A 132,969-nucleotide genomic window follows, 5' to 3' on the forward strand; every position below is an offset into this window, starting at 1 on the left:
ACATTTTAATTGGTTCAAACAACAATTAACTCATCAAATTATGCATAAAAATCAAAATCCCTAAAGAATCTTGCTTAAACTATTGTGTTCAAATCAATTCATGCATTTAAGAACCCTAGAATTAAAATTGCTTGAACTTACTTGGGTGGAGATGCTAGATAAATGGAAAATGCTTTAGGAATTTGAAGAAGACAACCCCCAAATTGCAGTGCTCTCACTAAACCCCAAACTTGGATGGAACCCTAGTGAGAAAGTGAGTGAAAGTGAGGTTTTTGTAAAGGGGGAAGAGGAAAAATGGAGAGAACACTTAGAAAAGTGCGTGAGAGTGTGTGAGAAGAGTGAGATCTGAAAATAGAACCAAAATCGCACCCTAGGGTATATAAATACCTAAATGGGCCTAATCCCGCTAAGGGCAAATAATCCAACCCAAGTCTGTAGTGATACCGCTCAACGCCATTTACCGCTGAGCGGCACTTTCATGACTTGCTTTCCTTCTTCCTAGCTTGCCCTAGGTGCCTTATACTCATGCCCCTCACTCACTCCATGCAATTAATTTCTCACTTTACTCAAACATTCAATCCTATCAGGCAACTAAAGCAGAATCAAAACAAATAACAAAGATATAATGAATCAACTAGGTTGCCTCCCAAGTAGCGCTTGTTTAACGTTACGAGCCTGATCCAAAATCCACCAATACCCATCAGTAGGTGCAAATCTTTCTTACCAACACCCATCAGTAGGTGTAACAAACCTGTTTAATAAACCTAGTATCCTTCAGTACCACCTAGCATCCATCAGTAGATGCTATACCCAAAAAATTCAACATAAAAGTAATGTCGAGAGTTTATAAAATTACATCACCAAAATCAACAATAAAATAAGAATTAATGTTTTGAAACCACTGGGGTGCCTCCCAGAAAGCACTCTTTTAACGTCATTAGCTTGACCTAATAAAGTTCAAGTTCCATCTTCCATGTTGCTGTTCATCTTTTTATCATCACACCAACTCATCAACTGCTTCCGGTCCACCTCTTTGACTCTTCTCGAATGTGGAGATTCTATCTCTATCACTCCATTCTTTTTATAGTCTTTCACAACCCACAACTTGTTCTTGAATCTTACATGTTTACCAAGTTTGGGTTGTGCTTGCATCAAGTCATCATGAACCGTCCTTCCTTTGCCATTGATGAACAAATCTTTTAATCCCCGAAAACAGAGTCAAAAACTTGTTAAACCCTCGACAAGTGTAACCGAATCGTATCAAGTAATAAACCTGGTAAGACCAAGTATCGTTCTCCCAAAGGACTCACGGTCCAGACAGTTGTGTGGTTTGTTTATTAACTAAGACTTGTAAAACCAATTGATTAAGATTTAGATGCAAATAATCAAAAGTAAATATGTATGCATGGATTGATCAATGGTAAGAAGAAACAAAAACACGAAATTGAAATATGTGGATGATTATTGATGAGTCAATATTTTCTTGACTTCACTTAGCTTATTGTACTGAATTTAATCAGGGAATTGTACTTAAATGTCCAGTATTTTCCCATTTTTGTTAATTGTGCTTAATTTGACCAGAAATTCTTATTTTAATTAATTTGAATTATCTGAGCTTCTTATTTTCATTATTGATTGTAGGGAAAGTTTTGGAAATACATTATGAGACATTAGGAAGGATGCTAAATAATTCAAGACTCTTCACATAGACATTTTAGAATTAATGATATTGTAATTTAGTAGTTTAGACTTTTTGAACCAACTTGTACACTTTGGGCCAATTTTGGCAAAATGATGTTGGGCCCAAGAGTGGTTTAGGTTTAGCACTTTATTTATTTTATTGGAGGATTTTCTTTTAAGGGAGGGAGAGACACACGGCTTGTAGCTGGCCTCCACCCTCACGGTTCTTTGGGTTGGAACGTTTTCTTGAATTAGAAATGTGTGCAACGCTGTTGCAGAGATGGATGAAAAAGCTTTACTTTCTATGTTGGTGATTACACATTGCCCTTTTCATTTCTTTTGGTTCAAGCATTTATTTATTGCAGTTTTCATTCTATCAATTAAAGAGCAACATTGTCCCATCACGGTGATTGCTTAAGTTTGGAAAGTGCATTCCATTTATTGAGGAACTGACACGTCCCACGGAGAGGGGATTTAATTTCATCTTTTGGCTTGCTTTTAAAGAAAGAAAGGAGAGGCATTGATTTATTTTGCGTGGAGAATGTAGCCGCCAGGTGGAGAGGAATTCATTCACTTTAGAAAGCAGAGGTGTCACGGAAGGGGCAGCAGCACGTTTAGCTTTAGGAAGCACAATGCTAATTCCATTTGAAAAGAAGCATGCGTCCAGGGAGCACGCACGCTGATTCATTTGGAAGCTGCTGTCACGTCCAGCATTGTGGTGTGCTCGCTGCTATAGACACGTCCAGCTGCTGATGATGGGAGGAAGAAAAGCACACGTTGTCACGCTACCACGTCTTTGATGGAGAGCTCCAAAGCCAGCACGTTGAGAGGAGTGGTGTGACGGCCGGGCTGGAGAGGAAGGCACATGCTGATTCCAGTAGGCTGTACGACGAGCACGGAGAATCAATGAAGGAGAATTTTGCTGTGCAAGGTTATTCATAGATAAAGAGTCTCGGTTTTTATTCCAGCAAGATAAACGAGTGTTTCTTTCCTTTAGAAAAGTGGTGCACGGTGTTTTATTGTCTATGAAAGTAAGGTTTTAATTTTCATTGAATGGGGGTTGGAATGATGAGCACGTTGCCGCAGCCAATTGATTAAGAATGAAGAGGTGATTAGATGGGGTAGGTGTACTTGTACGGTGGTTAAGTTGAGAGAAGAAGTTTAGTTCATTGCTTGGGAAAGCACCGTCTTTGTTGCTGGAAGAAAGAGAGTGTCTCCCTTTAATTCTTATTCTATTTGAGCATGCACATGTGACACCTTGAAGGAGGCACGAATTCCATTGTAGAAGTAATTCCAATTTACCTTTGACTTGAGGAGAGCACATGGGTCACACATGGGTCACGTGAAATGGTAGAAAAAGTTTATATTTTCTTATTTCTTTTGCCTTAGAATATTTTACATTGTAGGTTGAATTGCTTGTCATCTTTTTAATTGAGTGTTGCATAGCCTAAATTGTGTTGGGATATTTATTTATTGGAATGTTCGACTTAATATTTTCTTTTACTTTAATGTTGTCCATTCTGTTAGGTAGTGATAATTTGACTGTCATGTTAGCTTAAGTTAGTTGGGTTGGTCATTAGCGATATTACATTGTTTCTTTGAGATTTCTTGGACTGTTCTTATGCTTCTTCTGCTCTGCTTATTTGTGCTTTAAATTTAGTACCTTTCGCATACACAAACTCTTCACCAACTTTCCTCCCACTACGTGTCTGACCTAATTCTTGAACCACATTTGGTCCTTGAGAGACGACCTAGGAGTCACTTCCTAGCATTATACTACATTTATTTGCACATCAAATTTGTATGGGGTGCGACCCTCATCAATTATGTTGTTGGGGTTTATCAATTTCATCCTTATATACTCTCATGTATTCAGGAATTACATCTTTCTTCATTAATTGTTAATGTCACTTTCTAAATTACCTTAAACCCGATGTCTTGGCGAATAAAGCCTAATCATAATCACTAGTTTACAATGTCCTGTCTCCCTAACAATTAATCATGCATTATAGTGAACAGAAGCTTAAAGGCAACCAATCATCATACTCCTATGTCTAGGTTTATACTACTATTGGGAGAGATTCCCCAGATCTAGATTTCCCCGTATGTGTCCATATCGACAAAATCAATGATCATGACATCGAATGAGTTAAACAATGCATGCTTTGAGCAAAGAGGAAAAACCCTAACAATTAATGAAAGAAAGCATGTATCTTAAAGAAGATTTTTAAGAACAAATTCGATACATGAGGGTTTCAAAAGGATTACATTGATTCCCCAACAACTATAAAAGTTTAGTTCACCATATTCATGGTGAAACTAGATGAAATAAAATGAAAGAGTGAAAAGATAGAACCCTAGAAAGTGAGAAAGGAGCCTTAACATCCAAAATCCTCCTCCAAGGGTTGAAAGAGTGTGTTTCTGCTTCGTCCCAGCCAAAGATACTTGACCTAGGTTAACTAAAACCTTATATACTATTCTAAAAGTTACAGAAAAGTGAGCCTAAGCCCATCAGAATGCCGCTCAACGGTAAGTGCGTGACATGTATTCTGCCCCTCAGCTGTAGTTTTTGCTCCTTAGCGATGACTGCGGGTCTTCAAAGTGCCGCTTAGCGGTAAATGGCGTTGAGCGGTGCTTGCGGCTTCGTCCTTTTTTGCACTTTTTCTTCCTTTTATGAATCCAACTCTTAGCTCCTTCACTTCTTTCACTCAATTCATCTCAAAAACCTGCAAAAACAAGGAAATCAAGCATAAAACTTGTCCAACTCTCTTATTTCCAAAAACATAAGCAAAAGCATGATTCTAAGCTAGTTTATAAGTCATAAAGGTTGTTTTTAATATCAATTTTACGTATAAAAATAACAGTTTTTCAACTGTTATCAGAAGTAAAGCATGTATAATCAAGAATCAATTCAATACATGAGATTTTAAGAGGTTACATCTTTCCCAACAACAAATAAGGTTTAGTTCTCCATCGTCATGGAACAACTAGATGAACAATGGAATGAAAGAATGGAAGAGATAGAAAAACCCTAGAAAGAGAAGAGCAGAGCCATCACCATCTCCAAATCTACACCCAAGGGGTGTAAAATGTGTTTTTGTGCTCAAGCCAAAGATACAATCACTAGGACGTGCAAGTCCTTAAATAGAACATAAAAATAACAGAAAACAGGTCCAAGCCCATAAAATCTCATGTATGGAATTTGTTCTTAAAAATCTTCTTTAAGATACATGCTTTCTTTCATTAATTGTTAGGGTTTTTCCTCTTTACTCAAAGCATGCGTTGTTTAACTCATTCGATGTCATGATATTGATTTTGTCGATATGGACACATAGGGGGAAATCTAGATCTGGGGAATCTCTCCCAATAGTAGTATAAACCTAGACATAGGAGTATGATGGTTGGTTGCCTTTAAGCTTCTATGCGACTGTAATGCATGATTAATTGCTAGGGATACAAGACATTGTGAACTAGTAATTAGGAGTAGGCTTTCTTCACCGAGACATCGGGTTTAAGGTAAATTAGAAAGTGGCATTAATACCATAATCCATTCATTTTATTATTACTTGATACAATTCGGTACACTTGTCGAGGTCTTAACAAGTTTTTGACTCCATTTTCGAAGATTAAAAATTTCTTTATCAAGTTTTTGGCACCGTTGTTGGGGACTTGTGGTATAACTATTCTATTTGTGTGATTCTTAACCGATTAGACTTTTTATCTTTTTCTTTTTATTTTTTTTATTTTTTATTTTTTATCTTTCTATCTTTTTATCTTTTTCTCTTTTATCTTTTTATCTTTTTCTCTTTTTCTCTTTTATCTTTTTCTCTTTTTATCTTTTTATCTTTTTAGTTTATTTTATCTTTTTATTTTTCTTTTTATCTGCTTATCTTTTTATTCTTATTTTTATATTTTCATCTTTTTATCTTTTTACGTTTTTATTTTTTTTTTTTATTTTTTTATTTTTTTATCTTTCTATCTTTTTTTTATTTTTTATCTTTCTATCTCTTCATTTTTTTCTTTTTAATTCTTTATCTTTTTATCTTTCTATCTTTTTATCTTTTTATCTCTTCATCTTTTTATCTTTTTAATTTTTTTTATCTGCTTGTGATAATTGGGTGTTATAGTTCAGTGTTCTTTAGTGTTTGTAAGATAAAATTCGAAAATCTGTACTAGGAGTACACGATCATCAAAAGAAGAAGGACAAAGAAGGTCACAGGGCGCGCCTGGGCGCCCCATTAAGGGCGCTGAGCGCCATCCTTCAAGTGTCATGTTCACCAAGTTCTGTGCATGAAGTGGTTAAAAATATCAAAAAGAATGGAGTTATTGAGATTGAGGCTCCTTATTTAAGGAGGGTAAAGATGGTGAACAAGAAGATGTTGTAGATAAGTTGGTGTGATGATAGCAAAAGAAACACCAACATCGTAGATGAAGATTGTGCTTAATGGTGTCAAGCTCGTGACGTTAAACAAGAGCTTATTAGGAGGCAACCCAATTTCTGATTTTTTTTCTTTTGGATTTGAATTTGCTTTGCAGGAATTACAACATCTATTGATGGATGTTGGGAAGCATCTACTGGGGGATGCTAGGAGGACTCAAATGACAACATCTACTGATGAATGCTGCTATGATGAGGGTGATGAATGATAGCGTCTACTGATGGATGCTATGTGATTAAACGTCTACTGATGGATGCTACTGAAGGCGTCTACTGATGGATGCTACTGAAGGTGTCTACTGATGGATGCTACTGAAGGCGTCTACTGATGGATGCTACTGAAGGCGTCTACTGATGGATGCTACTGAAGGCGTCTACTGATGGATGCCTGTTAACCCTCGGCAAGTGTAACTGAATCGTATCAAGTAATAATAAAATGGTAAGACCAAATATTGTTTCCCAAAAGACTCACGGCCTAAACAGTTATGTGATTTATTGATTAAATTAGACTTGTGAACAAATTCTTGTAGGTTTAAATGAAAATACTGAAAATTAAATATGAATGCATGTATTGATCAATTGAACAAAAGAAGCAAAACGTGATTGAAATATATGGAATGATGATGTTGTTGATGTATTCAAGAATTCATCTTTCTTCATTAATGTTAATGCCACTTTTTAATTTATCTTAAACCCGATGTCTCGGTAAAGAAAGCCTACTCCTAATCACTAGTTTACAATGTCTTGTCTCTCTAGCAATTATTCATGCATTACATTCGCACAGAAGCTTAAAGGCAACCAACCCTCTTATCCCTATGTCTAGATTTATCTATATGTGTCCATACAAATAAAATCAATGATCATGCAATTGAATGAGTTAAACCAAGCATGCATAGAGTATAGAAAAAAACCCTAACAGTTAATGAAAGAAAGCATATGAATTAAAGAACCAATTCAATACATGAGAGTTTCAAAGGATTACATTGATTCCCCAACAACAATGAAGGTTTAGTTCACCATAATCATGGTGACATTAGATGAAAAATAATGAAAGAATGGAAGATAGAACCCTAGAATTTGAAGAGTGGAGCTTGAGCATCCAAAATCCTCCTCCAAGGGGTGAAGAAAGTGTGATTTTTCTTCGTTTTGCCAAAAGATACTAACCCTAGGTCGACTAAACCTTCATATAACTTCCTAAAGATTACATAAAATTGGCCCAAGGTCCATTAAAATGGCGCTTAGCGGTAAGTGCGGTTCTTCTATTTGACGCTCAGCTGCAGTTTTGCCCCTCCGCGGTGACTGCGGGACTTCAGAGTGTCACTCAGCGGTAAAAGTGGCGATGAGAGGTACTTGCGGCTCTTATTTTATGCACTTTTTCTTCCTTTTCTGAATCCAACTTCTGGCTTCTTCACTTCTTCCATTGAATTCATCTTAAAACCTGTAAAAACAAGGAAAACCAAGCATAAAACCCATCCAACTCTCTTATTTCTAAAACATAAACAAAAACATGATTCTAAGCTAGTTTCTAAGTCATAAATTAAGTATAAAAATAACAGTTTTTCAACTGTTATCACAACTCCAAACTTAGAACTTTGCTTGTCCTCAAGCAAACAAGATGTAACTCAATCTTCAACCAATCCATACAATGGTTCACCACACTCAAAACTTCTTCTTTCAGGATAAGTAATTACTCAAATCAGCTCAACACAAAGAATTCAGTCAAGATGCACACATGCTTTAGTGTTCACATAATCACATAATATCCAACAAATGCTATTCTCATGAATGATCAATCAACTAAGCATAAATGTACTTATGTGTTCATGGAATCCTTCTTCACCAGATAAAGTGTTTCACTCAAACACACAAGTGTATAAGAGGTCAATCCTTCACTCTACTATCACAATGTCACATGAATTAACTTTGTCTTTCATTTAACCATAATCAAACACATTCACAAGCAAGTATCATCACAAGGACTTTTCTATGGCTTATAATGTGGCTGGGCTAACAAGAAAATTGGTTTTTCTAGATCACAAAATCCTTGAGTTTAGTGAATCATCTAAACACAACCATTCTTCCTTCTTCCCAACTTTCGTTTGCATTGAGCCTTTCTTTTTCTTTCTTCTCTTTTCCTTTTTATTTTAATTTTCACATGCTAAGCTCAATGCTTGTCATATTCCTCTTTTTAAATCACCCAACAACCCCAAACTTGAACATTTATCAATACCACAAGATATCTTCAACTCAACTCAAGGTAAAGCTTTTCAGAAAGGGTTTTCTATCATGTTCAAAGCTAAGGGTTCAAAGGATAGAACACATTGTGCTCTTTTTTATTGGGCTAAAATCATTTGGCTAATAAAGGGTAACAATAGATGGCCTTGATCATATGACACATACAAGCAAGTCATTCAATCATAGAAACCTGGGCAAAGTCATTCATGTTTTCAATGTAATAACATTCATTCACAACAACTATGGAGTTCAAAACCTCACATATAGGCTCATTCACATTCCAGATATACATCCTACTTAGCATCATAATCACAATAACAACATTATGCATTTGTTCACATAGCTTGTGAACCACCACCTGTATATCAGCATATAATGTGCACAATCTCAACATCAATCAATATCCAAGCATCATCAAACATTACTCATCATGCATAAATCACAAGAAAACCATCATAGCAGATAAAGTTTCAAAGTGAGTACATCACAACCCTATTCAAAAAACAGAAGCAAAGAAGTTCAATAGAGTTTAGAACACTGGCTGCCTCCTAGTAAGCGTTTGTTTAACGTCACGAGCTTGACCCAAAATCCTCTAGCACCCATCAGTAAGTGCAAATCTTTCTTACCAACACCCATCAATTGGTGTATACAAACCTAGTATCCTTGAGTAGATACTCTTGCACCTAACATCCTTCAGTAGATGTAAACCCTATAAGAAGTTTATAACTAAAACAAAAAATACCAAAAATTCATAATTACATCACCAAACCAAAAATAAATATATGGAATGATAATGCATGTATTGATCAATTGAACAAAAGAAGCAAAACGTGATTGAAATATATGGAATGATAATGTTGTTGGGGGTTTTCAATTCATCTTATCCACTCTCATGTATTCAAGAATTCATCTTCTTCATTAATGTTCATGCCACTTTCTAATTTACCTTAAACCCAATGTCTTGGTGAAGAAAGCCTACTCCTAATCACTAGTTTACAATGTCTTGTCTCCCTAGCAATTATTCATGCATTACATTCGCACAGAAGCTTAAAGGCAACAATTCCTCCTATCCCTATGTCTAGGCAATATTACTATTGGGAGAATTTCTTCATGTCTATATTTATCTATATGTGTCCATACAAATAAAATCAATGATCATGCAATTGAATGAGTTAAACAAAGCATGCATAGGGTATAGAAGAAAAACCCTAACAATTAATGAAAGAAAACATATGGATTAAAGAACCAATTCAATACATGAGAGCTTCAAAGGATTACATTGATTCCCACACAACAATGAAGGTTTAGTTCACCATAATCATGGTGAAACTAGATGAAAAATAATGAAAGAATGAAAGATAGAACCCTAGAATTTGAAGAGTGGAGCTTGAGCATCCAAAATCCTCCTCCAAGAGGTGAAGAAAGTGTGATTTTGCTTCGTTCTGCCAAAAGATACTAGGTGCAAGAGTATCTACTAAAGGATACTAGGTTTTTTTACACCTATTGATGGGTGTTGGTAAGAAAGATTTGCACTTACTGAAGGGTGCTGGAGGATTTTGGGTCAAGCTCGTGACATTAAAAAAGCGCTACCTTGGAGGCAACCCAGTTTATTTACTTGTGTTTGTTTGTTTTGATTCTGCTTTAGATGCATGATAGGGTTGAAATGTATGAGTGATGTGAGAACATAAATGCATGAGGTGAGTGAGAGGCATGATTATAAGACACCTAGGGCAAGCTAGGAAGAAGGAGAGTAGGTGCCGCAAATGCCGCTCAGCGAAAATTTCCGTTGAGCGCAAACACTGCAGAGTTGGGTGGACTGGTTTGGTTCAATTGGGCTCAACGGGATTAGGCCCATTTGGGTATTTTTATACCTTAGGGCGCGACTTTGCTTCTATTTTGAGATCTCCCTCTTCCCACACACTCTCAAGCACTCTCTAAAGAGTTCTCCTCACTTTTCCCTTCTTCCCCCTTCACAAAACCTCTCTTCCACTCACTTTTGCACCAAGTTTTAATTCAAGTTTGGGGTTTGGTGAGAGCATTGCTATTGGGGGCTGACTTCTTCACATTCCTAGAGCATTTTTCACTCATCTAGCATCTCCACCCAAGTAAGTACAAGCATTTTCCATTCTAGGTTTTTGAAAGCATGAATTGGTATGAACATGGTTGTCTAAGCATGATTCTTGAGGAATTTTGATTTTTATGCATGATTAGATGAATTAACTTTTGTTTGGACCGATTAAACTGCTGGATTTGGGTCTGGAACAAGGAAGAACACATGTGGGTGGAGATTAGGAGCATTTAAACATGATTTTGTAAAATCTGCAGAATCGCCGCTCAACGGAAATTTCCCTTGAGTGCGATTCTGACAGAATGGTTTTTCTTGCTTCTTTTTGCTGCTGGCTTGCTGTATAAGTTGCGCTGAGAGGTTTTGATTGCCCTTAGCGGTGATAAGACTGATCTTAGGGTGTTGTTTGTGGTTTTCTAATGCTTAACAATATGTCTTGATGTTTTGTGAATTATGTTTGATGCAGGGATGGCCTCCTCATCAGCAAGAGAATCAAGACTATAGGATCCAAGAGGAAGGATAAGGAGCCAAAACGCTCCTATGCCAACAAGTTCCTATCTCGCAAGCATGAGCGCAACTTTAAAGTTGTCCAAGATAGGAGGCTACTGATGGAAAGGAAGGCTGCATTGATACCTGACTTTGCTCCACAGTTTGGGGAGCAACTAGAGAACAAGAACTGGGGGAGGCTAGCCACTAACCCTGCACCAGCTAACATAGTAGTGGTGAAAGAATTTTACACCAATGCAAGAAGGTTGGGTGATCATCCTGTTGAGGCTTATCTGAGCTATGTTAGAGGACACGACATTCGGTATGACCCTGATTCTATTAATAGATTTTTAAATACTGAATGGGCTGGTGAGCAATGTCAGTTTGCTCTCAATATGGAAGAAGGAGCAGACTTTCGTGATGTGGAAAGTGTGCTATGTGTGCCTGGTGGATACTTTCAGAGAAATAGGAATGGTGTTGTAGTGAACATCAAGAGAGTTGATCTGACTCCTCTAGCAAAGTATTGGATGACATTTTCTCATGCTAACATCCAGCCATGCTCACATGTCTTAGACATAACTGTCAGCAGGCGCTTCTTTTGTACTGTATGCTCAGAGGGATGAGCATTAACATTGGCCAGGTCATAGCTAATGAGATACAGGTGTGTGCCAACACTATTGTTAATACCCAATTTCGTCCAGATAGTTAAAAAACATCTAGAGTTAAGAAGAGGTAATAAAATAAAATAAACAGACAAAGATAAATTTGATACGAAGTCTAAAGAAAAATGATTTTGTTCCGTTTTTCTTTTTCTATTATTTTTATCCTCGGTTTTTGTCGTTTTCATTTATTTTCTCTCCTGTTTATATTTTATTTTTGTTTTATTTTATTTTATTTTATTTTTTATTTTTACTTCATTTTATTTGGTTTTATTTTATTTTGTTTTATTTTATCTTATTTCTTTGTTTTATCTTTATTTTATTTTATGTTATTCCATTTTGTTTTATGTTATTTTATTTTATTTTATTTTTATTTTCTCTTTTTTAGGTTTACTTTTATGTATTTTACTTTTATATTTTTTATTTTATTTTGTTGTTTCCCTTTTAATTTGTTTTTTATTTTTATTTTATTTTTTAAATTCAAGAAAAGGTTACTTTTTTATATAAAAATTTGCACTGCAATGCTGACAAAAAAAATGAAGTCAACTCTGTTCCCTCCTCCTGAAGCCATCAGTTATAGTGTTCGGGCATTCAGAGAATGCTTAGAATATGTTTACACGGTGGCAGCGTGAAAAAGGTATTTGTTTTTCTTGCTGAAAATTCTTAAGCAGCAGCATCAGCCATACATGGAAGGGGAAAGAGTTTTGAACGAGCATCTGCCAACTGCAAAGTGGAAACATGAAGAAAGAAAAGAGACAAAGAAAATCCCACGCCAGAGGATATCCCAGAGTTCCCATGAAGCAGTACAATAGGAAGGAGTGTGCTTTGGTTTTGAAAAGGGGGCTTCATCATAGTTAATAAAGAGTAAGGGGGGGGAGAACATTTGAAAAGAAAAAGGAGAGACCTCACCATCAGAGAACATTAGAGATTTACCCTCTTCGCCTATCACTGCCACTTGGTAATCAAGAGGAGACCTCACGGTCATCCGAACCCATTTGCCTTCAACCTTCTTATGCTTGGAAGAAGGTGAGACAACAAAAAAGGAAGATCACTCGAAGAGGGCAGAGGGAGCTAGAACCAAAAGGAAGAGTTTCGTTTGAAGCTGCGAAGGTAAGTTTCTCTGTCTAAGCTCCTGGCCTTGTCTTATGTGAATGCATGCCCTCTGTTATGTGTCTAGATATGAATGAATGATGTTGGGTATGAATGAATGATGCTGTCTGGATATGTATGAAGGATGTTTGATCAGTACATAGTCGTTTGCCTCTTTTGTCACTTCACCTGTTAATCACAATACACCCAATATGTAATTTCAATGCCTGCAACATCAGATATGAATGATAATAGGAGATAGGTATATATTCCCTAGCATGACTTCAACGTCCAATACCCAGAAAACACATAACAAAAAGCAAAGCAAAAACTGATACATTTCCGTATCAGTTCTTATAAAAAACTGAAAGAATAGAAGCGGTTTTGTTCTTCTAGTTGACCGTAGGTTCCTCCATAGGTTCCTCTCAATCTGGGTATACCGGTATACGTTAATTACAAACCCCCTGCCATTTTATTCACAATTTGTCCTCTCGAGCAAACCACCACCATTCGACTTCTTGGGATAACCATCGACCATTTCCCCCAATTCCCAGTTTCGCGGTGCAAGAAATCTTCACGCCTTTAATCACAAACTCGAACCTGCAAATCAATGTTTTGCATCGTGACCCAAATCCCAGTAACCCATCCTTTACAGTCCATATTCACCCGCCAATCACATACGAATCACAGCATCAGAACAAAAATCCCGGACCCCCAAACATTGTCTCCACAAGCCTTAGTGGCCGTTTCGTATGATATACAAATCGTGGAACCCCACTAGTGCTGGCCTCAATGGCGGCAGTTTCTGCCTCTGTGGTGGTGGCGACTACGGTAGGAGAAGAGGGAGAAAAGAGTTACGTGCGCCGGCAGCGAGTTGCGTCACCGGCGTGACCCTGGTTCGTGATTCGGAGGCGGCGGCCAGTTTCAGTTGAGGTGATGTTCGGTGGCAACCTCGGCTGTGACGTGCGACGCCGGTGGTATCTTAGTTCGAGACGTCTGGGCTTGATCAAGCGGTGTTCGATAGAGAAGGGAGAGAACTTCCTGCGCGCGAAGAGGAAGAGGGAAAGAGTTGGCGGCGGCTCCGGTGGCGCCTGGTCGCCGGCGACACCTTGGACTGGGCGGTGGTCCGTCACGGTGGCCGGCCGTTTGAACGGAGGCTGAGGCAGAGTGAGTGGTGAGTGCCTCTAGGGTTTCTCGTCCATGGGAAGGAACTTGAGTCTCTGGAGTGCATCAGCGTCTGAAATGAGTTAGGATGTGAGAACCCCTAGGGGTTTTCTAGATCTGAGAAGCGAAAAGGGCCTTGGGCCTTCTGATCCAGCTTACAAAAACAATAAATAAAACCTTTTCTCTCCTACGCGCACCCCCCATTTCTCACCCTTACACCCCTACGTCCATTCCCTGCCTTGGGCTCAGGCCCGTTCTGTTCCTAAAAAACAAAAAATCCAATTTCTTCCCTGTGCCCCCTTATTCTCATTTTCGCACCCTTCTCCGCCTGGGCTTTGGCCCAGTTCATATTTTTGTTTAGGCACCCATGTTTCTTATTTAGCACCTCTGCACCCTTTTTTTTATTTACTTATTATTTTACTTTTATTTTATTTTATCCTTTTACTTTTTACTTTATTGTCATTTTTTATTTATTTATCCTTTTATTTTATTTTTATTTTTATGTTTTTTTTTCTCTCTTTTGTTTCCATTTTAAATATTTATCTACTTTTTAAATGCACTTTTATAAGAAATGATAAAAAATATATTTTAAAGGTTTAGGCACATGTGTGATCGTACGCATCGTCCTTGTGTTAAAACCTTCCCTTCTTCTCTTCTAAAAAATAATAAAAATGTTTTTAAGGTTTAGGCACATGTGTGATCGCACGCATCGTTCTTGTGTTAGAACATTTTCTTCTTTCTTAAATAATAATAATAAAAAATATTTTAAAGGTTTAGGCACGTGTGTGATCGTTCGCATCGTCCTTGTGCTAAAAAACCTTTTCTCCTTCTCACATAAAAATACCAAAATATAAAACATTCACATCCTCAAAACAACAATCAACTTTTCAGCCAGAACTACGTGATCCTTGATTCTCCATCAAAAGTGGAGATACGTAGGAGCAAGGCTAGTCTTTGTCAGGTTCACTTCCCTATTATCCAAAATCATTTCAAAACAAATTTTCAAACAATTTCCAAACAAATTTCTCAAACAGATTCAAAAGAACTACGTAACCCTGATTTCTCATTCTAATGAGAATACGTAGGAGCGAGGTCAATCCTTGTCGGGTCCAAAAAACTAAAATATATATTTTGTTTATTTTTGGGGATAGTTAAACATTTTGAAAACCACATCATATTCGCGTATTTAGTTAAAGGTACTGCCTTAGGGCAGGAGTTGTAGGGTGCTAATACCTTCCCTACACGTAACCGACTCCCGAACCCAGAATCTGGTTTTTTCCTAGACCATGCCTTATCATTTTATGGTTTTTCCGTAGTTTTCCAGAATAAACTATGGTGGCGACTCCAAATCTCTTTTCGAAACTAGTTCCTTTATTGGATCGTCGTCCCGTCGCGATTCCGATTGCGACAGATGGCGACTCCACTAGGGAAGTTAGAGAGTCAAACCGTTTAATTAGATGCGCGAATTCGATGTGGTTTTGCTTTATGTTTTTGTTCCCTTTTTCTTTATCTATCTTTATATTTGAAGTAATTGCATGTGAACTGTTTTGATTTTTCTATATCGAACCCAAGGTAGAGAACATGTTTATATCTGCCTGGGATTTTTCTGGTTGTTTTGCAGGTAAGGGTTTGGGTATGCATTGCGCTCTCCCTTCACACACACACACTTTATGCATATCATAAGTGGGGCCCTATACCCGGGTCTGAGTGTAACTTAGAAATAGAGGGTTGTGTAGTGATGACAAATTTATGAACACCAAAAAACGGCGCCACAAACTTGTTTAACCCTCGGCAAGTGTGACCGAATCGTATCAAGTAATAAACTCGGTAAGACCAAGTATCGTTTTCCCAAAGGACTCACGGCCTAGTTAGTTATATGATTTGTTGATTATTTAAGACTTGTGAACAAATTCTTGTGGTTTTAAATGCAAAAGACAATAATTAAATATGTACGCATGAGTTTGATCAATGGCAAAAAGGAACACAAACACGGAATGAATTATATGGATGAGTATGTTGTTGGGGAAATCAATTTCATCTTATCCACTCTCATATACTTTAGGAATTCATCATTCTTTTCATCATTGTTAATGCCACTCTCTAAATCACCTTGCAAGAAGGCCTATCCTTAATTACGAGTTCATACAATTCCTAGCATCCCTAATAATTAATTCTGAAGTGTAGAAGCTTAACGGCAACCAACCCTCATATTCCTATGTCTAGGCAATATGCTATTGGGAGAAATTCCCCGGATCTAGATTTCCTCGTACGTTCCCATATCGACAAAATCAATAAGCATGGCATTGAATGAGTTAAACAATGCATGCTTTGAGCAAAGAGGAAAAACCCTAATGATGAAAGAAAGCATGTATCTCAAATAAGATGTTTAAACACTAATTCCATATATGAGAGTTTCACAAGATTACATTGATTCCCCAACAACAAGAAGGGTTTAGTTCACCATATTCATGGTGAAACTAGATGAACAATAATGAAAGAATGGAAGAGATAGAAAAATCCTAGAAAGAGAAGAGGAGAGCTGTCACCATCTCCAATTCTACCCCCAAGGGGTGAAAAGTGTGTTTTGCGTCTTCTCCAGCCAAACAAACCCTAGGAAGACCTAAAGTTTATATATTGTTCGTAATAATACAGAAAATTAGGCCCAAGCCCAAAATAGTGTCGCTCAGCGGTAAACTACCGCTCAGCGGTAAGTGCGTGAGTTGATTCTTCCCCTCAGCGGCATTTTCACCCCTTGCGACTTCTCCTTTTATACTTTTTGATGTCTTTTCTGATTCCATTTCTATTCTTCTTCACTTCTTTCACCAAATTCACCTTAAAACCTGCATAAAACACTAAAATCAAGCATAAACCTGTCCAGCTCTCTTATTTCTAAAAATATGACCAAAAGCGTGATTTCAAGCTAGTTTCTAAGTGTCAAAGGTTGCTTTTAGTATCAATTTTAAGCATGAAAATAACAGTTTTTCAACTGTTATCACAATCCCAAACTTAGAACTTTGCTTGTCCTCAAGCAAACAAGATGTAATTCAATCTTCTACCAATCCATACAATGGTTGATTCCATTCAAAATCCTCTTTTCAAGATAAGTAAAAACTTCAATTAAGCTCATGACAAAGACTTCAATCAAGACATACACATGCTTTAGTGTTCACAAAGTCACTTAATATCCAACAAATGTTATTTTTCATGAATGATCAATCAATTAAGCATGGATGTTCATGTGCTCATGGAATATTTCCTCACTAAGTAAAGTGTTTCACTCAAACACACAAGTGTATAAGAGGTAATCACTCATTCACTCTACTATCACAATGTCACAAGAATTGACTTTGCCTTTCATTTAACCACAATCAAATACATTCACAAACATGCACCATCACAAGGACTTTTCAATGGCTTATAATGTGGCTGGGCTAACAAGAAAATTGGTTTTTCTAGATCACAAAACCCTTGAGTTAAGAGAATCATATAAACACAATCATTCTTACTTTCCCAACTTCCCTTTGCATTTAGCTTTGCTTTTTCTTTTCTTTTCTTTCTCTTTTTTTTCTCTTTTCACATACTTAATTCTTAACTCTTAGCTCAATGCTTTCAATTTCCCTTTCTATTTTCCAACAACCCCAAACTTGAACATTTGTCAATACCACATAATATGTTCTACTTAACTCAAGGTAAAGCTTTTGAACAAGGGTTTTCAAATCATGTTCAAGGCTAGGGGTTCAAAGGATAGAACACATAGTGTTCTCTTTTAGTGGCTCATTTCATGAAATTGGCTAATACAAGGGTTACCAACAAATGGCCTTGATCATATGATGCAAACAAGTTATTAATTCAATCATAGAAAACCTGGGCAAAGTCATTCATGCTTTCAAAGTAATAGCACTCAATCACAAAAACTCTGGAGCTCAAAACCTCACATATAAGCTCATTCACATTTGACATACACATCCTGCTTAATATCACAATCACAACATCATGCATTTGTTCACAAAGCTTGTGAATCACCTGTATAAGCATGTAATGTGCATATCTCAACATCAAGATATATCAAAGCATCATCAAACATTACTTATCAAACAATCACAATCATAAGCAAACCATCATAACAGACAAAGTTTCCAATTGAGTACATCAAACCCTAATCTAAAAACACAAATAAATATGTTCAGAACATAAAACAAAACATAAGTCCTGCTTTAGTTATGATAGCATTCATTAGTAAATGCTATCTCAGCTCCTCATCAATCTAAGCTGTCCTCTGTATCCTCCTCTTCTTCCTCATCTTCAGCATCCTCAAATGCATCATCCTCATCATCATCAACATCATCTTCATCCATCTCCATAGCTGAAGCTTTGGCTGCTTCAGCTCTGCCTCCTTGTACGTGCTCTTCTGGCCAAGCTACCACCTTATGAAACTCCTCCATAGTCCACCTGTGTGCTGGAGGTGTATCATACATTCCAACAATCATTTCAGCAATGGCCACCTGCCCTCTGTGGATAGACTATAACTGTGCACCTATAAGAGACATGTACATGTCCCTCATCTGGAAAGGTTCTGCTTCATGTGTCTCAGCAGATGCCTGACTCTGTGCTTGCCCTCTTTCTCTGCGAGTACGGCGTGGTGGAACTGGTTGAGCTGCCTCCTCACCTCCACAGTATTGTCTATAATAGGCCTCATCAATTGCTTTCCTTGGCCTTTCAAATGGTGGAGCAGAAGTGTCCACCCCAGCTATCTTGCAGAGGTGTGTAATCAAAGAAGGATGTCCTAAGGGTGCTTTATTGTTTGTTGTGTTAGCACACATCCTTATCTCATCAGCTATTACCTGTCCAATATTGACATTCAAGTTCCTGATTGCACAGTAAATGAGGAGTGCCCTGCTAAGAGTGATGTCTGACACATGAGAACATGGCTGAATGTTGGCATGAGAAAATGCCATCCAATACTTCGCAAGAGGAGTCAAATCAGTCCTCCTAATGTTTACCACAGAGCCAGTTCTATTCCTCTGAAAATGTCCTCCAGGTACACATAAAACTCTCTCCACATCATTGAAATCAATGCCTTCTTCCATATATAGAGCAAACTGGCACTGCTCACCAGCCCAAACAGTATCCAAGAAGTTGTTGATGGAATCAGGATCATACCTAATAGCATGGCCTCTGACATAACCTAGGTAATTCTCAACTGAATAATCACCAATCTTCCTTGCATTGGCGTAGAATTCTTTCACCACAGCTATATTGGCAGGTGTAGGGTATGTGGCTAGCTTCCCCCAATCATTTCCCAACAATTGCTCTCCAAATTGAGGAGCAAAGTTAGGTATCATTCCAACCTTCCTTTCCATAAGGAGTCTCCTATCTTGGACCACCTTAAAGTGCTTCTCATGTTTGCGAGATAGGAATCTACTAGAATGGGGTTGTTCTGGTTCCTTTTCTTTTCTTTTGGAAGCCATGGTCTTCATTCTTTTGCCTGAAGAAGATGTCATTCCTACATCAAACACAGATTACAAAACCACAAAACCTATTGTTAATCATTAGTAAACACCTTATTTCGAAGCTAGACCACCGTTGAGGGTCAAAATCACCCCTCAGCGCCACCAGTGCATGAATCCATTACACAATGCAGCAAAAATCACAAGTCTGTCAGAGTGCCGCTCAGCGGCAATTTACCCCTGAGCGGTAAATATGCAGAATTTTGAAAAACTTCTTTTGGCTTATCCTAACTCCACCCAAATACAATTTTCATGTTTCCAGCTTAAAATCAAACAGTTCAATCGGCTCAAATATCAATTACTTTATTAAATCATGCATAAGAATCAAAACCCCTAAAAATTCATGCTTCAACAATCAAATTCATGCTCAAGAACCCTAGAATGAAAAATTCTTGACTTACTTGGGTGGAGATGCTAGATGAATGGAGAATGCTTTCAAGCTATGAAGAATAATGATACTCTCTTCCAATCCCAAACTTAGATAGAAAACTAGTGAGAAAGTGAGTGGAAGGGAGAATTTCTCAAGAGGGATGAAGGAAAAATTGTAGAGAACCTTTCAAAACTATGTAGGAGTGTGTGTGCAGAGAAGAATCTGAAAAGAGAAACCAAGGCGCAGCTTAGGTTATAAAAATACCCTAATGGGCTCGGGTTCCGCTAAGGGGCAAACTAAGCCCAGTCTGCGACACTACCGCTCAGCGGCACTTTCGGGAAGTGCTCTCCTTCTCCTTAGCTTAACCTAAATGCATCCTAAACCTACCCCTTGCTGGCTCCCTGCAATAAAATTCTCAGATCACTCATGCACAACCCTATTATGCAACAAACAAGAATCAAAACAAACAATACAGATAAAATCAATCAACTGGGTTGCCTCCCAGGTAGCGCTTGTTTAACGTCACGAGCCTGACCCAAAATCCTCCAGCACCCTTCAGTAGATGCAAATCTTTCTTACCAACACCCATCAGTAGGTGTATATAAACATAGTATCCTTCAGTAGATACTCTTCCACCTAACATCCATCAGTAGATGTAAACCCTGTAACAAACTTATAACAAAAACAAAAATATCCAAAAGTTCAAAATTACATCACCAAACCAAAAATTAAAAGTTCTTAAATCACTGGGTTGCCTCCCAGCAAGCGCTCTTTTAACGTCACTAGCTTGACCCAATAAAGCTCATGTTCCATCTTCTTTTTCTTCTTTCTACTGAACTTCTTCAGAAATTTGATCAAATCAGGAACCTGTTGCAATGTCTCAATCATAGGAACTTTAATCTCCAATTTCTTGAAGATTTCCATAAAGCGCTCAAATTCCTTCTTCCTATGATACTTCTTTGGATGAGGAAGAGGTTTTTCATATGATTCTTTCTTTTTTTCTCCCGTCCTCTTTTTCTTTTCTCTCGCTTTCTTTTTCTTCACACAAATTTTCTCTTCTTCTTTCTCTTCTCTCTCTTTTCTCTCTTCTTTTTCCAACTCAACTTTTTTAACATTTACACTCACTAGCCCTTTACACACTTCCCTAGGGTTAACCTCAGTATTAGCCCCAAAATTCTTGTCAGGCCTTTCTTCCAACAGCTTATTAATTTGACCCATTTGAATCTTCAAGTTCTTAATAACAGCTTTAGTGCTCTTTTGAGTAGATTCAGTTGCCTGTATGAATTGTTGAAGAGTTTCTTCCATCCTTATTGATCTTTCATTAAGTGTAGACATTTTTTGCCATAAGGTTGGTTGTTGTTGTTGCTTGTGAAATTGCCCTGATTGTCCAGCTTGCCCACTTTGTCCTTGACCAATACTTGGGTGTGGTTTCCACCCTTGATTGAAGTTCCCCTGACGGTATGGAAATTGATTGGCCATGAAGTTAACATCCTCTAAAGCTTCCACTGGAAAGGCGCATTGACCATTGATATGGTCACCACCACATAATTCACACATATGTGGTTGAACCTGTGCAATAGTCTTTAACTCTTTTGGCAGTTGTGCAAGTATCTTGGTCAGATTCTCCAATTGTTGAGTTAGTATCTTGTTCTGAGCTAGCAAGGCATCATTGGATTGCAACTGTAGAACTCCTTTTCGTTGAATAGAAGCTCCTCTTTCAATGTTCAGCTCATTATCATTAGTAGCCATGTTTTCAATGATTTCTGTGGCTTCCTCTGGAGTCTTCCATTTCATATTGCCTCCAGCTGAGGCATCTAGCATCAACTTGGTTTGTGAACCAAGACCTCCAAGGAAGATTAGGACTACTTCTACTTCGTCAAATCCATGCGTGGGAGTCTTTCTTAATAGGCTTTTGTACCTGTCCCATGCGTGACCTAGTGTTTCCTCCATGCCTTGTCTGAATGAAGAGATCTCTTGCTTCCCTTTGTTGATTTTAGAGCTTTGTTGCTGCCATTGTTGTTGTGGTTGGTTCTCAAATTGTCCGGCAGCTTGCCAAAATTGGCTTTGATCCATGCTTGGGTGAGGTTCCCACCAGTGGTTGAGATTACTTTGGTAGAATTGAGTGCCCATATAGTTAAATTCTTGTCCGAATTGCATCCTGAAAGCATTAGGCACAAAATCCTAGAAACAATTGTTAGCACAAAAAGATAGAAAAGAGAAGAAATAATCAAAGGATATAATTGAAAAGATAAGAAGATAGGAAATAAACACAGAAAATAAAAACAGAAAATAAAAATAGAAAAACCGAAAATAAAATAAAATAAAATAAAATAAAAACCGAAAAACAGAAAATAAAATAAAATAATAACCAAAAAATAAAAATAAAATAAAATAAAATAAAATAAAAACAGAAAAATATAAACAGAAAATAAAAACAGAAAAATAAAAACAAAAATTCAGATTTCAAAATTCAAGTCAAAGATAATCAATAATCACACAAATAAACTAGTTAAACCACGAGTCCCCAGCAACGGTGCCAAAAACTTGATGACAAATTTATGAATACCGAAAAACGGCGCCACAAACTTGTTTAACCCTCGACAAGTGTGACCGAATCGTATCAAGTAATAAACTCGGTAAGGCCAAGTATCGTTTTCCCAAAGTACTCACGGCCTAGTTAGTTATATGATTTGTTGATTATTTAAGACTTGTGAACAAATTCTTGTGGTTTTAAATGCAAAAGACAGTAATTAAATATGTATGCATGAGTTTGATCAATGGCAAAAAGGAACACAAACACAGAATGAATTATATGAATGAGTATGTTGTTGGGGAAATCAATTTCATCTTATCCACTCTCATATACTTTAGGAATTCATCATTCTTTTCATCATTGTTAATGTCACTCTCTAAATCACCTTGAAAGAAGGCATATCCTTAATTACGAGTTCATACAATTCTTAGCATCCCTAATAATTAATTCTGAAGTGCAGAAGCTTAACGCCAACCAACCCTCATATTTCTATGTCTAGGCAATATGCTATTGGGAGAAATTCCCCGGATCTAGATTTCCCCGAACGTTCCCATATCGACAAAATCAATAATCATGGCATTGAATGAGTTAAACAATGCATGCTTTGAGCAAAGAGGAAAAACCCTAACTAATGATGAAAGAAAACATGTATTTCAAATAAGATGTTTAAACACTAATTCCATATATGAGAGTTTCACAAGATTACATTGATTCCCCAACAACAAGAAGGGTTTAGTTCACCATATTCATGGTGAAACTAGATGAACAATAATGAAAGAATGGAAGAGATAGAAAAACCCTAGAAAGAGAAGAGGAGAGCCGTCACCATATCCAATTCTACCCCCAAGGGGTGAAAAGTGTGTTTTGCGTCTTCTCCAGCCAAAGATACAAACCCTAGGAAGACCTAAAGTTTATATACTGTTCGTAATAATACAGAAAATTAGGCCCAAGCCCAAAATAGTGCCGCTCAGCGGTAAACTACCACTCAGCGGTAAGTTTGTGAGTTGATTCTTCCCCTCAGCGGCATTTTCACCCCTTAGCGGATCCAACATGAGTTCCTAAGTGCCGCTCAGCGGTAAACTGCCGCTGAGCGGTAATTGCGACTTCTCCTTTTACACTTTTTTATGTCTTTTCTGATTCGATTTCTATCCTTCTTCACTTCTTTCACCAAATTCACCTTAAAACCTGCATAAACACTAAAATCAAGCATAAACCTGCCCAACTCTCTTATTTCTAAAAATATGACCAAAAACGTGATTTCAAGCTAGTTTCTAAGTGTCAAAGGTTGCTTTTAGTATCAATTTTAAGCATGAAAATAACAGTTTTTCAACTGTTATCATGTAGCGATGCCATTTGGGACATACTTCCTGTTTGGCTATTGTGAGAACCCCAGCTAGAGTTTGTTCTCTTCACTTGTGTCTCTGTGTCTAGTTGATTACTCGACTATCGTGGAGATGCCATGGAGGAGGCTATAGCTCTAGTGACCGTCGACCTTTAAGTTTAAGGAACCATCCTGGTGGGATTGCATATGGTTGACCTTGAATCCGAAGCAATGAACCGTTATTAGGGCACGAAGGAAGAAATGTGTATTCATGTGACCCTTGCACTGTTTGTTTCTTTTTGTTTAAAATATTGACATTGCATGCGCTTTGTTAGTCATGCTGGCTTTACTTCGTTGTGTCACCATGCATCATGTTCATTCATCATTTGGTAACATGTTGGCTTTAGGGGAAATCATAGGTATTCACTTGATCTCATACGAGATGGAAGTTGACACAAGATCCGGTACTACACAGTAGACCGATTCTACCGTTTTAAGGAAGAAACCTCGCCTAAGGATTCATGGGGGAAATCTAACAGGACTGATAAACTTAGGCAGAAGACTCAAGACCATGAAGAGAGAAACCTTCAAGAAGAAGTATGGAAATCTATTGAGTCTAATGGAAGTGGAAGTATAGTTGCCTGCTATCACAGCCCTTGCCCAGTAAAGATTGAGGGCTATTGAAGGGGTAGAAAGCTATGGGTTTGGAGATGTTGCAAGAATAAGCTTGGATCCTAGTGTGAAGATACCACATAAGTTCAAGGCGCCGGATTTTAAGAAGTACAAGGGTAGTACGTGCCCTAAAAGTCATCTAACCATGTATTGTAGAAAGATGGTTGCGTATGCCTATGATAACCAGCTACTTATCTACGTTTTCCAAGATAGTTTGGCTGGGGTAGCTTTAAACTGTTATACCCATTTAGAGCCGTCTCGAATCCGTTGTTGGGCGGATCTGGCTAACGCCTTTGTGAAACAATACGTATACAACACACATGTTGCACCGGACCGTCTGCAATTGCAAAATATGGGGAAGAAAGATAATGAAACTTTCAAGGAATATGCTCAACGATGGAGGGAGCTAGCTGCGCAGGTTGAGTCGCCTCTGTACGACAAGGAAATGGTGGCAATGTTTGTAAACACGCTCCAATCACCGTTTTATGAACACATGGTCGGGAATGTGTCCTCCAATTTCGCCAATATCGTCATAATAGGCGAAAGAATAGAAATTGGGTTGAAGAATGGGAAGATTGCAGGTGGCTCGTCTGCGGTAGAAAACTCTAAAAAGCCAAGTTTCAATCCAGGAAAGAAGAAAGAAGGAGATGTGCATGTAACATCGACAATGCCTGTATGGAGAAGTCAAGCTCCTATTCAAAATTATAGACCATACCTGGGCCAACCTCCATATGCAGCCAATGCGGCTTTTGCTCATCCAATTAGGCCTCAACAACAACAAGGATTTTATCAACCGCAACCTATCACAAACAACGCTTGGAGGACTGGGACGAGCGCGAATCCAAATCCGAATGCGGGTCAAGGCACTTACCCGAGAAAAACCCAAGAAAGAAACTTTGTTCACTTCACCCCCATCCCTACAACTTACACGGAATTCTTACCTCACCTCGTCAAAAGGGGTCTGGTTGCTATATGTCCGATGATGCCTATGCAGCCTCCATACCCCAGGGGTTATGATACCGATGCCAAGTGTAGTTATCACGGGGGAGGCGTGGGTCACTCGACTGAGAGGTGTATGGCCTTCAAACATAAAGTGCAGGCCCTAATCGACGCTGGGTGGCTAAAGTTTCAAGAAGATAAGCCTAGCATCGAGGATAACCCATTGTCCGGGCATGGGAGTACCTTGACGAATGCCATCGAGGCCGAAAAACATGAGTTTATAAGAAATGTGAGTGAAATCCAGAGTTCTAGGAGGTTTATTTTTGAGGCGTTGTTAAAAGTGGGCCTAGTGAAAGGTGATTATGATATGGGTAGATCATGTGCACTTCATCCAGAAGCTGAGCACTCTATTGAAGAGTGTGTTGAATTAGAAGATATTCTACAAGACCTGCTTGCCAGAATTTTGATGCAAGTATGCTGCGAGGATAAAGAGGAGGAAGTGTTTGCACAAACTGGTGGGGAATCTGATGTAACTCTGCCGGAACCGTTGGTGATCCATTTCACTAGAACCACCCCTGCACCGGTGACTGAAGGAAAATCGTCTGTTGTTATCTCTGTGCCATCCCCCTTTCCTTACAAAAATGAGAAAGTTGTCCCTTGGAGATATGGGGCATTTGCGTTAGAAGAAGGAAAAGGTGCAGACCCAGCCATTGAAAACATATCGGGCATTGGGGGAATGACGAGAAGTGGTCGAATCTTTACACCACTAGAGCTGACAAGAGAAGGAGCCAACAATAAGAAAGTACCAATGGCCACAAAATCTAAGGAGTTCTTGAAAGGGGAAGGGTGTACAAGCAAAAGAGACCCCTGACAAAGGAGAGAAGAAAGAAATATCCGAAGAAGAGGCTTGTGAGTTTTTAAAGTTCATACAATAGAGCGAGTACAAGGTGGTGGAACAGCTAAATCGCATGCCTGCTCGTATCTCCTTGCTAGAATTGCTCATGCATTCTGCATCTCACAGAAAGTTGCTAATGAAGATACTTAGTGAGGCTCATGTGGAGCAAGGTATTTCTCTGAACAAGTTTGAGGGCATTGTTGGCAACATTGTTGCTAATAATTACCTCACCTTTACCGATGAGGAGATACCTACTGAGGGAAGAGGGCATAACAAGGCTCTTCATGTCTCTGCGAAATGTCTAGATCAAGTCATAGCGCGTGTCTTGGTGGACAATGGCTCCTCTTTGAATGTCATGCCAAAGGCGACATTGGAGAAGCTACCCTGTGATGGAATGCATATGAAGCCAAGCTCTATGATTGTGAGGGCGTTCGATGGCAGTAAGAGGGAAGTGATGGGAGAAGTGGAACTGTCGGTCCATGCGTCTTTCAAGTAACATTCCAAGTCATGGATATCCTCTCGGCCTATAGTTGTCTGTTGGGTCGCCCAGGGATCCATTCTACAGGAGTTATGCCTTCCACAATGCACCAGAAGCTGAAATATGTCATGGGAGATAAGTTGGTGATAGTATTAGGAGAGGAGAATCTCCTTGTGAGTGGGCCATCGTCCACACGCTATATTGAGGCAGCTGAGGAAGCTCTCGAGACAGCTTTCCAATCATTGGAGATTGTAGGAAATGCCTATGTGGAGCCGTTCCCAGTAAACCCGCATCTGTCGCATGCTTCTATTATGATGGCCAAAGTCTTGCTGAAAGAAGGTTATACGCATGGTAAAGGTTTAGGCAAGCATGGGCAGGGGCGAGCTTTCCCTCTAGAGGTCGTTGAGAATAAGAACAGATATGGCCTAGGGTACAAGCCCACCAAAGAGGACAGGAAAAGGCTGATAGGAGAAAGGAGAGAGCGCAGTCTGGCTCGTGTAGAAAGACGGGAACCCAAGATGGAAAAGATTCGTATTTGTGACATCAAGGAGAGCTTTTGTAGTGCTGGATGGTTCAACACTGGCCAAATAGCAGCCGTGGAGGATGAAGAAGGATCTGAAAGCTCAAGTTTCGTATGGGCATGCTCCTCAGATGCACCACTCAACAATTGGGAAACTCTGGATTTACCCGTGATGCTTAATTTGAATAAAATGTAATAGTTTTAATTAATTCTATAGTTTTACCCAGGGCTTTAGGATTCAGAACTTACAGGTTGACGTTTTAGTTTTTGTGCTCAGCGTGATAATCAAATCGTGTTTGTTTATGTTTTATCATTATTTGGCATTCTTCATTTTTCCTGTTTATTTATTCTTATTCCACAAATTTAAATAATGCAGATGTGACAATGAATGTTTTGAAAATAACAATGTCGATATTCCTAATTTTTAGCATCCTGTCAATAATACGGAAGATGATTGTGAAGATGATTCAGAACCCTCTCCAGAACTATTGAGATTAGTGGAACAAGAGTCTAAAGAGATAAAACGCCATCAAGAAGAGGTTGAAATATTCAACTTAGGAGATGAAGATGAGATAAAAGAAGTGAAAATCGGTACTAGCATGAAAGCAAAAGTGAGAGAAGAGTTGCGTGTCCTATTGAAGAAATTTAAGGATGTGTTTGCTTGGTCATATAATGATATGTCTGGTCTGGATACCGATATTGTGCAACACAAGCTCCCACTTAAGCCGGAATGCCTCCCAGTCCAGCAAAAGTTAAGAAGAATGAAACCATAAATGTCCTTGAAAATCAAGGAAGAGGTGCAGAAACAATTCGATGCAGGATTTTTGGCTATGGCAAGATATCCACAATGGGTAGCAAACATTGTACCGGTGCCTAAGAAAGATGGCAAAGTTCGAATGTGCATTGACTATCGTGATTTGAACCGTGCAAGTCCAAAAGATAATTTTTCTTTACCACACATCGACATTTTAGTTGATAACACAGCCAAGTTTTCGCTATTTTCATTCATGGATGGTTTCTCAGGATATAATCAGATCAAGATGGCGCCAGAAGATATGGAAAAGACAACCTTTATCACGTTGTGGGGAACTTTTTGTTATAAGGTGATGTCCTTTGGGCTCAAGAATGTCGGGGCAACATATCAAAGGGCGATGGTAGCACTTTTTCATGACATGATGCACAAGGAAATCGAAGTTTATGTGGATGACATGATTGCAAAGTCCGAATCGGAAGAAGAACACATTCTCAACTTGAAGAAATTATTTGAGAGATTGAGAAAGTATAAACTCAAGTTAAACCCCGCCAAATGCACATTTGGAGTGAAATCTGGGAAATTGTTAGGTTTTGTGGTTAGCCAAAATGGGATAAAAGTTGATCCTGACAAGGCGCGAGCGATAATAGAAATGCCTGCGCCTAGAAGCGAAAAGGAGGTTCGAGGTTTTCTGGGTAGACTGAACTACATTGCTAGATTCATCTCCCAATTAACCGCTACGTGTGAACCAATGTTCAAGTTGATACGAAAGAATCAGGCTGTAGTTTGGAATGAGGATTGTCAAGCCGCTTTTGAAAAAGTCAAACGATACCTGCAAGACCCTCCTGTATACGTCAACCTGAACCAGGAAGACCGCTCATTTTGTATTTGATTGTATTGGATAAGTCAATGGGTTGTGTGTTGGGTCAGCACGATGAAGCTGGGAAGAGAGAGCACGCTATATACTACTTGAGCAAGAAATTCACAGACTGCGAACAAAGATATTCATCGTTAGAACGAACTTGTTGTGCATTGGCGTGGGCTACTCATCGCTTAAGGCAATACATGTTGAGTCACTCAACCTGGTTGATATCCATGGTGGACCCTATCAAGTTCATTTTTGAAAAGCCTGCTCTTACTGGAAGGATAGCTCGGTGGCAGATGTTATTGTTAAAATATGACATCGTATACGTTACTCAGAAATCTGTCAAGGGTAGTGCATTAGCAGAATACCTGGCTCATCAACCCATCAGCGATTATGAGCCAATGCAACCCGAATTTCCCGATGAAGATATCATGGCCTTATTCGAAGAAAGCAGAAAAAACCGAGACGAAGAAACGTGGATATTATTATTCGACGGAGCCTCGAATGTGATAGGGCATGGCATAAGGGCAGTTCTTATCTCTCCAGAGCATTAGTACATACCAATGACAGCAAGTTTATGTTTTAATTGCAAAAATAACATTGTAGAATATAAGGCCTGCGCTATGGGTATTCGGGCGGCAATAGGGTCCAAAGTGAAAATTCTGGATGTATATGGAGATTCAGCTTTAGTCATCCACTAGTTGAAGGGAGAGTGGGAAACTAGGGATGAAAAATTAATTCCTTACCAAGCTTACATCAGGGGATTAATGGAGTATTTCGACGCCATCACATTTAACCACATACCGCGAGAAGATAATCAATTAGCAGACGCGTTGGCTACTTTATCATCAATGTTTGAAGTTGACCAAGATGCAGAATTACCAATGATTGAAATGAAGAACCATGCGGAGCCAACATATTGCCATTTCATCGAGGAGGAGGTAGATGGTAAACCTTGGTATTTTGATATCAAGCACTATCTTAAGACCCGAGAATATCCTGAGAAGGCATCTGAAAACGATAAAAGGTCGTTAAGAAGGTTGGCTGGCAGCTTTATTTTAAATGGGGATATTTTATACAAGAGAAATCATGACATGGTTCTCCTCAGATGCGTGGATGCAAAGGAAGCAGAGCTGATATTGAAAGAAGTGCACGAAGGTACATTTGGCACACACATGAATGGGCACTCAATGGCCAGGAAGATCTTGAGAGCTGGTTACTTCTGGTTGACCATGGAAAAGGATTGTTGCACACACGTGAGGAAGTGCGAGAAATGTCAGATGTATGCAGACAATATCAATTTGCCGCCCACGACCTTGAACGTGTTGTCTGCACCTTGGCCATTTTCGATGTGGGGGATAGATGTAATTGGAGCTATAGAGCCAAAAGCGTCAAATGGACACCGTTTCATACTAGTCGCAATCGATTACTTCACCAAGTGGGTTGAGGTTGCTTCTTATGCCAACGTGACTAGAAAGGTGGTGACTAGATTCATAAAAAAGGAGTTGATCTGCAGATACGGGTTACCTAACAAGATTATCACTGATAATGCCACCAACCTGAACAACCAGATGATGGCGGAATTATGTGAGGAGTTCAAAATTCATCATCTTAATTCTTCTCCTTACCGTCCAAAGATTAATGGGGCAGTAGAGGCTGCTAATAAGAATATCAAGAAGATTGTACAAAAGATGGTGGTCACCTATAAAGATTGGCACGAAATGCTTCCTTTTGCTTTACATGGATATCGTACATCAGTACGAACGTCAATTGGGGCAACACCTTTCTCGCTTGTGTATGGGATGGAAGCGGTACTTCCATTTCAAAATACCACCGCTCAGCGGTACCAACGCAAAGTCAAATCTCCCCTCAGCTGCACTTTCACCCCTCAGCGGAGCCAACGTGTGTTCTTAAGTGCCGCTCAGTGGTTGATAACAGTTGAAAAACTGTTATTTTCATGCTTAAATTTGATACTAAAAGCAACCTTTAACACTTAGAAACTAGCTTGAAATCATGTTTTTGGTTATATTTTCATAAATAAGAGAGCTGGACAGGTTTATGCTTGATTTCAGTGTTTTATGCAGGTTTTAAGGTGAATTTGGTGAAAGAAGTGAAGAAGGACAAAAATGGAATCAGAAAAGACATCAAAAAGTGCAAAAGAAGAAGCCGCAACCACCGCTCAGCGGCAGTTTACCGCTGAGCGGCACTCAGAAACTCACGTTGGTTCCGCTGAGGGGTGAAAAGGCCGCTAAGGGGGAAGAACCAACTCATGCACTTACCGCTGAGCGGTAGTTTACCGCTGAGCGGCATTATTTTGGGCTTGGGCCTAATTTTCTGCATTATTACGAACAGTATATAAGCTTTAGGTGTTCCTAGGGTTTGTATCTTTAGCTGGGACGAAGCAAACACTCTCTTTTCCACCCCTTTGAAGGAAGATCTTGGATGCTCAGGCTACCTCTCTACCTTTCTAGGGTTTTATCTTTCATTCTTTCATTATTATTTATCTAGATTCACCATGAATATGGTGAACTAAACCTTGTATTGTTGTTGGGGAATCAATGTAGTCTTGTGAAACTCTCATATATGGAATTAGTGTTTAAACATCTTATTTGAGATACATGCTTTCTTTCATCATTAGTTAGGGTTTTTCCTCTTTGCTCAAAGCATGCATTGTTTAACTCATTCATTGTCATGATTATTGATTTTGTCGATATGGGAACGTACGGGGAAGTCTAGATCCGGGGAATTTCTCCCAATAGCATATTGGTTGCCTTTAAGCTCCTGCACTTCAGAACTAATTACTAGGAATGCTAGGAATTGTATGAACTCGTAATTAAGGATAGGCCTTCTTGACAAGGTAATTTAGAGAGTGGCATTAACATTGATGAAAAGATTGATGAATTCCTAAAGTATATGAGAGTGGATAAGATGAAATTGATAACCCCAACAACATACTCATCCATATCATTCGTTACGTGTTTGTTTTACTCTTTTTGCCGTTGATCCAATTCATTCATACATGTTTAAATACTGTCTTTTGCATTTTAAACCTACAATCAATCGTTCATAAGTCTTAGATAATCAACAAATCAGATAACTAACTAGGCCGTGAGTCCTTTGGGAAAACGATACTTGGTCTTACCTAGTTTTATTACTTGATACGATTCGGTCACACTTGCCGATTGTTAAACAAGTTTGTGGCACCGTTTTCGGTGTTCATAAATTTGTCATCAAGTTTTTTGCGCCGTTGCCGGGGACTCGTGGTTAACTAGTTCATTTGTTTGATTATTGATTATCTTTGACTTGTTTTCTGTTTTTATTTTATTTTATTTTATTTTTTTTTCTGTTTTTATTTTATTTTATTTTTCTGTTTTTATTTTTCTGTTTTTATTTCCTATCTTCTTATCTTTTCAATTATATCATTTGATTTGTTTTTATCTATCTTCTCTATCTTTTTGTGCTAACAAAAAATTTCTAGAGTTTTATGCCTAATGTTTGCAGGATGCAATTCGGACAAGAATTTAACTATATGGGCACTCAAATTCTACTAAGGTAATTTTAACCACTGGTGGGAACCTCAGTTAAGCATGGAATTTTGGCAAGCTTGCGAACAATTTAAGAATCAATCACCACAACAAAGGCAACAACGACCCTCTCTATCAGGAAGAAGGATCACGTTGGAGGAGGCAGTTCAACACTACATACAGATACCTAATTGTCATCACTAAAGCACTCAAGCTGTCGGACAATTTGATAGGCCATCACCACAACAATGGCCACCACCACAACAATGGCAGCAACAACCCTTTCTATCAGGAAGTTTGGATAGTTTGGGTGACACCCTTCAACGATTTTTGAAAAGTTCTGACGCTACTCAGAAAAGCATTGAAGAATCATGTAAAAGGATGGAGATGCAGCTTCGTTACATTAGTCAGAGATTGAATGATGAGGTTAATACTGAAGTTAACCCTAAGGAGGAAGGGCAAGCCATTATCACTGAAAGTGACAACATTCTTGATGAGAAAAAAATAGGGGGCGATGAGGAAAAGATAGAGAGAAAAGAAAAAGAAGAGTTGAGTGAGAAAAATAAAGATGAAGAAAAAGAAAAAGAAGTGGTTGAGAGAGAAGAGAGAAAGAAAATTTGTGTGAAAATAAAGAAGTTGAAAAGAAAAAGAAAAGGGAAGAAAAAAATAAGAGAACAGAAAAAGAGAAAATTTAGGGAAAGAAAAAGGAAGAAAAAGAAGATGAGAGGAAGGAAGAAGAAATCTTATGAAAAATCCCATCCTCATCTAAAGAAGAATCATAGGAAGGAAAAGAAACTTAAGTGCTTTATGGAAATCTTCAAGAAGTTGGAGATTAAAGTTCCTCTGATTGAGACACCGCAACAGGTTCCTGGTTTTATCAAATTCCTGAAGAACTTCAGTAGAAAGAAGAAAAAGAAGAAAGAACATGAGCTTGGGTCAAGCTAGTGACGTTAAAAGAGCGCTTGCTGGGAGGCAACCTAGTGATTTAAGAACTTTTAATTTTTGATTTGGTGATGTAATTTTGAACTTTTGGGTATTTTTGTTTTTGTTATAAGTTTGTTACAGGGTTTACATCTATTGATGGATGTTAGGCGGAAGAGTATCTACTGAAGGATACTATGTTTGTATACACCTACTGATGGGTGTTGGTAAGAAAGATTTGCATCTACTGAAGGGTGCTGGAGGATTTTGGGTCAGGCTCGTGACGTTAAACAAGCGCTACCTGGGAGGCAACCCAGTTGATTGATTTTATCTGTATTGTTTGTTTTTATTCTGCTTTAGTTGCATGATAGGGATTGAATGTTTGAGTGATCTGAGACCTTAATTGCAGGAAGCCAGTTAGGGGTATGTTTAGGATGCATTTAGGTTAAGCTAAGGAGAAGGAGAGCACTTCCCGTAAGTGCCGCTGAGCGGCAAACTACCGCTAAGCGGTAGTGTCGCAGAAGGGGCTTAGGTTGCCCCTCAGCGGAACCCGAGCCCATTAGGGTATTTTTATACCCTAAGCTGCGCCTTAGTTATTCTTTTTAGATTCTTCTCTGCACACACACTCCTACATACTTTTCCAAGGTTTTCTAAAACTTTTCCCTCATCCCTTTTTGAGAAAATTTCTTTTTCACTCACTTTCTCACTTGTTGTCCATCTAAGTTTGGGGTTGGGAGAGAGCATCATTGATGGGGATGAGTTTTTCAAAGCACTAGAGCAGGATTTGTTTTATCATTCATTTATGTTTTTAGAATAGGGTTTGATGTACTCAATTGGGAACTGTATCTGTTATGATGGTTTGCTTATGATTGTTGTTGTTTGATAAGTAATGCCTGATGATGCTTTGATATTGATTGATGTTGAGATGTGTACATTACATGCTTATACAGGTGGTTCAGAAGCTTTGTGAACAAATGCAAGTATTGTGATTGTGATTGTGATATTAAGCAGGATGTGTATGTCAAATGTGAATGAGCTTATATGTGAGGTTTTGAGGTCCAGAGTTTTTGTGATTGAGTGCTATTACTCTGAAAGCATGAATGACTTTGCCCAGGTTTGTTATGATTGAATTACTTGCTTGTTTGCATTATATGATCAAGGCCGTTTGTTGGTAGCCCTTATATTAGCCAAATTGCATGAAATAAGCCACTAAAAGAGAACACTTTGTGTTCTATCCTATGAACCCTTAGCCTTGAACATGATTTAAAACCCTTGTTGAAAAGCTTTACCTTGAGTTAAGTAGAAAATGTTTTGTGGTATTGACAAATGTTCAAGTTTGGGGTTGTTGGAAAATAGAAAGGGAAATTGAAAGCATTGAGCTAAGAGCTAAGAAGTAAATATGTGAAAAGCAAAAAGAGAAAGAAAAGAAAAAGCAAAGCTCAATGCAAAGGAAAGTTGGGAAAGTAAGAATGATTGTGTTTATATGATTCTCTTAACTCAAGGGTTTTGTGATCTAGAAAAACCAATTTTCTTGTTAGCCCAGCCATATTATAAGCCATTGAAAAAGTCCTTGTGATGATGCATGCTTGTGAATGTATTTGATTGTGATTAAATGAAAGGCAAAGTCAATTCTTGTGACATTGTGGTAGTAGAGTGAATGAGTACTTACCTCTTATACACTTGTGTTTGAGTGAAACACTTTACCTAGTGAGGAAATATTCCATGAGCACATGAACATCCATGCTTAGTTGATTGATCATTCATGAAAAATAGCAGTTGTTGGATATTAAGTGATTTTGTGAACACCAAAGCATGTGCACATCTTGATTGAAATCTTTGTCATGAGTTTGATTGAAGTTTTCACTTATCTTGAAAAGAGGATTTTGAATGGAGTAAACCATTGTACAGAAGATTGAGTTACATTTTGTTTGCTTGAGGACAAGCAAAGTTCTAAGTTTGGGGTTGTGATAACAGTTAAAAAACTGTTATTTTCATGCTTAAATTTGATACTAAAAGCAACCTTTAACACTTAGAAACTAGCTTGAAATCATGTTTTTGGTTATATTTTCATAAATAAGAGAGCTGGACAGGTTTATGCTTGATTTCAGTGTTTTATGCAGGTTTTAAGGTGAATTTGGTGAAAGAAGTGAAGAAGGACAAAAATGGAATCAGAAAAGACATCAAAAAGTGCAAAAGGAGAAGCCGCAACCACCGCTCAGCGGCAGTTTACCGCTGAGCGGCACTCAGAAACTCACGTTGGTTCCGCTGAGGGGTGAAAAGGCCGCTGAGGGGAAAGAACCAACTCATGCACTTACCGCTAAGCGGTAGTTTACCGCTGAGCGGCATTATTTTGGGCTTGGGCCTAATTTTCTGTATTATTACGAACAATATATTAGCTTTAGGTGTTCCTAGGGTTTGTATCTTTGGCTGGGACGAAGCAAACACTCTCTTTTCCACCCCTTTGAAGGAAGATCTTGGATGCTCAGGCTACCTCTCTACCTTTCTAGGGTTTTATCTTTCATTCTTTCATTATTATTTATCTAGATTCACCATGAATATGGTGAACTAAACCTTGTATTGTTGTTGGGAAATCAATGTAGTCTTGTGAAACTCTCATATATGGAATTAGTGTTTAAACATCTTATTTGAGATACATTCTTTCTTTCATCATTAGTTAGGGTTTTTCCTCTTTGCTCAAAGCATGCATTATTTAACTCATTCATTGTCATGATTATTGATTTTGTCGATATGGGAACGTACGGGGAAGTCTAGATCCGGGGAATTTCTCCCAATAGCATATTGGTTGCCTTTAAGCTCCTGCACTTCAGAACTAATTACTAGGAATGCTAGGAATTGTATGAACTCGTAATTAAGGATAGGCCTTCTTGACAAGGTAATTTAGAGAGTGGCATTAACATTGATGAAAAGATTGATGAATTCCTAAAGTATATGAGAGTGGATAAGATGAAATTGATAACCCCAACAACATACTCATCCATATCATTCGTTACGTGTTTGTTTTACTCTTTTTGCCATTGATCAAATTCATGCATACATGTTTAATTACTGTCTTTTGCATTTTAAACCTACAATCAATCGTTCATAAGTCTTAAATAATAAACAAATCAGATAACTAACTAGGCCGTGAGTCCTTTGGGAAAACGATACTTGGTCTTACCTAGTTTTATTACTTGATACGATTCGGTCACACTTGCCGATTGTTAAACAAGTTTGTGGCACCGTTTTCGGTGTTCATAAATTTGTCATCAACGGTAAACTGGCATTGAGCGGTACTTACGACTTTTCTTCTTTTGCACATTTTGAGTTCTTTTCTGATTCCATCTCTATCCTTCTTCACTTCTTTCATCAAATTCACCTTAAAACCTGCATAAAACACTGAAATCAAGCATAAACCTGTCCAACTCTCTTATTTCTAAAAATATGAACAAAAACATGATTTCAAACTAGTTTCTAAGTGTTAAAGGTTGCTTTTAATATCAATTTTAAGCATAAAAATAACAGTTTTTCAACTGTTATCACAACCCCAAACTTAGAACTTTGCTTGTCCTCAAGTAAACAAGATGTAACTCAATCTTCTACACATCAATACAATGGTTTACTCCATTCAAAAATCTTCTTTTCAAGATAAGTAAATACTCAATTAAGCCCATGACAAAGAATTCAATCAAGACATGCACATGCTTTAGTGTTCACACAATCACCTAATAACCAACAAATGCTACTTTTCATGAATGATCAATCACTAAGCATGGATGTTCATGTGCTCATGGAATTTTTCCTCACTAGATAAAGTGTTTCACTCAAACACACAAGTGTATAAGAGGTAATCACTCATTCACTCTCCTATCACAATGTCACAAGAAGTGATTTTGCCTTTCATTTAACCATAATCAAATACATTCACAAGCATGTATCATCACAAGGACTTTTCAATGGCTTATAATGTGGCTGGGCTAACAAGAAAATTGGTTTTTCTAGATCACAAAACCCTTGAGTTAAGAGAACCATACAAACACAATCATTCTTACTTATTCCCAACTTTCTTTGCATTGAGCTTTGCTTTTTCTTCTCTTTTCTTTCTCTGTTTCTTTTTCTTTTCACATACTTAAATTTTTTAGCTCTTAGCTCAATGCTTTCAATTTCCCTTTCATAACTTTCCCAAGAACCCCAAACTCGAACATTTATCAATACCACAAAATATTTTCTACTCAACTCAAGGTAAAGCTTTTCACAAAGGGTTTTCAAATCATGTTCAAGGCTAAGGGTTCAAAGGATAGAACACATAGTGCTCTCTTTTAGTGGGCTAAATTCATGCATTTGGCTAACAAAAGGGTTACCAACAAATGGCCTTGATCATATGATGCAAACAAGCAAGTGATTCAATCATAGAAAACCTGGGCAAAATCATTCATGCTTTCAAAGTAATAGCATTCAATCACAAAAACTATGGAGCTCAAAACCTCACCTATAAGCTCATTCACATTCCAGATGTACACATCCTGCTTAGCATCATAATCACAATCACAACAACTTGCATTTGTTCACATCTTGTGAACCACCTGTATAAGAATATAATGTGCACATCTCAACATCAATCAATATCAAAGCAACATCAAGCATTACTTATCAAACAACATAAGCAAACCATCATAATAGACAAAGTTTCCAATTGAGTACATCAAACCCTATTCTAAAAATAAAAACAAAAAATTCAGAACACTGGGTTGCCTCCCAGTAAGCGCTTGTTTAACGTCACGAGCCTGACCCAAAATCTCAAGGATCAACCAACTGCATCATTGTGGACAAGCGTTGCACTTCTCCTCCTAGATAAGGCTTGAGACGTTGACCATTCACCACCCAACTTTTCTGTGGATCATCAGCAGCTGGATCAAGTAGATCAATTGCTCCATGTGGATGCACTCCTTTTACTACGAATGGTCCTGACCATTTTGTCTTCAACTTCCTAAGAAATAGCTTCAATCTTGAGTTGAATAATAGCACCTGCTGCCTTGGATTAAAGACTTTATTCACCAGCTTCCTGTCATGATAAAACTTAATCTTATCTTTATAAGCCTTGGATGAATCATATGCATGTAACCGCATTCATTCAAGCTCCAGAATCTGCCTTCTGCGTGTGCTCTGAGTTTCATAAGGATCAAAATTCAAGAATTTTAAAGCCCACAAAGCTTTATGCTCCAACTCTACTAGCAAATGGCATGCTTTTCCATAAACTAATTGAAAAGGTGATAATCCTATGGATGTCTTCATTGTCGTTCTGTAAGCCCAAAGAGCATCATCCAGTTTTAGTGACCAATCCTTTCTTGATGAAGTGACAGTTTTTTCCAGGATCCTTTTTATCTCTTTGTTAGATACCTCAGCTTGTCCATTGGTTTGCGGATGATAAGGTGCAGCTACCTTATGTCTCACTCCATAATGTTTGAGTACTTTTCCTAGCTGATAATTGCAGAAATGAGATCCTCCATCACTAATTAACACTCTTGGAGTTCCAAAACGTGAAAATATATGCTTCTTCAAAAATTTGATTACAGTGCTAGCATCATTTTTAGGACAAGCTAATGCTTCCACCCACTTACTCACATAATCCACTGCTACCAATATGTATTCATTGTTGAAAGATGGAGGAAAGGGTCCCACAAAGTCAATACCCCAGCAATCAAAGACTTCAACCTCTAAAATGCCCTGTAATGGCATCTCATGACGTCTAGTAATTGTCCCTGCTCTTTGACACTTATCATAGTTTCTAGCATGATTATGAGCATCTTTAAATAGAGTTGGCCAATAAAACCCTGATTGGAGAACTTTTGTTGTTGTTCTTTCTCCATTAAAATGTCCCCCATAAGGTGATTGGAGCATCTTTAAATAGAGTCTAGCCGTGACAAATGATCAGCAATCAAGTTCTCACTCTCTTTCTTATCATGGATCTCCACATCAAATTCTTGCAAAAGTAACACCCATCTAATCAAACGTGGCTTAGAGTCTGGCTTTGTCAACAAATATTTGATAGCCGCATGATCTGTATAAATAATCACCTTAGACCCAATAAGATAAGGTCTAAACTTCTCTAAAGCATATATTATAGCTAGGAACTCTTTCTCTGTAGTAGCATAATTCAACTGAGCATCATTCAGAACTTTGCTGGCATAATAAATTGGATGAAAGATCTTCTCTTTTCGTTGGCCAAGAACGACTCCTACTGCATAATCACTAGCATCACACATTAGCTCAAAATTTTTATTTCAATCTGGAGCTATAATTACTGGAGCTAACACTAATTTACTCTTCAATGTGTCAAAAGCTTTCAAACATTCTTCATTCATCACAAAAGGAGCATCCTTCATAAGAAGATTACTTAATGGTTTAGCAATTTTTGAAAAATCTTTGATGAACCTTCTATAAAATTCAGCATGACCTAGAAAACTCCTGATTCCCTTTACATTTGTTGGTGGAGGCAGTTTCTCAATGACTTCTACTTTGGCTCTATCCACCTCAATCCCTTTAGAAGAAATTTTATGTCCCAGCACAATTCCTTCTGTTACCATGAAATGACACTTCTTCCATTTGAGAACAAGATTTGTCTGAACACATCTTTTAAGAACAATATCCAAATTGGCCAAACACCTTTGGAAAGAATTTCCAAAGACTGAAAAATCATCCATGAAGACTTCAATGCACTTTTCTAGAAGATCTGCAAAAATTGCCTGCATACACCTCTGAAATGTAGTTGGAGCATTACATAATCCAAATGGCATCTTTCTATAGGCAAAGATACCAAAAGGACAAGTAAAAGCCATCTTCTCTTGGTCTTTTGGATCTACCACAATTTGATTGTATCCAGAATATCCATCTAGAAAGCAATAAAAGGCTTGACCTGCTAATCTCTCCAACATCTGGTCCATGAAAGGAAGAGGAAAATGATCTTTCCTAGTGGCTTTATTTAGCTTCCTGTAATCAATGCACATTCGCCATCCAGTAACTGTCCGAGTAGGAATAAGTTCATTCTTCTCATTATGAGTTACTGTCATCCCGCCTTTCTCTGGAACCACCTGTATTGGACTTACCCATTCACTGTCAGAAATTGGATAGATGATACCAGCTTCCAAAAGTTTCAACACTTCTTTTCTAACCACCCCCTTCATTATAGGGTTTAATCTTCTCTGTGGTTGAGCACTCGGTCTATAGTCATCTTCCATAAAGATCTTATGCATACAATAAGTTGGACTGATACCTTTAAGATCTGAGATTGACCACCCAATTGCTTCTTTATTAGCTTTCAGAATTTCTATCAACTGTTCTTCTTCTTTTGGAAACAAAGAGTTACTGATGATGACTGGCTTTATTCCATCTTCGTCTAGAAAAACATACTTCAGATGTGATAGTAGTGTTTTTAATTCTAACTTCTTTGCTTCGACTTCTTCTTCCTAATCAATTATCTCAAACTTTGTATCCTCCTCTGAAATCTCATTCAATGTTTCCAAATCCATCATGCATTCTTTAATTAATTTCTCTTCTCCTTCATCTAAATCTTCACATGCATCAATAAGAGTTTTCTCTAATGGAGAAAGATAATGCACCATCCTTTCTTGCTCCATACAAACTTCATCCAGTTCGTCAAGTTGAAAACATGTTTTATCATCATTTGGATACGTCATGGCTTTGAGTATGTCAAAGTTTACCTCTTCATCATGAACTCTCAATTTAAGCTTCCCATTCTCTACATCAATTAAAACTCTAGCAGTCTTCATAAAAGGTCTTCCAAGAATGAGAGGCACATCACCATTCCCTTCCATCTCCATTACAATAAAATCTACTGGGAATACAAACTTGTCAACCTTCATTAAAACGTCTTCAACCACTCCACATGGATATTTAAGAGATCTATCTTCCAATTGAAGAGCCATTCTAGTAGGTTTGAGTTCCAAACCTTCAATTGTTTTAAACATGGATAGTGGCATTAAATTAATGCTAGCTCCCAAATCAATCAATGCTCTTCCAACTTCCAAATCTCTTATGGTACACGGAATAGTGAAGCTTCCTGGATCTTTAAGCTTAGGAGGTAATTTTTGTATGATTGCACTGCAGTTACCCTGTACTTTTATAGTTTCCTTTTCACTGTACTTGCCTTTCTTTGTAAGGAGTTCCTTCAAAAATTTTGCATATGATGGCATTTGTTGCAATGCTTCAGAAAATGGTATAGTAATCTCCAGCTTCTTAAACAACTCATGAATCTTTCCAATTTTTTTTCTTTCTCCTTCCTTGAATAATTTTTTGGATAAGGAAGTGGTTTTTCAAACTCTTTTTCTTTTTGTCTCTCATCTCTCTCTTCGCTCTCTTTCTTTTTCCATTCATTTTCTTCTTCTTTCTTTTTCTCTCTCAAATCTTTCTTTCCACTCACATGTTTCTTTTTCACTCTCATTTTCTTTCTCCTCTCTCTCTATTTTTCTCTCCTCTAACACCTTACCACTTCTGGTAACAATGGTCTTACACTCCTTTCTAAGATTACCATTTTTAATTTTGTCAACTATTTGCTCGCTATAGATCTTCATATTTTTAACTGCAACTTCAACATTCTTACAATAAGATGCATTCGTCTTTAAGAATTGTTGGAAAGTCTCGTCAAGTTTTGTTGTATTCCCAGATGGAGTAGGTTGTGTTTGCCATCTTTGCTATTGCCATTGAACCATTGCAACATTTTGTATTTCTTATGGTAATTGAGAAAGTTTCTTAATTACTTCTTCCAACTGTTGAGAAATAATCTTATTTTGAATAAGTAGGGCATCATTAGATTGAAATTGTAGCAACTCCTTCTGACTAGGAACTCCTCTTTCCCTATTCAGCTCATTATCATTGGGAGCCAGTTTGTGTGCTTCTGGGCGCCCCAGTAAGGGCGCTGAGCGCCAGCTTTTTCCCGCACACCACCTGGGCGGCAACTAAGGGGCGCTGAGCGCTAGTTTTCTCGCAGTTTCGCCCGGTTTCCCCCACTTAGGGCACTGAGCGCCAGCGACTGATGAACAAATCTTTAAGCCCCAAAAACGGAGTCAAAAACTTGTTAAACCCTCGGTAAGTGTAACCGAATCATATCAAGTAATAAACCTGGTAAGACCAAGTATCGTTCTCCCAAAGGACTCACGACCTAGACAGTTGTGTGGTTTGTTGATTAGCTAAGACTTATAAAACCGATTGATTAAGATTTAAATGCAAATACTCAAAAGTAAATATGTATGCATGAATTGATCATTGGTAAGAAGAAACAAAACACGTAAATTGAAATATATGGATGATTATGTTGTTGGGGTTTATCAATTTCGTCCTTATCTACTCTCATGTATTCAGGAATTCATCTTTCTTCATTAATTGTTAATGTCACTTTCTAAATTACCTTAAACCCGATGTCTCGGCGAAGAAAGCCTAATCATAATCACTAGTTTACAATGTGGTGTCTCCCTAGCAATTAATCATGCATTATAGTGAACAGAGGCTTAAAGGCAACCAACCATCATACTCCTATGTCTAGGTTTATACTACTATTGGGAGAGATTCCCCAGATCTAGATTTCCATGTATGTGTCCATATCGACAAAATTAATGATCATAACATCGAATGAGTTAAACAATACATGCTTTGAGCAAAGAGGAAAAACCCTAACAATTAATGAAAGAAAGCATGTATCTTAAAGAAGATTTTGAAGAACAAATTCCATACATGAGAGCTTCAAAAGGACTACATTGATTCCCCAACAACAATAAAGGTTTAATTCACCATATTCATGGTGAAACTAGATTAAATACAATGAAATAGTGAAAAGATAGAACCCTAAAAAGTGAGAAAGGAGCCTTAGCATCCAAAATCCTCCTCCAAGGGGTGAAAGAGTGTGTTTTTGCTTCGTCCCAGCCAAAGATGATTGACCTAGGTTAACTAAAACCTTATATAGTATTCTAAAAATTATAGAAAAGTGAGCCCAAGCCCATTAGAATGTCGCTCAACGGTAAAATACCGCTCAGCGGTGAGTGCGTGTCCTCTATTCCACCCCTCAGCTGCACTTCTGCCCCTCAGCGGCGTCATTGAGTCATGAAGAACACCGCTCAACAGTAATTTCTGTTGAGCGGCACTTGGTTCTTCTCTTCTTGTGCACTTTTTGTGTCATTTTCTGATTCCATCTCTTTCCTACTTCTCTTGTTTCATCAAATTCATCTAAAAAACCTGCAAAAACAAGGAAATCAAGCATAAAACCTGTCCAACTCTCTTATTTCTAAAAAAATAAGCAAATGCATGATTCCAAGCTAGTTTCTAGTCATAAAGGTTGTTTTTTATATCAATTTTAAGTATAACAATAACAGTTTTTCAACTGTTATCAGCGACATTGGCCCATGATCCAATTCAGCCTTATTTAAGGACTTGCACGACCTAGGATTGGTATCTCTTGATGGCTTCAGCATAGAAACACACTTTTCACCCCTTGGAGGCAGATTTGGGGATGTGGGAGCTCTCCTCTTCAGTTTTTAGAGTTTTTCTATCTCTTCCATTTTATTGTACTTCTAGTTTCTCTATGATAATGGAGAACTAAACCTTATTTGTTGGTGGGGAAGATGTAACCTCTAAACTCTCATGTATTTGAATTGATTCCAATTTATATATGCTTCTTTCATTAATTGTTACCGTTATTCTTTTTTGCTATATGCTTGTTATGTTTAACTCATTCATGACATGATTATTGGTTTTCGTGATATGGACACATACGGAGAAACCTAGATTTGGAGAATTTTCTCCCAAAAGCAATATTTCCTAGACATAGGGATATGAGTTTTGGTCATCTTAAGCTTCCGTTCGTAATGCATAATTAATTATTAGGGAGACAAGACATTGCAAACTAGTAATTAAGGATAGGCTTTTTTCACCGAGACATCGGGTTCTAAGTATTTTAGAAAGTGTTGTTAACAATTAATAAAGAAGAAGAATTCATATATGCATGAGAGTAAAGATGGTGAAATCTAAACCCCAACAACATACTCATCTCATATTATCAACATCATCCATTCATTATTGTGTTTAGCCTCAATTGATCAATTTGCATTCATATTTACTTTCTTGTTTTGCATTCAAAACCCTAAAATTGTTCTTCAAAGTCTTAATTAGTTAAGTAATTACATGATTTTCTAGTGTCGTGAGTCTTCTGGGATAAGATACTTGGTCTTACCATTTTATATTACTTGATATTATTCAGTACACTTGTCGACATCCTAACAAGCCTAAATATGAAAAACCTTTTTCAAATCCTTGTCTTGAGTTGAGTAGAGTATGTTTATATGGTAATGGAGAATGGTTCAAGTTTGGGGTTGTGGGAAATTGGAAAGAACTTTGTGAAAATCTTTAAAGAGCATTTAGCAAAACAAAACGCAAAAGAAAAAGAAAAGAAAAGAAAAGAAAGAAAAGAAAAGGTTAAGCTTAATGAAAGGAAAGTTGGGAATGAATTGAAGATTAGTTTCTCACATAAAAGGAGAAAGAAAGATTATTGTTAATGTAAATAAATGAATTTTGCACTCTCTTAACTCAAGGAATTTTGTTATCTAGAAAAACCAATTTTCTTCTTAGCCCAGCCACGTTACAAGCCTTAGAAAAGTCCTTGTTAAGATAACTTGCTTGTGAGTGTGTTTGATATTTGTTAAATGAAAGGCAAAATTGATTCATGTGACATTGTGATGGTAGAGTGTAAGAGTGTCGCCTCACTATACACCTTTGAGTTGAGTGAAACATTATCCTTGGTGAGGAATTGTTCCATGCATTATAGGATAACTGTTGGAATCCTGCCTGACGTACATGCTTCAGTGTTCTCTTTTTGTATTTTTACATTTTATTGTATATGCATTTTAGCTTTCTTGGAGTATGGGTTATTATAAATACCCATCTCCATCAATGTATTTGGGACTTTTGAGATTAATGAGAATTGAGTTTTCTGAAATCAGAAACAATTCTCCCTTGAGAGTCAAGGCTAGAGAGTCCAAGGACTTCCTCTAGCCACCTTCCGGCACACTACCTCCATTTTCATTTTCTCCATTTACCTTTGTGCTTATCTCCCCTCCACACTACCTTGGTGCATCAGTAGCAGCCACATGCATGCGTAAGCGCATTTCATCCATATAATTCAACATTTCTTTCCTTGAAGAGTCATTCACACCATTCTCCACATTCTCTCTCGCAAGAGCATTTCTCCATCTCACAAGCCACATCTTTAGGTTTTCATCTTCTCTGTAAGTTTCATATCTTCGCCGCTTCATCATCACAGAACATCAAAACCTAGGTTTCTTCTCCTCTTTCACCATTGCTCTTTGATTTCACCTATTAAAATCCATTTTCCACCGATTAAACACCTTTAATCCATTTGATCTTCATTATACACCGATCAATCTTGTATTTGAACCGATTAATATTTAAGGACCTGTACATGTTAGAGTTGGTATCTTTGGGCAGCAAAGACGCATAAACACACTTTTCCACTCTCTCGAGACAAAATTAGATGCGGGAGCTTTCCTCTTCAATTTCTAGGGTTTTTCTATCACTTTCATTCCATTGTACACCTAGTTTCTCCATGATTATGGAGAACTAAACACATTTGTTGTTGGGAAAGATGTAACCTTTAAACTCTCATGTATTTGAATTTGTTCTGAAATATTATATGCTTCTTTCATTAATTGTTAGGGATTTTCTCCTTTCCTCTATGCTTGTTATGTTTTGATCATTCATGGCATGATTATATGGTCTTCTTTGTTATTGGAAAATACCTAGAAACCACGATGTGGAGAATTTCTCCCAAAAGCAATATTGCCCAGGGATGGGGATAGGAGGTTTGGTTGTCTTAAGCTTTTGTTCGTAATGCAAAATTAATTATTAGGGATGCAAGGAATTGTGGTCTAATAATTAAGGATAGACTTTCTTCGTCGAGGGATCGGGTTTTAAGAAATTTAGATAGTGACGTTAACAATTGAATGAAGAAGATGAATTCTTATATGCATGAGAGTAAGGATGGTGAAATCTAAACCCCAACAACATACTCATCTCATGTTATCAAAATCATCCATTCACTTTTGTGTTTTGGCCTTATTGATCAAATTGCATTCATATTTACTTTTTCTACATTTTGCATTCTAAACCAATGAAATTTTTTTTAAGTGTTAATTAGTTAAGGTATTACATGATTGTCTAATGATGTGAGTCTTCTGGGATACCATACTTGGTCTTACCATTTTATATTACTTGATACAATTTATTACACTTGCCAATGTGTTAACACAATGTACATGGACTAACACTCAACCTAGTTGAGAAGAAAAGCTTATGCAGGTCTGATGATTGATTACTAAATTGAAAAGAAAACTTCAGTACACAGCTGAATTGAATCGATTAAGGAAGAAGTAAAATTGATTATTTTTCGTCAATATGGTTTAAAGTTTCTTAATTGGTGAAACATTCATTGAAAATCTCACTTTCTGAAATCCGTTGTGAATCTGTTTGAGATTATCAATGGTTACACTCAATTGTATTAGCTTCAAGCTGTATCTGAAATGCTTTGATATCTGTAATATATTTTTTTGATACATTGCTTGAAACGTTTTTGAATCATACATTCTCTAATATATCTCTATCATGTTATTCTGAAGTTGGAATACGAAATAATGCATATTGATAGGGGGAGCTTAATATTCTGATACATAATTGTTCACATGTAAAAGGGGAAGACATTCAAATCATGTGAATTACATATTATTGACAGGGGAGCATCTTGAGAACAATATTTGTTGATGTATCTCTGCTTGTATAAATGTCTTTGTATTTAGGTAATACATTGTGCAATAAATCCTTCTTTGCTAATGCCCAAAGGGGGAGAGATATTTGAGACAATTGAATTTGAATATGTGTCTGTATGTATCTGTTTTAATCTGTTTGAAACAATTTCTGATTGTGAATTGTACATCATGGTTGTTTTATTGATCATGGTCGTGCATCATCAAAGAAGGGAGAGATTGATGATAAGGGGAGCAATATGAGTGTTGAACCCACTCCCTAATGTGTTTTTTTTTATGATGACAACACATTTACTGTAATAACACAGATGTTGTCATGTCACTACAGAAATATGTTTCTATGTGATGAAATACATATGTGAATATGGAAATACTTATTGCTTGATAAATGCATATGTTGACATGTTGTTGGTTGTGCATACTACTGCTTTTGATGTGTTCATATTTCTGTATACATACTATATGTTATGTGTGATGAAAACCACAACCACAAAAGCATATCTGCATGACTTAATCGATTACACTATTTTTGTAACCAATTAAGCTCATCAGACAACTTATGTTTTGAACTGTGGCAAAACAACAAGTTTGAATCGATTACATGTTGTTAAATCGATTAAAACTCGCGTCTTTGCATACACCATTTTCAAATGTGCTGTGATGAGTTTCTGAAGAGAAAAAGTTTCAAAATCTGTTTAAGTGTTAAGCTTAATCGATTACACATTTTATGTAATCAATTAAGTCTGTTATCTTCTTAAATCGATTACGCATTGATTGGAAGGGTGACTTGATCTAGGCATTGAGGTCAAACCAGGATAAAAACTGTTTTTGTTCTTCTTTCCCTATCTCTTTTACTTTAAATTGCATACGCGTTTACTTACATTACAAGAAAGTTTAAAGATCATTCTAACTTTGCAAAAACATTTGAAAAGCATTCATTTTTATAAATCACCAATTCCCCCCCCCCCCCCCCCCCCCCCCCCCCCCCCGGCCCCCCCTCTTGGTGTTGAGAAACAAGCCTCTTTAATTCTAACAAAAACCACTTTCCAAACCCCCAACAAGTGTTTGATCTAATGACTAAACCAATATTTGGTCCTTGAGAGATGACCTATGAGTCACTTTCTAGCTTATACTGCACTTTATTAGACATTAATTTGATTCCGGTACAGCCTCAATTAATTTGTATGATGATTTTGTGGTTGTTTTGCACCTGAAATTCACATCCCAAATCTTTGTTCCAGCAGCTGGTCCATGCCATTTGATGCTACAAAGTTTGTCTAATGCGACATGTGCTCAAAAATTGGCTAAAGGAAAAAAAATACCCTTTCTACTTTAGTAACTTTAGGAATTTCTAGAGCTTTTCTTTTGAGTGTTGAAGCTTTATTCTTAACCATTTATTTGCTTGTTTGTGTCTCCTTGCTAATCTAGGTTTTGTCACCTAAAAATTCCATTTGAGATAGCCTTGTTCATTTTGACCTTTTCTTGCTTTTCTCCTTGGCTCTTTTTCTGTTTTTTGTGGTGTTGATCTTTTTTGGTGTAGGTTTTTCATCCTATAGGTGATCCAAAATGTTGGAGGTAGCATCTTAGGTGAATAAGGCCTTGTGGAGAGCTTGAAGTCTTGGTTGAAAACAAGAAGACAAGAGACACTTGGTGAGGAAGAGAGATTTCATTATATTTTCTTTGCATTGTAAAATTGTCTTTGTTTTCTCTTTGGTTTGTAATATTTGGCTTGTTAGGGGATTGTCCTAACAAGAAAATTGGACAATTATTATTTAAATGTTATTTGTAGTTGGTGGGTAAGAGGGAACCAAAGTTCCTTCTGATTCATCATTAGGCCACATAGCGTAGATTTAATATCTTTCTTTAATTGTGATAGTCTAGTGTCTGTCAACTTGTATTTCAAGTTTAAATCCCTTTGAGAAGTTTGGTACAAGGGAACTTCAGTTAACCTTTGACTAGGAAAGACTTGGTTTATAGGCAATCCATAATGACTCACCTCTCTTTCCTAGAAGTGAACTTAAGCTTCTCTTTTCTCCTTAAGTCTTATAAGAATTTAATTTGAAATCCTAAGTTTGTTTGCAGAAGTCAATTTCAAAAATCTTAAAAATGTCTAGGATTATTTGCGAAAATAATTTTTCAAAATTCTTTTGAAACAAATGAGTTTTATAGTATCTTGCATTTAAGTCACGACAAGGATGAGCTACATTATCAAGTTAAGAATGACCTTTCATTCTTTGGTGAGAATACTAGTGCATTATCATACCTAGCATGGGAGAAAGAATAGAAGAGTTTCATCCATTCCTAGTTAGGCATGGTAAATATCATATACTTAGTTTATGCATCTCTAGGCTTGTAGGACATGCAAGTGAATGGTGGAATCAAAGACAAACTAAGGTTGAGAAAGGTAAAAAATCTCCAATTAAAGATTGGTTGAGTTGAGAGCATGCATGAGAAGAAAATTTGTTCTTTCTTCCCTTGTAAAAATCCAAGAGCAAATATGTGACATGAGAGAACTCATTAAAAGAGGAAAAGCTTTTCTAAAAACTGTAGAAGGGTTCTTTGAACGGAAAGATGAATTTGAAGAAAAAACAAGAAAGCTCTTGAGTGACAAGAGAAAAAGAGAGATTCAAATAAGAAAATATGAACAAATGAGAGAGATAGAAAAGAAAGAAAGAGTTGAAAGAAAATAATGTCTTGCTACCTTAGAAGAAGAGCTTAGAATTCTTAATGAAAAACAAGAAAAAGTACAAAAGGATTTAAGGAAGATTAAGAGAAGAAGAGAGGAAGACAAAAGAAGGAAGAAAGAACATAGAGAGAATGAGGAGCATGAGAAAAGAGAGAAAGAACAAAGAGAGAAAGTGATGGCAACCCCTTTAGGGACTTCCCATCCAAAGAAGTATCAACTTAAGACTAAGAAAGGGAAGTTCAATAAACAAAAGGATTTTTTATTTCTAAGTCTTAGAATGTTCTCTTTAAGTAAATACATTTACCTTGTTTTGTAGGTCACCAATAAGGGTGGAAAATCATAGCCAATCAATCAAAGAAGCTTGGTGAGATAAGGGAAGCAAAGGAGGTAAAGAAAGGAAGAAAGGAAGTGCTTTTTGGATTGGAAAAGCAAAGCTGATATACAGCATACGACCAGCCAAGCAAACCAGCGTTTCCACTTTCTTTTAAAGCATGTTTTCCATATTTTACACGTGAAAAACAACAAGCCCTGTAACTTCTTCACTTGAGCACGTTTCAAATGTGTTTCACCTGGAAAACACAAACCATGCTGGTCACTTTCATCAGCATATTGGCAGCTTCTTTTGCACGTTTCCTCCGGCTCCAGCAACTGAGTCTGGCTTGCTTATTGCCCTCCGTAAAGGTATACGCTCTATCCGTAACCCTTCCCCCCATTATACTGTTCTTAATTACCATAGATTATCTCCATCTTTTTATACTTATCTCTCATCCATTTCTTCTGTGTCAATTCCCAAATTTGTGGGTGATGCCTTAACTCATCCTGGTTGGCGTCAAGCTATGATGGATGAATTAAGTGCTTTACAGGAAAGTGGAACTTGGGAGCTTGTCCAATTACCATCTGGAAAGTCTGTTGTTGGTTGCAGGTGGGTGTATGCTATCAAGGTTGGTCCTGATGGCACAATTGATCGTCTGAAAGCTCAACTGGTTGCCAAAGGCTACACACAGATTTTTGGTTTGGATTATGGTGATACTTTTTCTCCAGTGGCAAAAATGACCTCTGTTCGCCTATTCATTGCCATGGCCGCTCTTCGACAATGGCCTCTTTACCAACTTGATGTCAAAAATGCTTTCCTTAATGGTGATTTGCATGAAGAAATTTATATGAAGCAACCGCCTGACGTTGTTGCTTAGGAGGAGTCATCTGGATTGGTATGTTGTCTTCGCAAATCCTTATATGGCCTAAAACAGTCTCCTCGGGCCTGGTTTGGTAAATTCAGTTGTGTTGTTCAACAATTTGGTATGTCTCGTAGTGAAGCAGATCATTCAGTGTTCTATCGCCACTCGAGTGCTGGATGTATCTACTTAATACTGTATGTCGATGATATTGTTCTCACAGGAAGCGACTATCTTGGCATCTCTCAGATGAAACAACACCTTTGTCATCATTTTCAAACCAAAGATCTTGGCAAACTCCGGTACTTTTTGGGTATTGAAGTAGCACAATCCAATGATGGTATTGTCATATCTCAAAGGAAGTATGCGTTAGACATCTTGGAGGAAACAGGGTTAATGAACTGTAAATCTGTTGAGACACGTATGGACCCTAACATCAAACTCCTACCAAATCAGGGGGAGCCTTTCTCAGATCCTGAACGGTACAGAAGACTAGTTGGTAAATTAAACTATCTTACTGTTACGCGTCCTGACATTTCCTTCGCAGTTAGTGTGGTGAGTCAATTTCTAAACTCCCATGTGAAGACCATTGGGATGCAGTTTTTCGCTTACTGAAGTATATTAAAAGATCACCTGGAAAAGGTTTGCTATATGGCCCTAACAACGATACAAAAATCGTTTGCTATTCAGATGTTGATTGGGCTGGTTCCCCTAGTCTATTCTTTATTAAGGGCATTGGCCCATATCTTACAATATAAATAAACTACCCTATGTGTATGCAAAACACACAAGGGATATTTTCTCCCAATCTTCTCTATTTCTCATACATTCCATTCAATTCTAAATTCTAGTGCTAATTTTTGGTAAAGAGTGTTGCATAATTGCTTATAGCTACTGTGATTTGGAGCATTTGGTTGTTTCAGTGCAGTTTAATCATTTGTGCAAGTGTATTTTACCATTTGAAACCTGTGTGCACTAATCATTTGGTCATTTTTGAGCCTATGTGCAAAATCACTTCCTAAACCATCAATTTTGCCTACATTTGGAAGTGAACTAGTGATTTTCTGCTGCAGTGTGATTCCTTGTTGTTTCAATGATTAAACACTTTCATATTGATGATATAAACTTGCTTGAAGCTTCCATTAAGCCTTAGAATCACTGTCACTCATTTTTGCCACTGAAAGCACCATTTTCACACCACTTTTCTGGTGCAATTTTCATTTTGTTGTTGTTTGAAAAATTTTCAATCTTTAAAACTCATTTCTGGATTGGCAAGAGCTGGGTTTATGTTTCCAAATACCATGACATGATTAATACACTGTAAAGCAATCATAAAATGCAATTTAAACCCTGCAATCCAGTTATGACCCCAAAACCCAAAAATCCCAAAATTTGAAACTCATTGGGGACTTTCATCAAACAGTTTGCAAAATTATCAAACAGTTTCACTGCACTTGATTTTGATCTTTGTTTTTGCTTTTTCTTGCTTGTTTAATCTGTTCTAGTGTCTCTCCTCGGTTCCTTTTGTGTCCCTCCTGTGATTCAAAGCTTAAATTCACTTGAATTCAACTTGTTTGGCTTCTAAATTGTACCCAAAATTTGTTCTGCGAAAATTACATCCTGGTGTAGCAGCTGTTTTGTTTGTTGATTGGTTTGGTGTTTGCTTTGGTGCTGTGACGTATTGGTGCAACTTCTCTACCTCATATTCCTTGCTAAAAGAGGGTAGCATCTTAGGAAGTGGATGAGGTGTTAAAAGGGCTACAAGCTTGGACTCCAAGTGCATTTTCTTCTTGTTGTTCCAGCACCATTTCAGCAGCAGAAACACAACATTGTTGGCATTCAATAAATCCGAAACTGCAGCCACTCTTAGCCTTGTTCAGTTATACACCTTTTTAATTGTAATTTTGGCTTGGTATCACGGAACCTTTGTAGTTTCACTAAATTTTGTCTCTCATTTCCAACTTAAAGTGACTTGGGAAAATGCTTTTCAAGCAATTCCAAGAGCACCATTGAACATTGTAATAGTCTAGTATACGCATCTTAGTGTGGAAGTGTGTCAAGTGGCTCCAAGTGTCACTTCCACTTTCACTTAGGGCCGTGTTTCATCCTTCCATTTCCATTTTCATTCTTTATTTAATATTTTGCTTGATGTTTAATTTCTGTTTTAAGTCTTCGTGATATCTAGGTGCGCACTCATATAGATAAACCTTCTTTTGGTTTCTAGGCGCATCTCATTGTTGCATTCCAAAATTTTTTGAAAGACTTCTCCATTGAAACTTGGGTAAGAAACAGGAGAAACTCTGGCTAAGGAAGGACAAGGTTTTTAATCTTGTCCGTGGAGACCCACCTCTCCTTCTTAGGAGCTATTCGGTTTCTTCATCTTTAGAATCTCTCTAGAAGTCATTCACCAAAAATACAAAAACAATCTTTGAAAAGTTTTTGACTCAACACTTGTGAAGCCTTTCAAAACTCTTTCAAAAATATTTTCTCTACTTCACAAGTATGAGTAACTCTAGTATTCAAGGTACCTTTCATCATGATCAAGACAATATGCAATTGAGACAGGAACTTAATAGAACTAAAGCTGAGTTAAATGAACTCAGACAAATGATTAATAACCTCACTCTCAATCAGAGAGGACAAATCATGAGGAACACTCTCATAGGCAACACCATGATCATGGTGATCATTCCCAACATAGTGATCACAATAGTTTTCATCCTTATGATCACTATCAACACCCTCCTAGGAGACACCGTCATCATAGAGACCATCATGTGGAACCCAAATTAGACCTTCCCCCCTTCTATGACAGAGATAATGTGAAAGAATATTTTGAGTGGGAGATGAAGGTTGAACAGATTTTTGAGTGTTACCACATAGATGATTGGAGGAGAGTGACCCTAGCCACCTTAACCTTTCAAGGTGCAACCCTCTATTGGTGGACTTCCATCATTAGAGATCAAAAGATGCATGGTGACTATACCATCCACTACTCGAATGAGTTAAAGGCAGCCTTGCATCGGAGGCATGTTCCAGCCTACTATTCCAGAGAGGTCATGGACAAGCTCCATAAACTTGAACAAAGAAATATGAGTGTTGAGGAATATAGACAAAAGTTAGAACTACTCATGTTAAGAGCTGGAATCAAAGAGGAAGAGAGATTCACCATAAACTTGTTCATTGATTGTGGATAGTGGTTCCTCTTGAAATTGTTGTAGTTCTAGAGTGGTGAACAAATTGGCCTTACCTACTATTCATCATCCCAAGCCTTATACACTTCAGTGGATAACAGAGGATGAAGATATAGTAGTAAACACACAGGTAACCATACCAATATCCATTGGCAACTATGAAGAAAACATTTTGATGTGATGTTGTTCCAATGAATGTTGGGCATGTATTACTTGGTAGGCCATGGCTATATGATCATAATCTCACTCATGATGGCTATACCAACAAAATAACTTTCCTTCATAAAGGAAATAAAATCACATTGATTCCTCTTACACCTCAACAAGTGAAAGAAGATGAGATAAAAATCAAAGAAAAAATTAAAAAAAAAAAAAGAAAACAAGAAAATAGGTTGGAAAAGCAACCTTCTCAAGAAAAGAAGATGGAGACAAAGGTATGCATGTTGTTAACTTCTTCACTAACAGGTAAAAATACCTTGACTCTTCTCAAAAACATCACTTTGTTTCTACATTTCAACATGGGGAATATTCCAAACAAAGTGAAACCAAAAATAAATTAAAGGCCACGACTTCTTCTCATAAAATTTTTCTCAAAAGGCCTTCATTTTATCTTCTTATCTTTGCATACATCCTTTTACTCATACTAATTGTTGCTATTTTTTGTAGATATATTTTTGACCCAGGTGAAAAATAGAAACCAAAGTTGTGCTTCTTTCTTTCTTCCCGATTTGAGGACAAATCATTTTTAAAGAGGGAGGGAATGATTGCAGCCCCTTTAGGGACTTCCCATCCAAAGAAGTATCAACTTAAGACTAAGAAAGGGAAGTTCAATAAACAAAAGGATCTTTTCTTTCTAAGTCTTAGAATGTTCTCTTTAACTAAATACATTTACCTTGTTTTGTAAGTCACCAATAAGGGTTGAAAACCATAGCCAATCAACCAAAGAAGCTTGGTGAGCTAAGGGAAGCAAAGGAGGTAAAGAAAGGAAGAAAGGAAGTGCTTTCTGGATTGGAAAAGCAAAGCTGATATACAGCATACGGCCAACCAAGCAAACCAGCGTTCCACTTTCTTTTAAAGCATGTTTTCCATATTTTACACGTGAAAAACAACAAACCATGTAGCTTCTTCACTTGAGCACGTTTCAAATGTGTTTCACTTGGAAAACACAAACCATGCTGGTCACTTTCATCAGCATATTGGCAGCTTGTTTTGCACGTTTCAAAGGCTTCTCTTACTATATAAAAGAGAACTTCTTCTTCTTGTAAAAACAACTTGAGTGATATAGTGAATTGCTGCCAAATTGGATTTTTAGCCACTTCTCTCGGGTTCATTGCATTGTGCCACTTTAGTACACTTATCCTCTAGCTTCCTTCCCTCTTGGAAGGCTTTCTGAGTTAGAGACTTCACTTACACACTTCCAAACATCGAAACACATTTTTCACAAACACCTTGCATGCACCAGATCAACCATCAACTTCTTCCATTCCGCTGCCACTTTCTGGTTCTAAGAGCTGCTAATTCTTGAAGATTGGAGCTGCTTCCATTAGAAAGAGGAGCAAGTAAGAAGAGAGAAAAAAGAGGAGGAAAGAAGAAGAGAGTATGAAGAGAAAAAGATAAAAGAAAGGAATGAGAAAGAAAAGAGAGAAAAAGAAGAGATTGATATAAGAGAAGAAGAGGAAGAGTTACTAAAGCCCCCTCCCACTCCCAGAATTAAGGTTGAGACTGAGATGATGAAGGGAGTTTTCCAATCTTTGAACTTTTCTCAATACATCCAACCATTTTTCATAACTCCGACTTTTACTTTTGAAAGATTTTCAACTTCTTTTTCACCTCTCACTATTTTTAACTCCTCAAAATTTTTCAAATCAAACTTTGAGTTGATGTTACCTTCTAGGATACAGTTAACTCAAAGTAAACACAAACAATTTTGTTGAGTAGACCTTCAAATTTTTTAAGTAAATTATTTTGAAGCTTTTATTTGTCTTATGTTGAATATATATGTTTGAAAGACTATCCATTCCAACACAAGAGTTCATTTTTAGTGATATGCCATCAATGTGTCTCTCTCTTTTTAACCTGATTCTTGGTCTTATTTTTAGAAGTTAGGGTTAGTTTTTCTAGAAACATCCCTTGTAACTTTTTCCTTTGCAAAGAGACCTTTTATGCTCACGTATTTAAGGGGCTTTCTTGGTCTTGTGAAAGGGTTTATCACAAACACTTTGTTCAATCTTTGGTGTGAGGTTTCTCCTTTAGAGTAAAGGTTCCCTTGCCTTATCTTGAGCAAGCTCAAGTGGTGGCACTTTACCATTAATCTTAAGGGTTAGTTAGCCTTTGAACCCCTTCAAGTGGCGTGTCATCCCCTCTCTCCATTTCCCTTTCATGTTTCTCCGTTTTTTCTCCATTTACTTGTTATTTAATTCAGTTTATGTGTTTTTAAGACTATCTTCTTTATTTTTCTTGTTTAATGAACTCTCCTCCTCTCTAATGCTTTTTGAAGTGAACCTTCACATTTAAATAGCTTACTATCTTAATGTCCAATGAAAATCTTCACTTAATTTTCTTAAATAACATCACACTATATTGATAAAATATAACAAGAACCTACATCATCCATATTTTCTTCTTGCACCCATAAAAAAATTGAAAAGTCAATTTTACCATCTTCGTCCTTCTCCTCCCTTATCGTACCTCCATATGCTATCTTGCACCTTTCCTAATGTCAAGTGTCTTACATTTTTCAAACCATCTTTAACAAGGGCACTAAAAAATGGATATTCTATATTTTCAAACCATCTTCAAGTGTCCTACATCATCCATATTTTCTTCTTGCACCCATAAAAAAATTGAAAAGTCAATTTTACCATCTTCGTCCTTCTCCTCCCTTATCGTACCTCCATATGCTATCTTGCACCTTTCCTAATGTCAAGTGTCTTACATTTTTCAAACCATCTTTAACAAGGGCACTAAAAAATGGATATTCATAAAAGAAATAGAATCTCCTATATACGTCAAATTATGTATGTGTTGTCTAAGAAACTTGGATGCAAATGATGACCTGCTGAGGAATCATTGACCTTTTTCCAAATGTACTTGTTTAAACATTTACATTTTTGAAATTCTACGTGCATGGATGCCCTATTTCAAGCTTCTGACGACAATAAAGGAACTAAAACATATTTGTCAACTTCTTGATCCCAAACAACTAAAGTTTGTTTCAAGTATCTTAAATCTAAATTTGGCAATTATTGGAATGTAAGTTTCAAAATTGTGCATTACATATTGGATAATTCATAATGTAAATTACATTTAAGATTATCCAATCCGTAATGCAAAGTTGCATTACAAATTGTACAAGATTGCAAAAACACCAAAGCAATTTTGCATTTCAAATTATATAATCTATAATATAATTTTAGATTAAAAATTGTAAAATCAACAATGCAATTTGAATTTTAAATTACCTTATAAATTTGCAATCCAAAATGTAATTTTATTTTATGGATCATACAATCCAAAATGTAATTTGTATTTTAAATTCATTTTCAAATTTACATTATGAATTATGCAATGTAAAATATAAATTTATATTACAAATTATACAATCTAAAATACAAAATAGTATTACAAATTGTATAATCCAAAATATAATTTTACATTGTATAATAAAAAAATATAAATTTGTACTAAAGATTGTACAATTCAATATAATGGTATAATTTTGAAAATTATATAAGGTGCAGGACGAAAATATGGATTAAGAACACCAAAGCAGCTGTTGTAATGACTCGATTTAACATGACTTGGTTTAGTGCAGAATTTTACTAAATTAAAATAAAACCCAAACGAGTTTGATTGTTGTATTTAACATGACTTCCTAAAATTAAAAAAGAAAAACATAACCATGCGTAATCCCGAACACCCGTAATATTTCATGTCTATAATAAAATGAATGGTAATTTCAAATCAATTTAAAACCTTATTCTTCTTTCTAAAATAATTAAATCAATGATAAAATACTAGTTACTAAAAAATATTTAATAGAATAAAATAATACGAAACAAATTCATGATCGTTGGCTTCTACTAAGAATTTCGTGCTGATAAAATTGACTAAAATGTATCATCTGTTTAAAATAAAATAAAAAATTGAATGTAAAAGAAACATCTCTTTTTTATAATATTTCTCTGTTCATTTCTCTCTCCTTTACATATAACTCGCAATCAAGGTTAACTAAATTCTGCTCCATTCCCTTATTAATGTTTCAAACAAAAGATCAATAAAAAAGACGGGTTAACAAGATTACTAAGTTAAAACAATCTACTAAGGAAATCAAGATAAGCAGATAGATCATACAAAATTATACACGCAGATTGACGCTTATGATGGAGCACCAAGATATGAAGCAAGTCGTAAAATATCAGAAAATATTCCACCAGCTGTGACTTGAGCACCAGCTCCTGGCCCACGAACTATCAGAGGCTGATCCTTGTACCTTCTTGTTGTAAATGCAATTATGTTATCAGATCCAGATAATTGTGCAAACGGATGATCCTTCTTGTATCTTCGTAGCTCTACCACTCCTTTTCTATTAATCACGTCCACCACTCCCACATATCTCAAGACCTTCACAGTTCAAATACAACAATCTCAGAGTTGTGTCTGAGGGGCATGAAAAATATATACGAGATGTCCATGTACGTTTATATAGTTAAGGACACAAACAGCACCTCCAAACCACATAAATATATTGTCGTACTTTTTTTACGTGAGATCAAGGTAAATATGGAAAATTAAGGTTGCTTGAAATATATAAAAGCTTCCTTCCACAAGGTTGGAGAGTCTTCGTTAACCAACCAGTTAAATATTTCATTTGGCACTTTATGAATCTAATCAGAAAATGCCCAACCCACCAATTGCGTCTCAAATGAGTATTACTTTATCTTTCTGTCTCATGCACTATGCAAAATTAAAACAAACAAGATATAATTACCTGTGTAAACTTCGAAAATAAAAAATAAAAAGCAAATATAATAGTGACTTTTCTAATTTTTATAACTCTTTCACAAACAATACAAATACTAAGATGTTTGTGCATGAATTATGCATGGCAGACGCAGATAATACTCACTTCCCCGGCATTCTCTGCATCTTCTTGTTTCTTTGTGAACTCCTGATCAAATTTTGATAGCTCTTGCATAAACTCCTGAGCTGATGCACAAACCTGCACCAATTCATCCAAACATTCTTTTAAATCAAAATGCTACACACTAAAACTAAAAAATGCGTAATCAGTAGAAGTTGGTTCTTACTTGTAGTGGTTCTGGCACAAGGCTTTCAACCGGAATATTTGATAGTTCTAGCTTTAATCCAGATTCCCTAGCAAGAATTATAACCTGTAGAGTCAAAGAAGCTTCATGATGTTAAATTTAAATGGCCACTGTCAGGATTACATGCAGCATAAAAATGCTATCATGAACCAAGATTTGCATTGTAGTTAATGGTTAAACATGACTATCACATGAAACAGGCAAATATGATATTTTACCACATCAAATAGAGAAATATCTCAGCAAATATTTGTCATTATTAATCATTTTCGAACAAACTATTAACCTCTGAATCCTTAATGGTTTCGTGCTACCCTCCATCTGGTCTATTGTTCTTACTGGAATTTATACAGGCCTTCTATATGCCTAAAACACCTAAAGCACCTAAATCAAGCGTCTATTAACTTTTCTAATAAATGGTGCTAGTCCAGCTTTCTCTCTATTTCATTATCTTAATCCTTATCTTATTAAAGTATAACCACTTATGCTCCATAGCATTCTCATTTCTACTAGGACATGTAATGTTTATGCTAGGAGGAAGGCTGTTAAAAAATAGGTTGTTACATGTTGTTAGGAGGTTTGGGCTGCTATAGTCTCCTTAGCGGGAAGACTATATATAGGTGTGGTTGGGTCTTAAGCAGGGTTACGTTTTATGAAAGTTTGAGAGGCTGGACAGGATTAGTAGCATCCTTTGTGAAGGGAAACATTTTCCCCTTATTGTTTTCTTGTACTTAGGTTTTGGTGAAATAAAAGATACCTATTCAGTGCTAGGTGTGGGTGTCACTTGTGTTTTTGCGTGTGAAATTGCACGTTTTGGGTTTCTCTCAATCAAGAAACTTAGGAGGTTGTTTCAAGAGTTAGTTATATATAAGGGAGAGTAAGTGTTTGTCAGGGGACACGTTTTGTACTGTTTGTAGTTGAGACAGGATCAGCACATCCTGTGAGGGAGGAAGACAGGCTTCGTTGATAATGTTGTACATTGTTGTGTGTTTTCCTGAAATAAAGAAATAGTGTTCTTTGTTGTGTTTCATTTTCTGGAGTTAAACCAGAATAGTATTCAAGGTTTCTTGCTCTTAGGAAACCTAACAGTGGTCCGACCTACCGGATATCAGAAAGGGTGTAGTGATGGAGGGAAGAATCAGCACAATTGAAAGGTTGGTCAGCGAATAGGGAAGGGCTATTGAGGAGGTAAGAGATGGGCAGTAAGAACTCAAACAAATTATGGGAGTTCTAATGAAAAACTCCAAGAAACCTGATAGAAGTTCGGAGGACAGCCAAGGGTCTGTGAATGGGGAGAAATGGGGAAACAAGGACGAGATTGATGAGGAACTTGAAGAAGAAAGGGGAGAAACACAAAAAAGCTGGATCAAGAGAGTGGATTTGCCTACATTTGAAGGCGTGGATCCGGTGGGATGGTTGTCAAGAGCAGAGAAGTTTTTTGAGATCCAGAACCTTTCAGCAAAGGAAAGAATAAGATTGGCCTTCATCAGCATGGAGGGAGAGGCCAGCCACTGGTTCCAATTCCGGAAAAAGAAAACCAAGAACCCATCTTGGGAGGAGCTGAAAGAGGCATTAATTTGGAGGTTTGGTGGTAAAGATAGGTGCATGATGTTTGAGAAACTAGCTGCGATAAGGCAGAATGGGTCTGTGGAACACTATATTCAAGAATTTGAGAGGCTAGTGGCACAACTCACTAAGTTGACAGAAGAGCAGTTGATGGGGTACTTCTTTGCAAGGCTGCAGGGGAATATCAAGAGCCAAATCAGACCCAACAACCCTAAAATCTTCTAAGGGTTATGGAGATAGCAGGGATGTATAGGAGGTTACAGCAGATCCTAGACTAGACAAGGGGGTGGTCATAAGGGGAAATCAATCTACAAGGAGATTTCAGGGGAGTTTTGGGAGTAGTTCCAGAACTGAGACATACAACGGGACCAAGAGTGGACAGAGTAACACCAGTGAGATAAGTACAGCAAGGAAAGAGGGGGCCAGTACTGTAGGAATATCCAAGAGTGGCAGTAATATAACAGGGGATAACCGTAGCAGAGGGATAAGAAACCTGCGTTATCCAGAATACATCCGAAGGAGGGAAGAGGGAAGGTGTTTTCACTATGGAGGTCCATATAGTCCAGGCCATAGGTGCCCCGAAAGGAGTATCAGGATTTTCATTACGGCCGAAGATGAGGAAGAAGGTGAAGGTGAGAAAAGGGGGAAATGGAGCAGAAGTGTATAGAGCTATCAGCCTTCTCAGCAGGAAACTTTGAAACCACAGCTTTAAGGGAGTTCCTAGGTCTCACTGGCTACTATAAGAGGTTTATAAGGAATCATGGGAGAATAGTGAAACCCCTCACGTACCTGTTAAAGAAGGGCAAGTTTGACTGGACCCTTAGCAGCACAGAAGCCATCCAAGACCTCAAAACAGGCAGCCATCACCACAGCACTTGTGTTGTCTTTGCCTTCTCAGACCTTCCATATAGAGTGTGATGCCTCTAGAAAGGGGTTGAGGGTAGTGTTATCTCAAATTAAGAGACCCATTGCATATTTCAGTAAGGCTTTGTTACAAGCATCCCTTTCAAAGTCCATATATGAAAAAGAATTGATGCCCTTGGTGCTAGCCATCCAACACTGGAGGCCCTACTTATTAGGCCAGAAATTTCTAGTGCATACTGACCAAAGGAGTTTGAGGTATCTCCTGGAACAAAGGATTACTACTCAAAACCAGCAAAACTAGTTGGCCAAACTATTGGGTTATGAGTTTGAAATCGTAAATAGATCGAGGAGTGTGGCTAATGCCTTATCCAAAACAAAGGAGGAAAAGGAGGAGGAAGGGAAGGAACTTAGGGTGATTGCTAGATCCTTTTGGCAAGAGTTCCAGTCAATTATAGAAGAAATCAAGGGAGACCCAAGCATGCAAAAGATCAAGAAAGACCTGGAAGCAGACCTTGAATCACACCCAGCCTACACATTCGAGCATGACCGTCTCCGTTACAAAGGGAGACTGGTTTTGTTTGCCCAGTTAGAATGGATTCTGAAACTAATAACAGAATTCCACATGACACCCAATCACTATATTAGGTAGGGATGATGAAGTCCATAACAGATTTTGCGGCTTCTTGCTTGGTCTGCCAGCATCACAAGTATTTGGCTACCTCACCTCAAGGGTTACTACAACCCCTACCTATACCACAAGCGATATGGAAAGAAATAAGCATGGATTTCATTGTAATTCTACCTAAATCGCATCAGTACGATGTAATATTCGTCGTGGTGGATAGGCTGAGTAACTATGGCCACTTCATACCCATAAAGCACCAGTATTCGGAAAAAACTATAGTAGAAGTGTTTGTAAGAGATGCGGTTAAATTGCACGGCATATCGTCGTCCATAGTGGTCCATAGTGAGCCACAGAGACCCCACATTTCTGAGCCTGTTTTAGAAAGAATTGTTCAGACTTCAGAGGACAAAATTGTTGATGAGCACAGCCTATCACCTAGAGACAGATGGCCAGACAAAAGTGTTGAATAGGACCCTTGAGATCTATTTAAGGTGCTTCAGCTCAAAACAGCCCAGAAGTTGGAGTACTATTCTTCCATGGGCGAAGTACTGCTATAACACTAGTTCCAGGGGTCTACCAAGTGCACTCCTTTTGAAGTGGTGAATAAGCTTGCTTCCCCATCCCTAGCCCGTTTTGTGCCAGGTGAGACAGCATGGAGGCAATGGCACAGGAGTTACAACATAGGGATGAGGCTTTGAAACAACTAAGGTATCACTTGGGAAGGGCACAAGACCAAATGGCTAAATTTGCCAACATATAACGTAGGTCGTCCGTGATTAAAGAAAGGGATTGGGTATATTTAAAAATTAGACCGCATAGGCAAGTATCCATGCCTACATGACTACATCCTAAGCTGTCAGTGGCGTTCAGGCTACAATTGCCAGAAACTGCCCGTATCCACCCGGGTTTTCATTTTTCCCAACTCAATTTGGCAGTAGGAACCCAACCGATCAAAAAGGAGTTACCAAAGGACTTTCAAGAAAGAGGGACAAGATGTGGGCCACAAAAAGTGTTGGAGAGAAGGACAATAGAGCTACAAGATGAACTAGTGGCCCAAGTACTCATTGAGTGGCTGGATGGAGGACTGGAAGCTGCCACCTCGGAAGATGTGGCGACCATGAAAGACTAATTCCTAGATTTTCACCTTGAGGACAAGTTTGTTAAGAGGCCGATGAGTAATGATAGGGTCTTAAGGGTTGATATCAGGAAAAAAGGGGGAAAAACAGAAAATAAAATAAAATGAAGGGGGGAGTTGGTTAGGTAGTTACGTAGGAGGTTGTTTTAGGAGTTAGCTATATAAGGGGGAATAAGTGTCTGTCAGGAGACACGTTTTGTACTATTTGTAGTTGAGACAGGCTTCCTTGATAGTGTTGTAAATTATTGTGTTTTTCTTAAATAAAGAAAGTGTTCTTTGTTGAGTTTCGTTTTCTGGAGTTAAACCATGTTAGATGTTAAGACGTGTGTTTATGTTAATTGGGCTCAGCCCATTCAATATTAAGGGTCTTGGCCCATATCTTACATTATAAATAAACTACTCTATGTGTATGCAAAAGACACAAGGGATATTTCTCCCAATCTTCTCTATTTCTCACATGGTATTTAGAGCATAGGATTAGTTCCAGCCAACTCCACGGTCTACGACACACATCACTGTCGTCGCCGCCGCCGTCGCCAGAGTTCTAGAATAGACTGACGACCACACCATCGGAATCGTCTCGGCCGGGCGACCACCGTGGTACAAAGATCGCGGCAAACGGACCACCCACACGCCGCCACGCACCGCCGCAGCAGTCGCCGGCGCCGCCGCAAGTGTCGGGGCGTCGCCGGAGAGTTCCGCTGCCGATCAGAACCGTCGTGATCGCCTCCTCGCCCTCTTTCTGGATCTGTGGTCATTGCGTCAATCAGACCACTTTGGATTTTTAGGGTTTCTCCCTCTCCATGGCGTCTTCCTCATCTACAAACACCTCTGTTGGTGGCGCATCTTCTGATCCCTCAATATACACCAATTATGTGAATATACACTTGTCCATTGACAAGTTAGATGGCACAAATTGTGCAACATGGGCGTCTGACATCAAACTTTGGTTGAAGAGTCAGGGGTACTTATATCACCTTACTCAAAATGTGACTACTGCTACCACAGATGACACTTCCCGTTAGATGAAAATTGATGCCTATTCCAGATGTATTGTTATAAATTGATGCATTGTTATAAGTCCACCATTCACTCCTCACTAAAACAAATGTTTCGATCGTATGAAACATGTTCAGAAGTATGGGCACAAGCGAAGTTGTTATACACAAATGACACTCAGCGTCTTTATGGTGTTTGTCAGGACCTATTAACTGTTATTGGTCCGCGTAGTCCTGGTTCCATGGCAGAATATTTGGGGACCTAGTCGTATTAAGTCCACTTTAGGTTTTCAGTATTTTGTTACCTTTATTGATGACTATTCCAGATGTACTTGGTTGTTTTTAATGAAGAATCGTTCTGAGTTGTTTTCTATGAACAAAACATGTAGACCCAAAAACTCTAAGAGGTAATGCATGTAGAGGGTCTTGAGGAAATAAGATAGAATGAGGGATTTTGTTATCTAGGACAGAAGATGGCATGCGGTTAATAAGATAACATGCAGTGAGAACTTCATCACCCCAAAAACGTGAGGGTACTTGACCATGAATTAGAAGTGTATGAGTTGTTTCAATAAGGTGTCTATTCTTGCGCTCAGCCACCCCATTTTGTTGAGGGGTATAAGCACATGAGGTTTGGTGAAGAATTCCATGAGAAGCCATAAAATGTTTAAATGGTTGAGAAAGGTATTCACGGTCGTTATCACTGTGTAAAGTTCGAATAGAAACCCCAAACTGTGTTTTTATTTCATTGAAAAATGATTGGAAAATGGGAAACAACTTAGAACGATTCTTCATTAAAAACAACCAAGTATATCTGGAATAGTCATCAATAAAGGTAACAAAATACTGAAAACCTAAAGTGGATTTAACACGACTAGGTCCCCAAATATCAGAATGAACCAATGAAAAGGGGGACGACGCTCGTTGTGAGACACTACAAGGAAAGGAACTACGAGTATGCTTTCCTAAATGACAAGACTCACACGACAAACTTGATAATTTTGACAACCTCAAGACAAGTTGTTGCAGTTTGGCAAGACTAGGATGACCTAACTGAGCATGAAGAAGGAATACGCTCTACCCGTAACCCTTCTCCCCATTATATTGTTCTTAGTTACCACAGATTATCTCCATCTTTTTACACATGTCTCTCATCCATTTCTTCTGTGTCAATTCCCAAGTCTGTGGGTGATGCCTTAACTCATCCTGGTTGGCGTCAAGCCATGCTGGATGAATTAAGTGCTTTATAGAAAAGTGGAACTTGAGAGCTTGTCCAATTACAATCTGGAAAGTCTGTTGTTGGTTGCAGGTGGGTGTATGCTATCAAGGTTGGCCCTGATGGCACAATTGATCGTCTGAAAGCTCGACTGGTTGCCAAAGGCTACATACAGATTTTTGGTTTGGATTATGCTGATACTTTCTCTCCAGTGGCAAAAATGACCTCTGTTCGCCTATTCATTGCCATGGTCGCTCTTCGACAATGGCCTCTTTACCAACTTGATGTCAAAAATTCTTTCCTTAATGGTGATTTGCATGAAGAAATTTATATGGAGCAATCGCCCGGCTTTGTTGCTCAGGGGAGTCATCTGGATTGGTATGTCGTCTTCACAAATCTTTATATGGCCTAAAACAGTCTCCTCGGGCCTGGTTTGGTAAATTCAGTTGTGTTGTTCAACAATTTGGTATGTCTCGCAATGAAGCGGATCATTCAGTGTTCTATTGCCACTCAAGTGCTGGATGTATCTACTTAATAGTGTATGTCGATGATATTGTTCTCATAAGAAGCGACTATCTTGGCATCTCTCAGATGAAACAACACCTTTGTCATCATTTTGAAACCAAAGATCTTGGCAAACTCTGGTACTTTTTGGGTATTGAAGTAGCACAATCCAACACTGGTATTGTCATATCTCAGAGGAAGTATGCGTTAGACATCTTGGAGGAAAGAGGGTTAATGAACTCTAAATTAAACTATCTTACTGTTACACGTCCTGACATTTCCTTCGCAGTTAGCATGGTGAGTCAATTCCTAAACTCCCCATGTGAAGACCATTGGGATGCAGTTGTTCGCATACTGAAGTATATTAAAGGATCACCTAAAAAATGTTTGTTATATGGTCCTAACAACGATACAAAAATCGTTTGCTATTCAGATGTTGATTGGGCTGGTTCCCCTTCTGATAGGAGGTCTACTTCTGGATATTGTGTCTCTATTGGTGGCAACCTGATATCTCGAAAAAGTAAGAAGCAAAGTGTTATGGCAAGGTCCAGCGCAGAAGCAGAATATAGAGTTATGGCATCAGCTACTTGTGAGCTTGTGTGGCTTAAACAATTACTTAGTGAATTGAAATTTGGAGATGTCACTTCATGACACTTATATGTGATAATCAAGCTACTCTCCATATTAGCTCTAACCCTGTCTTCCATGAGAGAACCAAGCACATTGAAGTTGATTGTCATTTTATTCGAGAAAAAATTATATCTGGAGATATCAAGACTGAGTTCGTTAACTCAAGTAACCAGTTGGCTGACATATTCACTAAGTCCTTACGAGGACCTAGAATTGACTATCTTTGTAACAAGCTTGGAACATATGATTTATATGCTCCAGCTAGAGGGGGAGTGTTAGATGTTAAGATGTATGTTTATGTTAATTGGGCTCAACCCATTCTGTATTAAGGGCCTTGGCCCATATCTTACATTATAAATAAACTACCCTATGTGTATGCAAAAGACACAAGGGATATTTCTCCCAATCTTCTCTATTTCTCACAAGCCAGAATAGTGTTCAAGGTTTCTTTCAATCAAGAAACTAACAAGTTTGTTTTCTTGTTGGCCTTGCGCCACCCAAAACGAATCAGCTTGAAAATTCTTAGGACTTCAATAAAAGTAGGTCACCATACACCATGTTGAAGTGAGAAGAGAGTATAGATTAGGTTATTTGCACAAAGTAACCTAACAACATGTCTCGTGAAAAAAATTACAGGATGGGTGCTTTATACACAGCATAAAAGAGTTAATTAACATGACAACAAAATTTGGTAAACATATACCACACTGTACCTTTCGAGCAACATCTGTTCCAGACAAATCATCCCTTGGATCTGGCTCAGTATAACCAGCTTCCTTTGCTTCAGCAACTACCTCACTAAAAGCTCGACCATCCTTGAAGTTATTAAATATGTAACTCAAAGTCCCACTGCAAAACCAGAAGCAATACCTATGGTGAATGGTAAATGAATAATGCCTCTGGACATTGACAATCCATAAAATACGATCAAAGTTATGACAGAATTAAAACTGTAAAATAATTCTAAAGGGCTTAATTGATCCCTTTCACGATCTTCAATTTATAAGACTAAATTGATACAAAAGTACATGATATTTAGGCTAACCATACATACAATATAATCATGATAAATAAGGTAATCTTAGACACAATATAATCATGATAAATAAGGTAACCCTTGACACAATATAATCATGATAAAATAGGATAAATATCCTACCACTCCCCCTCAAGCTGGAGCATACAAATTGTATGTACCAAGCTTGGAACAAATAAACTCAATTCGAGGACCCCTTAATGACTTGGTCAATATATCTGCGAGTTGATCGTTTGACCCAATAAACTCAGTGCATATTTCTTTAGTCAACAACTTTTCACGAACAAAATGACAATCAATTTCTATATGTTTAGTCCTCTCGTGAAACACTAGATTTGATGCAATGTGGAGAGCAGCTTGATTGTCGCAATCCATCTTCATAGTATGGATGTCACAGAATTTAACCTCTTGAAGGAATTGTTTCACCCATATAAGTTCACATGTTAGTGATACCATTGCCCTATACTCGGCTTCAGCGGTTGATCGAGCTACTACATTTTGTTTCTTACTTTTTCATGAAATAATGTTTCCTCCTAGAAAAACACAATATCCTGTAGTAGACCGTATATCAATAGGTGAACCTGCCCAATCTGCATCACAATACCCAGAGCCCTGAATGCTTCCAAGATCCTTGGTTTGAAAATGTCTACACAAGTACTCTTAGTTGAGATATTCCAACAACATCATTTCCTGTAAGATCCTAATTGACATGACTCACATTCTTAGGTTTGGAGACCACTAAGTTCAGGACACATCTTTTTTAATTTGGACAAATGAGGATGGCCAAGTCGATCATGTAGCACTTTAGGATTAGGAGCAGCAAGGACACCCTCGGACGAGATCCAAAATGGTATAATCCACTAGCTTCATATCCTTCTCCAATCTGTCTCCCCGAACCACGCTCCTATATAACAAAAGATTTATGATCAAAGGTTATTGAACAATTTAACATTTTGGTCAATTGGTTTAGGGAAATTAAATTAAAAGGACAATTAGGGACAAAAAGGACAGAGTTGAAATTGAGGGAGGGAGACAAAGAAACATGATTGACTCCTTTGGAGGAAGTTTTAGATCCATTTGCAAGGGTTATGAAATGAAGTTTTTCTCGAAAGGAAATAGATGAGAACAAAGAGGTATTAACAGAAATGTGATCAGAAGCACCTGAATCAATTACCCATGAATTTTGACCTTCCATAGATTGAGAAACGCAAGCGGTTGATGTATTGGGAGATTGAGATGGTTGTGCCAAGCTTTTAGACTTTAACCTTAAATACTCTTGATATTCATCCTCAGAAAACATAGAACTGGAAGTTTCAGTCTTCGAAGTGGAAGTTTCAGTCTTTGAAATATTGTCGGTTTTGGAAGAGAAACCATGTAAGGAGTAGCAATTCTCTTAGTGTGACCCATCCTTTTACCGTATGTGCATTGAGGACGTCCCCGACCTCCTCGTCCTCCTCTTGTAGTGCCACGTCCTCCTCTTCCTCGTGTGGCAACCATGACAGATGGTTCCACTAGTTCATGCGCTTCTTGAGTTTGAGGTACCAGGACACACAGAAGGCGAGTGGTCAATGTTTCCATGGAGGGGACCTCATGAGACTAGTTAGAAGTTGATCTCTGAGATGATCAAAATCGGGATGTAGGGCACGAAGGATCAACACCATGTAAAATTTGTCTAGTTTCTTTTTCATATCCTCTACTGGGTCTGCTTCCAAACACATCCTGAGTTCTTCGACAGCAAATTGGGCTTCAGCCATGAAGGACACCATATCATGGTCTGCCATTTTAAGAGATGCAAGCTTGTTCGTAGTGTCATAGAGACATTGAATATCGTTGGCATAAATTCTTTGGGCTTTCTTCCAAAAGGAGTGACAAGTTTTGAAAGCCCTCAAAGATACAAGAAGTTTGGGTTCCACTGATTGCCATAACAGGACACACAACTGGAAATCTGCTTGTTTCCACTGATCAGCTTTTTCAGTAGGCACATGGCTTCACTCTCACTCAAGGTGGTCATAATGCCCTTGGCCAAGGAACCACATTTCAACGGCAGCAGACCATGATAGATAATTTTTTCCTTTTAGCTTCTCGGAGGTGATTGATGGACTTCCGGAGAAGGAAAGAGTACTGCCAGACGCCATTTCTGAAGAAAACGAATAGTACCAGCGAGGAACAAGAAAACCCTAAGGCTTTAGACGAACGGAACTTGGATAGCGATGGACGACGGTGGCCGGCGGCGGACAGTGGCCGGCGACGGGCGACGGTGGCTGGCGGCAGACAATGGCCAGCGGCGGGCAGCGGCAGACGGTGGCGGGCGGCGACGGACTGTGGCGCCGGACAGATATTACGAGACAGAAACCAGAGCGGGATTGACCCGCTCTGATACCAACTTGAGAATTAAACTGTAAAATAATTCTAGAGGGCTTAATTGATCCCTCTCACGATCTTCTATTTATAAGAATAAATTGATACAAAAGTACATGATAAATAGGGTAACCCTAGACACAATATAATCATGATAAATAGGGTAATCCTAGACACAGTATAATCATGATAAATAAGGTAACCCTTGACACAATATAATCATGATAAAATAGGATAAATATCCTAACATATACAATAGGGCAGCTCATTTTTGTAAGGGATGCATGCACCCCTTAGTTTTGCTGTGGAGGCACATTCAAGGAAGGCACCGCAATACATACCTGTTCTGAGGTGGACTCCTCCAAGTTTCTTTGGGTGAAATGTAACACAAATGGTGCTGCAAAAGGGACACCATAAAGAGTATGGTGTGGTGGAATTTTTAGAGACTAAAGATCTACTATCATTCGATGATTATTGGCTTTTCTAGGAGTTTAGAATGCTTTATATGCAGGGGCAATGGTGTAGTCATTGCTATGGAAATGGCTTTTCCTAAAGGTCAGAGCAAACTATGGATTTAGTGTGACTCAGTTAGTCTACAAATTAATTCCATGGCATATTAGATATAGAAGGATTAATTGTATGGAGAAAAGTATACACGTCAATTTATATTTTACGCACATATATAGGGAATGTAACTGATATGCTGATAGGCTTGCTAATTATGGTGCAAACTAAGGGTTAAAGTTGGTTGGATAACATAGCAACATTTATTTCTCCAGAAACTTTTAGAGATAGGTTTAAGTTACCATATTACCGTATTATTTTCTTGTTTTAATGTGATTTTGAGATATTGCACATGACTGATGTTAGTGGGGCCAACATAATTGGGATGGCAAACAACATAGTGATACTTTTGCACCTCCATTTTAGTTAAAACAACGTTTTAATTTGTTTGTGTTAAAAGTGAGAAAATTATAAGAGGTTGGACAAATGAGACAAAGCAAGACTTGAGAATTTTGACACTGTCCATACAAATTTTAAGGCAAAAAAATAAAATAAAATAAAATAAAGAGGATTAACGCATCAAAGCATACCTAAATATCCCTTCAATTTGCAATATTTTGTCTCCAGTTTCAAGAAGGCCACGTAAAGTGCTGACAATGGGAAGACCAGCCCCAACCGTAGCTTCATAGAAGTAGTGTGTGTAGGATTGCCTTTGAAGAGCTCTTAACCTCAAATACTGGATACAGAGAACAATGGTATGAAAATTTTCCAGAGATAGTAGTAAGTAGGCTACAAAGTAATCATCATTAGAAGCAGTATAGGTACTAGCAAAAGCTGCTCAAGCTTAAAGAAAGCACTTCCACAATAAACAAAAACTATTAAAACATATACTCAAAGTACTTGTTCAACCAGAAGAACATGATCATAATCCATTGCCTATTGTTGATTGCTCTAGCAGTTTTATACTGACCATAAATGATGGCAAACGCCCCAGCCATGGCCAGCGCATACAAGAAGAGTGGGCCTCAACTGAGCTTTGTGAGCCTCAGTTGAGTTGAGTGGGTCCAAGCTCTTTTTCTCATGGGCCAATAATAATTGTAAATAAGTAGAATAGGTTTACTTTGGAACTTGTATTTTGGGCCAAGTAGTGCAGGATTTGTTGGTCTTATATTGGGCCTTGTTTTAGGCTTTGGACCTAGTAGTGTAGTTTTTGGCCTTGTTTTAGGCTTTGGGCCAAGTAGTGCAGGAATTGCTCCCTTGGAGGCTTTGAGTGTAAAGATTGGCATAATAATAGCAGAATTATTCAGTTTTCTATCTCTTATCTCTGGTGTGGTGTGTGTGAGTGAGGACATTAGATAGATTTCTTACGAAGAAACCTATCAAACTGTTAGACACTTGTGCAATTCGTTATGAGTTTAGTTAAATCTGGTTTAGAGATAAAAAATAAGAGTGAGAAAATTGTTTCAATCTGAAACTATGTGAGTCATTATAAAGTGTGTACATCTCATAATAAAACTGAGTAGCACGCCATGAAAAAAGTCTTATATGTAGTACTTATAAAATCCTATATAGTCTTGTATTAGCTTACCCTGACTAAGAAAGAGGATTTAAGTCTAATTCAAACTTATAAAACAAACTTGTAAAGTGAAATTTACAGGACATGTTATAAGTAGGTCATATATCTAATCAATGTCAAATCTCCAACACACTAGTAACACCGAAAATTAGACATCACAAACGTGGAACAAGATATTTGTGGATGGTCCTCCTCATTAGGATTGATTTTATAATATCTTAGAAAGTGGATTTAGTTTAGATAAATAAAAGAGACTATATTTTAGAGAGCTTAATCACTCCTCTAATCCAATGAGTAGAGGTAAGAGCAAAGATCAACACTAGAGTCAAAGGTAAAGAGATAGGTACAACTCAAGTACAATATATAGTAGTTTTCAGGAACAACTACTTTCTACCTATATTTAATCCCTATTCTAACACTCTTCCTCAAGTTTGAGTATACAAATTGTATATACCAAGCCGGAGCATACAGATTTTATGTAACAACCTTGGAACAAATAAACTTAATCTGAGGTCTCCTTAATGACTTGGTCAACACATCTGTGAGTTGGTAATTTGATCCAACAAACTCAGTACATATTTCTTTTGTCAACAACTTTTCACAAACTAAATGACAATCAATTTCTATACGTTTAGTTCTCTCGTGAAACACTGAATTTGATGCAATGTGGAGAGCAGCTTTGTTATTGCAATACATCTTCATAGTCTGGATGAAGCCAAGCTCTTGAAGTAACTGTTTTACCAATATATGTTCACATGTTAGTGATGTCATTGCCCTGTATTCAGCTTTAGCGGTTGATCGAGTCACTACATTTTGTTTCTTACTTTTCCATGAAATAATGTTTTCTCCAAGAAAACACAATATCCAGTAGTAGATCGCCTGTCAATAGGTGAACCTGCCCAATCTGCATCACACAACCAAGAAACCTGAATGCTTCCTTTATCTAGGAGTTGTCTAGGAGTTGTTATTATGCTTCCTAAAATAGCTCCCTAGCCTGGTATATATGGATTGTGTTAGAATTATTGTATTTGTATTTAGATGTGAGTTGTGAGTGTGCTGTATGTGAGTGTGTGTGAGGTGTGTACCACTCACTTACTCCTATAAGTATAGGATTAAGTGAAGGGATGTAACATGTAAGAGAACCATTTCATTCAATACAATACCATTTTCACATGGTATCAGAGCAGGTTCTCTAATCTACCTCTAGGGTCTCTACTGTCTGCCGGCGGCCGGCCGTCATGGCCGCCGGCAGCCCCTACAGTTTCCGGTGACAGCCCTCAAATTCCATTTTCTCTTCTTCTCTGTGCACCCGTTCAGACCGAGTGTGCCACTGCTGTTGCCGCCACTTTCCGCTGCCATCGCTGCTGACTCCGTCGCCACCGCCGCCGCCGCTGCCGCCGCCGCCGCCGGCCACCGTCACAGTTTCGACGGGTGACCATCGGATCTGGACCGTCTCCTTGAGCGACGGCCAACCCTACCGGAGACAGGACCAGAATCCTCCGAACGCGCCGCCACTGAGCTCTTCTTTCCGGCCAGTCCGCCGCCGGCCGTCACCGTTTCGACCGGTGACCAGCAGATCTGGAGCGTCTCCTCGAGCGACGGCCAACCCCGCCAGAGTCAACACCAGATTCCTCTCAACGCGCCTCCACGCGGCTCCTCTTTCCGGTAGATCTCGGACGCGTATAGCCACGCGCCGCCTTGTCGCCGGCCACCGTCACCGTTCCGACCAGCGACCACTGGATCTGGCTCGCCTCTTCACGCGACGACCAACTCCACCGGTGCCGGCGTCCGAAACCTCCGCACCAGCTGTCACGCGCCGCTTCTTCTCGGCCAGTCTCGGCCGCGTGTTCTGCACGCGCCGCCTTCCCGGTGCCGGAGTTTCCCCGCGACACCTCCATAGCCGTCGTCGGAGCTCCCTCTCTTTGTTTCGACCATCAGAGCAGCCATTGCTGCCATCTTCGTCTCTGCCGTTGGTGTCCAGGCGCCGTTTTGCAACTGTCCGACGCCGTGTGCCGCTGACCAGGCGCCGTTTGCCACTGTCCAGCCATTGTTTGCCTCTGTCCGCTCCGTCTGCCGCTGTCCAGGTGCCGTTTCCACTGTCCGGCGCCGTTTCCGCTGTCCGGCACCGTTTTGTCGTTGTCCAAGCGAAGTTTGCCGCTGTTCGGCACTGTTTGCCACTTTTCGGTGCTAGAGTTAGCTCGATGTTTGGCACTGTTTGCCGTTGTTCAGTGCTAGGGTTAGCACTGTTTGCTGCTGTTTGGTGCTAGAGTTAGCACAGTTTGCCGCTGTTCGGTGCTAGAGTTAGCCCGATCTTCTTGCACTATTTGCTGCTGTTCGGCACAGCCATTGTTCGGTGCTAGAGTTAGCCCGATCTTCTTGTGATACACTGCAACGTATCACCACTTAGGAGTTGTCCAGCAAAGAATTTTGGACCTTCAATTTGGATCTTTGATGCCTCTGTTTCAGCATTGTAGCTTAATCTTGTGTTTTGTTTTAGTGGTCCAGCAACTGTGATATTCCACATTTCCGCCGTTCACACTAAGGGGGAGTACGTTTCCAAGACACTGCAAGTCACATGTATATGGGTGTAGTCCCTGCAGTTTTGTAGATTTCAGCTACTACTGTTGATCCCGTCACCCAGCCATCATTGATGAGGATTTAGTGTAGTCCCTGCAGTTTTGAAGCTCTTAGCTTTCAGCTACCACTGTTGATCCCGTCACTCATCCATCATTGATTGGAGAATCAGTCCTTGCAGTTTGTCATTGGCCACCAATGCTTTCCTTCATCCACTTTTGAAGTTGAAGTTTCACAAGCTGCTGTTGTCCATCTATGTTTGCCTCACACACTTGAAGACAAATCATCTAGTTCAACACCGAGTTCATCTATTCCAAGCTTAGTACATACAATATGTATGCTCTAGCTTGAGGGGGAGTGTTAGAATTATTGTATTTGTATTTAGATGTGAGTTGTGAGTGTGCTGTATGTGAGTGTGTGTGAGGTGTGTACCACTCACTTACTCCTATAAGTATAGGATTAAGTGAAGGGATGTAACATGTAAGAGAACCATTTCATTCAATACAATACCATTTTCACAGATTGTACTCTCAGCATAATAATAATATAAGATTTTACCCTAAATTCTGAGAATCAAGCCTTGTAATAATGAGATAAATCAATTTTTCAATCAGCCTCCTATATCTCTCTGGATCGGGGAATAACTCACCTTCTTCTGCCGTTAATTTTTTATTTGAGTCCGTAGGACTGTCTACCGGTCTACAATAAATCATGCCTGTTTCTTGTAAAATATCAAGAGCATACTTCCTTTGGGAGATTACAACTCCATCTTTTGATTGAGCTACTTCAATGCCTAAGATTCAAGGCTTCCCAGATCCTTGGTTTGAAAATGTCTACATAAGTATTCCTTCAGTTGAGATATTCCAGCAGTATCATTTCTTGTAATAATTATATCATCAACATATACTATTAAGTAAACACATTTTCTAAGAGATGTATGACAATAAAAGACCGAATGATCTGTTTCACTCCGTTTTAGCCCAAAATTTTGAACAATGGAGCTGAATTTTTCAAACCAAGCACGCAACGATTGCTCGACGCCATATAGAGATTGGTGCAATTTCCAGACCATTCCAAACTCCCCCACAGCAACAAACCCAGGAGGTTGCTCCAAATAAACTTCTTCCTCAAGATATCTGTGCAGGAATGCATTTTTGATATCCAATTGATGAAGTGGCCAGTGATGAATTGCAGCCATTGCAAAGAAGAGACAAATGGTACTCATCTTGGCCATGGGAGTGAAAGTGTCACAGTAATCAAGGCCATAAACCTAAGTGTACCCTTTGGCAACTAACCGAGCTTTGAGCCGAACAAGTTCACCATCAATGCCGACTTCCATTGCATACACCCATCGACAACCAACATCCTCTTTGCCCGAGGAAGGGGCATACGAGCTCCCAAGTATTACTATGGTCAAGAGCTTGCATTTCTGCAATCATGGTTTGTCGCCATCAAGGATGATCAAGTGCTTCTTTCACATTCTTGGGTATGACAACAGAAGACATTGAGGATAAAAGAGAAAAATAGGGGTCGACAATTGATGATAGCTAAGAAAATTATAAATGGGATGAGGGTTTCGAGTGGAACGAGTATTTTTTCTGAAGGCAATAGGCCATGCTGAATCATCTTCACGAGGAAGCATGGTAGGACGTGGCGGGGGCGATGGAGAAGAATTTGAAGGAGATTCACCATTTTCTAGGAGGAGTGGATTATCCATCAGGGTCCTATGTCGGAAGATATCATATGTGGAGAGGAGGGTTCAGAAGGACGTCGATCAAGACTTGGATTGACAGACACATTAGAGATATTGGACTCAGCCACTAGAATAGGAAGGACGTGCTGGAGGATATGAACATCTTGTACAGATGGAGAGAAGTAAGGAGTTTGTTCAAAGAATGTAACATTGGCAGACATGTAATACTTCTTGGTTTCAGGAGAGTAACATCAGTACCCTTTTTGAAGCCAAGAATAGCATAAAAAGACACATTTGATAGCACGAGCGAAAAGCTTGTCTAGCCTTGGAGACATGTCATGAAAAAAACATAAACAACCAAAAACCCGAAGAGAGATGTGAAAGAGAGGATCATTTGCAAAAAGAATGGAGAAAGAGACTTTATGGTTGAGAGAGGAGGAGGACATCCTATTAATAAGAAAACATGCAGTTAAGAAGGCATCCCCTAATGATGGACAGGAATATGGGCACCAAGCAAAAGGGTACAAACAATTTCAACCAAGTGTCTATTTTTCCTTTCTGCTATACCATTTTGTTGTGGTGTATGAAGACAGGTGGACTAATGTAATATACCATCAGAACTCAAGATTGCAGAAAAATTGGATGAGAAGTACTCTTTGGCATTGTCCTGTCTTAAGATTTTGATTACTTTACCAAATTGGTTCTTAATTTCATTCAGAAAGGATGTGAGGATGGATAACAATTCAGAGCGATCTTTCACTAGATAAACCCAAATACATCTGGAATACTCATTAATAAACGTAACAAAATACCTAAAACCAAAAAGAGGAGACGCAACTAGGTCCCTAGATATCAGAATGGATAATAGAAAAACTAAAATTACACATTGATTGAGATCTTCTAGAAAAGGTAGATCTAACATGTTTTCCTAGTTGACATGACTCACATTATAAGGTCTGGAGACCACTAAGTTCAGGACACATCTTTTTTAATTTGGACAAATGAGGATGGCCAAAACGATCATGTAACATTTTCGAACTAAGAGTTGCAACACAAGACACCCATGGACAAGATCCAAAATGGTATAACCCTCTGGCTTCATATCCTTCTCCAATCTGTCTCCCCGAGCCACGCTCATGTACAGAAAAAGATTTTGAATCGAAAGTTCTTGAACAATTCATAATTTTGCTTAGCTGGCTTAAGGAAATTAAATTGAAGGGGCAAAAAGGACAGATTTCAAATCTAGAGAGGGAGAAAGGGAGACTTGACCGACTCCCTTTGAGCAAGTTTTGGAACCATTTGCAAGGGTGATGAAATGAGGTTTTTCTTTAAAGGAAAGGTTGAGAACAAGCAGGTATTACCAGAGATGTGACCAGAAGCACCCAAGTCAATTTACCTATGAATTTTGACCTTCCATGGATTGAGAAATGCAATTGTGGATGTACTAGGAGATTGTGATGTTTGTGCCACTATTAGACTTTAATCAGAGATACTCTTTATACTCTTCCTTAGTGAACTTGGAGTTGGTAGAGGTAGTTTCATCCTTAGAGATGTTGGTTGTTTTTTAGGGAAAACCATGCAAGGAGTAGCAGTTTTCTTGGGTGTGACCCACCTATGTGCACTGCGGACGCCCCCGTCCTCCACGTCCTCCTCCTCTAGTGCCACGTCCTCCTCTTCCACATGGCCACAATAACAATTGGTTCCATTAGTTTGAGAGCTTCCTGAGATTGAGGCACTGGGACACGAAGCAGGCATGTGGTAAAGGTTTCCATGGATGGAACCTCATGACTGGTCAGAAGTTGATCTCTGATATGAACAAAGTCTGGATGTAGAGCACGAAGGATCATCACCATGTAATATTTATCATGCTTTTTCTTGATGTCTTCTAAGGATTCGACTTCTAAGAACATTCTAAGCTCTTCCAGAGTTGCTTGAGTTTCAGTCATGAAGGAAACCATATCATGCAAGCTTGTTGAATATCATTAGGATAGATGTTTTGAGCATTCTTCCAGAAAACAGTGACATGTTTTGAAAGCTTTAAGAGATATCAGCAGCTGAGGTTCCACGGATTGCCACAACAATGCACATAATTGGTAATCTGCTTGTTTCAATTGTTCAGCTTTTTCAGCAAGCACCTACTTTCCGCCTTGCTCAAGGTGGTCATAAAGTCCTTGGTCAAGGAACCACATTTCAATGGCAGCAAACCAAGATAGATCACTTTTTCCATTTAGCTTTTCGAAAGTACATTTAGCTCTTCAAAAGTAATTGAGGGACTTCTGGAGAATGAAAGAGCATTGCCAGACGCAATTTCTGAAGAAGAAGGAATAGCAACAGTAAGAAGCTAGAAAACCCTAGGGGTGTTCTTCAAGGGGAGCTTCTGAAATTTATCGAAGTAAAGTTTTGAGGGTCATAACAAATAGAGGAAGGATTGGCGACCACTATGGAGATGGCACGGTGGCGTTTCGACGAGCAAAGGGTTGTGCGTGAATAGTACAGGCATGTTCGCGACGCACAAAGATGATGTACGTGGCAGTGCGTGGAAGGGAATTGGACCCCGGCATCGACGGGGGTGGTCGTCGCCCGGAGAGACGAACCAGATCCGGAGGTCACCAGATGAAAGTGTGACGGCAGATGGCGGCGGACCACAGCAAACGGTGGCAGACAACGACGAGACAGTGGAGAACTGTGGCTGAAGGTGTTGAATGGCTTCAAACTACAGTGGACAGTTGTAGATAGAGATTGGACAACTGCGGACAGTGGCAAACGGCACTGGACAGATGTAGATAGTAGTAACTAGTGCTAGTGGATGAGACGAGACAGAAATCAAAGCGAGATCGACCCACTCTCATACCAACTTGAGATTAGAACTGAAAATATATTTCTAAAGGGCTTAGAAGATCCCTCTCACTTTCTTCTATGTATAATGAAAATATAAGAGTACATAGAATGGAAAGAGACTACACTAGACTCTTAAGTGCAAAACTAGCTACAACTAATAAATGATATCTAAGACTACACCCTTCCTAGGCTTAAAGATCATACATAGATATAATTATTCTAACAGTTGCAAAGTGAATACACCCATTTATATATTATAATTTGGTCATATATTTAGTTAATGTAAGATCAACAATAATCTTGCACTAACCAGACTATCCCTTTGATAATTAGCCAAACTGAAAATGCGACTCAGCTAATAATAGAGTATGTGTAACCTTATATTACCTTATGTCGATATAGCATATGTTGGACAGAAAAACAACACTTTAATATGATATTATCAAATAAGATAGTGGAAAAAATAATATTTTGGTTTTAAAAAAGGAAAAGAAAAATTATAGGACAGCTGCCAGTCAATGGAGATGTCTAAAATGGTAGAAATAACAATAAAAGCAGGCAACAAAAATTCCTTAATATTGATTATAGTCTAGCCAAAACAAAACACAAACAAGAAATTCACCTTTCCTATAAATGATTTATTCTCTATCTTAAAAAAATAGAAATTAAATTAATTCAAATTGGAATTTCCAAATGCAGCAGTGTACTTGCAGAAAACATTGGCTTGTACAGTCAAAAACCTACGGCATTGATTACACGAGATAAATCAATAATAGACACTACCCATCCATAGGACAATGTGCAGTTCTTTACCTGCTCAAGTGGCCCTGAATTTGCTTTCTTGTTAGGAGTAACTACATGTATTCCTTTGCGCAACCACTCATAGTAATAGCCAGCAATGACAGAATCAGCTGTGCAGTCGACTAGTGCCGTGTTGGGTATAAAATTATTTCCATGTACATGTTGAACAAATTTTTCCAAATCAGCCGCTTCTCCTCTTTCCTCTCGAAGTTCTCTCCATCTAGTTAAGTCAATGCCCCTGCAAAGAGCAATACCAATATATAATGATTGAACAAAAACAAACTTAGTCAATAATGTACAGATAAAAGGTAAAAGAAAAAATAGCTCCATCTCTGATTTATAATACTTCTTTAAGAACAGAAAACAAACATGTGATAATCCAACAACATTTGTGTGAAATATACACAATTTCAGTCAAAATATATTTTAGGAAACTCTAGATATCATTCCCATGTATTTAATTTGTTATACTCTTTGTATCTTGCTATTATTACTAGAATAACAATCCCATAGGGATTTGTTCCGTAGAATAGGTTGCTCATTCAATAAGCTCTTGTATATATATCCAATGCATGTAAGGAGACAAATAATAAAAAACATATTCTCTTTTCTAAATTTAAGATGGTATCAGAGCTCCCGATCCTTGGGAGCCTCTAACAGTGTGATTTGATTGCAGCTTTCATTGCTGCCCAACCCTAGAGTTCCATCACAGCCTTCATTGTTGCCCAATCCTAGAGTTCCATCACAGCCTTCATTGCTGCTCAACCTTAGAGTTCCATCACAACCTTCATTGCTGCCCAACCCTAGAGTTTCATCACAACCTTCATTGTTGCCCAACCCTAGAGTTTCATCACAACCTTCATTCTTGCGTGATCTCAAACACTCATCATCAGTCTTTGTTTTTGTGCCTTAATTGCACATTTTTGTAATGGCTGAAATGCAAAATGTAGACAAGTTCTAGTGTACAGGAGAATTGCATAATGTTCATTCAGCTTAACGATTGAATGGAAAAAATTATCTTAAATGGTCTCAACTCATTGAGACCATTTTAAAAGGGAAAGGAAAGGTCAGCCATCTCACTGATGATGCTCCTACGAAAGAAAATGGCAAATTCAAGTCATGGGATGAAGAAGACTACATGATCATGGCATGGCTATGGAACTCAATGGTTCCAAAAATTAGCGATACATGCATGTTCCTCACTTCTGCAAAGGCTATATGGATTGCAATAGAGCAAACCTACTCTAAGGCAAAGGATGCCGCCCAAATTTATGAGCTGAAAGTAAAAACAATGCAGCCAAACAAGGCACTACAACTGTCACGAAGTATGCTAATCAACTCAAATCATTATAGGGTCATAAAGGCCAAGTGTTCTTCAGCAATTCTAAGAGAATACATTGAACAAGATCGGGTGTATGATTTCTTGGTAGGCCTAAACCAAGACTATGATCAAGTCAGAATCCAAATATTAGGCAAAGAGAAGGTTCCTAGACTCAATGAAGTAATGGCAATTATTCGGAGTGAAGAAAGCAAGAGTCTAATGCTAGAAACCTCAATTGCGGATAATTTAGCTGTGATTGTTGAAGGAGCAATAGCCATGGTTGCAGAACAAAAAAAGTAGGTCCTCTTCAAAGAATAGAGAAGAAAAATGAAGGAGTTTGGTGCACCTATTGCAACAAGTCACGTGACACAAGGGATAAGTGTTGGAAGTTACATCGAAAACCTCAAAACAAAGATTGGGACACAAAGGAGGCCTTCCAAGGAGAACGGGGCAAGCTCATGTTGTTGTTGGTCTTGAAAGTCAAGCAAGAGTTGTACAACTCAACCATGAGGAGTTAGAAAGAGTAAGGTCCTTTCTTAATAAATTGGAAAAACCCACAGGTAAGTGTTCATTGACATACTCTGGTAAGTTCCCATTTTCTTATGGATTTAATGTCTCAAATACCCTACTTACCCATTATTAGATACTAGACTCTAGAGCCACAAACCATATGACACCATTCCCTAAACACTTCTCCACATATTCCCCATGTCCTAGCAGTAAGAAAATCTCTACAGTTAATGGAACCCTCATAACTGCAACTAGACAAGGAGATGTCCAAATAACCCCAACCATAAAACTTAAAAATGTTCTTCAAGGACCTCTTATGATAGGAGCTGGAAAGTTTATGAGAGAAGAAAGAAACGAACGGCTAAGGGCGACGGGGAAGGAGCCGAACGGTTAAAAGCAACAGGAACCGATCGGTCACATGCACGGGGAGCATCAGGGACCGAACGGTCACATGCAGGGGGAGCAGCAGGGACTGATCGGTCACATGCAAGGGGAGCAGAAGGGACCAAGCTGTCACATGTAGGGGGAGCAGCAGGGACCGATTGTTCACATGTAGGGGGAGTAGTAGGGAACGATCGGTCACATGCAGGAGGAGCAACAGGGAACGAGCGGTCAAATGAGGTGGGAGCATAAGGTGAATGCCGAACGGCTGAGGGAGAGGGGGAAGTAGTCATTCGGTGGAACAAGAGACGTTCGGTTGAACAATGGAAAGCATAACGGTTTTAACGGTTTTGGGTGGAAAGAACCTATTATAAATAGAATAATCGTCAGTCTGATGGATTAGGTTATATTTTACTCGTATAGTCAGGGCATTGGCCTGAGGAGGGGGATTAGGCTCCCGTAGTTATCCATACTTACATCCATACTTGTACATTGACTTTCGATACTGTTAATGTGCAAATAAATCAATATGTTTCATTCATTCTTCTGCTTTGTGTTCTTGTGTGATTCGCGAGAGAAGGAAATTAGGTTTTCGATTACAGAATCCTAACATCTTATGTAATGTAGTTTTTCACAACAACTCTTGTATATTGCAGGACAACACACCCAAAGATTCTAGGTAGAAGGTTATTTGTATGGATTATATGTGGGTAGAATGAGTTTAAGACTTCAATGGGGCTTTTTGAGGATAAAACAACAGTAGAAGGTAATCTATTAATCAAGTAAGTAGCATTGAGAATAGCTTCCCCCAAAATCTTTTTGGAACATTATTCTGAAAAATAAGTGCCCATTTTTCCTATCTACAATCCCATTTTATTGGGTTGTGTTTACACATAAGGATTCGTGAATTATTCCTTCCTTTTGACAAAAAGAATTTAGAGTATGATTAAAGTAATCTTTGGCATTATCAAACCTAATTATTTTTATATTAACCCCAAATTGATTTTTAATCAATGAAACAAACTGTAGACAAAAAAAGTTAACCTCAAATTTGTGTTAAGAAGGAAAAGCCATGTTACACTTGTACAATCATCTATAAAGGTTATAAACCATTTAGCCCCTGAAGTACTAGGAATATTAGAGGAACCTCACACATTCATATGAAAAAGATAAAATGGAGAATTGCTTACTTTATTGCTCATAGGAAAAGGTACACGCTTGTGTTTGGCAAGCTCACTATTAGGAAACCACAGAACAAGTAATGAAATAAGAGGAAAAGATAATATAAGAAAGGATCATAGATCCTGTTTCATTGAAATCAAGGCCAAAAACATAAGGAGTAACCTACTGTCCAGAGCTAGGCTCCTTAAGAGACCAAAACGGTACTCTCCACTCTATATTTCATTCACAACCGAATACCCTCCCCACACACACTGCCCTGACAATATAAAGGTAAATAACGAAAAAGTAAATCTTCCTAGGATCCTCCAATTCTCTCTCTAACTAATTTTGTCCACCTCAGCCCCTTTATTTTGTTTTCTCCTACTATAAACTTGTCCCCATTTCTTTTGCTCTTTTGTTTCTCTGTCAAATATATTGTTTGGCTCAACAGATATTTGGGCTGTATCAATACCGCCCTCTTGAAAGATAGTCTTGTCCTCAAGACTAAAAGTTGGAAATTGGACCTTCATTGACATCTCATCCTCCCACGTTGCTTCTTCTGCTGTTTTTCTTAGCCAATGCACCAACCATTGGTTAACCCTTTCTCCCCCCTTGAGTATGCTTCTAGTAGCCGCACGTTCTGGAGTAACCATACCTCTGATTGGTCCTCTTCTAGCCCTGTGGGCAGTCCTTCTGCTGTTTTATACTCCCCAATGGCCTTCTTGAGCAGCGAAACATGAAACACAGGGTGTATTTTTGAATTGGGTGGTAACTGCAACCGATAAGCTACCTCTCCAACCCTTTCAATGACTTCAAAAGGTCCGTAGTACCTTGCACTAAGCTTAGGACTAATGCGCGAAATAACCGAGTGTTGCCTGTGAGGTTTCAGTTTGAGAAACACCATGTCCCCTATCTCAAAACTTCTCTCCTTTCGATGTTTGTTTGCTTGTGCCTTCATACGATCCTGGGAACACACCAAGTGTCCCTTCAGCTGACGAATAGCTTCATCTCTATCAATTAATTCACGCTGAACTGCCTCTACTTTCACCTCTCCTCTTACAACTGGGATAATCCTTGGAGGAGGCCTCCCATAAACTGCCTCAAAGGGTGTAGTTCCTATAGATTCATGGTAAGTGGTGTTCAACCACAATTCTGCCCACGGCAGCCAATTAATCCACACTTTCGGTTGATCAGTGATGAAACAACGTAGGTATGTCTCCAGGCATCGATTGGTCACTTCCGTTTGACCATCGGTTTGTGGATGATACGCTGAACTCATCCTTAACTTAGTCCCCTGTAGCCTGAAAAATTCCCTCCAAAAAGCACTTATGAATGTAGGATCTCTGTCACTTACCACTGATTTAGGTACCCCATGTAAACGAACCACTTCTCTGATAAAAATCTCAGCGATACTCTTAGCAGTAAAAGGATGTTTTACTGGAATGAAATGGCTATATTTTGTAAGTCTATCAACAAACCACCAACACCGTATCAAACCCCTTGGATTTTGGTAAGTTCGTAATAAAATCTAAGCTTATGTCCTCCCAAACTTCTTTCGGAATTGGCATGGGTTGTAACAATCCTCCTCGGGCAGCAGTTATATACTTCTGACGTTGACATGTGTCACATTCTTGAACAAATTTCATGATATCCCCCTTCATCCCTTTCCAGTATAAGTTCGCCGTAGCCCTTCTATATGTTCGGTAGAAACCAGAATGTCCGGATTGGGGAGATGCATGCAACTCTTTCAACAATTCAGGAATCCAAGGTGATTGAGATGAAATGACTAACCTGCCTTTATACTGCAGTACACCTTGTTGATAGCTGAATCCTGTATACTTACCCTCAACTCTTCCCTCTTTCAGTGCTGTAATAATCTCCACCAGCTCCCCATCCTTATGCACCTCATCAACTATTGCAGGATAATCCATCCAAATTGGCTATGTGACCAGTTTTCTTAAAGCTGCAGCGTCCTTACTCCGCGACAGTGCATCAGCACCTTTATTCTCACAACCCGGCTTGTACACTATTTCGAAGTTATACCCCAATAACTTTGCTACCCAATTCTGTTGGCTCCCTGTTGTGATGCGCTGCTGCAACAGTTGTTTGAGGCTTCTCTGATCAGAAAAAACCTTAAATTTTTTCTCCAGCAAATATGGTCTCCAGTGTTGGATGGATAGAACTACGGCCACCAATTCTTTCTCATACGCTGATTTGGACAGATTCTTGGGGCTTAGAGCCTTGCTATAGTAAGCGATTGGTTGCCTGTCCTGCATCAAAATGGCCCCAACCCCAGTACCTGATGCATCACACTCAAGTTCAAATTCCTTCTCAAAGTTGGGCAAACAAAGACATGGAGCAATTGTTATCAATCTCTTCAACTCATCAAAAGCTTTGTGGGCATTTTCATTCCAACTAAAGTTATTTTTCTTCGTCAATTCAGTTAAGGGGCGCGCCACGTTTCCATAATTCTTCACAAATTTCCTATAATAACCTGTGAGGCCTAAGAAGCCCCTCACCCCTTTCACATTCTTTGGCACAGTCAACAACACTTGTTACCTTCTCAGGATCTACAAAAGCTCCTTTCTCTGATATCACATGTCCCAGGTAGTTAACACTACTTCTCCCAAAACTACATTTCTCTTTATTTGCAAATAAAACATTCTCCCTTAACAGCTATAATACCTTAGTGAGGTTTGTTAGATGCTCTTCCCAATCCTTTCCATATATCAATATGTCATCGAAAAATACCAGGACTCCCTTTCTCAACATCTTCTTAAAAACTTCATTCATTAAAGCTTGAAATGTTGAAGGTGCGTTCATGAGTCCGAAGGGCATTACCAAGTACTCGTAATGTCCCTCATGGGTTCGGAAGGTCGTCTTCTCTATGTCTTGTTCCCTCATCCTAACTTGATACCCGGAAGTGAGATCTAATTTTGAAAAATACTTAGCTCCATGCAACTCGTCCAAGAGCTCTTCAATTACTGGGATTGGGAATTTGTAAGGTACCGTCACCTTGTTCAACGCTCTATAATCTACACACATTCGCCAATGCTTGTTTTTCTTTTTCACCAGGATTACCGAACTCGAGAAAGCACTTTGACTATGCCGAACATGCCCCACTTCCAGCAAGGAACGAACCTGATTCTCTATCTCATTTTTCTGGTGAAACGGATACCGGTAAGGTCTCACGTTAACTGGTGCACTTCCGGGGAGCAAGTTGATGCAGTGCTCCTTTTGGCGTTTTGGAGGTAGACCTTCTGGGTCCTTGAACACATCTTCATATTGACCCATCGTCTGTTTTAATTTTTCCAACAGAGTTTGATTAGTTTCCTCTTCCTTCTTAGCCTCCCCTTCGATTTCAAACTTGCAAAGACTAGCACTCAAGGATTCACTTTGCTCTGTCCCTCGCAGCACTTTAATTCCTTGGGTCAAATTAAGCTTCATGATTTGCTTCTTCCAATCTACCCGCATCTCTCCCAACGACTCCAACCATGCCATGCCAAGGATAAGATCAATATCCTCGAGTTCGAATAAAAACGCATCCACTACGAACTCCCCTGTCTCAAGAACAATCTTCAACCCCCGACAAACCCCAGCTGTTTCTGTTTGATGCCCATCTCCCATCAATATACACATTCTCCGCGTATTTTGCCACTCCCATTCCATTGCTTTCACTAACCTTCTCGAAATGAAGTTGTGAGACACTCCGGAATCTATCAAAATGAGAAGAGGTACTCCTTTGATCATCCCTTTTAGTTTCATCATTCTGGGCGCATCTCGAGTCTCTTTCTCAAGCACGAAGAGACTGATGGCACTACAAACTCCATCGGCTTCCTCCGTTTCGCCCTCGTCGTCACTTTTTTGGGTTCCTTCTTCATCTTCAAATTCAATCTGAATCTCATTCTCGGCTACTATGGCCCTTAATTGTTTAATTGGGCATTGATGATTTGGCCCATACGGCCCACCACACTTGAAACACAACCCCTTCTTTTTCCTATCCACCAAATCCTGATAAGATAAGTGACGCACGCCCCTCTCACGTGCTCCCCCTGATCCCTTATCATTTGCACCACTCTTCCAGTTTGGGCCTGACCCATTACTCCAACCATTAGATCCATACCCTTTTTGACCCACTCGTCCTATTATGTTGGATCCAATTTTGTGACCCAAATTTTCACCTCCTATTGCCTGTGCTTCGTTCCGCCTCTGCCACCCTCTACTTCGTCCCGACACCTCCAGGTCAACAGCACGAGCAACGTTCATCAAACGTCCCCTGGTTAGAGGGTTTGCGATATGTAAGCTTCGCACCTTAGCTCGGACCTCCTCCCTGAGCCCATGGGTAAAATATGAAAAATATTGTTCATCGTGGAGCTTAGGAATTTGGGCGATCAAGCATTCAAATCGTCCAATATATTCATCCATGTTCCCTGTTTGATTCAGCATTGTCAATTGATCATATACACTCCCTTCCCCCATTCCTCCGTAACGTTCAAGCAACTCCCTCTTCAACGTATCCCATGACAACACCTCATAATCGTTTAACAACGAATTGAAAAAGTGGATTGTCCCTCCTTCCATGCACAAATGAGCCAGATGTACTTTCACCATCTCGCTGGTCTCCTGGACCTTGAAGTAAATCTCCGCTCTCGAAATCCACCCAACAGGATCCTCGCCTGTGAATGCTGGTAACTCAATCTTTTTTACTGATTGTTGAAACTCCGCCAAAGTATCCCCTTCTAGGGCTGTAAGACTCGCTCCACCCTTGGTATTTTCCTTAGTCTTTGTTTTTTTGTTTCCCATAGAACCTTCACCCTCTTCATATATTCTCTTTTCAAAACTCCTCATCATCAACTCCATCATTTTTGTTTGATTTTCTGCAGCTTCTTTTCTCATCTCTTCTAGTGCTGAATAATTTTGAGTTGCTTGCAGACGCAACTCTTCCATGATCGCTTTCATTCGAATAACTTCTTCTACATACCCTACCCTTTCCTCCATTTTTCCTGAAACCACTGGTTCTCCTTGTTTTCTGCTGTCTGCTCGAGTGTTAACCATTCACCCTCTAATGAAAAAGTTATCCGGCAGGTCGAACCAAAAATGTTAGGAAACCACAGAACAAGTAATGAAATAAGAGGAAAAGATAACATAAGAAAGGATCATAGATCCTGTTTCATTGAAATCAAGGCCAAAAACATAAGGAGTAACCTACTGTCCAGAGCTAGGCTCCTTAAGAGACCAAAACGGTACTCTCCACTCTATATTTCATTCACAACCGAATACCCTCGCCACACACACTGCCCTGACAATATAAAGGTAATAACGAAAAAGTAAATCTTCCTAGGATCCTCCAATTCTCTCTCTCTAACTAATTTTGTCCAACTCAGCCCCTTTATTTTGTTTTCTCCTGCTATAAACTTGTCCCCATTTCTTTTGCTCTTTTGTTTCTCTGTCAAATATATTGTTTGGCTCAACAGATATTTGGGTTGTATCACTCAGACACCTCACAAAGAAGATCTTCTAGATTTAAATTTTTAAAGAAGGAAATATTAACTTTATGACCCGAAATGAAGGATGTCCCAAGCGACAATGAAACAATTGGATTTTTTTTTCTTCATTGGCCATGAAGGATTCAGATATTAGAGAGTGACTCTCGATGGGCATACTCAAATCTTCCATGTAATAAAGGCCATTCCATTCTCTAGCATGTCCATGATCTACTCATGTTCAAGAATCCAACCCTACAACATTATCTGAGGTAATTCCTTTTGTTCCTATAAATTCTAACTCTACAGCTTGTGATGAATTTCCTTCTAAAAAACCAGTTGAGCAGATAGATCATAATTTAGACCTCTCAATTGCTCTTAGAAAAGGAATCAGAACATGCACCAAACAACAACCTTACACCTTGACAAATTATCTATCCTTTGAAAAATTCTCACCTACCATAAAAGCTTTCTCACAAGCCCAAACACCACAACTACACCTTCTGTGTCTGAGGCATTAATTGACAAAAAATTGGAAACAAGCCATGGACTTGGAGATGGAGGCGTTGGAGAAAAACAATACTCAGCAACTAGACTCCCTACCACCTAGAAAAAGGGTCGTTGGGTGCAAGTGGGTTTATACGGTGAAGTACAAGGCTGATGGGACTATTAAGAGGTATAAGGCAAGGTTGGTGGCCAAGGGATTCACCCAAACATATGGAGTGGATTACTTAGAGACTTTTGCACCAGTTGCCAAAATTAACACGGTTGGAGTAATTTTGTCGTTGGCAGCAAACTACAATTGGGAACTGCAACAATTTGATGTAAAATATGCATTCCATCATGGGGATCTTGAAGAAGAAATTATCATGGAGATACCACCCGGTATACGGGACAGATTGAAGCCAACACAGTTTGCAAATTAAAAAAGGCATTATACGGGTTGAAACTGTCACCTAGAGCATAGTTTGGGAGATTCACCAAAGTTATTACAAGTCTTAAATACAAACAGGGCCAAGGGAACCACACTTTATTAATAAAGAATTTTGATTCAAGGGGAGCAACAATACTATTGGTTTATGTGGATGATATAATTATTACTGGGAATGATAAAAAGGAACAACAAAGGTTGAGCCAATGCCTTGCAAGGAATTCGAAATCAAGACTTTAGGGATGCTAAAATATTTTTTTGGGGATTGAAGTAGCCCATTCCAAGAAATGAATCTTCATATCCCATCAAAAATATATCATTGATTTGCTATAGGAAACAGGTAAAACAGCCTGCAAATCAACAAGAACACCTGTTGATCCAAATGTAAAGTTGGAAAGTGCACAGGAGGATGTTTCTGTGGATAAAGAAATGTACCAAAGACTATAGGAAGACTCATTTACCTATCTCACACTAGGCTAGATATTTCCTTTGTTGTGACCCTAGTTAGAAAATTTATGCACCAACCAAAGGAAGCACATTTACATGTTGCACAAAGAATTGTCCAGTATTAAAAAGGGACTCCAGGAAGAGGAATTTTGTTCAAAAGAAATAAGAATGTCAATCTTGAGGCATATACAGATGTTGATTATGCAAGTTCAATTGTGGATAAGAGGTCAACTACTGGATATTGTACCTTTCTTGGTGGAAACCTAGTAACTTGGAAGAGCAAAAAACAAAGTGTGGTAGCTAGATTTAGTGTTCAAGTAGAATTTCGAGCAATGGCCCAAGGAATATGTGAATTTTTATGGCTGAAGAATATATTGGAAGACTTAAGGATCAAGTGGGATGAACCAATGAGGTTATATTGTGAAAATAAATCCGCAATTAGTGTAGCACACAACCCAGTACAGCATGATAGAAGCAAACATATTGAGGTGGACAGACATTTTATCAAAATACAGCATGATAGAAGCAAACATATTGAGGTGGACAGACATTTTATCAAAAAAAAGCTTGACAGTGGCTTGATTTGCACTCCATAAGATCAACTTGCAGACATACTCACCAAAGGACTGAGCAACAGTAATTTTGAAAGAATTATATCCGAGCTTGGGAATGGAAAACACTTATTCACCAGCTTGAGAGGGAGTGTTAAAATATATGTTAGGAAACTTTAGATATTATTCCCATGTATTTAATTTGTTATATTTTTTGTATCTTGCTATTATTACTAGAATAACAATCCCACAATTTTAGGCATTTCTTTCATAGAATAGGCTGCTCATTCAGTAAGTTCTTGTATATATATCAAATGCATGTAAGGAGACAAATAATAAAAAATATATTATCTCTCCTAAATCCTAAATTTAGGAATTTCATTTGGGGTGAAACTGCATAGGAAATTTCATTCAACCTTTTCTTTTGTTCTAATAATAATTTTCTTTTATCTAAATAAGAATGCATAAATAATACATAAAGACCAAAAAACCTTTCCAAAAAAGATAAAAGCAAATGTAAAGTGAAGTTCGCTTAATCATAAAAGACACTCTTGGTTGCACTTGTATGAAAGCATAATGAGCATTCTAAAAGATATTTCAGTCAAAATGATTCAAACTTACGCATCACTAAGAAGCATTGACTTTGAACCTAGTATGCCCATTACACGCAAATCAATGTTGAATTCTTCTTTTAGGATTGAGGCCTGCATTAAATGAACTACCAGGTAAATTTGTCACATATTTCAATTCTAGTTTGTTAACAAGATAAATAAAGACACCCCACTTGAACAAATAAGATGAATGGTAGGCAGGGTATTCAACCTACATTATTGGGCTTTTATGTATGTATATATAAGATACAAAAGAAGAGACAATACACTTGCCTAAACCCTAATCCTAAAGTCGGGTACACAAATGAGAAATTAAGGAATATAACATTACATTTCAACACTCCCCATCAAGGTAGAGCATATAGATCACATGCACTATAAATTAAATCTGGTCCTCTTAGAGATTTAGTTAGAATGTCTACGAGTTGTTCATTAGAGCGGACAAACTCACTAATAAAGTCCTTAGAAAACAACTTCTCTTTAACAAACTAACAATCGATATCTATATTTTTAGTTCCATCATGAACCACTAGATTGGAGGCAATATGAAGAGCTTCCTAGTTGTCACAATACACCTTCAACTGTTCATTTTCACAAAAATTTAAAGTCTTAAAGATTTGTTTGTTTCTTATGTTTTCCAAGATACAAGGTTCCCTCCAAGAAAGACATAGTATCCTATGGTAGATCTCTTGTCAATGGGACAATAAGCCCAATTTGCATCACAATACCCCAAGATTTGAGTATTGTTCTCAAACAACAATCCAAGTCCTAGGTTCCCTTCTACATATTTGATAACGTGAATCACAACATTTCAACGATCAAAGTGAGGGTTTTGAATAAATTGACTCAACTCCCACTAGACAAGAAAGATCAGGTCTTGTTATATTGAGATAAATGAGTTTTCTAACCAACTTTCTATATGTCTCTAGGTCTAAGAAAATTTCACCTTCATCTATCGTTAATTTTTGGGTTAAATATGTTTTTAGTCCCTCAACTATCAAGCGATTTTGTTTTTCGTCCCTATTTCAAACTTTGCACGATTAGATCCCTGTCCTTAAGGAAACCATTATTTTTGGTCCTCACAAACTAACGCTGTTAAATTTAGTCTCACGTGGCTAACGGTATGCCACGTATGATACCAGCTTTCACGTTTCCGTTTTGTTCTTGTGTTCTTCTGTCTTGTTTTTTTTCACAGATAAGGAAACAACCGGGGTGGAAAACAATCGGGGAGGGAGAACCCAGATCTGAAACGGAAACGTTGTCTTGGAGAACGGGTTGGTCCTTGGGTCGTGGGTCGCGTTGGTGTGTGTTGTCTAATCCGAAGAGGTAATCGGGTACTTCCGAGAGCATGGAAGAGGCTTCAGAGCGGCCACGCTCGAGACCCGAAACGCCACCGTGAGGGGTTGGTGGTGTTATATATATATATATATATATATATATATATATATATATATATATATATATATATATATATATATATATATATATATATATATATATATATATATATATATATATATATATATATATATATATATATATATATATATATATATTTCCGTTTGGAGAAGAGAGACAGAGAGTTGCAAAGAATACTGATGACAGGAGCAAGCAAGAAGCCATGAATGAAGCTGAAGCTCTCAGAACTGAAACCAAAACGGATCCAGCGAACAACCCTTTTATCTGAATCCTCTACCCCGCCATGAGGGACACTTTCTCTATCTCGATAGCACCTTTCTACCTTCTTCTCTTCTCTTTTCTTCCTCAATCCATTTATTAATTCACCAAATGGTACGAACACAACACACCCAACTCCTTCGTTAATTTCTTCTCACCTATATTCATGTGATTCCTCTCCCACGGGATCTGTTTCCATTTCTATAGTTGTATATCTTTTTTATTCATTTCATCAGCACTTTTCACTTTCAATTGAAGGATACAACTTCCTTTTCATCTCCTCCATCACACGTATGTTAAATTGTTGTTTACTTGTCCAGATTGATTTGCGAAATTTAAGGTACTCAGTTACTAGGATTCACTAGCACAGCTTCCGAGACTGTCTGTTTATCTTTTGTTTTTCAGGATCTGTAACAAACAAGCAAGAAGCTTAATTTAATTTAAATTAATTAAAGCCCCAACATTGGTGGAGGAAGCTTGTGTGTTAATCCAAAATAGCTTTGCAATATACATGCATAATGGGCTAATCAAGATCGAAGTGAAAAGAATATGTGTGGCTATATATAGAGATCCTGGAACAGGATATGATGAATTGAAATGGCTTACAAACGCTTTACCTTATGAACCCATCTTATGTACCTGACGCACCGCACCACCCGACACTTCTCGTCAATCCCAACGCTACCAACACGCTCAACCTTGCGAGTCTCACCCATGCGCTGCCGGTGTCGCCTTCCCCCAACCAGCAGCAGCACGTGATTCACGGTTGGCGACGGCGGCTTGCGCGAGGGGTTGGTGGTGGCAGGCTTGTGTGAGGACGAAGTTGAAGGGGAAGGTGGTGGTGAAAGAGGAGAGAAGGAGAAGAGGGTGGTGAATAATGGCACACCACACGTGGCACAAGATTAATGTGAAAGCTGGTATCATATGTGGCATACCGTTAGCCACATGAGACTAAATTTAACGGCGTTAGTTTGTGAGGACCAAAAATAATGGTTTCCTTAAGGACAGGGATCTAATCGTGCAAAGTTTGAAATAGGGACGAAAAACAAAATCGCTTAATAGTTGAGGGACTAAAAACATATTTAACCCTTAATTTTTTTATTTGAGCCCATAGTACTATCAATTGGCTTGCAATTTGCAAGCTTGTCTCCTAAATTATCAAGAGCATATTTTCTTTTGATATGATGACATCATGGAGTATGCATTGAAGAGCAGTGTAGGAATTTAGGCCATTGTATTTGGCCATGTAGTATAGGTTTGTTTAAGGCTTGTATTAATGCCTAAATAGCATAGGATTTTCTTTAAGTTAGTTATCCAAAGCAAGTGGAAAGTGTGTCATGTGTCATGCTTCCATTAGAGAAGATTTTCCTTTAGAAGTGGTCACATGGCACCCTAGGAGTGGAGAGGATTTATTTTGGGATACATGGAACACTGGATGAATCCGTGCGGTATCGGGCAATTGGAGCCTAAAAGCCACCTCTTCGACCTTCTGTGTGAGTTGGAAAGGCCCAAAATACTGAGCGGCTAGCTTAGGATGTAGTCTGGTCAGCATAGAAGTTTGCCTGTGCGGTCTGATCTTCAAGTACACCCAATCTCCAATCTTTACATCTGCTGGTCTCCTTTTTTTGTTGGTTTGTTGCACCATCAGTTCTTGAGCACGTGCTAAATGAAACTTTAGTTGTTTCAGCGCTTCGTCCCTTGTCTGTAGTTCTTGAGCAATTTTTTGTCTTGATCTGCAGTTCTTGAGCACGTCCCTTCGTCCCTTTCAGCGCTTTAGTTGTTTCAGCGCTTCGTCCCTTTGTCCCTTGTCTGCAGTTCTTGAGCACGTGCTAAATGAAACTTTAGTTTTTTCAGGATGTCTCTATCCTCCAACAGGTCCTACCTATTCCAGTGGCTGAGTCAAATGGTTCCATTGTCTCTATCATTCCAAGTCTTGTTCACAATCCTCCTGAACCCGTTTCTCCACATACTGAGATCATACCATACAGGCCCCAATGGATAGTCCACCTCCCCAAGACAATGGTGAATCTCCTACTTCAGATTCTTCTCCCACGTCACCTCCTCCCACGCCTCCTGGTGCAAATGGTTTAGCATGGCCTATTGCTCTCAGAAAAGGTACTCGTTCCACTCGAAACGCTCATCCCATATATAATTTTCTTAGCTATCATTGATTGTCGCCCTCCTATTTTTCTCTTTTATCCTCAATGTCTTCTGTTGTTATACCCCAGAATGTGAAAGAAACACTTGATCATCCTGGATGGCGACAAGCTATGATTGCAGAAATGCAAGCTCTTGACCACAGTAATACTTGGGAGTTGGTACCCCTTCCCCAGGGCAAAAAGGCGATTGGTTGTCAATAGGTGTATGCAGTTAAAGTCGGCTCTGATGGTGAAATTGACCAGCACAAAGCCTGACTTGTTGCAAAAGGTTACACTCAGGTTTATGGTCTTGATTATTGTGACACTTGCTCTCATGTAGCCAAGATGACTATTATTCGCCTCTTCTTGGCCATGGCAGCCATCCGTCACTAGCCACTTCATGAATTGGATATCAAGAATGCCTTCCTACATGGTGATCTTGAGAAAGAAGTATATATGGAGCAGCCTCCTGGGTTTGTTGCTCAGGGGGAGTCTGGTATGGTACGCAAACTGCGTCGATCTTTAATGGCCTCAAGCAATCACCACGTGCTTGGTTTGGAAAGTTTAGCTCCATTGTTGAAAAATTTGGGCTAAAACTCAGTGAAGCAGATCATTCAGTTTTTTACTGTCATTCTTCTCTTGGGAAATGTGTTTACTTAATAGTATATGTTGATGATATTGTCATTACAGAAAATGATGTTGGAATATCTCAACTGAAAGAGTACATGTGTAGGCATATTCAAACTAAGGATCTTGGAAGTCTCAAATACTTCTTAGGCAATGAAGTAGCGCAATCAAAAGATGAAGTTGTAATCTCCCAAAAGAAGTATGCTCTTGATATATTACAAGAAACCGACATGATTGATTGTAGACCAGTAGACAGTCCCATGGACCCAAACCAAAAATTAAAGACAGAAGAAGGTGGATTATTCTCCAATTCAGAGAGGTATAGGAGGTTGGTTGGAAAACTGATTTATCTCACTATTACAAGGTCAGATCTATCCTTTGCAGTTGGAGTGGTTAGTCAATTCATGCAGGCTCCATGTGTTGACCATTGGAATGCTCTCATTCACATTCTAAGGTATGTCAAAAAGGCACCCGGGCAAGGATTGTTATATGAAAATTAAAGAAGCATTCAAGTCTCTGGGTATTGTGATGCAAATTGGGCAAGTTCGCCTATTGATAAACGGTCTACTACAGGATATTGTGTTTTTCCAGGAGGAAACATTATTTCATGAAAAAGTAAGAAACAAAATGTAGTAGCTCGATCAACCACTAAAGCAGAGTATAGGGCAATGGCGTTACTAACATGTGAACTTATATGGGTGAAACAATTCCTTCAAGAGCTTAAATTTTGTGACATCAATACTATGAAGATGTATTGCGACAATCAAGTTGCTCTCCACATTGCATCAAATCCAGTGTTTCACGAGAGGACTAAACATATAGAAATTGATTGTCATTTTGTTCGTGAAAAGTTGTTGACTAAAGAAATATGTACTGAGTTTATTAGGTCAAACGATCAACTCGCAGATGTATTGACCAAGACATTAAGGGGCCCTCGAATTGAGTTTATTTGTTCAAAGCTTGGTACATACAATTTGTATGCTCCAGCTTGAGGGGGAGTGTTAGGATATTTATCCTATTTTATCATCATTATATTGCGGTTACCCTATTTATCATGATTATATTGTGTCAAGGGTTACCCTATTTATCATGATTATATTGTGTCAAGGGTTATCCTATCTATCATGATTATATTGTGTCTAGGGTTACCCTATTTATCATCTACTCTTGTATCAATTTATTTTTATAATAGAAGATTATAAGAGGAATAAATCAAGCCCACTAGAATTTTTTTACAGTTTAATTCTCAAGTAATAAACACTATTCTTTTATCATAGGCATTATTTTCCTTGAATTGAAGTGCAATTTTAAATTAAAAAAGCATTTAGTTAATCTCATACCTAGGACATTGGGTTCCCTTTTTAACCAAAATAATTATTCTAACATACAAAATTCTCTACAGAAACTGCACCTGATCCCTTAGCTGGTCAAGTAGTGTACTTCCAATTAGTCCAGGTCCAATAATGCCCATTGATATGGTGGTTCTTGAGAGATAAAATCTCGAATGAACAGCTCGCAAAGCCTTTATACAATCCTCTCGCTTCACAACAACAGTAATATTGTACTCAGAACAACCTTGTGCTATAGCACGGACATTTATATTGGCCTGTTCAAGAAAACATGTTTGAACATTACACAAGTGAAAATATAATAAAATATGCAAAAATCTCAAACATAGGCAATATCTTTATCATAATTAACTAACCTTAGCCAATGCATTAAAAAGGGAGGCGCTAACTCCAGGGGTGCTTGCCATCTTCTGGCCAACTGCAGCTAGAATGCTACAATTTGGGATAATCGCAACCTGAGGAATGCTACATGATTTAGAATGCCACAAAGTATTAAATTAAAAAGCTTTAAATTTCAACATCATTCAGTTAGGTATACAATTTTAAATGGTAGAAATTAAATTAATCAGCTCTCAAGTTTATACTTCATGATAATTAACAAACAAAAGATATAAGCACATAAATTAATGGGAGAAAAATTAAGCATTCTATTTAACACAAATTTCAGATCCAACTATCTTATGAAGAAAATGAATGGAGCATATTCAAGAGGCTATACATCCCTTTTGATTGACAAACACATTATTGCCACACTTTCAATACAAAAAATCAGTATCCCTAACTTGAAAGAATTAATACAAAAGAAAGAAGATTTTATTCAACTGATTCATTTGAAACAATACATCAACTTCTACATCTAGAGAACTCAAATCCTAAAGCAATAATTACATGAGATCTCTAGAATCTTCTAACAACTTCTAATAATACATTTAATATCCAACCAACAACTTTTAGTATTGCATTTAATATCCAACTAATAACACTCCTGTTAGGAACCAAGACAGATCACTCTCTTCTCACACAACTCTTAAACAACAGAAGATGAAAGTATATGTATGTATTTTAAAGAAAATACATGTCTCTGTAATGTATAGAAAGAAGAAAATACATGTAAGTATCCCCACCCAAGGAAGCCTCCCTTCCTTCACTGGAAAATATGACCAGTCTATACTCAAAAGAAAATTATCTCCCTTCTCCTCAGCCAACTCGGCTTTATTTATACTCTCTCTCTCCCCCTAACAAACTAACCACCTTTCTCGCCTTTTAATTCCCTCCTCTTTTATTTCTTCTTACATATAAACTTTTAACTTCCTAACATTACCCTCTTCCTCAACATCAACCTTGTCCTCAAGGTTGAAATCCAGAAACTGTTGTTTGATATACTGCTCTTCCTCCCAAGTAGCACCCTCCAATCCACCTTCCTGCCATTGTAATAACACTTGGGGTATCTCCTCCTCTTGTTGTTGTTTGTTTCGTCTCTGGAGTACTTTCACTAGTGTATACACATGTTTAGCAGCCTGCAGCTCTACTGCTAGTGCGCCATCAACATGATGTGCAACGATGGCAATTTCACCTGGGAAACATGGAATACTAGGTGTATTCTCGCTGTTTCTGGTAACTGCAACCTGAATGCTATTGGTCCTACTCGTTTTTCCACCAAGAATGGTCCATAATAACGTGCTGAGAGCTTGGGATGTAGTTTTGTAGGCATAGAAACTTGCCTATGGAGTCTGATTTTAAGGAAGACCCAATCCCCTTCCTTGATCATGGCTTCCTTTCTGTTCTTATTAGCATAATGAGTCATTTGATCCTGGGCCCTTGCGAGATGATACCGCAACTGTTTCAATGCTTTGTCGCGGGTTTGCAGGTGCTGAGCGACTAATTATACTATTGTCTCGCATGTTATGATTGGTGTTGGCCCTCCTGTAACCGTGTTGGGAAATTCTGCTAGCAGTTTAGGTATCTACTCAGACTGGGCAGAGAGAACTAGTTTCCCTTTATAGTGTAACCTCCCGTTCTCCATTGTATATGCAGAATGAGAGTTTGGATCAGCCTTTAATTCCTCTATAGTTTTTTTCAAACTAGCATCCCTTTACACCTCCTCCATCAAATCTTGAAACTCTGGCCAAATCGGTCTGGAGATAATTTGTAGAACTTTTTCTCCCTCCTCCAATTCCTCCCCTTTCCTTGAGAGCCCATCTGCCACCTTATTGGATGCCCCCTTCCTATTTACAATATCAAATTCATATCCAAGCAGTTTAGCCAGACAATTATGCTAGTTTTGGGTAGTAATTCGTTGCTCCAACAAATACCCCAAACTCCTCTGGTCAGTATACACAGCGAATCTTTGGCCCAAAAGGTATGGGCGCTAATGTTGGATGGCTAACACCAAAGCCATCAATTCCTTCTCATAAACCAATTTGGTGAGTGAAGCTTGTAATAAAGCCTTGCTAAAGTAAGCAATCGGTTTTCTGTTCTGAGACAGAACTGCTCCTAAACCAGTGCCGGATGCATCGCATTCTACCTGGAATGTTTGGGAAAAATTAGGTGATGCCAATACTGGAGCAGTGGTTACTACTCTTTTGAGTCTCTGCATGGCTTCTGCCCCTTCTGGAGATCATTCAAACTTCCCCTTTTTAAGTAGGTTTGTGAGAGGTCAAGCAATCTTCCCATAATCTCTGATGAATCTCCTGTAATATCCAGTCAGCCCCAAAAAAACCCTCAACTCCCTGATACTTTTGGGCTCAGGCCATGTTATCACAGCAGAAATCTTCTCCTCATCCATCTCTACTCCTGCCTCTTAGATTTTGTGCCCCAAATATCGTATTTGCTCTCTCCCAAATTCACATTTTTTTTATTAGCAAATAGTTTCTGCTGTACTAGCACCTCCAAAACTTGTTGTAAATGTTGCATATGTTCATCCCAAGACTTACTATATACTAATATATCATCAAAAAATACCAACATGCACCTCCCTAAAAGCGGCCTTAGGATAGAATTCATCATATCTTGGAACGTGGCAAGGGCGTTTGTTAGCCCAAAAGGCATCACAAGAAATTCATAGTGCTCCTGGTGAGTTCTGAAGGTTGTCTTAGGAATGTCTTCTGTTAGGACATGGAGGGTTTATGAGAGGAGAAAGGTGAGGAAGAGTACTTAACTGCTAAATAGTTAAGTGGGGGGAAAAGGGTCTTTATAAAAGGACCTCTTTTATTGTTTTCAGTTAGACAGTTTTGTACTTTGAGTTGTAGACCGGTTCAGACCTGGTGAAGGAGGTTAAGCTCCTGGATTTTCCCAGTTGTATTCTTGATTCTTTGATGTGAATACAGCCGATTCTTTACCATTTCTTGTTGTGAGTGTTACTGAAGTGTGCGAGTGAGGTAGAAAGTTAGGATACTTACCCGGATTCCTAACATCTTCAGTTTTCATCCTGATTTGATGATATCTAGCCTTTAAATCAATATTAGAAAAGTAAGTTGCCCCTTGTAACTCATCCAGCAATTCTTCTATAACCGGTATTGGGTATTTATCCGCCACTATGACCCTATTAAGTTCCCTGTAATCCACACAAAATCTCCAGCTTCCATCTTTCTTTTTCACTAGTATTACTGAACTTGAGTATGGGCTATTGCTGGGATGAATAATGCCCAAACTCAGCATTTCTTCAACTTGTCTCTCTATCTCCGTTTTCATAAGATGTGGGTAGCGATATGGCCTAACATTTATGGGTTTGGTGCCTTCCTTCAATGGTATTTGATGATCTATTTTCCTCTCAGGTGGCAGCCCCTGGGGTTCTCAAAACACCCCTCCAAAGTTTACCAGAATCTGTTTCAGCCCTGCTTCCTCCACTGGTGCCAATCTCTCTGCTTCCCAATCTCCCTCAACCACTTTTGCTTGACTTAAGCTCCAAACTAGAGTCATGGTTTCTATCTCCTTTACTTTTAGGAGAACTTCTGGAGTCACCACTCTTCGCATCAAAGTGGGATCCCCCTTGATCTCCACCTCTTTCCCTTCCTGTTCCGCCTTCATAATCAGTTGTCCCCAGTCCACTTTAATTTCTCCCAGTGAAGCCAACCAAGTGACTCCCAATATCACATCCACACCACCCAACTCAAAGAGATACAGCTTACCTCTGACTTCCAAACCTTCCAACTTCACTGAAACTCCTATACAACACCCCCTGGTCACCTTCTTCTGCCCATCCCTAAGCACACTTTATAAGGGAGTGTATCAATGCTATTCAACCCCAAATCCTCCACCAATTTAGTGGATATAAAGTTGTGACTCGCCCCGTTGTCAATCAATACCAAAACCTTTCTTCCTTGCACCCAACCTTGCAATTTCATTGTATTGGACTGCGTCAACCCTCCTGCAGAGAAAATAGACAGCTCCATGGTTGTTTGTTCCATTTCAATATTTCCTGTCCCTTCTTCTTCATCTTCTTCCGCCAATATCATCACCCTTAGGCTCCTCTCAGCACACCTATGGCCAGGATTGTAAGGGCCTCCACAGTGAAAACAGCGCCCTTCTTCACGCCTCTTAATATACTCGGGATAAAGCAGATTCTTTACGCCCCTTCCTTGGGCGTTCCCTCCTCCACTACTGCCTGCTCTAGAGCTCAAGTTACTGGAAACACCCTATTTCTTCATCCCTTGCCCTCCGACGACATTCACAAACCCCTCCGACGACCCTCGATAGCTTTCCGTCCTCGCGACGGTCCCTGAACTTGAGGAATATCTTCCCCATGTCGCCCCTCCTTTTCCTGTCATTCGGCCACTTCCTCGCAATACAGACCCAGCCTATTCGACATCTCGAGCTCGCTCCATTGCCGTCAAAAGATCGCATAGGTCGTGCGGCCTTACCAGATTTCGCAGTCCCTCCTGCAGCCCAACGAAAAAGTATCCCAATAATTGCTCCTCATTCACTCTCGCTGCCTACGCCACCAAGAATTCAAACACCTAGATGTACTCGTCGACGCTTCGCTTCTGTCGCACGGCGGCTAGTTTCTCATAAACGGTGCCCCTATTCAGTCCACCAAACCTCCGCGTCAGATTGTCAGTAAACATTTTCCAAGTCGGATGCCTGGTCTTCTTTCGCTAGAAAAGGAATCAGTAGCTAGCCCCTCCCTCCATACATATATATACCAGCTTCTTCTTCTCCTTCTCCATCACATTCTCGAGATCGAAGAATTTCTGGGCCTTTGCGATCCAGCCCATGGGATTCGCTCCTTCGAATGTTGGTAGTTCAACGCACTTCATCCAACTACGTTGCACTTCTCCTTTGTCCTCTTCCGCTTCATCCTCCGACCTCTCCGGCGGTTGTCAATCGCATTCGGCATTTACGGAATCGAAACTTCCTTCGGAGCTCCGATCCTGGTTCCTGGAGTGTCGTCTGAAAGCTCGTTGGAATTCGTGAGTCATCGGTCGCATCTTTACCTTCAATTCTTCCACCGTCGACTCAATCGCCATCACTCGTCCCTCCATTCTTCTTCCCTCCGCAACAAATCCGGCATGTCGGACCAAAGCTGTTAGGCTCCTTTACTCAGGGAACCAAGACAAATCACTCTCTTCTCACACAACTCTTAAACAACAAAAGATGAAAGTATATGTATGTATTTTATTAACTCTATAATGTATAGAAAGAAGAAAATACATGTAAGTATCCCCACCCAAGGAAGCCTCCCTTCCTCCACTGGAAAACATGTCAAGTCTATTGTTAGGTTCTTGAGTATGAAACCTAACGATAACAACTCACTCACACAATCACAGCAAGAAAACGATTCGAAAAGAATGAATTATCTGTATTCTCATCAACAGAAGTAGCGTACAATCAGTATCTGGGAGCATAACCTCCCTCCATCTTACGGAAGCCTAACCCCCCTCATAAGGTCCAAGACCTGTCTATACGAAAGAAAATGACTAGTTGCCTTCTAACAGTGAATAGAACTATATTTATATAAGATCTCTCATCCTGCCTTTCCTAACCGCTCTCTCATTTTCCCGCCTTCTATCCTCTTACCTTAGATCCTATCATCTATACTCAAAAGAAAAGTATCTCCCTTCTCCTCAACTAACTCAGCTTTATTTATACTCTCTCTCCCCCCTAACAAACTAACCACCTTTCCTTCCTTTTAATTCCCTCCTCTTTTATTTCTTCTTACATAAACTTTTAACTTCCTAACAACTCCCCCTCAAGCTCATGAATGGATATTTATCCTTGTGAACTTGCATGTGAGATCATGAAATCGTTCAGTGGGAAGACCTTTTGTAAATAGATCTGCTAACTGAAGTCCAGACGGAACGTAAGAAGTAGTGATATGGCCACTATCCAGTTTCTTTTTAATAAATGTCAAGATGCTAATAGCTTACTTGTTATCACAATAAAGGACCATTAGTTCTTGACATGCTACTTTAAGATCATTTAGAATAATTCTCATCCATAACAATTCACACACCCCTTGTGCCATAGCTCGAAATTCAACCTCTGCAATAGAACTTGCAAGAACATTTTGTTTCTTACTTCTCCAAGTCACAAAATTTCCACGCAAGAACATACAATATCCTAAGGCAAACTTCCTATGTATGACAGAACCTACATAATCTACATCAGTATATACACTACCATTTTTAATTTTTCATCTCAAACAATAATCCCCTTCCTCGACTTTTCTTCAAATATTGAAGGATTTTGTTTACAGCTTGTAAATGTCTCTCCCTTGGATCATGCATTCACTGACTAACGATACTCACAACATAGGCTATGTCTAGTCTGATGTGAGCTAAGTAAATAAGCTTCCCGACAAGTCTTTGACATTGGCCTTTATTCACATTAGAACTACCTTTATCACTCCCAATTCTATGGTTTTGCTCTATAGGAACTACAGTGGTCTTGCAAGCAATCATAGTTGGTTCATTGAGAAGATCAATATAATACTTTATTTGGGAGATAAAGATGCCTTTCTTCGAATAAGCTACTTCTATCCCAAGGAAGTACTTCAATTTTCCTAGATGCATAGCCAACAAATATACATTTAATAGCTCTAGGATCTATCTTTCCACGAAATTGACTATGAATGTGGACAAACACAGGACATCCAAACACTTGACTATGAAGACTAGACAGAAAAGGAATCGATGGAAAGAAGGAAGATATGAACTCAATAGGACTTAGACTATCTAGAACTCAAGAGGGTAATTCATTAATAAGATATTTTGCAGTAAGAACAACCTCTCCCCAATAAGATCTAGGGAAATTTATTTGGAAAATAAGTGTTTGTGTCACCTCAAGAAGAAGCCTATTTTTTTCTTTCAACAATGTCATTTTGTTGGGGTGTATGCACACAAGTAAATTCATGAACCACATCATTTTCGAGAAGGAATTTGAACATATCATGATTTACATATTCCCTCCCATTATCAAAATGTAAGCGTTTAATTTAGTTCCCAAAGTGTGTTTTACCATATGAAAGAATTTGACAAATAAGGTAAAAACTTGAGTTTTTTCTTTCATGAGGAAAATTTATGTAAAACGAGTAACCGATAGATTTCTTGGAACAAGAAATCCAAAACACACACAAGGCAACACCAAACACAGAAAACTGAAACAGCCTTGTATTATTATTCTTGTAGACAAAGAATACAAGTTGAACACTTCCAAGGGAGCCTTCTCCCTTCACACAGGAATACTATGGTCCTATCACTAAGACACAATCAAAACAACATGCTTGCCGCAGACATCCCTTTCCCCTTTTAAAGACTACCCCTACTCTGAATAGACAACCAACCTGAAAAGACAATCAACTTGCTTCCTAACAGCCTAACAAACCTCCCAGCTATTATGTTTTATTTTTAACTCCTTTCCTCCTTTCATAAACCCTCTAAATCCTATCAAGTACAATCATCAATAAATGTGACAAACCATTTAGCACTAGAAATACTATAGTTTCATGTAGGCCCCCAAATGTCAGAATGAACTAAATCAAATGGATGGATACTCTTTGTGTTACTAGGAGGATATGTGGCACGATGATGTTTTGCAAGTTGACATACATCACATTTAAATGACCCAACAGTCTCTTTGGACAATAAGGAAGGGAACATGAACTTTACAACAGGAAAGGAGGAATGTCCTAGACGACGATGAAGAAGCCAAATTTGAGAGGACTCAAAAGTAGTACAAGATTGGAGACAAGAGGTACTTGTTTGTGTTCTAATACTATCTTTAGTTCCCAAGTTGTTAAAACAATACAACCTTCCCTATTCCTTAACAGTTCCAATCGTCCTCCACGTGGCAAGAACCTAAAAAACACAATGAGTAGGAAAGAAGGTTATAGAACACTTTAGGTCATGGGTAAGTTTTTTAACAGAAATAAGATTATTGGAAAGGTTTGGAACATAAAGAACATCTTTAAGGTTGAGGGATGGCAAAAGGGAAACATTACCACATCCAATTATTGGGATATGAGTCCCACTGGCAACAGTAATGTGGTTACTAGAAAGAGAAACATATGATGTTAAAAGAGATGAATGAGGGGTCATATGGTCTATGGCATCAAAGTCAAGAACCCAAGAGTCCTTACATAAAGTTTTAGAAAAATTAAAAGATGAATTGAAGTTCTTACCAGTCATAGCTAGACAGCAAGTGCCAGAAGGTGACTTACTAGTAGACTCCATGAGAGATTTCAAACATTCAATTTCAGCATGTAATGCATGTATCTTTGAAGTTAGATGTTCAACAATGTTCGGTGGAGCTTCCATGCATAAGTAAATAATAAGATTCCTTAGCCACCTCTTAATTAAAAGAGAACAATAAGACAAAAATTGGTTATGAATGAGGCTATAGGCGGCGACAAAGACAATTCTGATGATGGCAATGGCAGAATCTCCAACAAAAAAAAAAAAAAGCATAGCAACGACTCCGGCAACAATTCCGACGAAGTTCCGACGAAGGTCCAATGAAAGGTCCAACAATAGCTCTAGCGAAAAGCAAAAGAAAGAACCAAAAGTTGGGTGAACTTCAAGCAAACCTAATATTTAAAGAAAATGGGTGCACTTCAAGAAACCCTAAAAGGAACCGTAAAAAAGACTGTAAAGAAGAAATGCGAAAGCAGGGCTCCTAAGATCGAGAGCTCTAATACCAACTTGAAAGAATTAATTTGAAAGAAAGAACATTTTATTCAATTGATTCATTTGAAACTTTACATTAACTTTTATATATAGAGAGAACTCAAACCCTAAAGTAATAATTACATGAGATCTCTAGAACCTTGTAACAACTTCTAGTAATACATTTAATATCCTACCAACAACTTTTAGTATTGCATTTAATATCCAACTAACCACACCCTAGTTAATAATAGAACTCAGAGAAAGGACTCAGAAAAGTATAACTATATATGTATAATGTTGAAATGAATGAAAAGTTTAAGGGAACCTGAAATGATTCTAACTAACTGACAATTAGTAGTAACTAGAGTTGAACAATGTGCAAACCTAAGTCATTGGAAAAGAGATGCGTTGGCATCAAGCATAGTTACCTTGGTTAAGAGGCTGTGAACATACTTGCTTTGAGTGAGTAGTAGAGTGCCATCAGATTGTTGGTGAACTTCAATGCTAAAGATGCAATCAAGAGTACCTAATTGATTGAAATTGAACACAAAATCTAGTTGTTGATTGATTGAGGTAACAATAAAATGTGGAGAGCTCATAATTGTTTGGTAGCTGCCCACATAAAAGGTTGGTTGTCGTATTCTAGATAGCTAAACCTAGATTCAATGTACAAATGCAGTGAACATATTCCTTGATCTCTCCTCTTTCCCTGAATCCTCTCTATCTTCTTTTGTTTTTTGATTTCTTTGATTTCCCTGAATCTCTTTGATTTTTGTCACTATTATATCCTATATCAGTTGGTATATTACAATGCTGGTGTGTTCTGTACACACATGAGTATTCTTATTTACAATGAAGAATAGATACACTAATAAGGAATAAAATCAAAATTTAATAATGGGAAATATTTGATAAGATACTTCCTTATCAAATCATATCATATCATATCTGTTTATTTAGTGTAATATTTAAATTTCATCTCTAATATCATCAAATTACATCTCTTACATTGCCCCTTAAGTTGAAGCATATGTATCATACGATTAAGAGAATCTTGTCAGCCAGTCGATTGTTGGAGTGGATAAAGTAAATAGTGAAAAAAGAAAGCTTTAGTGTTCCCGGAAGCTAGAGTATATGTATCATATCAGTCAAGCTTGTTACAAACATTGAATGGTAAGATAGCTGTCGAAGAGCAAAAAGTACTTGGAGATAGTTGAAGTTGCTTGCAAGAAAAAAGTACTCAAAAGGGGTATGTACAGTCAAGAAGTGGACTTTAAGTCTAACTCAACCCCACAAAACAAGCTTATAAGATGAGGTTTACACCTACCTATATATTTTAATTGGCCTTATCTCTAGTCGATGTGGGACTTTAAACACACTCCCTTTCACGCTGAGGTATATACATCTGGAGCGTGAGACTAGACATTAATGGGTGGTCCGATAGCATCCCGATAACGGGTGGAACAATATGTCCAACAAACAACAAATATCGCTAAGATAGGCTCAACCCCACAAAATCGACTTGTAAGGTGAGGTTTGCACCCACCTATATACTTTAAATTGGCCTTATCTATAATCGATGTAAGACTTTCAGCATGTACCTTGTATATTTTAGCCATAGCATGCGGATATAAAAACACTTACACAACAATGAAAACAAATCATATACAAAAGAAAATGACACTTCAGTCTTTATCCTCTTAAACAAATTAAGAAAATAGCACTCAAATGTGGACATGTCATTTCAAAATCTACAAAATGTAAAATGAGAAATCTTCAGTCCGACATCACTCAAGTGAAGTGAGTGAGGTCAGTTGAACAGAAACATGCATTTTTATATTAAAAGAGTTGGATCTAGCACCTGAGAAAGACGCCCGTTATCCAAAGCTTGTCGAAATCTTGATTGCAATGCCTCGGCAACAGCTTTTACTTCTTTCTCAGGAACAGCAAAGCAAACGGAATGCTCACTACTAGCCTACACAATTACTGTTAATGATGAATGCAATTTCTTATATACAATGACGATAACGAGACCAGTTGCATAGAAGTTATAAGTGCACCTGAGATATCATTATAACATTAGCTCCAACATCTTTTACTGCACCAAAAATAGCACTGGCTGTACCTGGAACACCAGCCATTCCAGTTCTGCAAAAAATGCATTAGAGAAAAACTCATAGCAATCTATGACTGGTTACATAAAACCTTAAATTAATAAGAAACAATTAAGCAGCGAAAACTGCCAACTATTATTGATCATGTAATACAACTGCAATTAATAAATAACTCACCCCTCGACATTTACGAGTGCCAAGTTGTCTATGGTTGCAAATCCTTTGACATAATTTTGCAGGTTCTGCCCATCTTCATTGTCATTAACAGAAGGGTGGCAGATCTTTGTTCCAGGAGCAGAAAGGTTGAAAATGTTCCTTATCATAATGGGTATACCATATCTCATCACAGGAATAATTGTGCGGGGATGCAAGACATTTGCACCAAAATAAGACTGTACAACAGACATATTCAAAGTTAATCTCCTTAACTTTTATGAGTCAAAGAAGCACTAAGCCTCTACAGTTTTCAACTAACCATTTCCCATGCCTCTTGATAAGACAATGTCTTCAAAATCACAGCCTCGCTAACTGCAGAAGATGTCATGGTTTATATTTTAGTCAAAAACATTATGTTCTAGCACTCAAATAATAAGACAAAAGCATCTTCAACATGTCAGCTAGAACTCCATCTGGTAACTATAAATCAATTCACAATGCATTTAATCCTCAACTCATACACAAAAGTAAGAAGCATCACAAACCTTTTCTAGGATCAGCACTATACACACCATCCACATCTGTCCAAATTGTGACTTGACGAGCCCTAAATAGAGCACCCATAATTGCTGCTGAGAAGTCACTTCCATCTCTCTTCAATGTGGTAGGAATGTTTTGAGGTGTGCTTGCAATGAATCCAGTTGCAATGATTACCTTACATGGATTCAAAGAGTACCATTTTTCAAGTCTTTGCTCAGACTCCAAATAGTCAGGATCAACTTGATTAGAACCAGAAGGATTTACAATAATGACATCCCTTGTATCCATCCATTTGCAATCGATCCCTTTCTATAGAACCATAAGACAAGCAAGTTGCAATAAGCTAAATTTGGATAAAGGGGATAAGCATATCTTTCTAATTACAACATCATACCTTTCTAATAACTAGAGACAACATCTGAGCAGACCATAATTCCCCATGTCCCACAACAAAATCTGTAAAGGACTCTGTTGCATGACCAGCTGCAAGATAATAAGAATGTTAAGCCGAAAATGCAGCTCCTCAGCTCAAATTCATTTAAGTAATGATGACACTTTTTCAACAATGAATGGAAAACTAAAAACATTCATTGTGGAAAAGGTGTTTAAAGAGATATCACACTACAAAATTATGTGAAAGGTGAAAGAGCATAAATAAAAGAAATTATTAGATTTGAGAATAGTTAATTTCGATTTATGCCAAGAAGATGTTTATTTACCTGAAAAAGAAAAAAGCATATCATGAGCGCAAAGAAGTGAAATGTTGACATGTATAATGGGGTAACTACTAGTGTGGAAAATACTAGAAACAAGGACTTCTCCATTTGGATAGACACGGCATACATCAAAGGCCATCCTTCAATCCTTGGTAATCTAGTCTTGAACAACAACAAGAAGACAATGTTTTTACTAAGGAATGAAGAAGAGTTTAAACCTAATCTTGACACAAACATTGTAATCCAGCAAATATGACTTGACTAGGAGCAAAAGGATATATGCATTGCAATTTTAAAGGGAGGCCAAAAGTAAGTGAAGAAAATTTTTAAAAGAATTTTCATGGTGAATAATATCCTTGAGAATTTGATTTGTTATTACATCTAATGTCATCATATGATTCTTTAACCAACTTCACCAAATGTGACAAGGCTAATATTGTCATGGTGGCGGTGATGATATTAAGAACTTTTTTATCAATATCCATTGACACAACTGAAAAAAGAAAATGAAAGAAACAAATAAACACCAAAAATTAATACAAATTTAGTGCCACATATACAGATGGAAAAGGCTATTAAAGAGCGAGAGTTTATGACAATAACCTATGTATATTGCACGAAGCATCGCCTTCAGGTTACTAATATCATTGTGCAACTTAGACAAGAAACTAGCAAGACTATCTCCCTCAAGAATGTCATGTGCAGTTGCACTATGCTTCTCCAAAACAGCATCCAATGAAGATATATAAGACTCGTCGCGTGATTGAGCCTTTTGGATAAGGGCATACATCATATCTGTCACCTTCGACATAGCAGAGACAATCACTAATTTTCTCTCAGAATCATCTTTAAGAATTATTTCTGCAACATTCTTTATCCTTTGTGAGGTTCCCACACAGGTTCCACCAAATTTGTGCACAGACCAAGTTTCTCCTTTGGGAGGTAGCTTTTCCTCCAAAGACACATTTGATGTAACATCTGCTAGGGAAAAAAATAAAAAACATTTGCAAATGCCTGTTTCAAAACAAAAAGGACAGTTCTATCATAAAAATTTCAACCAGTAAACGAAGCGCATATCACGGTGTCTGTTGTTTTTCTTCCCCGTGGTAAAGTAAGATCCTTCCTGGTAGATAAACCATGTCAGTACATAACAAAACATAAAAATCCAACTAATACCATGAAGAAATATCACTCAAAAGATTGCATACTCCCACAATTCAAAGAATAATATATGCTCAGCATAGGATAAAAAACAAAAAGACGTATGTAGAACAACCAAGCATTTAACATATTATTGAGCAGGGTAACTTGTTAATTTCCTCTTGATATTCACACTGCAGAAGTATAACCTTAAATTATCAATTCAACTAATAAGCTTATTATCAATCACATCATACTCTCTCTTCTCTAATTCTTTCATTTTCAGATAAATAAAAAAACTATTAAAAACAGCAAAGTCGCATCATACAATTCTGGAATGCTCATGTTGAACAGCATAAAAACTAGGTGGGTGTTTCCACCATTGGAATAATTTTATGCAACATCAAGTGTGAAAACAATAAGAGGAAACTGAGTTGATTCGATAAACCTAGTCGTTGAAAAGGAACATACAGAAGGAAATGGGAAGAGCGCGAGAGGAAGAAGGGGCGGCATTGAGATTGGAAAAGCCTATGGCGATGGTAGAGCGATAACTGAGTAGGCGAAATGCTGGAGAAGTTAGCTACGGCGGCAGAAAAGGATGCCATGGGTGGCTGCAGAGTGAAAATTATAAACTCTAACGACCTGCTTCCTTTTAGGGATGCAATCAGAGACCGGAACGAGTTTCCCCTGTGGCTATTTACACTTTGTGTAATAAGTTGAGGTAAAAATATTTCTATTTGTCATTTAGTCTCTCACATCACAATCATTAACCTATGCCTTATAGAAAAAATTTTAATAACAAAAACATTATTTAAACTAGCTGAAAAATTATTTTATAAAAGTATTACTTTCACAAGCTTTTATAAAACTGTACTATTTTAATGCAATATAAATGTATTATGTAATGTAAAGTTTATACTTTCTAAATTTTATAAAATCTAGATCAAGTTTTATTGTAAAAATCATATGATCGATTTATAAATATTATTAAATTTTTCTAACTTTTATGATTTACATATTTATATAATTTTGCAAATGTACAATTTTAATATTTAACTTTCTCATTTAAGTATACAATTTATAAATTTTATTATATAAATTAATGTATTGACTTATATAATTTTTATTTATATTTTAATTAATGAAATAAATTTATTATAATCTATTATATCATTATAAATCTATAATATATATATATATATATATATAATTTTAATTTTATCATTTATGTAAAAAAATTAATTATACAACTTATAAATTAATAGTTTAATTAATATATAAATCATAAGGTTAATCACATTTTCACCTTTGCTTTGTTTGATATATTACTTTTTATGCGAACAGATCTTTACAACAATTATTAATGTTCTTATCTTGATATTTTTACAATATTAATGTTTTCATGTGGGGATTGAGCACGAACTTGCAGGTGGGATGATTTTAGTGGTGGATTGATTGTTTTTTTTTTCTCTACCTCGTTCTTGTTGAGAGTAGAGAGATAGAAGACTTTTTGATGCTTAAATTAGTAAAAGCGTTAAGATCTTCATAAATATTATAGAAGACTTTTTGGTGCTCAAATTAGTAAAAGTGTTAAGATCTTTATAAATATCATGTGTATCAATGTTTATGAGAGAGTGAGAGAGTGAGCATTCCTAGGAAAATATTAGTTATATTTATAGGATTAATATGGGTCATGGGACTATGTTTCTATTGGATTAATACTTACTTGAGAAGTATAATAATAGTATATTAAATAGTAACAAAATAATAAATAATAACTAACACACCAAACTATCGAGATTTAGTTATAATATATGAATATGGTTCAAATAAGTGTAGGTTTCGGCTACTCCAAAATAAGGAGGCTTAAAGGGTCTTATTGGACCATACTCTTTAATGTGTCTATTGGGTCAAGTAAGAATATGTTATGAGATGAATATGTTGTTGGGGTCAACGATGAACGGATGATGTTTATGTTATGAGATGAATATGTTGTTGGGGTTAGATTTCACCAAGTTTACTCTCAGGTATATAAGAATTCTTCTTCTTTCATTAAAGTCAACATCACTCACTAAATTACTCAAAATCTGATCCCTCGGTGAACAAAGTCTATCCTTAATTACTAGTTCATACGATTCCTAGCATCCCTAATAATTAATTCTTAAGCTCAAGAGCTTAAGACGACCAAGACTCATACCCCCATCCCTGAGAAATACTGCTCTTGGGAATAATTCTACAAGAACCTGAATTGTAAGGAACATCTTGGCACTCATGCAATTCATACATCACGCTATGATTGAGTTAAACAAAGCAAGCATTGATCACTGAAGAATTACCCTAACAGTTAATGAAAGAAGCATATGTTATTAAGAATCAGTTCAAATACATGAGAGTTCACAAGGTTACATCATCCCCCAACAACAAATAGAAGTTAGTTCCTCATTGTCATGGTGAAACTAGATGTACAATGGAGAAGAATGAGATAGAAAAACCCTAAAAGTTGAAGATAGAGGCTCCCGCATCCACATCCACCTTTAGAGAGTGGAAGAGTGTGTTGCTGCGCCTCCTCTGCCAAAGATACAAAACCTAGGGCGTCTGGGTCCTTTAAATAGAGCGGAATCAAAACAGAAACAAAGCCCAGGCCCATCACGCTGGCGCTTAGTGGCCCACATAGGGCGCCCGGGCGTGTTGTGATACTAAAACTGGCGCTCAACTTCACTCGGAGGGCAAGCAGGCGTGGTTCTTCAGGAAAAGTGGCGCTCAATGCCCTAAAAAAAGGCACCCAGGCGGTGTGTGGTAGGCTTTGGCATTGAGGGCTCCAAAAAGGGCGCTCAAGCTTCGAGCGTTCCTACTTTTTGGTGCTGTTTCAGATCTTTCTGAGCTCCATCTCCTTGGCACTTCAGCTCTGCTTCCATATTATCTCATTTCCTACCAAAATAAGGGAATTTAGTCATAAAATCATCAAGTTCACCCTTAACTCTCTTATTCACACAACTTAACAGAAAAACATGATTTCAAGCAAGTTTCTAAGTAGAAAAGGGTGCATTTAGTATCAAAATCACATCACAGATAACAGTTTTTTCAACCGTTATCACAACCCCAAACTTAGAACTTTTTTTGTGCTCAAGCAAAACAAAATGTAACTCAGCTTCTCTCAACAATTACTACAATGACTCAACATATTTCAAAACTTTTTCTTCCATGACAAGTAATCACTTTTATCAGCTCATCATAAAGATGTCAATCAAGATGTACAAATGCCTTAATTCAATCAAACTCAATGTGATGCTCATGTACTTACACAGATGCTATCCTTAAGAATGATCAATCAACCAAGCAAAGATGAAATCATGAATTTAAAGAACTACTCCTCACCAAGGAAAATGTTTCACTCAAGCACTCAAAAGTGTATCACTCAAGCACTCAAAAGTGTATCACTTAGACTCAAAGGTGTATACTGATGTGTTGGTGTCTCTTTCACTCTACTATCACAATGTTACACAATTTAACTTTACCTTTCATTTAACCACAATCCATCATACTCACAAGCAAGTTTTCATCACAAGGTTTTTTCTCGGCTTCTAGCTTGGCTAGGCTAAGAAGAAAATTGGTTTTTCTGGAAAAAAAAATCCTTGAGTTAAGAGAGAAATCTATGATTTCATCATTCAAACACAACCTCTCTTTCCCAGAACCATCTTCACTTATTCCCAACTTTCCCTTTCATTGAGCTTTTCTTTTCTTTCTTTTCATTTTTCCTTTCTTTTGGTTTTGCTTTTCATTTGCTCATTGCTTAGCTCAATGCTTTTTCTTTTGATCTCTTTTCTCAAATTTCCCAGCAACCCCAAACTTGAACCTTAATCATACCCCATGTTGATGGATTGGCAAGTGTACCAAATCACACAAGTAATATAAAATGGTAAAACCAATTATCGTATCCAAGAGGACTCTCGGCACTAAACAGTCGTGTGATGAATTAATTAATTAAGACTTAAAATAAACGAGATCATTGGTTTGAGATGCAAAAACATAAAATAAAATATGAATGCGAATTGATCAATAGTAGAGTAACACAGAGATGAACGAATGTTGTTTAATATGAGATGAATATGTTGTTGGGGTTAGATTTCACCAAGTTCCCTCTCATGTATATAAGAATTCCTCTTTATGCATTAATGTTAACGTTGATGAACAAATCTTCGATCCCCAAAAATGGAGTCAAAAACTTGTTAACCCTCGGCAAGTGTAACCAAATCGTATCAAGTAATAAACCTGGTAAGACCAAGTATCGTTCTCCCAAAGGACTCACGGCCTAGACAGTTATGTGATTTATTGATGAATTAAGACTTGTGAACAAATTGTTGTAAGTTTCAAATGCAATAGACTAAAAAGTAAATATGTAAGCATGTGATGATCAATGGTCAAGAAGAAACAAAACACGTGAATTGAAATATATGGATGAATATGTTGTTAGGGTTTATCAATTTCATCCTATCCACTCTCTTGTATTTAGGAATTCATCATTTTTTTCATTAATGTTAATGCCACTTTCTAAATTACTTAAAACCCGATGTCTCGGCGAAGAAAGCCTAATCATAATCACTAGTTTACAATGTCTTGTCTCCCTAGCAATTAATCATGCATTATAGTGAACAAAAGCTTAAAGGTAACCAACTATCATACTCCTATGTCTAGGTTTTTAATATACTATTGGAAGAATTCCCCAGATCATGATTTGTAAGATATCTCTCAATAACAATCCTAGGGAGAGAAGAGGAGAGCTGTCACATCCCTAAATCGTCCAACCTTAGGAGTACGAAATCTCCTGATACTTACAAATCATAAGATTTATGTCATACATGAATAAAATATCACAAGCATTTGAGCAAAGAAGAATATCTCTAACAATTAATGAAAGAAAGCATGTATCATAAAAATGATCTTGAAGAACAAATTCCATACAAGAGAGTTTCTAAGGATTTACATTGATTCCCCAACAACAAAATAAGTTTAGTTCTCCATCGTCATGGAAGCACTAGATGAACAATGGAATGAAAGAATGGAAGAGATAGAAAAACCCGAGAAAGAGAAGAGGAGAGCCGTCACCATCTCCAATTCTACCCCTAAGAGGTGAAAAGTGTGTTTCTGCTTCGTTCCAGCCAAAGATACAAACCCTAGAACATCCTAAAGCTTATATAATATTCTAAAAATTACAGAAAAGTAGGCCCAAGCCTAGAAAAGTGCCGCTCGGTAGTAAATACCGCTCAGCGGTAATAGCGCGTGACACTTCTTCCCCTCAGCGCCAGTTTTCCTCTCAGCGGTGCCAACGGGTACTGAAAAGTGCTGCTCAGCGGTAATTGGCGCTGAGCAGTACTTGCTGATTCTCTTCTTTTTCACTTTTTGTGTCCTTTTCTGATTCCAGCTCTATCCCTTTTCACTTCTTTCATCAATTTCATCTAATAACCTGCAAAAAAAAAGGAATTCAAGCATAAAACCTGTCCAACTCTATTATTTCCAATAATTCAACACAATCATGAATTCAAGCTAATTTCTAAGTCATAAAGGTTGTAATTGAAGTCAATTTTAAGTATAAAAATAACAGTTTTTCAACTGTTATCAAACGCCACTCACTAAAGTACTTAGAACCCAATCCCTTGGCGCAATAAGCTTGCCTTAATTCCTAGGTCGTGCAATTCCTAGCGTTCTTAGAAAATTAAGTCTGAAGATCAAGAGCTTAAGACGACCAAATACTCATACCCTCATCCTTAAGAAATATTACCCTTGGGAGAATTCAACATGAACCTGAATTGTAAGGAACTTCCCGATACTCATGCAATTCAAAATCATGCAACTAAATGAGTTAAATAGAGCAAGCATTAAAACAGATGAATTCCCTAACAATTAATGAATAAAGCATATATGATTAAGAATCAATTCAAATACATGAGAGTTCACAAAGTTACATCATTACCCAACAACAAATAGAGTTTAGTTCCCCATAGACATGGAGAAACGAGATGTACAATGGAAAAACATGAGATAGTAAAACCGTAAGAGTAGAAGAGGAAGTTGCCGCCTCCAGATACGCCTTCACAGAGTAAAAAAGTGTGTTGTTGTCCTGCTCTAGCAAGAAATATCAAACCTAGAGCGTCGGGATCCTTTAAATAGGGTCGAAAAAGAGTAGAACCAGGGCCCGGTCCAAAACAGTCAAAATAGAGCAAAAACTGGGCCTAATCCATGACGCACGTCGCCCGGGCGCCCCTTTTTGGGTGCCCGGGCGGTGGGCGTCGATTTCTGGCCACCCAAGCCTCCACTGGCCGCCCAAGCTTCGCGATTGACTTTTTTGGTTGACTTTTCTACACTATGGTTGACTTTTCTACAGTCTGGTTGACTTTTATGCATTTCAACTATTTGGTACTTTAACTCTTCCTTCAAATCATTCTCATAGCCTACAAAATAGAGGGAATTTGGTGATAAAATCATCAAGTATAACCTCAACTCTCTTATTCACAAAACTAAAGCAAAAACATGAGTCAAAGTAGGATTCTAAGTCAAAAAAGGGTGCATTTAGTATCAAAATTACATCACAGAGAACGGTATTTTAAACCGTTATCACCCCACAAATGTTCTCAACTTAACTCAAGGCAAAGATTTTCAAACAAGGTTTTCAGGACATTCTTAAGGCTCAAAGTTCAAAGGTTAGAACAAATTGTTGTCTTTTTATTGGGCTAAAATCATGTGTAGGCTAAAAAGGATTACAAAAGATGGCCTTGATCATATGAAACCTGCAAGCAAGTAGTTTAATCACAGAAAATTTGGGCAAAATCATTCATGCTTTCAAAGTAATTGCAATTATTTACAAAAAACTCTGAAGCCCAAGCCTTACATAGGTTACTTTCAAGTTCAGAATTCAGATAAACATCCTGCTCAGTATCTCAATCAACTTTTTACCTCAAGCATCTGTTTCATACAAACTGTGAGCCATCACTTGTATATAAGCACATCATGCATCATCTCAACATCACTCAATAATAGAGCATCATAAAGGAATACTTATCACACAACCAAGCATAATCAAACCATTATAGCACAGTTAATTCAACCCACGTACAACACCCTATACTACAATCAAATAAAGACAATAAAAACAAAAGCAAAATATAGTTCAAGAATGAAAGCAATAAAAACAGTAAAAGAAATCATATTCTAGAGACAAAATAGCATCCATTAGTAGATGCTATCATCTTAATCTTCTAGCATCCATTAGTAGATGCTATCTACAATTCTCAATCATAATCATCAGAGTCCTCTTCATCTTCAGCTTCCTCTTCATCCTCAGCGTCCTCTTCATCCTCAGTGTCCTCTTCAACAGATGAAGCTTCAGGTGCTCTAGCTCTACCGCCTGTTTGTGACGGGTCTATAGGCCATGCCACCCGGGCTGCAAAGTCCTCCTAAGATATAAACTGTCAATAAGGAAAGGCGGACGTCAACGTCCTCAGCAGCTCCTGCTCGCCCCTATATAAAGCATTCATCCTCTCTTCCATTAAGGACATGTACATGTCCCGCATCTGAAATGGGGCAGCCTCATGAGTTGGCTCCTAGGAGGTTGTGGCAGGGGCATTGGGTATCCTGGCTCATCTAATGCACAATACTGAGTGTAGTAAGAGGCATCAATTTCCTTCCTAAGACGCTGATAACAAATGAAAAATTATTATTTCAATACTTAATTTTGACATCAAAAACACCCTTTATGACTTAGAATCTAGCTTGAAATCATGGTTTTGCTTAAGTTGTGGAAATAAGAGAGTTGGATGGGTTTTATGCTTAGTTTTCCTTGTTTTTGCATAAATTTAGAAGAATTGGATGAAAGAAGTTGAAGTAGCAAGGAGTTGGACTTAGAAAAGGAAGGAAAAGTGCACAATTCAAGTATCACAATCACCGATCAGCGCCATTTCACCGCTGAGCGCCAAGATTTGTTGTTGAGTACACTGTCTCGCGCTTAAGTGTCATCACTAAGGGCTGATTTTGAGTTCCGCACTCATCGCTCAGCGCCATTTCACTGTTGAGCGCTGTTAACATGGGCTTAGGCCATTTTTCTGTATTTTTAATAAACTATATAAGGGTTTAGTCGACCTAGAGTTGGTATCTTTGGACAGAAAGAGGCGAAATTACACTCCTTTCACCCCTTGGAGGCGAATTTTGGATGCGGAAGCTCCGATCTTCAACTTTTAGGGTTCTATCTTTCTATCTGTTCATTATTTTCATATAGTTTCACCATGTCTATGGTGAACTAAACCTCCATTATTGTTGGGGAAACGATGTAATCCTTTGAAACTCTCATGTATTGAATTGATTCTGCATTATATATGCTTTACTTCATTAATTTTTAGGGTTTTTCCTCTATACTCTATGCATGCTTTGTTTAACTCATTCAATTGCATGATTATTGATTTTGTCACTATGGACACATATGAGGAAATCTAGAACTGGGGAAATTCTCCTGGAAGCAATATTACCTAGACATAAGAATAGGAGGATCGATTGCCTTTAAGCTTCTGTGCGAATGTAATGCATGATTAATTGCTAGGGAGACGAGACATTGTGAACTAGTGATTATGATTAGGCTTTCGGGTTTAAGGTAAATTAGAAAGTGGCATTAACATTAATGAAGAAAGATGAATTCATAAATACATGAGAGTGGCTAGGATGAAATTGATAAACCCCAACAACATAATCATTCATATAATTCAAATCAAGTGTTTTGCTTCTTCCTTTCCATTGATCAATACATGCATTCATATTTACTTTTTAGTAATTTGCATTTAAAATCTCAAAGAATTGGTTTTTCTTTTGGATTTGATTTTGCTTTGCAGGAATGACAACATCTACTGATGGATGTTGGACAACATCTACTAAGGGATGCCAAGAGGACTCAGATGACAGCATCTACTGATGGATGCTGCTATGATGAGGGTGATGAATTATAGCGTCTATTGATGGATGCTACTGATGACATCTACTGATGGATGCCGATGAAGATGAGAAAGATCAGCATTTACTGATGGATGTTGATCACAAAGATTAGACATCTATTGATGGATGTTACTGAGAGCATTTACTGATGGATGCTGATGTTAAGGATTTGCATCTACTGATGGATGCTGCAAGATTCAGATGAAAGCAACTACTGATGGATATTGTTGGATCAAGATTTTTATGTTTTTGCTTATTTGAATTTTGTTTATTTTGTTTTTATATTAGCTTGTTTATGTACTTGGTTTAATGAATAATTGTTGCAATGGTTTGGTGATAAACTATTTTGTGATGAGTAATATTATTATGTTTGCTCTATTGTTCTATGATACATGTTGAGATAATGATTGTTTAGCTTTTAAGCTCACATGATGGTTGCTCATAATTATTTGAAACAGATGCATGATTTGAATTGTGATTAATATGCTAGGGTGGATGCTTAATAAATTGTGCAACTTGAGTTAACCTGTGAGAGGTTGGGCTCCAGAGTTTTTGCTTGATTGAATGTTATTGCTTTGGAAGCATGATTTATTTTGCCTAAGTTTCTATGATTAAACCACTTGCTTGCTTCTTACAAATGATCAATGCCATGTTTTTTCTTCTCCCTTAGAACCAATGTTTATAGGTGAACCCAATAAAGATCAATGTTTTCTCTAACCTTTGCACCTTGAGCATAAATTTGAAAAGTGGAAAAACATTTTTTGAAATCCTTACCTTAAGTTAAGTAAATTATGCTTTTGTGGTAATGGAGAATGATTCAAGTTTGGGGTGGTGAGAAACCGAAAAGAACTTTGTGAAATTCATTAAAGAGCATTGGGCAAAAGAAAAAGCAAAAGAAAAAGAAAAGAGAAGAAAAGAAAAGGTTAAGTGTTATACCCCCGGCAAGTGTAACCGAATCGTATCAAGTAATAAAACTGGTAAGACCAAGGATCGTTCTCCCAAAGGACTCACGGCCTAGACAGTTATGTGATTGGTTCATTATCTAAGACTTGTAACCAAAATATTGTAGGTTTAAATGCAAAATACTAAAAAGTAAATATGAATGCATGAATTGATCAATAAGCAAGAAGAAAAAAAACACGTGGTATGAAATATATGAATGAATATGTTGTTGGGGTTTATCAATTTCATCCTATCCACTTTCATGTATTCTAGAATTCATCTTTCTTCATTAATTGTTAATGTCACTTTCTAAATTACCTTAAACCCGATGTCTCGGCGAAGAAAGCCTAATCATAATCTATAGTTTACAATGTCTTGTCTCCCTAGCAATTACTCATGCATTATAAAGCACATAAGCTTAAAGGCAACCAACCATCATACTCTTATGTCTAGGTTTATACTACTATTGGGAGAGATTCCCAGATCTAGATTTTCCCGTATGTGTCCATATCGACAAAATCAATAATCATGACATCGATTGAGTTAAACAATGCAAGCTTAGAGCAAAGAGAAAAAACCCTAACAATTAATGAAGAAAGCATGTATATTTAAAAGATCTTGAAGAACAAATTCAATACATGAGAAATTCAAAGAATTACATTGATTCCCGAACAACAATAAAGTTTAGTTCACCATATTCATGGTGAAACTAGATGAAATACAATGAAAGAGTGAAAGATAGAACCCTAGAAAGGTAAGAAAGGAGCTGTAGCATCCCAAATCCTCCTCCAAGGGGTGAAAAAATGTGTTTCTGCTTCGTTCCAGCCAAAGATGCTTGACCTAGGTTAACTAAAACCTTATATAGTATTCTAAAAATTACAGAAAAGTAAGCCTAAGCCCATAAGAATGCCGCTCAGCGGTAAGTGCGTGACTGTTATTCTGCCCCTCAGCTGCAGTTTTGCCCCTCAGCTGTAGTTTTTCCCCTCAGCGGTGACTGCGGGCCTTCAAAGTGCCGCTCAACGGTAAATGACGTTGAGCGGTACTTGCGGCTTCTTCCTTTTATGCATTTTTTCTTCCTTTTCTGAATCCAACTCATAGCTCCTTCTCTTCTTTCACTCAATTCATCTTAAAACCTACAAAAAATAAACAAGGAAATCAAGCATAAAACCTGTCCAACTCTCTTATTTCCAAAACTTCAACAAAAACATGATTCCAAGCTAGTTTCTAAGTCATAAAGGTTGTCGTTAAGGTCAAGTTTAAGTATAAAAATAACAGTTTTTCAACTGGTATCATTAAGCTCAATGCAAGTAAAGTTGGGAATAAGTTCAGGATTGGTTTCTCACATAAAAGAAGAAAGAGAGTTGATTGTTAATGTGAATAAATGAATTATGCACTCTCTTAACTCAAGAATTTTGTTGTCTTGAAAAACCAATTTTCTTCTTAGCCCAACCTCAATACAAGCCTTAAAAATTCCTTGCGATGATAACTTGCTTGTAAGTGTGTTTGATATATGTTAAGACATTGGCAAGTGTACTGAATTGTATCAAGTAATAACAAATGGTAAGACCAAGTATCGTTTCCCAAGAAACTCACGACACTAAATAGTTATGTAATCGCTTAACCAATTAAGACTTAAGAACAATTTTTGGGGTTTTTGAATGCAAATGCAATAAAAATAAACAGGAATGCAAATTTGATCAATTGAGGCTAAACACAGGGGTGACTGGATGATATTGAAAATATGAGATGAATATGTTGTTGGGGTTTAGATTTCATCTAATCACTCTCATGCATATAAGAATTCATCTTCTTCATTAATGTTAATGCCACTTTTTAATTTACCTTAAACCCAATGTCTCGGTGAAGAAAGCCTACTCTTAATTACTAGATCACAATATCTTGTATTCCCAACAATTAATTATGCATTACATTCGCATAGAATCTTAAAGGATACCAACCCTCATATCCCTATGTCTAGGTAATATTGCTTTTGAGAGAATTTCCCCAGTTCTAGATTTTTCCATATGTGTCCATATCGACAAAATCAATAATCATGCAATTGAATGAATTAAACAAAGCATGCAAAGAGCGTAGAGCAAAAACCCTAACAATTAATGAAGTAAAGAATTTATAATATAAATCAATTAAATACATGAGAGTTTCAAAGGATTACATCGTTTCCCAACAACAAATAAGGTTTAGTTCCCCATTAGCATGGAGAAACTATATGAACAATGGAATGAAAGAGATGAAAAAACCCTAGAAAGAGAAGACGAGAGTCGTCACATCCCCAAATCTACCCCAAGAGGTGAAAAATGTGTTTTTGTGCTCAAGCTATCAAAAGATACAATCCCTAGGACGTGCAAGTCCTTAAATAGAACATAAAAATAATAGAAAACGGGTCCAACCCCACGAAACTGGCGCTCAGGGCCCCATATAGTGCGCCCAGGCGCGAAACAACGAGTACTGGCGCTTAGGGCCCCGGGCCAGCTTTACGGCACTTAACTGGCGCTCTGCGCCCAAAATTGGCGCTCAGCGCCCAAAATTGGCGCTCAGCGCTACTTTTTCGGCACACTAGTTGACTTTTCTGCACTTTGGTTGACTTTTCTGCACTCTGGTTGATTTTTCTTCACTCTAGTTGACCTTTTTGCATTCTGGTTGACTTTTCTGCATTCCAACTATTTGGTATTTTAACTCTTCTTTCAAATCCTTCCAATAGCCTACAAAATCAAGGGAATTTAGTGATAAAATGATCAAGTATAACCTCAACTCTCTTATTCACAAAACTAAAGCAAAAACATGGGTTAAAGCAAGTTTCTAAGTCAAAAATGGTGCATTTAGTATCAAAATTATATCACAGATAACAATATTTTCAACCGTTATCACAACCCCAAACTTAAAACTTTGCTTGTCCTTAAGCAAAACGTAACTTGGCTTAAACAAAATAATCATACTACAATGATCTAGCACACTAAAAAGCATTTTCCTCTAGGACAAGTAAATTACTCATGTTTGCTCATCATAGAAAGATTAGTCAAGATATAATGATGCTTTAGCCAATCAAGCTTCAACTATGGTGCTCACATAATCAAGAAATACACAATAGATGCAAAAATGTTTCACTCATAAAGTGTATGGAACTATTCGTCTCCCAAGACAATGTTTCACTCAAGCACTCAAAAGTGTTTCACTCAAGCACTCAAAAGTGTTTCACTCAAAGGTGTATAATGAGATGACACTCTTACACTCTACCGTCACAATGTCGCATGAATCAACTTTGCCTTTCATTTAACCACATACCAAACACACTCACAAGCAAGTTATCATCACAAGGGCTTTTCAAGGCTTGTACTGAGGTCGGGCTAAGAAGAAAAATTGGTTTTTCTGGACAACAAAGTTCCTTGAGTTAAGAGAGTGCACAATTCATTCATTCACATTGATAATTAATCTCTCTTTTATTTTTTTTAGGTGACAAACCAATCTTCAACTCATTCCCAACTTTACTTGCATTGAGCTTAACCTTTTCTTTTCTTTCTTTTCTTTTCTTTTGCTTTTTCTTTTTCCCAATGCTCTTTAATGAATTTCACAAAGTTCTTTTCGGTTTCTCACCACCCTAAACTTGAACCATTCTCATTTACCAAAAAAACATACTCTACTTAACTCAAGGTAAAGATTTCGAAAAGGGTTTTTCCACTTTTTAAATTAGGCTCAAGATTCAAAGGGTAAAGAGAAACATTGTTCTTTGATGGGTTTACCTATTGGAATTGGCTCTAAGGGAGAAGAAAACATGGTCTTGATCATGTGTAACAAGCAAGCAAGTGGTTCAATCATAGAAAATTAGGCAAAATCAATCATGCTTCAAGAGTAATAACATTCAATCAATCAAAAACTATGAAGTCCAATCTCTCACGATTTAACTCTCAAGTTCCACAATTTGATAAACATCCTGCCCAACATATTAATCACAATAGAAATCATGCATCTGTTTTTATCAAAACTATGAGCAACCACTATCTATGCATAAAAGCCTCACAAATCATTAACTCAACATGCATCATAAAACAATAGAGCAAACGCAAGAATATTACTCATCACAAACAACAGTTTATCACATCATACCAATCCATTGTAGTACAATTCATTAAACAGAGTACATAAGCAATAAAACAAAATAAACAAAAAAATAAAAATCCTGATCTAGCAGCATCCATCAGTAGATGTCTAGTAGCATAGCATCCATCAGTAGATGCTTTCAGTAGCAACCATCAATAGATGTTCTCATTTGAATCTTCCAGCATCAATCAGTAGATGCGAATCCTTCTCATCAGCATCCATCAGTAGATGCTAATCTTTCTCATCTTCATCGACATCCCTCAGTAGACGCTTTCAATAGAATCCATCAGTAGATGCTTAGTCACATAGCCTCCATCTGTAGACGTTATCATTCATCACCCTCATAGCAGCATCCATCAGTAGATGCTGTTATTTGAGTCCTTCTAGCATCCCTCAGTAGATGTTGTCCAGCACCCATCAATAGATGTTGTCATTCCTACAAAGCAAAATCAAATCCAAACCACACAAATAATCAATTTAAAAAGAAAATTCAGAAATTGGGTTGCCTCCCAATAAGTGCTTGTTTATCGTCACGAGCCTGACACCATTAAGCACAATCTCAATCTATTATGTTGGTGTTCCTTTTGCTTTCATCACACCAACTTATCTGCAACATCTTCCTGTTCACCATCTTTACCCTCCTTGAATAAGGAGTCTCAATCTCAATAACTCCATTCTCTTTGATATCTTTAATCACTTAATGCACAGACTCTTGGTGAACATGTTTCTAATTGCACTTGAAGTCTGGCGCTCAGCGCCCTTAATGGGACGCCCAAGCGCGCCCTGCGACCTTCTTCCTCCTTATTCTCTTTCTAATGATCTTGTGTTCCTAGTATAGATTTTCGAATTTAATTCTGCAAACACTCAAGAACACTACACTAGAGCACCCAATTAGCACAAACAGATAAAAAAAATAAAAAGATAAAAAAATAAAAAATAAAAATAAAAGTAAAAAAAATGAAAAGATAAAAAGATAAAAAGATAAAAAGATAAAAAAAATAAAAAGATGAAAAGATAAAAAAGATTAAAAAAATGAAAAGATAAAGAGATAAAAGATGAAAAGATAAAAAGTTGAAAAGATAAAAAGATAAAAAGTATAATCGGTTAAGAATCACACAAAAAGAATAGTTATACCACGAGTCTCCGACAATGACGCCAAAAACTTGTTAAGACTTCGACAAGTGTACCGAATCGTATCAAGTAATAATAAATGGTAAGACCAAGTATCGTTTCTCAAGAGACTCACGGCACTAAATTGTTATGTAATCGCTTAACCAATTAAGACTTAAGAACAATTTCTAGGGTTTTTGAATGCAAATGCAATAAAAATAAACATGAATACAAATTTGATCAATTGAGGCTAAACACAAGGGTGAATGAATGATATTGAAAATATGAGATGAATATGTTGTTGGGGTTTAGATTTCACCCAATCACTCTCATGCATATAAGAATTCATCTTCTTCATTAATGTTAATACCACTTTCTAATTTACCTTAAACCCGATGTCTCGGTGAAGAAAGCCTACTCTTAATTACTAGATCATAATATCTTGTATCCCCAGCAATTAATTATGCATTATATTCACACAGAAGCTTAAAGGATACCAACCCTCCTATCTCTATGTCTAGGTACTATTGCTTTTGGGAGAATTTCCCCAGTTCTAGATTTTCCCATATGTGTCCATATCGACAAAATCAATAATCATGCAATTGAATGAATTAAACAAAGCATGCATAGAGCGTAGAGGAAAAACCCTAACAATTAATGAAGTAAAGCATTTATAATATAAATCAATTCAATAAATGAGAGTTTCAAAGGATTACATCGTTTCCCAACAATAAATAAGGTTTAGTTCCCCATTATCATGAAGAAACTATATGAACAATGGAATGAAAGAATGAAAGAGATAGAAAAACCCTAGAAAGAGAAGAACATAGCTGTCACATCCCCAAATCTACCCCCAAGGGATGAAAAATGTGTTTTTATGCTCAAGCCATCAAAAGATACATTCCCTAGGACGTGCTAGTCCTTAAATGGAACATAAAAATAACATAAAATGGGTCCAAGCCGACGAAACTGGCGCTCAACACCCCACTTAGGGCGCTCAGCCGTGAAACAGTGAGTACTAGTGCTCAGGGCCCCTCAACGCTACTTTTTCTGCACACTGGTTGACTTTTCTGCACTCTGGTTGACTTTTCTGCATTCTGGTTGACTTTTCTGCACTCTAGTTGACTTTTTTGCATTATGGTTGACTTTTCTGCATTCCAACTATTTAGTATTTTAACTGTTCTTTCAAATCCTTCCAAAAGCCTACAAAATCAAGGAAATTTAGTGATAAAATCATCAAGTATAACGTCAACTCTCTTATTCACCAAACTATTGCAAAAACATGAGCTAAAGCAAATTTCTAAGTCAAAAAGGGTGCATTTAGTATCAAAATTATATCACAGATAACGATATTTTCAACCGTTATGAATATGTGGTTAAATGAAAGGCAAAATTGATTCATATGACATTGTGATGGTAGAGTGTAAGAGTGTCACCTTTGATTGTGAGTGAAACACTTATGAGTGCTTGAGTGAAACACTTTTGAGTGCTTTAGTGAAACACTATTTTTGGTGAGGAATAGTTCCATGCATATAGGGTAACATTCTTTCTTGGTTGTTGATTAATCATGAGGTTTGCATCTGTTGTGTATGTCTTGATTATGTGAGCACCATAGTGTAAGCTTGGTCGGACGTCTATAATATTATAGACGTCTGACCCCCTCCACAACGAACGTTTAAGGGGCTGAAGATAATTAATTCTTCAACCACCCTGTCAGCACACTAAACGTCCGATATGGGGGACAGACGTCTATAATATTATAGACGTCCGACCCCCTCCACAACGGACGTTTAAGGGCTGACAGAGGGAGTTGAAGAGGTGATTGTTCCAGCCTCTTAGACGTCCGTGGTAGGGGCCCGGACGTCTATAATATTATAGACGTCCGACCCCCTCTACAACGGACGTCTACAGTTTCACTTATTTACGGATATGCCACCGATCAATTATTTACGTTGGGGCTTTTGTGGACGGACGTCTATGGGGTAACGTTAAAGGCCAATTCTGCACTAGTGATCATTATATCTTGACTAATCTTTCTATGATGAGCATTCATGAGTGATTTACTTGTCTAAAAAGAAAATTCTTTTTGGTGTGCTAGACCAGTGTAGTATGATTGTTTTGTTTAAACCAAGTTACATTTTGCTTGAGGACAAACAAAGCTTCAAGTTTGGGTTGTGATAACGGTTGAAAATTGATGAGGCTGTCGCGGCCCATACAAATTTGATGTGCATTAAAGAATGTCGTATAGTGCTAGGAAGTGACTCCTAGGTCGTCTCTCAAGGACCAATTGTGGTTCGAGAATTAGGTCAGACACGTAGTAAGGGGGGGGGGAATTGGTGAAGAGTTTGTGTATGCGAAATGCACTAAATTTAAAATACAAATAAGCAGAGCAGAAGAAACACAAGAACAGTCCAGGAAATCTCAAAGAAACAGTGTAATATCACTAATGACCAACCCAACTAACTTAAGCTAACATGACAGTCAAATTATCACTACCTAACAGAATAGACAACATTAAAGTAAAAGAAAATATTAAACCGGACACTGCAATAAATAAATACCCCCAACACAATTTAGGCTATTAAAATGCAACACTCAATTAAAAAGATGACAAGCAATTCAACATATAATGTAAAATATTCTAAGGCAAAAGAAATAAGAAAATATAAACTTTTTCTACCCTTTCATGTTACCCATGTGCTCTCCTCAAGTCAAAGGTAAATTGGAATTGCTTCTACAATGGAATCCGTGCCTCCTTCAAGGTGTCACATGTGCATGCTCAAATGGAATAAGAATTAAAGGGAGACATTCTCTTTCTTCCAGCAACCAAGACGGTGTTTTCCCAAGCAATGAACTAAACTTCTTCTCTCAACTTAACCACCGTACAAGTATACCTACCCCCATCTAATCACCTCTTCATTCTCAACCAATTTGCTGCAGCAACGTGCTCATCATTCCAGCCCTCTTGACACCACTTTGCTGGATCAGCTGCTGCCCCCTTCAATCCCGTGCACACCAAAGCTGCCATCCCATCATCATCAAGTGCAGTCTTCTCTAATAAATCACCGTAATACTTTTGTTAAAAGAAAGTAACATCCAATGTGCCTCCTCATGCTTCCAACTAGCTATGTCCTTATGCCACCTCTTCCCATTAAAAAATCAAAAGTCTTCTCTACTAAAAAAAACGTTGATGGACTTGACGTGACACTCTCCCAAAATGAAAAGCACAAACTGAAATTAAAGAGCTCTCATTTTCAAAGACCTTGCTATGCACATTCTTCAACAAATAAAAGCTAACAACCAAGAATGTTTCCTCCTCCGCGATTGCAAAAATAAGAAATGGAGAAGTAAACGTGCTTCATTTCTCATCCCACTATAACAGCGTAAAAAAAAGAATTCTTCAAGCAGCAGCATAGAAGCTCTAAAAACAACATTCAAAAGGCAAGCCAAAAGAAACTGAGAGAGTGAATAAGAATGTAACAGCGTGCACAAACAAAGCAAAATAACGCTTCATTCTCCGAGAAAACAAATGTGCCTCGTCATCCTCTCCATTCCAAAAAAAAAACGTTCAAAAACCAAAACCTCCAAAAAACAAATGGCAAGTGGCGGCTCCCCCTCTCCAAGACTGTGTGTCTTCTTTTAATGAGGGTGGGGTCCACACAAAAACCCTAGGATGCCAAGTCATCCAGCTCCACTTTTGGGCCTAGTTCATTTTGCCAAAAATTGGCTCAATTTACCAAAGTTAATCCAAAAACATTCTACACTACTAAATTACAATTTAATTAATTCTAAAATGTCTATGTGGAGAGTCTTGAATTTATTTGGCATTCTTCCTGATGTCCTAAAATGTATCTCCAAAATTTTTCCTACAATCAATGATGAAAGTAATTAGCTCAGATAATTCAAATTAATTAAAATAAGAATTTCTAGTCAAATTAAGCACACTAGGCAAAACGAAAAAATACCGCACATTTAAGCATAATTCCCTGATTAATTCTAGCACAATAAACTAAGTGAAGTCAAGAAAATATTGACTCATCAAAAATATCGTTATCTATGATATAATTTTGATACTAAACGCATCCGTTTTTACTTAGAAGCTTGCTTGAACTCATGATTTTGCTTTAGTTTTGTGAATAAGTGAGTAGAAGTTATACTTTATGATTTTATCACTAAATTCCCTTTATTTTGTAGCTAATAATGTGCTTGGAAGAATCTCCAACAATATATAGAGCTGTATAGAGCTTAATCAACAAAAAAAATAAGTAAAACAACAAAAAAAAACAAGCAAAATAGCAAAAAAAGTGAGTTTTGGAATGCTACCACGAGGGCTGAGCGTCCCTAAGCGCAAATTTTCTTCCCGCACCACACCTGGGTGCCCTTCTAGGGGCGTTGAGCGCCAGTTTCGACCCGTACCACGCTTGGGCGCCCCATTAAGGGCGCTGAGCGCCAGTTTCGTGGGCTTGGACCTGTTTTCTGTTATTTTTATGTTCTATTTAAGGACTTGGACGTCCTAGGGATTGTATCTTTTGATTGCTTAAGCACAGAAACACATTTTTCACCCCTTGGGGGTAGATTTGGGGATGTGACAACTCTCCTTTTCCTTGAGGGTAGATTTGAGGATGTGACAACTCTCCTCTTTTCTTTCTAGGGTTTTTCTATCTCTTTCATTCTTTCATTGTTCATCTAGTTTCACCATGACAATGGTGAATTAAACCTTATTTGTTGTTGGGGAATGATGTAACCTTTGTAAACTCTCATGTATTGGATTGATTCTTGATTATATATGCTTCTTTCATTAATTGTTAGGGTAATTCTTCTTTGCGTATTGTTTGCTTTGTTTAACTCATTCATTAGCATGATGTATGATTTGCATGAGTATTGGAAGGTATCTTACAATTCATGTTCTAGAGAATTATTCCCAGAAGCAGTATTGCTCAATAATGGGGGTATGATTTCTGGTTGTCTTAAGCTTCTGATCTTCAGAATAAATTATTAGGAATGCTAGGAATCATATGAACTAATAATTAAGGATAGGCTTTCTTCGCCGAGGAATTGGATTTTAAGTGTTTTAGATAGTGACATTGACATTAATGAAGAAGTAGAATTCGTATATACATGAGAGTAAACTTGGTGAAATCTAAACTCCAACAACATATTCATCTCATATTATCAACTTCATCCATCCATTCTAGTCTTTAACATCAATTGATCAAATTGCATTCATGTTTACTTTTATTGCATTTGTATTCAAAACTCAAAAAATTGTTCTTCTTAAGTCTTAATTAGTTAAGCAATTACACAACTGTTTAGTGTCGTGACTCCTTTGGGATACGATACTTGGTCTTATCATTTTATGTTACTTGATACGATTCGGTGCACTTGCCGAAGTCTTAACAATTGCTGCTAGAAACTGTTGGGCCCAAATTCTATGGATGAAATAACAATTGGAACACTTTGATATCTTCCTTGATCACATTCCTCTAAAATGTGACAACACTAGTGCTATACACCTAACTAAAAACCCTATAATGCATTCCAGAACTAAACATATAGAAATTAGACACCATTTCTTGAGAGAACACATTCAAAAAGGTGATTGCACAATACATTGACACATTGCATCAATTAGCTGATATTTTCACCAAGGCATTACCTAAGGATAGGTTTTATGATCTTAGAAGAGATTTGGGGGAGTTAGATATGTCTTGGGATTAAAATTCTTACAAATTTAAGATTTTTCGTAATCCAGCGTAAATAATCGATTATTAGGAGGTTATAATCGATTATCTTTTGGCCTTCTGAAAAACACATTTTGATTTGCAAATAATCGATTATTGCATGAAATAATCGATTATTGCATGAAATAATCGATTATCAACTACTGACACGAGTGTATTGTGTTAATGGTTGAAAATACCGTTATTTGGGATGTAATTTTAATACTAAATACACCCTTTTTCACTTAGAAACTTGCTTGGACTCATGCTTTTTCATTAAGTTGTATGAATAAGAGAGTTGAGCTTGAATTTGATGATTTTATGACTAATTTCCCTTGTTTTGATAGGTAATGAGAGAATGCGAAAAGCAGAGATGAAGTGCTAAGGAGTTAGAGCTTACAAAGGCCTGGAAAAGCACCAAAAGGTGGAACTGCATGAAGCTTGGGCGCCCTATCTAGAGGCTTGAGCCTCAGAAAATCGACGTCCACCGCCGGGCGCCCTCCTATGCTGCCTAAGCGGCGGTCTCCGAAGCCTGGGCGACCAATTGAAGGCTCAAGCCCTACATGAGAACCGTCCACCGCCCGGGCGCCCTAAATGTGACGCCCGAGCGTCGTGCGTCGCTGATCCGACCCAGTTTTTGCTCTGTTTCGACTCTTTTGGACCAGGCCCTATTTCTTGATAACAGTTGAAAAACTGTTATTTTTATACTTAAATTTGACATCAAAAACAACCTTTATGACTTACAAACTAGCTTGGAATCATGCTTTTGTTTATGTTTTTGAAATAAGAGAGGTTGATAGGTTTTATGCTTGGTTTCCCTTGTTTTTGCAGGTTTTAAGATGAATTGAATGGAAGAAGTGAAGTAGCCATAAGTTGGAGTCAGAAAAGTAAGAAGAAGTGCATAAAAGAAGAG

The 132,969-nt window shown here is 37.9% G+C and overlaps 2 protein-coding genes and 1 pseudogene across 2 annotated transcripts; 2 read left to right on the forward strand and 1 right to left on the reverse strand.

The window, feature by feature from the left end:
• The first annotated feature begins 24,379 nt into the window (after positions 1–24,379).
• Positions 24,380–26,029, forward strand: LOC128193339 (uncharacterized). The gene has a single exon (XM_052871646.1). It carries the CDS (start codon positions 24,380–24,382, stop codon positions 26,027–26,029), a length of 1,650 nt encoding a protein of 549 aa, XP_052727606.1.
• A 1,795-nt stretch (positions 26,030–27,824) lies between these two features.
• On the forward strand, positions 27,825–54,002 carry LOC108327335 (uncharacterized; annotated as a pseudogene).
• A 4,142-nt stretch (positions 54,003–58,144) lies between these two features.
• Positions 58,145–111,909, reverse strand: LOC108345059 (bifunctional aspartokinase/homoserine dehydrogenase 2, chloroplastic). Its single transcript, XM_017583633.2, has 18 exons — positions 111,673–111,909; positions 111,120–111,184; positions 110,665–111,039; positions 109,740–109,828; positions 109,351–109,654; positions 109,125–109,177; positions 108,827–109,041; positions 108,596–108,683; positions 108,397–108,510; positions 97,788–97,886; positions 97,494–97,688; positions 91,651–91,733; positions 80,257–80,482; positions 71,353–71,498; positions 67,578–67,713; positions 59,309–59,392; positions 59,128–59,220; positions 58,145–58,622 (listed from the first exon to the last, which is right to left on the reverse strand). The coding sequence occupies exons 1-18, from the start codon at positions 111,804–111,806 to the stop codon at positions 58,377–58,379; spliced, it is 2,745 nt and encodes a 914-aa protein (XP_017439122.1). The 5' UTR covers positions 111,807–111,909; the 3' UTR covers positions 58,145–58,376.
• Between the last annotated feature and the right edge of the window lie 21,060 nt (positions 111,910–132,969).

The sequence above is a fragment of the Vigna angularis genome, chromosome 1 (assembly GCF_016808095.1).
Source record: "Vigna angularis cultivar LongXiaoDou No.4 chromosome 1, ASM1680809v1, whole genome shotgun sequence".
Taxonomy (NCBI): Eukaryota; Viridiplantae; Streptophyta; class Magnoliopsida; order Fabales; family Fabaceae; genus Vigna; species Vigna angularis.

Bases quoted from the DNA above. Each gene is read 5' to 3' on its own strand.
- LOC128193339 (XM_052871646.1), top strand. From the start codon at position 24,380: ATGGTTGCGTATGCCTATGATAACCAGCTACTTATCTACGTTTTCCAA.
- LOC108345059 (XM_017583633.2), bottom strand. From the start codon at position 111,806: ATGGCATCCTTTTCTGCCGCCGTAGCTAACTTCTCCAGCATTTCGCCT. The intron at 109,178-109,350 runs GTTTGTGATGCT...CATCTTCTGCAG, and splicing joins TAGTGCTGATCCTAGAAAAG to TTAGCGAGGCTGTGATTTTG. The intron at 67,714-71,352 runs GTATGCTTTGAT...CTGGTTTTGCAG, and splicing joins CAAATTGAAGGGATATTTAG to TGGGACTTTGAGTTACATAT.